The 140,943-nt window shown below is 50.2% G+C and overlaps 3 protein-coding genes across 5 annotated transcripts; 1 reads left to right on the top strand and 2 right to left on the bottom strand.

The window, feature by feature from the left end:
- Nucleotides 1–52,343: 52,343 nt before the first annotated feature.
- STYK1 (serine/threonine/tyrosine kinase 1) lies at nt 52,344–68,895 on the bottom strand. Of its 3 annotated transcripts, none has more exons than XM_068954614.1 (10): nt 68,592–68,895; nt 61,387–61,489; nt 60,314–60,457; nt 59,091–59,339; nt 58,635–58,816; nt 56,856–56,939; nt 56,391–56,599; nt 56,099–56,139; nt 55,721–55,817; nt 52,344–55,145 (listed from the first exon to the last, which is right to left on the bottom strand). In XM_068954614.1, the coding sequence occupies exons 2-10, from the start codon at nt 61,451–61,453 to the stop codon at nt 54,941–54,943; spliced, it is 1,278 nt and encodes a 425-aa protein (XP_068810715.1). In that variant the 5' UTR covers nt 61,454–61,489; nt 68,592–68,895; the 3' UTR covers nt 52,344–54,940. The 3 variants fall into 3 exon arrangements, 2 of the variants coding, with proteins under 2 accessions (XP_068810715.1, XP_068810724.1); XM_068954623.1 differs by having other exon boundaries at nt 52,408–55,145; nt 60,314–60,440; XR_011142882.1 differs by having other exon boundaries at nt 53,195–55,145; nt 56,299–56,599.
- Nucleotides 68,896–74,295: 5,400 nt separating this feature from the next.
- On the top strand, nt 74,296–78,212 carry SYCE3 (synaptonemal complex central element protein 3). The gene is made up of 3 exons (XM_068954633.1): nt 74,296–74,788; nt 76,039–76,147; nt 77,232–78,212. The coding sequence occupies exons 1-3, from the start codon at nt 74,435–74,437 to the stop codon at nt 77,399–77,401; spliced, it is 633 nt and encodes a 210-aa protein (XP_068810734.1). The 5' UTR covers nt 74,296–74,434; the 3' UTR covers nt 77,402–78,212.
- A 6,332-nt stretch (nt 78,213–84,544) lies between these two features.
- On the bottom strand, nt 84,545–111,479 carry YBX3 (Y-box binding protein 3). The gene is made up of 9 exons (XM_068954603.1): nt 110,941–111,479; nt 106,312–106,375; nt 104,543–104,576; nt 99,478–99,567; nt 98,682–98,804; nt 89,773–89,864; nt 86,361–86,532; nt 85,581–85,681; nt 84,545–85,075 (listed from the first exon to the last, which is right to left on the bottom strand). Exons 1-8 carry the CDS (start codon nt 111,161–111,163, stop codon nt 85,616–85,618), a joined length of 864 nt encoding a protein of 287 aa, XP_068810704.1. The 5' UTR covers nt 111,164–111,479; the 3' UTR covers nt 84,545–85,075; nt 85,581–85,615.
- Nucleotides 111,480–140,943: the final 29,464 nt, after the last annotated feature.

Here is a 140,943-nt window from a genome sequence, read left to right as displayed (position 1 = left end):
CCATCCCTGTCGAGCCGTCTCCGTCTCTGTCGGGCCGTCTCCGTCGGGCCGTCTCCGTCGCTGCGCGTCGTCTCCGTCCCCGTCGGGCCGTCTCCGTCGGACCATCTCCGTCGCATCGGGCCGTCTCCGTCTCCGTCGGGCCATCCCCGGCGCTGGGCGCCATCTCCGTCCCCGTCGGGCCGTCCCCGTCGCTGCGCGCCCTCTCCGTCGCTGCGCGCTGTCTCCGTCCCCATCGGGCCGTCTCCTTCGGGCCGTCTCCGTTGCTGCGCGCCGTCTCTGTCGCGTCGGGCCGTCTCCGTCCCCGTCGGGCCGTCTCCATTGGGCCGTCTCCGTCGCTGCGCGCTGTCTCCGTCCCTGTTGGGCCGTCTCCATCGGGCCATCTCCGTTCCCATCGGGCCGTCTCCGTCGGGCCGTCTCCGTCGCTGCACGCCGTCTCCGTCTCCGTCAGGCCGTCCCCGTCGGGCCGTCTTCGTCGCTGTGCTCCGTCTCCGTCCCCGTCGGGCCGTCTCCATCGGGCCGTCCCCGTCGCCGCGCTCCGTCTCCGTCCCCGTCAGGCCATCCCTGTCGAGCCGTCTCTGTCTCCGTCGGGCCGTCTCCGTCGGGCCGTCTCCGTCGCTGCACGCCGTCTCCGTCCCCGTCAGGCTGTCCCCGTTGGGCCGTCTTCGTCGCTGTGCTCCGTCTCCGTCCCCGTCGGGCCCTCTCCGTCGGGCCGTCCCCGTCGCCGCGCTCCGTCTCCGTCCCCGTCAGGCCATCCCTGTCGAACCGTCTCCGTCTCCGTCGGGCCGTCTCCGTCGGGCCGTCTCCGTCGCTGCGCGGCGTCTCCGTCCCCGTCGGGCCGTCTCCGTCGGACCATCTCCGTCGCATCGGGCCGTCTCCGTCTCCGTCGGGCCATCCCCGGCGCTGGGCGCCATCTCCGTCCCCGTCGGGCCGTCCCCGTCGCTGCGCGCCCTCTCCGTCGCTGCGCGCTGTCTCCGTCCCCATCGGGCCGTCTCCTTCGGGCCGTCTCCGTCGCTGCGCGCCGTCTCTGTCGCGTCGGGCCGTCTCCGTCCCCGTCGGGCCGTCTCCATCGGGCCGTCTCCATCGCTGCGCGCCGTCTCTGTCGCGTCGGGCCTTCTACGTCCCCGTCGGGCCGTCTCCATTGGGCCGTCTCCGTCGCTGCGCGCTGTCTCCGTCCCTGTTGGGCCGTCTCCATCGGGCCATCTCCGTTCCCATCGGGCCGTCTCCGTCGGGCCGTCTCCGTCGCTGCACGCCGTCTCCGTCTCCGTCAGGCCGTCCCCGTCGGGCCGTCTTCGTCGCTGTGCTCCGTCTCCGTCCCCGTCGGGCCGTCTCCGTCGGGCCGTCCCCGTCGCCGCGCTCCGTCTCCGTCCCCGTCAGGCCATCCCTGTCGAGCCGTCTCCGTCTCCGTCGGGCCGTCTCCGTCGGGCCGTCTCCGTCGCTGCGCGTCGTCTCCATCCCCGTCGGGCCGTCTCCGTCGGACCATCTCCGTCGCTGCGCGCCGTCTCCGTCCTCCTCGGGCCGTCCCCGGCGCTGGGCGCCGTCTCCGTCCCCGTCGGGCCCTCCCCGTCGGGCAGTCCCCATTGCTGCGCGACGTCTCCGTTCCCGTCAGGCCGTCCCCGTCGGGCCGTCCCCGTTGCTGCATGCCGTCTCCGTCCCCGTCGGGCCGTCCCCGTCGCTGCGCGCCCTCTCTGTCGCTGCGCGCTGTCTCCGTCCCCATCGGGCCGTCTCCTTCGGGCCGTCTCCGTCGCCGCGCGTCGTCTCCGTCCCCGTCGGGCCGTCCCCGTCGGGCCGTCTCCGTCGCTGTGCTCCGTCTCCGTCCCCATTGGGCTGTCTCCATCGGGCCGTCTCCGTCGCTGCGCGCCGTCTCTGTCGCGTCGGGCCGTCTCCGTCCCCGTCGGGCCGTCTCGATTGGGCCGTCTCCGTCGCTGTGCTCCGTCTCCGTCCCCGTCGGGCCGTCTCCATCGGGCCGTCTCCGTCGCTGCGCGCCGTCTCCGTCCCTGTCGGGCCTTCTACGTCCCCGTCGGGCCGTCTCCATTGGGCCGTCTCCATCGGGCCGTCTCCATCTCCGCGCGCCCTCTCCGTCCCTGTTGGGCCATCTCCGTCGGGCCGTCTCCATCGCCGCGCGCCCTCTCCGTCCCTGTTGGGCCGTCTCTGTCGGGCCGTCTCCGTTCCCATCGGGCCGTCTCCGTTCCCATCGGGCCGTCTCCGTCGGGCCGTCTCCGTCGCTGCGCGATGTCTCCGTCTCCGTCGGGCCGTCTCCGTCGGGCCACCTCCGTCGCTGCGCGCCGTCTCCGTCCCCGTCGGGCCATCTCCATCGGGCCGTCTCCGTCGCTGCACGCCGTCTCCGTCCCCGTCGCACCGTCTCCGTCGTTGCACGCTGTCTCCGTCCCCGTCAGGCATTCCCCGTCGCTGCGCGCCCTCTCCGTCGCTGCGCGCCATCTCCGTCCCCGTCAGCCCGTCCCCGTCGGGCCGTCCCCGTCGCTGTGCTCCGTCTCCGTCCCCGTCGGGCTGTCTCTGTCGGGCCGTCGCCGTCGCTGCGCGCCGTCTCCATCCCCATCGGGCCGTCTCCGTCGGGCCATCTCCGTCGCTGCGCGCCGTCTCCATCCCCATCGGGCCGTCTCCGTCGGGCCATCTCCGTCGCTGCGCGCCGTCTCCATCCCCGTCGGGCGGTCTCCGTCGGGCCGTCTCCGTCGGGCCGTCTCCGTCGCTGCGCGCCGTCTCTGTCCCTGTCGGGCTGTCTCCGTCGGGCTGTCTCCATCGCTGCGCACCCTCTCCGTCCCCGTCAGGCCGTCCCCGTCGAGCTGTCTCCGTCCCCGTCGGGCCGTCCCCGTCGGGCCGTCTCCTTCGGTCCGTCTCCATCGCTGCGCGCCGTCTCCATCCCCGTCGGGCCGACTCCTTCGTTCCGTCTCCATCGCTGCACACCGTCTCCGTCCCCGTCGGGCCGTCTCCGTCGGGCCGTCTCCCTCGCTGCGCGTCGTCTCCGTCCCCGTCGGGCCGTCTCCGTCGGACCATCTCCGTCGCATCGTGCCGTCTCCGACTCCGTCGGGCCATCCCCGGCGCTGGGCGCCGTCTCCGTCCCCGTCGGGCCGTCCCCGTCGGGCAGTCCCCATTGCTGCGCGACGTCTCCGTTCCCGTCAGGCCGTCCCCGTCGGGCCGTCCCCGTTGCTGCATGCCGTCTCCGTCCCCGTCGGGCCGTCCCCGTCGCTGCGCGCCCTCTCCGTTGCTGCGCGCTGTCTCCGTCCCCATCGGGCCGTCTCCTTCGGGCCGTCTCCGTCGCTGCGCGCCGTCTCCATCCCCGTCGGGCCGTCTCCGTCCCCGTCGGGCCGTCTCCATTGGGCCGTCTCCGTCGCTGTGCTCCGTCTCCGTCCCCGTCGGGCCGTCTCCATCGGGCCGTCTCCGTCGCTGCGCGTTGTCTCCGTCCCCGTCGGGCCGTCTCCGTCGGGCCGTCTCCATCTCCGCGCGCCCTCTCCGTCCCTGTTGGGCCGTCTCTGTCGGGCCGTCTCCGTTCCCATCGGGCCGTCTCCGTTCCCATCGGGCCGTCTCCGTCGGGCCGTCTCCGTCGCTGCGCGGCGTCTCCGTCCCCATCGGGCCGTCTCCGTCGGGCCGTCTCCGTCGCTGCGCGCCGTCTCCCTCCCCGTCGGGCCGTCTCCTTCGGGCCGTCTCCGTCGCTGCGCACCGTCTCCGTCCCCGTCAGGCCGTCCCCGTCGAGCTGTCTCCGTCCCCGTCGGGCCGTCTCCGTCGGGCCGTCTCCGTCGCTGCGCGCCATCTCCATTTCCGTCGGGCCGTCTCCGTTGGGCCGTCTCCTTCGGTCCGTCTCCATCGCTGCGCGCCGTCTCCATCCCCGTCGGGCCGACTCCTTCGTTCCATCTCCATCGCTGCACACCGTCTCCGTCCCCGTCGGGCCGTCTCCGTCGGGCCGTCTCCCTCGCTGCGCGCCGTCTCTGTCCCCGTCGGGCCGTCTCCGTCAGGCCATCTCCGTCGCTGCGCGCCATCTCCGTCCCCATCGGGCCGTCTCCGTCGGGCCGTCTCCGTCCCCATCGGGCCGTCTCCGTCGGGCCGTCTCCGTCCCCGTTGGGCCGTCTCCATCGGTCCGTCTCCGTAGCTGCGCGCTGTCTCCGTCCCCGTCAGGCCGTCTCCGTTGTGCCATCTCCGTCCCCGTCGGGCCGTACCCGTCCCCGTCGGGCCGTCCCCGTCGGGCCGTGCCCATCGCTGCGCGCCGTCTCCCTCCCCGTCGGGCCGTCTCCTTCGGGCCGTCTCCGTCGCTGCACGCCGTCTCCGTCTCCTTCGGTCCGTCTCCGTCGCGTCGGGCCGTCTCCGTCCCCGTGGGGCCATCTCCATTGGGCTGTCTCTGTCGCTGCGCGCTGTCTCCGTCCCCATCGGGCCGTCCCCGTCGGACCGTCTCCGTCGCTGCGCGCTGTCTCCGTCCCCGTCAGGCCGTCCCCGTCGCGCTGTCTCCGTCCCCGTCGGGCCATCTCCGTCGGGCCGTCTCCGTCGCTGCACGCCGTTTCCGTCGCTGCACGCCGTCGCCGTCCCCGTCGGGCCGTCCCCGTCGGGCCATCCCCGTTGCTGCGCGCCGTCTCCGTCCCCGTCGGGCCGTCTCCGTCGCAGCGCGCTGTCTCCGTCCCTGTTGGGCCGTCTCCATCGGGCCGTCTCCGTTCCCATTGGGCCGTCTCCGTCGGGCCGTCTCCGTCGCTGCACGCCGTCTCCGTCTCCGTCAGGCCGTCCCCGTCGGGCCGTCTTCGTCGCTGTGCTCCGTCTCCGTCCCCGTCGGGCCGTCTCCGTCGGGCCGTCCCCGTCGCCGCGCTCCGTCTCCGTCCCCGTCAGGCCATCCTTGTCGAGCCGTCTCCGTCTCCGTCGGGCCGTCTCCGTCGGGCCGTCTCCGTCGCTGCGCGTCGTCTCCATCCCCGTCGGGCCGTCTCCGTCGGACCATCTCCGTCGCTGCGCGCCGTCTCCGTCCTCCTCGGGCCGTCCCCGTTGCTGCATGCCGTCTCCGTCCCCGTCGGGCCGTCCCCGTCGCTGCGCGCCCTCTCCGTCGCTGCGCGCTGTCTCCGTCCCCATCGGGCCGTCTCCTTCGGGCCGTCTCCGTCGCCGCGCGCCGTCTCCGTCCCCGTCGGGCCGTCCCCGTCGGGCCGTCTCCGTCGCTGTGCTCCGTCTCCGTCCCCATTGGGCCGTCTCCATCGGTCCGTCTCCGTCGCTGCGCGCCGTCTCTGTCGCGTCGGGCCGTCTCCGTCCCCGTCGGGCCGTCTCCATTGGGCCGTCTCCGTCGCTCTGCTCCGTCTCCGTCCCCGTCGGGCCGTCTCCGTCGGGCCGTCTCCGTCCCCGTCGGGCCGTCTCTGTCGGGCCGTCTCCGTCCCCGTTGGGCCGTCTCCATCGGTCCGTCTCCGTAGCTGCGCGCTGTCTCCGTCCCCGTCAGGCCGTCTCCGTTGTGCCATCTCCGTCCCCGTCGGGCCGTCCCCGTCCCCGTCGGGCCGTCCCCGTCGGGCCGTCCCCATCGCTGCGCGCCGTCTCCGTCCCCGTCGGGCCATCTCCTTCGGGCCGTCTCCGTCGCTGCACGCCATCTCCGTCTCCTTCGGGCCGTCTCCGTCGCGTCGGGCCGTCTCCGTCCCCGTGGGGCCATCTCCATTGGGCTGTCTCTGTCGCTGCGCGCTGTCTCCGTCCCCATCGGGCCGTCCCCGTCGGACCGTCTCCGTCGCTGCGCGCTGTCTCCGTCCCCGTCGGGCCGTCCCCGTCGGATCGTCTCCGTCGCTGCGCGCTGTCTCCGTCCCCGTCGGGCCGTCTCCGTCGGGCTGTCTCCATCGCTGCGCGCCCTCTCCGTCCCCGTCAGGCCGTCCCCGTCGCGCTGTCTCCGTCCCCGTCGGGCCATCTCCGTCGGGCCGTCTCCGTCGCTGCACGCCGTTTCCGTCGCTGCACGCCGTCGCCGTCCCCGTCGGGCCGTCCCCGTCGGGCCATCCCCGTTGCTGCGCGCCGTCTCCGTCCCCGTCGGGCCGTCTCCGTCGCAGCGCGCTGTCTCCGTCCCCGTTGGGCCGTCTCCATCGGGCCGTCTCCGTTCCCATCGGGCCGTCTCCGTCGGGCCGTCTCCGTCGCTGCACGCCGTCTCCGTCTCCGTCAGGCCGTCCCCGTCGGGCCGTCTTCGTCGCTGTGCTCCGTCTCCGTCCCCGTCGGGCCGTCTCCGTCGGGCCGTCCCCGTCGCCGCGCTCCGTCTCCGTCCCCGTCAGGCCATCCCTGTCGAGCCGTCTCCGTCTCCGTCGGGCCGTCTCCGTCGGGCCGTCTCCGTCGCTGCGCGTCGTCTCCATCCCCGTCGGGCCGTCTCCGTCGGACCATCTCCGTCGCTGCGCGCCGTCTCCGTCCTCCTCGGGCCGTCCCCGGCGCTGGGCGCCGTCTCCGTCCCCGTCGGGCCCTCCCCGTCGGGCAGTCCCCATTGCTGCGCGACGTCTCCGTTCCCGTCAGGCCGTCCCCGTCAGGCCGTCCCCGTTGCTGCATGCCGTCTCCGTCCCCGTCGGGCCGTCCCCGTCACTGCGCGCCCTCTCCGTCGCTGCGCGCTGTCTCTGTCCCCATCGGGCCGTCTCCTTCGGGCTGTCTCCGTCGCCGCGCGTCGTCTCCGTCCCCGTCGGGCCGTCCCCGTCGGGCCGTCTCCGTCGCTGTGCTCCGTCTCCGTCCCCATTGGGCCGTCTCCATCGGGCCGTCTCCGTCGCTGCGCGCCGTCTCTGTCGCGTCGGGCCGTCTCCGTCCCCGTCGGGCCGTCTCGATTGGGCCGTCTCCGTCGCTGTGCTCCGTCTCCGTCCCCGTCGGGCCGTCTCCATCGGGCCGTCTCCGTCGCTGCGCGCCGTCTCCGTCCCTGTCGGGCCTTCTACGTCCCCGTCGGGCCGTCTCCATTGGGCCGTCTCCGTCGGGCCGTGTCCATCTCCGCGCGCCCTCTCCGTCCCTGTTGGGCCATCTCCGTCGGGCCGTCTCCATCGCCGCGCGCCCTCTCCGTCCCTGTTGGGCCGTCTCTGTCGGGCCGTCTCCGTTCCCATCGGGCCGTCTCCGTTCCCATCGGGCCGTCTCCGTCGGGCCGTCTCCGTCGCTGCGCGATGTCTCCGTCCCCGTCGGGCCGTCCCCGTCGGGCCGTCTCCGTCGCTGTGCTCCGTCTCCGTCCCCATTGGGCTGTCTCCATCGGGCCGTCTCCGTCGCTGCGCGCCGTCTCTGTCGCGTCGGGCCGTCTCCGTCCCCGTCGGGCCGTCTCGATTGGGCCGTCTCCGTCGCTGTGCTCCGTCTCCGTCCCCGTCGGGCCGTCTCCATCGGGCCGTCTCCGTCGCTGCGCGCCGTCTCCGTCCCTGTCGGGCCTTCTACGTCCCCGTCGGGCCGTCTCCATTGGGCCGTCTCCGTCGGGCCATCTCCATCTCCGCGCGCCCTCTCCGTCCCTGTTGGGCCGTCTCTGTCGGGCCGTCTCCGTTCCCATCGGGCCGTCTCCGTTCCCATCGGGCCGTCTCCGTCGGGCCACCTCCGTCGCTGCGCGCCGTCTCCGTCTCCGTCGGGCCATCTCCATCGGGCCGTCTCCGTCGCTGCACGCCGTCTCCGTCCCCGTCGCACCGTCTCCGTCGTTGCACGCTGTCTCCGTCCCCGTCAGGCATTCCCCGTCGCTGCGCGCCCTCTCCGTCGCTGCGCGCCATCTCCGTCCCCGTCAGGCCGTCCCCGTCGGGCCGTCCCCGTCGCTGTGCTCCGTCTCCGTCCCCGTCGGGCTGTCTCTGTCGGGCCGTCGCCGTCGCTGCGCGGCATCTCCGTCCCCATCGGGCCGTCTCCGTCGGGCCATCTCCGTCGCTGCGCGCCGTCTCCATCCCCATCGGGCCGTCTCCGTCGGGCCGTCTCCGTCGGGCCGTCTCCGTCGCTGCGCGCCGTCTCTGTCCCTGTCGGGCTGTCTCCGTCGGGCTGTCTCCATCGCTGCGCACCCTCTCCGTCCCCGTCAGGCCGTCCCCGTCGAGCTGTCTCCGTCCCCGTCGGGCCGTCTCCATCGGGCCGTCTCCGTTCCCATCGGGCCGTCTCCGTCGGGCCGTCTCCGTCGCTGCACTCCGTCTCCGTCCCCGTCAGGCCGTCCCCGTCGGGCCATCTTCGTCGCTGTGCTCCGTCTCCGTCCCCGTCGGGCCGTCTCCGTCGGGCCGTCCCCGTCGCCGCGCTCCTTCTCTGTCCCCGTCAGGCCATCCCTGTCGAACCGTCTCCGTCTCCGTCGGGCCGTCTCCGTCGGGCCGTCTCCGTCGCTGCGCGTCGTCTCCGTCCCCGTCGGGCCGTCTCCGTCGGACCATCTCCGTCGCATCGTGCCGTCTCCATCTCCGTCGGGCCATCCCCGGCGCTGGGCGCCGTCTCCGTCCCCGTCGGGCCGTCCCCGTCGGGCAGTCCCCATTGCTGCGCGACGTCTCCGTTCCCGTCAGGCCGTCCCCGTCGGGCCGTCCCCGTTGCTGCATGCCGTCTCCGTCCCCGTCGGGCCGTCCCCGTCGCTGCGCGCCCTCTCCGTCGCTGCGCGCTGTCTCCGTCCCCATTGGGCCGTCTCCTTCGGGCCGTCTCCGTCGCCGCGCGCCGTCTCCGTCCCTGTCGGGCCGTCCCCGTCGGGCCGTCTCCGTCGCTGTGCTCCGTCTCCGTCCCCATTGGGCCGTCTCCATCGGGCCGTCTCCGTCGCTGCGCGCCGTCTCTGTCGCGTCGGGCCGTCTCCGTCCCCGTCAGGCCGTCTCCATTGGGCCGTCTCCGTCGCTGTGCTCCGTCTCCGTCCCCGTCGGGCCCTCTCCGTCGGGCCTTCTCCGTCCCCGTCGGGCCATCTCCATCCCCGTCGGGCCGTCTCCGTCGGGCCGTCTCCTTCGGTCCGTCTCCATCGCTGCGCGCCGTCTCCATCCCCGTCGGGCCGACTCCTTCGTTCCGTCTCCATCGCTGCACACCGTCTCCGTCCCCGTCGGGCCGTCTCCGTCGGGCCGTCTCCCTCGCTGCGCGCCGTCTCTGTCCCCGTCGGGCCGTCTCCGTCAGGCCATCTCCGTCGCTGCGCGCCATCTCCGTCCCCATCGGGCCGTCTCCTTCGGGCCGTCTCCGTCGCTGCGCGCCGTCTCTGTCGCGTCGGGCCATCTCCGTCCCCGTTGGGCCGTCTCCATTGGGCCGTCTCCGTCGCTGTGCTCCGTCTCCGTCCCCGTCGGGCCGTCTCCATCGGGCCGTCTCCGTCGCTGCGCGCCGTCTCTGTCGCGTCGGGCCTTCTACGTCCCCGTCGGGCCGTCTCCATTGGGTCGTCTCCGTCGCTGCGCGCTGTCTCCGTTCCCATCGGGCCGTCTCCGTCGGGCCGTCTCCATCGCCGCGCACCATCTCCGTCCCTGTTGGGCCGTCTCTGTGGGGCCGTCTCCGTTCCCATCGGGCCGTCTCCGTCGGGCCGTCTCCGTCGCCGCGCGCCGTCGCCGTCCCCGTCGGGCCGTCTCCGTTGGGCCGTCTCCGTCGCTGCGCGGCGTCTCCGTCTCCGTCGGGCCGTCTCCGTCGGGCCACCTCCGTCGCTGCGCGCCGTCTCCGTCCCCGTCGGGCCGTCTCCGTCCCCGTCGGGCCGTCTCCATTGGGCCGTCTCCGTCGCTGCGCGTTGTCTCCGTCCCCGTCAGGCCGTCTCCGTCGGGCCGTCTCCATCGCCGCGCGCCCTCTCCGTCCCTGTTGGGCCGTCTCTGTCGGGCCGTCTCCGTTCCCATCGGGCCGTCTCCGTTCCCATCGGGCCGTCTCCGTCGGGCCGTCTCCGTCGCTGCGCGGCGTCTCCGTCCCCATCGGGCCGTCTCCGTCGGGCCGTCTCCGTCGCTGCGCGCTGTCTCCCTCCCCGTCGGGCCGTCTCCTTCGGGCCGTCTCCGTCGCTGCACGCCGTCTCCGTCCCCGTCAGGCCGTCTCCGTCGCATCGGGCCGTCTCCGTCTCCGTCGGGCCATCCCCGTCGGGCCGTCTCCATCAGGCCGTGTCCGTCGCTGCGCGCCGTCTCCGTCCCCGTCGGGCCGTCTCCGTCGCAGCGCGCTGTCTCCGTCCCTGTTGGGCCGTCTCCATCGGGCCGTCTCCGTTCCCATCGGGCCGTCTCCGTCGGGCCGTCTCCGTCGCTGCACGCCGTCTCCGTCCCCGTCAGGCCGTCCCCGTTGGGCCGTCTTCGTCGCCGCGCTCCGTCTCCGTCCCCGTCAGGCCATCCCTGTCGAGCCGTCTCCGACTCCGTCGGGCCGTCTCCGTCGGGCCGTCTCCGTCGCTGCGCGTCGTCTCCATCCCCGTCGGGCCGTCTCCGTCGGACCATCTCCATCGCTGCGCGCCGTCTCCGTCCTCCTCGGGCCGTCCCCGGCGCTGGGTGCCGTCTCCGTCCCCGTCGGGCCGTCCCCGTCGGGCAGTCCCCATTGCTGCGCGACGTCTCCGTTCCCGTCAGGCCGTCCCCGTCGGGCCGTCCCCGTTGCTGCATGCCGTCTCCGTCCCCGTCGGGCCGTCCCCGTCGCTGCGCGCCCTCTCCGTCGCTGTGCGCTGTCTCCGTCCCCATCGGGCCGTCTCCTTCGGGCCGTCTCCGTCGCCGCGCGTCGTCTCCGTCCCCGTCGGGCCGTCCCCGTCGGGCCGTCTCCGTCGCTGTGCTCCGTCTCCGTCCCCATTGGGCCGTCTCCATCGGGCCGTCTCCGTCGCTGCGCGCCGTCTCTGTCGCGTCGGGCCGTCTCCGTCCCCGTCGGGCCGTCTCGATTGGGCCGTCTCCGTCGCTGTGCTCCGTCTCCGTCCCCGTCGGGCCGTCTCCATCGGGCCGTCTCCGTCGCTGCGCGCCGTCTCCGTCCCTGTCGGGCCTTCTACGTCCCCGTCGGGCCGTCTCCATTGGGCCGTCTCCGTCGGGCCGTCTCCATCTCCGCGCGCCCTCTCCGTCCCTGTTGGGCCATCTCCGTCGGGCCGTCTCCATCGCCGCGCGCCCTCTCCGTCCCTGTTGGGCCGTCTCTGTCGGGCCGTCTCCGTTCCCATCGGGCCGTCTCCGTCGGGCCGTCTCCGTCGCTGCGCGATGTCTCCATCTCCGTCGGGCCGTCTCCGTCGGGCCACCTCCGTCGCTGCGCGCCGTCTCCGTCCCCGTCGGGCCATCTCCATCGGGCCGTCTCCGTCGCTGCACGCCGTCTCCGTCCCCGTCGCACCGTCTCCGTCGTTGCACGCTGTCTCCGTCCCCGTCAGGCATTCCCCGTCGCTGCGCGCCCTCTCCGTCGCTGCGCGCCATCTCCGTCCCCGTCAGGCCGTCCCCGTCGGGCCGTCCCCGTCGCTGTGCTCCGTCTCCGTCCCCGTCGGGCTGTCTCTGTCGGGCTGTCTCCGTCGCTGCGCGCCGTCTCCGTCCCCGTCGGGCCGTCTCCGTCGGGCCATCTCCGTCGCTGCGCGCCGTCTCCATCCCCGTCGGGCGGTCTCCGTCGGGCCGTCTCCGTCGGGCCGTCTCCGTCGCTGCGCGCCGTCTCTGTCCCTGTCGGGCTGTCTCCGTCGGGCCGTCTCCATCGCTGCGCACCCTCTCCGTCCCCGTCAGGCCGTCCCCGTCGAGCTGTCTCCGTCCCCGTCGGGCCGTCCCCGTCGGGCCGTCTCCTTCGGTCCGTCTCCATCGCTGCGCGCCGTCTCCATCCCCGTCGGGCCGACTCCTTCGTTCCGTCTCCATCGCTGCACACCGTCTCCGTCCCCGTCGGGCCGTCTCCGTCGGGCCGTCTCCCTCGCTGCGCGCCGTCTCTGTCCCCGTCGGGCCGTCTCCGTCAGGCCATCTCCGTCGCTGCGCGCCATCTCCGTCCCCATCGGGCCGTCTCCGTTGGGCCGTCTCCGTCCCCGTCGGGCCGTCTCCATCGGTCCGTCTCCGTAGCTGCGCGCTGTCTCCGTCCCCGTCAGGCCGTCTCCGTTGTGCCGTCTCCGTCCCCGTCGGGCCGTCCCCGTCCCCGTCGGGCCGTCCCCGTCGGGCCGTCCCCATCGCTGCGCGCCGTCTCCCTCCCCGTCGGGCCGTCCCCTTCGGGCCGTCGCCATCGCTGCGCGCCCTCTCCGTCCCCGTCGGGCCGTCTCCGTCGCTGCACGCCGTCTCCGTCCCCGTCGGGCCGTCTCCGTCGCATCGGGCCGTCTCCGTCTCCGTCGGGCCATCCCCGTCGGGCCGTCTCTTTCGGGCTGCCTCCTCGCCGCGCGCCATCTCCATCCCCATCGGGCCGTCCCCGTCGGGCCATCTCCGTCCCCGTCGGGCCGTCTCCGTCGCGTCGGGCCGTCTCCGTCCCCATGGGGCCATCTCCATTGGGCTGTCTCTGTCGCTGCGCGCTGTCTCCGTCCCCGTCGGGCCGTCTCCTTCGGGCCGTTTCCGTCGCTGAACGCCGTCGCCGTCCCCGTCGGGCCGTCCCCGTCGGGCCATCCCCGTTGCTGCGCGCCGTCTCCGTCCCCGTCGGGCCGTCTCCATCGGGCCGTCTCCGTTCCCATCGGGCCGTCTCCGTCGGGCCGTCTCCGTCGCTGCACGCCGTCTCCATCCCCGTCCCCGTCGGGCCGTCTCCGTTGGGCCGTCCCCGTCGCCGCGCTCCTTCTCCGTCCCCGTCGGGCCGTCTCCGTCTCCGTCCCCGTCGCCGCGCTCCGTCTCCGTCCCCGTCAGGCCATCCCTGTCGAACCGTCTCCGTCTCCGTCGGGCCGTCTCCGTCGGGCCGTCTCCGTCGCTGCGCGTCGTCTCCGTCCCCGTCGGGCCGTCTCCGTCGGACCATCTCCGTCGCATCGGGCCGTCTCCGTCTCCGTCGGGCCATCCCCGGCGCTGGGCGCCGTCTCCGTCCCCGTCGGGCCGTCCCCGTCGGGCAGTCCCCATTGCTGCGCGACGTCTCCGTTCCCGTCAGGCCGTCCCCGTCGGGCCGTCCCCGTTGCTGCATGCCGTCTCCGTCCCCGTCGGGCCGTCCCCGTCGCTGCGCGCCCTCTCCGTCGCTGCGCGCTGTCTCCGTCCCCATCGGGCCGTCTCCTTCGGGCCGTCTCCGTCGCTGCGCGCCGTCTCCGTCCCCGTCGGGCCGTCCCCGTCGGGCCGTCTCCGTCGCTGTGCTCCGTCTCCGTCCCCATTGGGCCATCTCCATCGGGCCGTCTCCGTCGCTGCGCGCCGTCTCCGTCGCGTCGGGCCGTCTCCGTCCCCGTCGGGCCGTCTCCATTGGGCCGTCTCCGTCGCTGTGCTCCGTCTCCGTCCCCGTCGGGCCGTCTCCGTCGGGCCGTCTCCATCCCCGTCGGGCCGTCTCCGTCGGGCCGTCTCCTTCGGTCCGTCTCCATCGCTGCGCGCCGTCTCCATCCCCGTCGGGCCGACTCCTTCGTTCCGTCTCCATCGCTGCACACCGTCTCCGTCCCCGTCGGGCCGTCTCCGTCGGGCCGTCTCCCTCGCTGCGCGCCGTCTCTGTCCCCGTCGGGCCGTCTCCGTCAGGCCATCTCCGTCGCTGCGCGCCATCTCCGTCCCCATCGGGCTGTCTCCGTTGGGCCGTCTCCGTCCCCATCGGGCCGTCTCCGTCGGGCCGTCTCCGTCCCCGTTGGGCCGTCTCCATCGGTCCGTCTCCGTAGCTGCGCGCCGTCTCCATCCCCGTCGGGCCGTCCCCGTCGGGCCGTCCCCATCGCTGCGCGCCATCTCCATCCCTGTCGGGCCGTCTCCTTCGGGCCGTCCCCATCGCTGCACGCCGTCTCGGTCCCCGTCGGGCCGTCTCCGTCGCATCGGGCCGTCTCCGTCTCCGTCGGGCCATCCCCGTCGGGCCGTCTCTTTCGGGCTGCCTCCGTCGCCGCGCGCCATCTCCATCCCCGTCGGGCCGTCCCCGTCGGGCCGTCTCCGTCCCCGTCGGGCCGTCTCCGTCGGGCCGTCTCCGTCCCCGTGGGGCCATCTCCATTGGGCTGTCTGTGTCGCTGCGCGCTGTCTCCGTCCCCATCGGGCCGTCCCCGTCGGACCGTCTCCGTCGCTGCACGCCGTCTCCGTCTCCTTCGGGCCGTCTCCGTCGCGTCGGGCCGTCTCCGTCCCCGTGGGGCCATCTCCATTGGGCTGTCTCTGTCGCTGCGCGCTGTCTCCGTCCCCATCGGGCCGTCCCCGTCGGACCGTCTCCGTCGCTGCGCGCTGTCTCCGTCCCCGTCGGATCGTCTCCGTCGCTGCGCGCTGTCTCCGTCCCCATCGGGCCGTCTCCTTCGGGCCGTCTCCGTCGCTGCGCGCCGTCTCCGTCCCCATCGGGCCGTCTCCGTCGGGCCGTCTCCGTCGCTGCACGCCGTTTCCGTCGCTGCACGCCGTCGCCGTCCCCGTCGGGCTGTCCCCGTCGGGCCATCCCCGTTGCTGCGCGCCGTCTCCGTCCCCGTCGGGCCGTCTCCATCGGGCCGTCTCCGTTCCCATCGGGCCGTCTCCGTCGGGCCGTCTCCGTCGCTGCATGCCGTCTCCGTCCCCGTCAGGCTGTCCCCGTTGGGCCGTCTTCGTCGCTGTGCTCCGTCTCCGTCCCCGTCGGGCCCTCTCCGTCGGGCCGTCCCCGTCGCCGCGCTCTGTCTCCGTCCCCGTCAGGCCATCCCTGTCGAACCGTCTCCGTCTCCGTCGGGCCGTCTCCGTCGGGCCGTCTCCGTCGCTGCGCGTCGTCTCCGTCCCCGTCGGGCCGTCTCCGTCGGACCGTCTCCGTCGCATCGGGCCGTCTCCGTCTCCGTCGGGCCATCCCCGGCGCTGGGCGCCATCTCCGTCCCCGTCGGGCCGTCCCCGTCGCTGCGCGCCCTCTCCGTCGCTGCGCGCTGTCTCCGTCCCCATCGGGCCGTCTCCTTCGGGCCGTCTCCGTTGCTGCGCGCCGTCTCTGTCGCGTCGGGCCGTCTCCGTCCCCGTCGGGCCGTCTCCATTGGGCCGTCTCCGTCGCTGTGCTCCGTCTCCGTCCCCGTCGGGCCGTCTCCATTGGGCCGTCTCCGTCGCTGCGCGCTGTCTCCGTCCCTGTTGGGCCGTCTCCATCGGGCCATCTCCGTTCCCATCGGGCCGTCTCCGTCGGGCCGTCTCCGTCGCTGCACGCCGTCTCCGTCTCCGTCAGGCCGTCCCCGTCGGGCCGTCTTCGTCGCTGTGCTCCGTCTCCGTCCCCGTCGGGCCGTCTCCGTCGGGCCGTCCCCGTCGCCGCGCTCCGTCTCCGTCCCCGTCAGGCCATCCCTGTCGAGCCGTCTCTGTCTCCGTCGGGCCGTCTCCGTCGGGCCGTCTCCGTCGCTGCACGCCGTCTCCGTCCCCGTCAGGCTGTCCCCGTTGGGCCGTCTTCGTCGCTGTGCTCCGTCTCCGTCCCCGTCGGGCCCTCTCCGTCGGGCCGTCCCCGTCGCCGCGCTCCGTCTCCGTCCCCGTCAGGCCATCCCTGTCGAACCGTCTCCGTCTCCGTCGGGCCGTCTCCGTCGGGCCGTCTCCGTCGCATCGGGCCGTCTCCGTCTCCGTCGGGCCATCCCCGGCGCTGGGCGCCATCTCCGTCCCCGTCGGGCCGTCCCCGTCGCTGCGCGCCCTCTCCGTCGCTGCGCGCTGTCTCCGTCCCCATCGGGCCGTCTCCTTCGGGCCGTCTCCGTCGCTGCGCGCCGTCTCCGTCCCCGTCGGGCCGTCTCCATCGGGCCGTCTCCATCGCTGCGCGCCGTCTCTGTCGCGTCGGGCCTTCTACGTCCCCGTCGGGCCGTCTCCATTGGGCCGTCTCCGTCGCTGCGCGCTGTCTCCGTCCCTGTTGGGCCGTCTCCATCGGGCCATCTCCGTTCCCATCGGGCCGTCTCCGTCGGGCCGTCTCCGTCGCTGCACGCCGTCTCCGTCTCCGTCAGGCCGTCCCCGTCGGGCCGTCTTCGTCGCTGTGCTCCGTCTCCGTCCCCGTCGGGCCGTCTCCGTCGGGCCGTCCCCGTCGCCGCGCTCCGTCTCCGTCCCCGTCAGGCCATCCCTGTCGAGCTGTCTCCGTCTCCGTCGGGCCGTCTCCGTCGGGCCGTCTCCGTCGCTGCGCGTCGTCTCCATCCCCGTCGGGCCGTCTCCGTCGGACCATCTCCGTCGCTGCGCGCCGTCTCCGTCCTCCTCGGGCCGTCCCCGGCGCTGGGCGCCGTCTCCGTCCCCGTCGGGCCCTCCCCGTCGGGCAGTCCCCATTGCTGCGCGACGTCTCCGTTCCCGTCAGGCCGTCCCCGTCGGGCCGTCCCCGTTGCTGCATGCCGTCTCCGTCCCCGTCGGGCCGTCCCCGTCACTGCGCGCCCTCTCCGTCGCTGCGCGCTGTCTCCGTCCCCATCGGGCCGTCTCCTTCGGGCCGTCTCCGTCGCCGCGCGTCGTCTCCGTCCCCGTCGGGCCGTCCCCGTCGGGCCGTCTCCGTCGCTGTGCTCCGTCTCCGTCCCCATTGGGCTGTCTCCATCGGGCCGTCTCCGTCGCTGCGCGCCGTCTCTGTCGCGTCGGGCCGTCTCCGTCCCCGTCGGGCCGTCTCGATTGGGCCGTCTCCGTCGCTGTGCTCCGTCTCCGTCCCCGTCGGGCCGTCTCCATCGGGCCGTCTCCGTCGCTGCGCGCCGTCTCCGTCCCTGTCGGGCCTTCTACGTCCCCGTCGGGCCGTCTCCATTGGGCCGTCTCCATCGGGCCGTCTCCATCTCCGCGCGCCCTCTCCGTCCCTGTTGGGCCATCTCCGTCGGGCCGTCTCCATCGCCGCGCGCCCTCTCCGTCCCTGTTGGGCCGTCTCTGTCGGGCCGTCTCCGTTCCCATCGGGCCGTCTCCGTTCCCATCGGGCCGTCTCCGTCGGGCTGTCTCCGTCGCTGCGCGATGTCTCCGTCTCCGTCGGGCCGTCTCCGTCGGGCCACCTCCGTCGCTGCGCGCCGTCTCCATCCCCGTCGGGCGGTCTCCGTCGGGCCGTCTCCGTCGGGCCGTCTCCGTCGCTGCGCGCCGTCTCTGTCCCTGTCGGGCTGTCTCCGTCGGGCTGTCTCCATCGCTGCGCACCCTCTCCGTCCCCGTCAGGCCGTCCCCGTCGAGCTGTCTCCGTCCCCGTCGGGCCGTCTCCATCGGGCCGTCTCCGTTCCCATCGGGCCGTCTCCGTCGGGCCGTCTCCGTCGCTGCACGCCGTCTCCGTCCCCGTCAGGCCGTCCCCGTCGGGCCATCTTCATCGCTGTGCTCCGTCTCCGTCCCCGTCGGGCCGTCTCCGTCGGGCCGTCCCCGTCGCCGCGCTCCTTCTCCGTCCCCGTCAGGCCATCCCTGTCGAACCGTCTCCGTCTCCGTCGGGCCGTCTCCATCGGGCCGTCTCCGTCGCTGCGCGTCGTCTCCGTCCCCGTCGGGCCGTCTCCGTCGCATCGGGCCGTCTCCGTCTCCGTCGGGCCATCCCCGTCGGGCCATCTCTTTCGGGCTGCCTCCGTCGCCGCGCGCCATCTCCATCCCCGTCGGGCCGTCCCCGTCGGGCCGTCTCCGTCCCCGTCGGGCCGTCTCCGTCGGGCCATCTCCGTCGCGTCGGGCCGTCTCCGTCCCCGTGGGGCCATCTCCATTGGGCTGTCTGTGTCGCTGCGCGCTGTCTCCGTCCCCATCGGGCCGTCCCCGTCGGACCGTCTCCGTCGCTGCACGCCGTCTCCGTCTCCTTCGGGCCGTCTCCGTCGCGACGGGCCGTCTCCGTCCCCGTGGGGCCATCTCCATTGGGCTGTCTCTGTCGCTGCGCGCTGTCTCCGTCCCCATCGGGCCGTCCCCGTCGGACCGTCTCCGTCGCTGCGCGCCGTCTCCGTCCCCATCGGGCCGTCTCCGTCGGGCCGTCTCCGTCGCTGCACGCCGTTTCCGTCGCTGCACGCCGTCGCCGTCCCCGTCGGGCTGTCCCCGTCGGGCCATCCCCGTTGCTGCGCGCCGTCTCCGTCCCCGTCGGGCCGTCTCCATCGGGCCGTCTCCGTTCCCATCGGGCCGTCTCCGTCGGGCCGTCTCCGTCGCTGCACGCCGTCTCCGTCCCCGTCAGGCTGTCCCCGTTGGGCCGTCTTCGTCGCTGTGCTCCGTCTCCGTCCCCGTCGGGCCCTCTCCGTCGGGCCGTCCCCGTCGCCGCGCTCCGTCTCCGTCCCCGTCAGGCCATCCCTGTCGAACCGTCTCCGTCTCCGTCGGGCCGTCTCCGTCGGGCCGTCTCCGTCGCTGCGCGTCGTCTCCGTCCCCGTCGGGCCGTCTCCGTCGGACCATCTCCGTCGCATCGGGCCGTCTCCATCTCCGTCGGGCCATCCCCGGCGCTGGGCGCCATCTCCGTCCCCGTCGGGCCGTCCCCGTCGCTGCGCGCCCTCTCCGTCGCTGCGCGCTGTCTCCGTCCCCATCGGGCCGTCTCCTTCGGGCCGTCTCCGTCGCTGCGCGCCGTCTCTGTCGCGTCGGGCCATCTCCGTCCCCGTCGGGCCGTCTCCATTGGGCCGTCTCCGTCGCTGTGCTCCGTCTCCGTCCCCGTCGGGCCGTCTCCATCGGGCCGTCTCCATCGCTGCGCGCCGTCTCTGTCGCGTCGGGCCTTCTACGTCCCCGTCGGGCCGTCTCCATTGGGCCGTCTCCGTCGCTGCGCGCTGTCTCCGTTCCCATCGGGCCGTCTCCGTCGGGCCGTCTCCATCGCCGCGCGCCGTCTCCGTCCCTGTTGGGCCGTCTCTGTCGGGCCGTCTCCGTTCCCATCGGGCCGTCTCCGTCGGGCCGTCTCCGTCGCCGCGCGCCGTCGCCGTCCCCGTCGGGCCGTCTCCGTCGGGCCGTCTCCGTCGCTGCGCGGCGTCTCCGTCTCCATCGGGCCGTCTCCGTCGGGCCACCTCCGTCGCTGCGCGCCGTCTCCGTCCCCGTCGGGCCGTCTCCATCGGGCCGTCTCCATCGCTGCGCGCCGTCTCCATCCCCGTCGGGCCGTCTCCGTCCCCGTCGGGCCGTCTCCATTGGGCCGTCTCCGTCGCTGCGCGTTGTCTCCGTCCCAGTCAGGCCGTCTCCGTCGGGCCGTCTCCATCGCCGCGCGCCCTCTCCGTCCCTGTTGGGCCGTCTCTGTCGGGCCGTCTCCGTTCCCATCGGGCCGTCTCCGTTCCCATCGGGCCGTCTCCGTCGGGCCGTCTCCGTCCCTGCGCGGCGTCTCCGTCCCCGTCGCACCGTCTCCGTCGTTGCACGCTGTCTCCGTCCCTGTCAGGCATTCCCCGTCGCTGCGCGCCCTCTCCGTCGCTGCGCACCGTCTCTGTCCCCGTCGGGCCGTCCCCGTCGGGCCGTCACCGGCGCTGCGCGCCATCTCCGTCCCCGTCAGGTGATCCCCGTCGGGCCGTCTCCGTCCCCGTCGGACCGTCTCCACTGGGCCGTCTCCGTCGCTGCGCGCCGTCTCCGTCCCCGTCAGGCCGTCTCCGTCGGGCCGTCTCCGTCGCTGCGTGCTGTCTCCGTCCCCGTCGGGCCGTCTCCGTCGGACCGTCTCCGTCGCTGTGCGCCGTCTCCGTCCCTGTCGCACCGTCTCCGTCGTTGCACGTCGTCTCCGTCCCCGTTGGGCCGTCCCCGTCGGGCCGTCCCCATCGCTGCGCGCCATCTCCGTCCCCGTCGGGCCGTCTCCTTCGGGCCGTCTCCGTCGCTGCACGCCGTCTCGGTCCCCGTCGGGCCGTCTCCGTCACATCGGGCCGTCTCCGTCCCCGTGGGGCCATCTCCATTGGGCTGTCTGTGTCGCTGCGCGCTGTCTCCGTCCCTATCGGGCCGTCTCTGTCGGGCCGTCTCCGTCCCCGTCGGGCCGTCTCCGTCGGGCCATCTCCGTCGCTGCGCGCCGTCTCCATCCCCGTCGGGCGGTCTCCGTCGGGCCGTCTCCGTCGGGCCGTCTCCGTCGCTGCGCGCCGTCTCTGTCCCTGTCGGGCTGTCTCCGTCGGGCTGTCTCCATCGCTGCGCACCCTCTCCGTCCCCGTCAGGCCGTCCCCGTCGAGCTGTCTCCGTCCCCGTCGGGCCGTCCCCGTCGGGCCGTCTCCTTCGGTCCGTCTCCATCGCTGCGTGCCGTCTCCATCCCCGTCGGGCCGACTCCTTCGTTCCGTCTCCATCGCTGCACACCGTCTCCGTCCCCGTCGGGCCGTCTCCGTCGGGCCGTCTCCCTCGCTGCGCGCCGTCTCTGTCCCCGTCGGGCCGTCTCCGTCAGGCCATCTCCGTCGCTGCGCGCCATCTCCGTCCCCATCGGGCCGTCTCCGTTGGGCCGTCTCCGTCCCCGTCGGGCCGTCTCCATCGGTCCGTCTCCGTAGCTGCGCGCTGTCTCCGTCCCCGTCAGGCCGTCTCCGTTGTGCCGTCTCCGTCCCCGTCGGGCCGTCCCCGTCCCCGTCGGGCCGTCCCCGTCGGGCCGTCCCCGTCGCTGCGCGCCGTCTCCCTCCCCGTCGGGCCGTCCCCTTCGGGCCGTCGCCATCGCTGCGCGCCCTCTCCGTCCCCGTCGGGCCGTCTCCGTCGCTGCACGCCGTCTCCGTCCCCGTCGGGCCGTCTCCGTCGCATCGGGCCGTCTCCGTCTCCGTCGGGCCATCCCCGTCGGGCCGTCTCTTTCGGGCTGCCTCCTCGCCGCGCGCCATCTCCATCCCCATCGGGCCGTCCCCGTCGGGCCATCTCCGTCCCCGTCGGGCCGTCTCCGTCGCGTCGGGCCGTCTCCGTCCCCATGGGGCCATCTCCATTGGGCTGTCTCTGTCGCTGCGCGCTGTCTCCGTCCCCGTCGGGCCGTCTCCTTCGGGCCGTTTCCGTCGCTGAACGCCGTCGCCGTCCCCGTCGGGCCGTCCCCGTCGGGCCATCCCCGTTGCTGCGCGCCGTCTCCGTCCCCGTCGGGCCGTCTCCATCGGGCCGTCTCCGTTCCCATCGGGCCGTCTCCGTCGGGCCGTCTCCGTCGCTGCACGCCGTCTCCGTCCCCGTCCCCGTCGGGCCGTCTCCGTCGGGCCGTCCCCGTCGCCGCGCTCCTTCTCCGTCCCCGTCGGGCCGTCTCCGTCTCCGTCCCCGTCGCCGCGCTCCGTCTCCGTCCCCGTCAGGCCATCCCTGTCGAACCGTCTCCGTCTCCGTCGGGCCGTCTCCGTCGGGCCGTCTCCGTCGCTGCGCGTCGTATCCGTCCCCGTCGGGCCGTCTCCGTCGGACCATCTCCGTCGCATCGGGCCGTCTCCGTCTCCGTCGGGCCATCCCCGGCGCTGGGCGCCGTCTCCGTCCCCGTCGGGCCGTCCCCGTCGGGCAGTCCCCATTGCTGCGCGACGTCTCCGTTCCCGTCAGGCCGTCCCCGTCGGGCCGTCCCCGTTGCTGCATGCCGTCTCCGTCCCCGTCGGGCCGTCCCCGTCGCTGCGCGCCCTCTCCGTCGCTGCGCGCTGTCTCCGTCCCCATCGGGCCGTCTCCTTCGGGCCGTCTCCGTCGCTGCGCGCCGTCTCCGTCCCCGTCGGGCCGTCCCCGTCGGGCCGTCTCCGTCGCTGTGCTCCGTCTCCGTCCCCATTGGGCCATCTCCATCGGGCCGTCTCCGTCGCTGCGCGCCGTCTCCGTCGCGTCGGGCCGTCTCCGTCCCCGTCGGGCCGTCTCCATTGGGCCGTCTCCGTCGCTGTGCTCCGTCTCCGTCCCCGTCGGGCCGTCTCCGTCGGGCCGTCTCCATCCCCGTCGGGCCGTCTCCGTCGGGCCGTCTCCTTCGGTCCGTCTCCATCGCTGCGCGCCGTCTCCATCCCCGTCGGGCCGACTCCTTCGTTCCGTCTCCATCGCTGCACACCGTCTCCGTCCCCGTCGGGCCGTCTCCGTCGGGCCGTCTCCCTCGCTGCACGCCGTCTCTGTCCCCGTCGGGCCGTCTCCGTCGGGCCATCTCCGTCGCTGCGCGCCATCTCCGTCCCCATCGGGCTGTCTCCGTTGGGCCGTCTCCGTCCCCATCGGGCCGTCTCCGTCGGGCCGTCTCCGTCCCCGTTGGGCCGTCTCCATCGGTCCGTCTCCGTAGCTGCGCGCCGTCTCCATCCCCGTCGGGCCGTCCCCGTCGGGCCGTCCCCATCGCTGCGCGCCATCTCCATCCCTGTCGGGCCGTCTCCTTCGGGCCGTCCCCATCGCTGCACGCCGTCTCGGTCCCCGTCGGGCCGTCTCCGTCGCATCGGGCCGTCTCCGTCTCCGTCGGGCCATCCCCGTCGGGCCATCTCTTTCGGGCTGCCTCCGTCGCCGCGCGCCATCTCCATCCCCGTCGGGCCGTCCCCGTCGGGCCGTCTCCGTCCCCGTCGGGCCGTCTCCGTCGGGCCGTCTCCGTCGCGTTGGGCCGTCTCCGTCCCCGTGGGGCCATCTCCATTGGGCTGTCTGTGTCGCTGCGCGCTGTCTCCGTCCCCATCGGGCCGTCCCCGTCGGACCGTCTCCGTCGCTGCACGCCGTCTCCGTCTCCTTCGGGCCGTCTCCGTCGCGTCGGGCCGTCTCCGTCCCCGTGGGGCCATCTCCATTGGGCTGTCTCTGTCGCTGCGCGCTGTCTCCGTCCCCATCGGGCCGTCCCCGTCGGACCGTCTCCGTCGCTGCGCGCTGTCTCCGTCCCCGTCGGATCGTCTCCGTCGCTGCGCGCTGTCTCCGTCCCCATCGGGCCGTCTCCTTCGGGCCGTCTCCGTCGCTGCGCGCCGTCTCCGTCCCCATCGGGCCGTCTCCGTCGGGCCGTCTCCGTCGCTGCACGCCGTTTCCGTCGCTGCACGCCGTCGCCGTCCCCGTCGGGCTGTCCCCGTCGGGCCATCCCCGTTGCTGCGCGCCGTCTCCGTCCCCGTCGGGCCGTCTCCATCGGGCCGTCTCCGTTCCCATCGGGCCGTCTCCGTCGGGCCGTCTCCGTCGCTGCATGCCGTCTCCGTCCCCGTCAGGCTGTCCCCGTTGGGCCGTCTTCGTCGCTGTGCTCCGTCTCCGTCCCCGTCGGGCCCTCTCCGTCGGGCCGTCCCCGTCGCCGCGCTCTGTCTCCGTCCCCGTCAGGCCATCCCTGTCGAACCGTCTCCGTCTCCGTCGGGCCGTCTCCGTCGGGCCGTCTCCGTCGCTGCGCGTCGTCTCCGTCCCCGTCGGGCCGTCTCCGTCGGACCGTCTCCGTCGCATCGGGCCGTCTCCGTCTCCGTCGGGCCATCCCCGGCGCTGGGCGCCATCTCCGTCCCCGTCGGGCCGTCCCCGTCGCTGCGCGCCCTCTCCGTCGCTGCGCGCTGTCTCCGTCCCCATCGGGCCGTCTCCTTCGGGCCGTCTCCGTTGCTGCGCGCCGTCTCTGTCGCGTCGGGCCGTCTCCGTCCCCGTCGGGCCGTCTCCATTGGGCCGTCTCCGTCGCTGTGCTCCGTCTCCGTCCCCGTCGGGCCGTCTCCATTGGGCCGTCTCCGTCGCTGCGCGCTGTCTCCGTCCCTGTTGGGCCGTCTCCATCGGGCCATCTCCGTTCCCATCGGGCCGTCTCCGTCGGGCCGTCTCCGTCGCTGCACGCCGTCTCCGTCTCCGTCAGGCCGTCCCCGTCGGGCCGTCTCTTTCGGGCTGCCTCCGTCGCCGCGCGCCATCTCCATCCCCGTCGGGCCGTCCCCGTCGGGCCGTCTCCGTCGCATCGGGCCGTCTCTGTCTCCGTCGGGCCATCCCCGTCGGGCCGTCTCTTTCGGGCTGCCTCCGTCGCCGCGCGCCATCTCCATCCCCGTCGGGCCGTCCCCGTCGGGCCGTCTCCGTCCCCGTCGGGCCGTCTCCGTCGGGCCGTCTCCGTCGCGTCGGGCCGTCTCCGTCCCCGTGGGGCCATCTCCATTGGGCTGTCTGTGTCGCTGCGCGCTGTCTCCGTCCCCATCGGGCCGTCCCCGTCGGACCGTCTCCGTCGCTGCACGCCGTCTCCGTCTCCTTCGGGCCGTCTCCGTCGCGTCGGGCCGTCTCCGTCCCCGTGGGGCCATCTCCATTGGGCTGTCTCTGTCGCTGCGCGCTGTCTCCGTCCCCATCGGGCCGTCCCCGTCGGACCGTCTCCGTCGCTGCGCGCTGTCTCCGTCCCCGTCGGATCGTCTCCGTCGCTGCGCGCTGTCTCCGTCCCCATCGGGCCGTCTCCTTCGGGCCGTCTCCGTCGCTGCGCGCCGTCTCCGTCCCCATCGGGCCGTCTCCGTCGGGCCGTCTCCGTCGCTGCACGCCGTTTCCGTCGCTGCACGCCGTCGCCGTCCCCGTCGGGCTGTCCCCGTCGGGCCATCCCCGTTGCTGCGCGCCGTCTCCGTCCCCGTCGGGCCGTCTCCATCGGGCCGTCTCCGTTCCCATCGGGCCGTCTCCGTCAGGCCGTCTCCGTCGCTGCATGCCGTCTCCGTCCCCGTCAGGCTGTCCCCGTTGGGCCGTCTTCGTCGCTGTGCTCCGTCTCCGTCCCCGTCGGGCCCTCTCCGTCGGGCCGTCCCCGTCGCCGCGCTCTGTCTCCGTCCCCGTCAGGCCATCCCTGTCGAACCGTCTCCGTCTCCGTCGGGCCGTCTCCGTCGGGCCGTCTCCGTCGCTGCGCGTCGTCTCCGTCCCCGTCGGGCCGTCTCCGTCGGACCGTCTCCGTCGCATCGGGCCGTCTCCGTCTCCGTCGGGCCATCCCCGGCGCTGGGCGCCATCTCCGTCCCCGTCGGGCCGTCCCCGTCGCTGCGCGCCCTCTCCGTCGCTGCGCGCTGTCTCCGTCCCCATCGGGCCGTCTCCTTCGGGCCGTCTCCGTTGCTGCGCGCCGTCTCTGTCGCGTCGGGCCGTCTCCGTCCCCGTCGGGCCGTCTCCATTGGGCCGTCTCCGTCGCTGTGCTCCGTCTCCGTCCCCGTCGGGCCGTCTCCATTGGGCCGTCTCCGTCGCTGCGCGCTGTCTCCGTCCCTGTTGGGCCGTCTCCATCGGGCCATCTCCGTTCCCATCGGGCCGTCTCCGTCGGGCCGTCTCCGTCGCTGCACGCCGTCTCCGTCTCCGTCAGGCCGTCCCCGTCGGGCCGTCTTCGTCGCTGTGCTCCGTCTCCGTCCCCGTCGGGCCGTCTCCGTCGGGCCGTCCCCGTCGCCGCGCTCCGTCTCCGTCCCCGTCAGGCCATCCCTGTCGAGCCGTCTCTGTCTCCGTCGGGCCGTCTCCGTCGGGCCGTCTCCGTCGCTGCACGCCGTCTCCGTCCCCGTCAGGCTGTCCCCGTTGGGCCGTCTTCGTCGCTGTGCTCCGTCTCCGTCCCCGTCGGGCCCTCTCCGTCGGGCCGTCCCCGTCGCCGCGCTCCGTCTCCGTCCCCGTCAGGCCGTCCCCGTCGGGCCGTCCCCGTTGCTGCATGCCGTCTCCGTCCCCGTCGGGCCGTCCCCGTCACTGCGCGCCCTCTCCGTCGCTGCGCGCTGTCTCCGTCCCCATCGGGCCGTCTCCTTCGGGCCGTCTCCGTCGCCGCGCGTCGTCTCCGTCCCCGTCGGGCCGTCCCCGTCGGGCCGTCTCCGTCGCTGTGCTCCGTCTCCGTCCCCATTGGGCTGTCTCCATCGGGCCGTCTCCGTCGCTGCGCGCCGTCTCTGTCGCGTCGGGCCGTCTCCGTCCCCGTCGGGCCGTCTCGATTGGGCCGTCTCCGTCGCTGTGCTCCGTCTCCGTCCCCGTCGGGCCGTCTCCATCGGGCCGTCTCCGTCGCTGCGCGCCGTCTCCGTCCCTGTCGGGCCTTCTACGTCCCCGTCGGGCCGTCTCCATTGGGCCGTCTCCATCGGGCCGTCTCCATCTCCGCGCGCCCTCTCCGTCCCTGTTGGGCCATCTCCGTCGGGCCGTCTCCATCGCCGCGCGCCCTCTCCGTCCCTGTTGGGCCGTCTCTGTCGGGCCGTCTCCGTTCCCATCGGGCCGTCTCCGTTCCCATCGGGCCGTCTCCGTCGGGCCGTCTCCGTCGCTGCGCGATGTCTCCGTCTCCGTCGGGCCGTCTCCGTCGGGCCACCTCCGTCGCTGCGCGCCGTCTCCATCCCCGTCGGGCGGTCTCCGTCGGGCCGTCTCCGTCGGGCCGTCTCCGTCGCTGCGCGCCGTCTCTGTCCCTGTCGGGCTGTCTCCGTCGGGCTGTCTCCATCGCTGCGCACCCTCTCCGTCCCCGTCAGGCCGTCCCCGTCGAGCTGTCTCCGTCCCCGTCGGGCCGTCTCCATCGGGCCGTCTCCGTTCCCATCGGGCCGTCTCCGTCGGGCCGTCTCCGTCGCTGCACGCCGTCTCCGTCCCCGTCAGGCCGTCCCCGTCGGGCCATCTTCATCGCTGTGCTCCGTCTCCGTCCCCGTCGGGCCGTCTCCGTCGGGCCGTCCCCGTCGCCGCGCTCCTTCTCCGTCCCCGTCAGGCCATCCCTGTCGAACCGTCTCCGTCTCCGTCGGGCCGTCTCCATCGGGCCGTCTCCGTCGCTGCGCGTCGTCTCCGTCCCCGTCGGGCCGTCTCCGTCGCATCGGGCCGTCTCCGTCTCCGTCGGGCCATCCCCGTCGGGCCATCTCTTTCGGGCTGCCTCCGTCGCCGCGCGCCATCTCCATCCCCGTCGGGCCGTCCCCGTCGGGCCGTCTCCGTCCCCGTCGGGCCGTCTCCGTCGGGCCATCTCCGTCGCGTCGGGCCGTCTCCGTCCCCGTGGGGCCATCTCCATTGGGCTGTCTGTGTCGCTGCGCGCTGTCTCCGTCCCCATCGGGCCGTCCCCGTCGGACCGTCTCCGTCGCTGCACGCCGTCTCCGTCTCCTTCGGGCCGTCTCCGTCGCGACGGGCCGTCTCCGTCCCCGTGGGGCCATCTCCATTGGGCTGTCTCTGTCGCTGCGCGCTGTCTCCGTCCCCATCGGGCCGTCCCCGTCGGACCGTCTCCGTCGCTGCGCGCCGTCTCCGTCCCCATCGGGCCGTCTCCGTCGGGCCGTCTCCGTCGCTGCACGCCGTTTCCGTCGCTGCACGCCGTCGCCGTCCCCGTCGGGCTGTCCCCGTCGGGCCATCCCCGTTGCTGCGCGCCGTCTCCGTCCCCGTCGGGCCGTCTCCATCGGGCCGTCTCCGTTCCCATCGGGCCGTCTCCGTCGGGCCGTCTCCGTCGCTGCACGCCGTCTCCGTCCCCGTCAGGCTGTCCCCGTTGGGCCGTCTTCGTCGCTGTGCTCCGTCTCCGTCCCCGTCGGGCCCTCTCCGTCGGGCTGTCCCCGTCGCCGCGCTCCGTCTCCGTCCCCGGCAGGCCATCCCTGTCGAACCGTCTCCGTCTCCGTCGGGCCGTCTCCGTCGGGCCGTCTCCGTCGCTGCGCGTCGTCTCCGTCCCCGTCGGGCCGTCTCCGTCGGACCATCTCCGTCGCATCGGGCCGTCTCCGTCTCCGTCGGGCCATCCCCGGCGCTGGGCGCCATCTCCGTCCCCGTCGGGCCGTCCCCGTCGCTGCGCGCCCTCTCCGTCGCTGCGCGCTGTCTCCGTCCCCATCGGGCCGTCTCCATCGGGCCGTCTCCGTCGCTGCGCGCCGTCTCTGTCGCGTCGGGCCATCTCCGTCCCCGTCGGGCCGTCTCCATTGGGCCGTCTCCGTCGCTGTGCTCCGTCTCCGTCCCCGTCGGGCCGTCTCCATCGGGCCGTCTCCATCGCTGCGCGCCGTCTCTGTCGCGTCGGGCCTTCTACGTCCCCGTCGGGCCGTCTCCATTGGGCCGTCTCCGTCGCTGCGCGCTGTCTCCGTTCCCATCGGGCCGTCTCCGTCGGGCCGTCTCCATCGCCGCGCGCCGTCTCCGTCCCTGTTGGGCCGTCTCTGTCGGGCCGTCTCCGTTCCCATCGGGCCGTCTCCGTCGGGCCGTCTCCGTCGCCGCGCGCCGTCGCCGTCCCCGTCGGGCCGTCTCCGTCGGGCCGTCTCCGTCGCTGCGCGGCGTCTCCGTCTCCGTCGGGCCGTCTCCGTCGGGCCACCTCCGTCGCTGCGCGCCGTCTCCGTCCCCGTCGGGCCGTCTCCATCGGGCCGTCTCCATCGCTGCGCGCCGTCTCCATCCCCGTCGGGCCGTCTCCGTTCCCGTCGGGCCGTCTCCATTGGGCCGTCTCCGTCGCTGCGCGTTGTCTCCGTCCCAGTCAGGCCGTCTCCGTCGGGCCGTCTCCATCGCCGCGCGCCCTCTCCGTCCCTGTTGGGCCGTCTCTGTCGGGCCGTCTCCGTTCCCATCGGGCCGTCTCCGTTCCCATCGGGCCGTCTCCGTCGGGCCGTCTCCGTCCCTGCGCGGCGTCTCCGTCCCCGTCGCACCGTCTCCGTCGTTGCACGCTGTCTCCGTCCCTGTCAGGCATTCCCCGTCGCTGCGCGCCCTCTCCGTCGCTGCGCACCGTCTCTGTCCCCGTCGGGCCGTCCCCGTCGGGCCGTCCCCGGCGCTGCGCGCCATCTCCGTCCCCGTCAGGTGATCCCCGTCGGGCCGTCTCCGTCCCCGTCGGACCGTCTCCACTGGGCCGTCTCCGTCGCTGCGCGCCGTCTCCGTCCCCGTCAGGCCGTCTCCGTCGGGCCGTCTCCGTCGCTGCGTGCTGTCTCCGTCCCCGTCGGGCCGTCTCCGTCGGACCGTCTCCGTCGCTGTGCGCCGTCTCCGTCCCTGTCGCACCGTCTCCGTCGTTGCACGTCGTCTCCGTCCCCGTTGGGCCGTCCCCGTCGGGCCGTCCCCGTCGGGCCGTCCCCATCGCTGCGCGCCATCTCCGTCCCCGTCGGGCCGTCTCCTTCGGGCCGTCTCCGTCGCTGCACGCCGTCTCGGTCCCCGTCGGGCCGTCTCCGTCACATCGGGCCGTCTCCGTCCCCGTGGGGCCATCTCCATTGGGCTGTCTGTGTCGCTGCGCGCTGTCTCCGTCCCTATCGGGCCGTCTCTGTCGGGCCGTCTCCGTCCCCGTCGGGCCGTCTCCGTTGGGCCGTCTCCGTCGGGCCGTCTCCGTCGGGCCGTCTCCCTCGCTGCGCGCCGTCTCTGTCCCCGTCGGACCGTCTCCGTCAGGCCATCTCCGTCGCTGCACGCCATCTCCGTCCCCATCGGGCCGTCTCCGTTGTGCCATCTCCGTCCCCGTCGGGCCGTCTCCGTCGGGCCGTCTCCGTCCCCGTTGGGCCGTCTCCATCGGTCTGTCTCCGTAGCTGCGCGCTGTCTCCGTCCCCGTCAGGCCGTCCCCGTCGGGCCGTCTCCGTCCCCGTCGGGCCGTCCCCGTCGGGCCGTCCCCATCGCTGCGCGCCGTCTCCGTCCCCGTCGGGCCGTCTCCTTCGGGCCGTCTCCGTCGCTGCACGCCGTCTCGGTCCCCGTCGGGCCGTCTCCGTCGCATCGGGCCGTCTCCGTCTCCGTCGGGCCATCCCCGTCGGGCCGTCTCTTTCGGGCTGCCTCCGTCGCGGCGCGCCATCTCCATCCCCGTCGGGCCGTCCCCGTCGGGCCGTCTCCGTCCCCGTCGGGCCGTCTCCGTCGGGCCGTCTCCGTCGCGTCGGGCCGTCTCCGTCCCCGTGGGGCCATCTCCATTGGGCTGTCTGTGTCGCTGCGCGCTGTCTCCGTCCCCATCGGGCCGTCCCCGTCGGACCGTCTCCGTCGCTGCGCGCTGTCTCCGTCCCCGTCGGGCCGTCTCCTTCGGGCCGTCTCCGTCGCTGCGCGTCGTCTCCGTCCCCGTCGGGCTGTCTCCGTCGGACCATCTCCGTCGCATCGGGCCGTCTCCGTCTCCGTCGGACCATCCCCGTCGGGCCGTCCCCGTTGCTGCGCGCCATCTCCGTCCCCGTCGCACCATCTCCGTCGTTGCACGCCGTCTCCATCCCCGTCGGACCGTCCCCGTCGGGCCGTCTCCGTCGCTGTGCTCCGTCTCCGTCCCCGTTGGGCCGTCTCCATCGGGCCATCTCCGTCGCTGCGCGCCGTCTCTGTCGCGTCGGGCCATCTCCGTCCCCGTCGGGCCGTCTCCATTGGGCCGTCTCCGTCGCTGTGCTCCGTCTCCGTCCCCGTTGGGCCGTCTCCATCGGGCCGTCTCCATCGCTGCGCGCCGTATCTGTCGCGTCGGGCCGTCTCCGTCCCCGTCGGGCCGTCTCGATTGGGCCGTCTCCGTCGCTGTGCGTTGTCTCCGTTCCCATCGGGCCGTCTCCGTCGGGCCGTCTCCATCGCCGCGCGCCCTCTCCGTCCCTGTTGGGCCGTCTCTGTCGGGCCGTCTCCGTTCCCATCGGGCCGTCTCCGTCGGGCCGTCTCCGTCGCCACACGCCATCTCCGTCCCCGTCGGGTCGTCTCCGTCGGGCCGTCTCCGTCGCTGCGCGCCGTCTCCGTCCCCGTCGGGCCGTCCCCGTCGGGCCGTCCCCGTCGCTGCGCGCCGTCTCCGTCCCTGTCGGGCCGTCCCCGTCGGGCTGTCTCCGTCCCCGTCGGTCTGTCTCCGTCGCTGCACGCCGTCTCCGTCCCCGTCGGGCCGTCTCCATCGGGCCGTGTCCATTGCTGCGCGCCCTCTCCGTCTCCGTCGGGCCGTCTCCGTCGGGCCGTCTCCGTCGCTGCGCGCCGTCTCCGCCCCCGTCGGGCCGTCTCCGTCGGACCGTCTCCGTCGCTGTGCGCCGTCTCCGTCCCCGTCGCACCGTCTCCGTCGTTGCACGCCGTCTCAGTCCCCGTCAGGCCGTCCCCGTCGCTGCGCGCCCTCTCCGTCGCTGCGCGCCGTCTCCATCCCCATCGGGCCCTCTCCGTCGGGCCGTCTCCGTCGCCGCGCGTCGTCTCCGTCCCCGTCGGGCCGTCCCCGTCGGGCCGTCTCCGTCGGGCCGTCCCCGTTGCTGTGCGCCCTCTCCGTCTCCGTCAGGCCGTCCCCGTCGCGCGGTCTCCGTCCCCATCGGGCCGTCTCCGTCGGGCCATCTCCGTCGCTGCACGCCGTTTCCGTCACTGCACGCCGTCGCTGTCCCCGTCGGGCCTCCCCGTCGGGCCGTCCCCGTTGCTGCGCGCCGTCTCCGTCCCTGTCGGGCCGTCTCCTTCGGGCCGTCTCCATCGCTGCGCGCCGTCTCCGTCCCCGTTGGGCCGTCTGCATCGGGCTGTCTCCATCGCTGCGCGCCCTCTCCGTCCCCGTCAGGGCGTCCCCGTCGCGCTGTCTCCATCCCCGTCGGGCCGTCTCCGTCGGGCCGTCTCCGTCGCTGCACGCCGTTTCCGTCACTGCACGCCGTCGCCGTCCCCGTCGGGCCGTCCCCGTCGGGCCATCCCCATTGCTGCGCCCCGTCTCCGTCCCCGTCGGGCCGTCTCCGTCGGGCCGTCCCCGTCGCTGCACGCCGTCTCCGTCCCCGTCAGGCTGTCCCCGTTGGGCCGTCCCCGTCGCTGTGCTCCGTCTCCGTCCCCGTCGGGCCGTCTCCGTCGGGCCGTCCCCGTCGCCACGCTCCGTCTCCGTCCCCGTCAGGCCATCCCTGTCGAGCCGTCTCCATCTCCGTCGGGCCGTCTCCGTCGGGCCGTCTCCGTCGCTGCACGTAGTCCCCGTCCCCGTCGGGCCATCTCCGTCGGACCATCTCCGTCGCATCGGGCCGTCTCCGTCTCCGTCGGGCCATCCCCGGCGCTGGGCGCCGTCTCCGTCCCCGTCGGGCCCTCCCCGTCGGGCAGTCCCCATTGCTGCGCGACGTCTCCATTCCCGTCAGGCCGTCCCCGTCGGGCCGTCCCCGTTGCTGCATGCCGTCTCCGTCCCCGTCGGGCCGTCCCCGTCGCTGCGCGCCCTCTCCGTCGCTGCGCGCCGTCTCCGTTCCCATCGGGCCGTCTCCTTCGGGCCGTCTCCGTCGCCGCGCGTCGTCTCCGTCCCCGTCGGGCCGTCCCCGTCGGGCCGTCTCCGTCGGGCCGTCCCCGTTGCTGTGCGCCCTCTCCGTCTCCGTCAGGCCGTCCCCGTCGCGCTGTCTTCGTCCCCATCGTGCCGTCTCCGTCGGGCCGTCTCCGTTCTCATCGGGCCGTCTCCGTCGGGCGGTCTCCGTCGCCGCGCGCTGTCTCCGTCCCTGTTGGGCCGTCTCTGTCGGGACGTCTCCGTTCCCATCGGGCCGTCTCCGTCGGGCCGTCTCCGTCGCTGCGCGCCATCTCCGTCCCCGTCAGGCCGTCTCCGTCGGGCCGTCTCCGTCCCCGTCAGGCCGTCCCCGTCGGGCTGTCTCCGTCCCCGTCGGGCCGTCTCCATTGGGCCGTCTCCGTCGCTGCGCGCTGTCTCCGTCCCCATCGTGCCGTCTCCGTCGGGCCGTCTCCGTCCCCATCGGGCCGTCTCCGTCGGGCCATCTCCGTCGCTGCACGCCGTTTCCGTCGCTGCACGCCGTCGCCGTCCCCGTCGGGCCTCCCCGTCGGGCCGTCTCCGTAGCTGCGCGCCCTCTCCGTCCCCGTCGGGCCGTCCTCGTCGGGCCGTCCCCGTTGCTGCGCGCCCTCTCCGTCCCCGTCAGGCCGTCCCCGTCGCGCTGTCTCCGTCCCCGTCGGGCCGTCTCCGTCGGGCCGTCTCCGTCGCTGCACGCCGTTTCCGTCGCTGCACGCCGTCGCCGTCCCCATCGGGCCGTCCCCGTCGCCGCGCTCCGTCGCCGTCCCCGTCAGGCCATCCCCGTCGGGCCGTCTCCGTCCCCGTCGGACCGTCTCCACTGGGCCGTCTCCGTCGCTGCGCCCCGTCTCCGTCCCCGTCAGGCCGTCTCCGTCGGGCCGTCTCCGTCGCGTCGGGCCGTCTCCGTCCCCGTCAGGCCGTCTCCATTGGGCCGTCTCCGTCGCTGTGCTCCGTCTCCGTCCCCGTCGGGCCGTCTCCGTCGGGCCATCTCCGTCGCTGCACGCCGTCGCCGTCCCCGTCGGGCCTCCCCGTCGGGCCGTCCCCGTTGCTGCGCGCCCTCTCCGTCCCCGTCAGGCCGTCCCCGTCGCGCTGTCTCCGTCCCCGTCGGGCCGTCTGCGTCGGGCCGTCTCTGTCGCTGCACGCCGTCGCCGTCCCCTTCGGGCCGTCCTCGTCGGGCCGTCCCCGTTGCTGCGCGCCCTCTCCGTCCCCGTCAGGACGTCCCCGTCGCGCTGTCTCCGTCCCCGTCGTCCGTCTCCGTCGGGCCGTCTCCGTCGCTGCACGCCGTTTCCGTCGCTGCACGCCGTCGCCGTCCCCGTCGGGCCGTCCCCGTCGCCGCGCTCTGTCACCGTCCCCGTCGGGCCATCCCCGTCGGGCCGTCTCCGTCCCCATCGGACCGTCCCCGTCGGACCGTCTCCGTCGCTGCGCGCCGTCTCCATCCCCGTCGGGCCGTCTCCGTTGGGCCGTCTCCGTGGCTGCGCGCCGTCTCCGTCCCCGTCGGGCCGTCTCCGTCGGGCTGTCTCCATCGCTGTGCGCCCTCTCCGTCCCCGTCAGGCCGTCCCCGTCGCGCTGTCTCCGTCCCCGTCGGGCCGTCTCCGTCGGGCCGTCTCCGTCGCTGCACGCCGTTTCCGTCGCTGCACGCCGTCACCGTTCCCGTCGGGCCGTCCCCGTCGGGCCATCCCCGTTGCTGCGCGCCGTCTCCGTCCCCGTCGGGCCATCTCTGTCGGGACGTCTCCGTCGCTGTGCTCCGTCTCCGTCCCCATCGGGCGGTCTCCGTCGGGCCGTCTCCGTCGCTGCGCGGCATCTCCGTCCCCATCGGGCCGTCTCCGTCGGGCCATCTCCGTCGCTGCGCGCCGTCTCCATCCCCGTCGGGCGGTCTCCGTCGGGCCGTCTCCGTCGGGCCGTCTCCGTCGCTGCGCGCCGTCTCTGTCCCCGTCGGGCTGTCTCCGTCGAACCGTCTCCGTCGCTGCGCGCCGTCTCTGTCCCCGTCGGGCCGTCTGCGTCGGGCTGTCTCCGTCGCTGCACGCCGTTTCCGTCGCTGCACGCCGTCGCCGTCCCCGTCGGGCCGTCCCCATCGGGCCGTATCCATTCCCGCACTCAGTCTCCGTCCCCGTCGGGCCTTCTCCGTCCCCGTCGGGCCATTTCTGTCGGGCCGTCTCCGTCGCCGCGCTCCGTCTCCGTCCCCGTCAGGCCTTCCCCGTCGGGCCGTCTCCGTCCCCATTGGGCCGTATCCATCGGGCCGTCTCCTTCGCTGCGCGCTGTCTCCGTCCCTGTCGGGCCGTCTCCGTCGGACCATCTCCGTCGCTGCGCCCCGTCTCCGTCCCCGTCGGGCCGTTCCCGTCGAGCCGTCTCCGTCGCTGCACGCCGTTTCCGTCGCTGCACGCCGTCTCCGTCCCCGTCGGGCCGTCTCCGTCGTTGCACGCCGTCTCCGTCCCCGTCAGGCCGTCCCCGTCGCTGCGCGTCGTCTCCGTCGCTGCGCGCCGTCTCCATCCCCGTCAGGTCGTCGCTGTTGCTGCGTGCCTTCTCCGTCCCCGTTGGGCCGTCTCCGTCGGGCCGTCTCCGTCGCCGCGTGCCGTCTCTGTCCCCGTCAGGCCGTCTCCGTCGGGCCGTCTCCATCTCCGTCGGGCCCTCTCTGTCACTGAGCACCGTTTCCGTTCCCGTCGGGCCATGTCCTTTGCTGCGCGCCGTCTCCGTCCCCGTCGGGCCATCTCCATCGGGCCGTCTCCGTCGCTGCGCGCCGTCTCCATCCCCGTCGGGCCCTCTCCGTCATTGCACACCGTCGCTGCATGCCATCCTCATCGGGCCACCTCCGTCGCTGCGCGCCGTCTCCGTCTCCGTCGGGCCGTCCCCGTCGCCGTCGGGCCGTCCCTGTCGCCATCGGGCCGTCGCTGCGCGCTGTCTTCGTCCCCGTTGGGCCGTCCCTGTCCCTGTTTGGCAGTCCCCGTCGCTGTGCACTGTGTCCGTCGGGCCGTATCCGTCCCGGTTGGGCCCTCTCCGTCGCTACGCGCCATCTCCGTCCCCGTTGGGCGATCTCCGTCAGGCCGTCCCCGTTGGGCCGTCCCCGTCGCCGCCGGGCTGTTGGACTGTCTTCGTCCCCGTCGGGCCGTCCGCGTTGCCATCGGGGCCTCCCCGTCGGGACCTTTCCATCTCCATTAGGCCGTCTCCATCCCCGTCAGGCCGTCCCCGTCGCCATCGGGGCGTCGCTGCGCGCCATCTTCGTCCCCGTCGGTCCGACTCCGTCCCCGTCAGGCCGACCCCGTCGCTGTCGGGCCATTCCCGTCGGGCGGTCCCCGTCGCCGTTGGGCCGTCAGGCCGTCGGGCCGTCGGGCCGTTGGGCCGTCGCCGTCGCCATGGGGCCTTCGCAGTCCCCGTCGGGCCATCAGGCCGTCGGGCCGTCTCCGTCCCCGTTGGGCCATCGCGCTGTGCCCGTAGGGCCGTCGGGCTGTCGGGCCGTCGCCATCCCCATCGGGCCGTCGCTGTTGGACCGTCGGGCTGTCACCATCGCTGTCGGGCTGTCGGGCTGTCGCCATCCCCGTCGGGCAATCGGGCCATCAGGCCGACGCCGTCCCCGTCGGGCTGTTGCCATCCCCGTCGGGCCGTCGGGCCGTCGGGCCATCACTTTCCCCTTCGGGCCATCGGGCCGTCGTGGCGTCGCCATCCCCGTCGGGCCGTCGGGCCGTTGCCGTTGCCGTCCCCGTCGGGCCGTCGGGCTGTTGCCGTCAGGCCGTCGGGCCTCGGGCCATCGCCGTTCCCATCGGACTGTCGGGCCGTCGCCGTCGGGCCATCGCCGTCGAGCCGTCGGGCCGTCGCCGTCGCCGTCGGGCCGTCAGGCCGTCGGGCCGTCGGGCCATCGCGCCGTCACCGTCGCCGTTGTGCCGTCGGGCCGTCGCTGTCCCCGTCGGGCAATCCGGCCATCGCCGTCCCTGTCCCCGTCGGGCCATCGGGCCGTCGGGCCGTTACCGTTGCCGTCCCCGTCAGGCCGTCGGGCCATCACTTTCCCCGTCAGGCCGTCGGGCCGTCGGGCCGTTACCGTTGCCGTCCCTGTCAGGCCATCGGGCCTCGGGCCGTCACCGTCCCCATCGGACTGTTGGGCCGTCTCCATCGGGCCGTGTCCGTTGCTGCGTGCCGTCTCAGTCCCCGTCGGGCTGTCTCCGTCCCTTTCGGGCTGTCTCCGTCAAGCCGTCCCTGTTGCCGTCGGGTCGTCCCCGTTGCTGCGCGCCATCTCCATTGCGGTCGGGTCGTCCCCGTCGGGCCGTCCCCGTCGCTGCGCGCCATCTCCGTCCCCATCGGGCCATCTCCGTTGGGCCCTCTCCGTCGCTGCGCGCCGTCTCTGTCGGGCCGTCCCCGTCACTGCGCGCTGTCTCCGTCTCCATTGGGCCCTCTCCATTGCTGTGCGCCGTCTCTGTCCCCATCGGTCCCTCTCCGTCCCCGTCGGGCCGTCTCCGTCCCCGTTGGGCCCTCTCCATCGCTGCGCGCCGTCGCTGTCGGGCCTTCACCTTCGGGCCACCTCCGTCGCTGCGCGCCGTCTCCGTCTCCGTCAGGCCGTCTCCATCTCCATCAGGCCGTCCCCGTCGCTGCACGCCATCTGCGTCCCCGTCTGGCCCTCTCCGTCGCTGCGCGCCATCACTGCACGCTGTCTCCATCGGGACACCTCTTTCGCTGCGTGCCGTCTCTGTCCCCGTCAGGCCGTCTCCGTCCCCGTCACGTGTTGGAGGAGCCAATGAGGAGAGTTGCGCTGCTGGACCTTGTACTAACAAAAAAGGAAGATCTGGTTGGAGATGTGAAAGGTTGGGTGCACCCTTGGCTGCAGTGAGCACAAGATGATGGAGTTCAAGATCCTGTGAGGAAGAAGCAGGGCAATAAGTAGAATCGCGACCCTGGACTTTGTTAGGCCACTCTCCATCATCTTGGAAAGGTCCTGGAGATCAGGAGAGGTGCCTGAGGACTGGAAGAAAGCCAATGTCACTCCAGTCTTCCCAAAGGGCAAGAAGGAGGACCAAGGGAACTACAGGCCTGTCAGCCGTACCTCGATCCATGAGAAGGTAATGGAGCAGCTCATCCTGGAGGTCCTCCCTAAGCATGTGGAGAACAAGAAGGTGATCAGAAGTAGCATGGATTCACCAAAGGGAAATCATGCTTGACCAATTGGATAGCCTTCTCTGCTGGAATGACTGGCTGGGTAGATGAGGGCAGAGCAGTGGATGTTGTCTCCCTGGACTTGAGCAAGGCTTTGGACACTGTCTCCCATCACATCTTCATAGGTGACCTCAGGAAGTGTGGGTTGGATGAGTGGAGAGTGAGGTGGATTGAGAACTGGCTGGATGGCCGAGCTCAGAGGGTTGTGGTCAGTGGCACAAAGTCTAGTTGGAGGCCTGTAGCTAGCAGTGTCCCCCAGGGGGCAGTCCTGGGTCCAGTCTTGTTCAATATATTCATCAATGACCTGGAGGAAGGGACAGAGTGCACTCTCAGCAAGTTTGCTGATGATACTAAACTGGGAGGGGTGGCTGACACACCAGAAGACCGTGCTGCCTTTCAGAGGGACCTGGACAGGCTGGAGAGGTGGGCGGAGAGGAACCTCCTGAAGTTCAACAAAGGCAAGGGCAAGGTCCTGCACCTAGGGAGGAATAACCCCATGCAGCAGTACAGGCTGGGGGCTGACCTGCTGGAAAGCAGCTCTGCCGAGAAGGACCAGGGGGTCCTGGTGGACAACAAGTTAAACATGAGTCAGCAGTGTGCCCTTGTGGCCAAGAAGGCCAATGGTCTCCTGGGGTGCATGAGGAAGAGTGTTGCCAGCAGGTCGAGGGAGGTGATCCTGCCCCTCTCCTCAGCCCTGGGGAGCCCTCTCACCTGGAGTACTGTGTCCAGTTCTGGGCTCCCCAGTACACGAGAGACATGGCACTCCTGGAGAGAGTCCAGCAGAGGGCTACAAAGATGATGAGGGGACTGGAGCATCTCTCCTCTGAAGAAAGTCTGAGAGAGCTGGGCCTGTTCAGCCTGGAGAAGAGAAGACTGAGAGGCGATCTCATCAACGTGTACAAGTATCTGAAGTGGGGAGTGTCAAGAGGATGAGGCCAGTCTTTTCTCCGTGGTGCCCAGCAACAGGACAAGAGGCAACGGGCATAAACTGAAACACAGCACGTTCCATCTGAACCTGAGGAAAAACTTCTTCACTGTGAGGGTGACAGAGCACTGGAGCAGGTTGCCCAGAGAGGTGGTGGAGTCTCCATCCCTGGAGATATTCAAAACCCATCTGGATGTGATCCTGGGCAATAAGCTCTAGAGGACCCTGCTGGAGCAGGGAGGTTGGACTGGATGATCTCCAGAGGTCCCTTCCAACCTCAACCGTTCTGTGATTCTGTGATTCTGTGATTTAAAAATTAAATATGTATGTTCCTTGAAATCTATAAAGCGAAAATAACTGTGCAAATGTTCATAGAAATTTGTTTCATGATTTTGATTAATTCTCAGAATAAAGTAAAATTAGGGATTATAATTTCTATTTCCATTTGAAGCTAAGTCCCAAACTATCTGTAAAACAGACATGAGCACCTTTTTCTAAACAAACCAAGCAATTGATGTGAAAATACTGAAATTGGTGAAGAGATTAGAAAATTGCTCTTTTAGGACAAGAACTAGCAGCACAAGCCTATGGTTTTAGTAATGGATTCTATGAAACAGATAGTCAGCTTGTTCAATGTATTCTGTTGCACAGTGGTTCAGATAGTTTTTGATGAGACCATGACAGGCATGGGTTTTGTCAGTATAGCTCTGAAAGGGTAAAGCCTTGCACTGGGGTAAAAGAATGCAAGTTTCCTGTGTGGTCACCAGAATCCTTTTCTCTCGATTGCTCTGTTTCAATCTGATGGTAGTGATCAGCTCGTCATCCTGCAGAGCCATACATGGAGGCTGGGACAAACGCACCACTTGTTCTGCTACTAGATTTCACCTTCTTCCTATGGATTTAAGGTTAAACAAAAAAATTGTCCAAATGCTGAAGGGACTTTTGTTTTTAAATCCGTATGTCATTGACATAGATCAAATACATCTGTACTGATTTTATTGACAATGCTTACAGTTTGAAGAGAAAAACTTGCATTCTGGGAATTGTTGATATGGAGAATGCAACATACCCTTTAGATAACTTCACTGCGCTATTAAAGCGAGATCCCCTATCTAAAGTTGGCTACCTAATATTGGTGATAGCAGCAGTACAATCACAAAGGAAAGAGTTCTTCATAAGAACTATTTTCACTGTTTAAATGATTTTGTATTCTAGGAAGCTTATTTAACTCATCACTCCTTTTGTGTATCATTCTTTTGGTAATAATATGTTTTGTCCTTAGAAATGATTCCTGGGAGGAAAGCTCTATTGACCTTCAAATAGTTAATTGACTTTGTAGTTAATTGAGCTTCTAAATTCCAAGTAAAGCAGAGTAAAAAAATTCAATGCCAAAAAGCATTTAACAAGAATAAGGAGCACATCTATTTGAATGTGAACCACTATGTGAAAGATATTATTGAATACTGGCTACGTGACAAGGGGCATGAGAACAAGTTCACAAGACCTGCTTAAGTGCAGCTGGACACGTAGGCAGGGCACGGTACCGTACAATCTAGGATAGAAAAATGTGCAGCAGGAGATAGAAACAGGCTCTTGGCTTAGACACCAGAAAACAATATAGATAACAATGTCCTGGGAAAAGTGCACAGCCTTCTACTGTATCCACTATAGCCTTCTACTGTATCCACCTATAAGGAGCTTGGCTTTTGCAATATGTATGAGCTAATTAACTCTGTTATATAAGTAATAAGATAATTCTGAATAAACTGAGACTTGTTGATCATCATCGGATGTGCTTGTCTTCCGTTGTTCTCCGACACCACTACCCTTCTTCAAAGAAACAGCCATGAAAAGAAAAAGAACAAAAGAGAACGAGAACATCAAGAGCAAAGGTAGTATGTTTTAATAAAGGGCAAGATGGATGCATCACTGAATGAACAATCTAACTAACTTACATGGTATATGAATTAGAGACTTGCATTTGGATGGTGAAAATTTTGTCCTTTTTCTTTCCTGCTGTTTGAAGTTGGGAGGGTGACAGGAAGTTGGACTGATCTGATGGAAGGACCTAAGGCATGCTGAAGTTGGAGACTTGCAGCTATGTAGCACAGAGTAAAGTAATGTGTGATTTAAAAACACCTATTGCTGCCATATCAAAAGGATAATTATGTTTGGACTCATCTTCAGACCTAATCCTGAACGCACACAGAGAGAGAGACACAGATATTGCAATTTGAGATAAGTTATATTTGCAGAACTGGTCCCATTGAGAAAGCCTCACTTTTCCCGCCTTTATGTTCTTTTTCTTCTTGTTAGATTCTCCTGCTTCATGTACTACCTGGTTGATTATTGTACTGATTCGAGGGATCCCCTCCTTGGCATTGCTGAGAATGATAGTGTTTTTTATTATCAAGGGTAAATAAATCTCCTCCAATGAAAATACTTGATTTAAATTTAGTTTTTTGACAGAAAGCAAGACAGAGCTCTTGAAATCTGCTCAGATATCCAAGAAATATACAAAAGTACCTTCTTTCTTAAAAAAGAATTGCCTCTTTTTTTTTTTTTTTTTTTTTTTGGTAGCTGTTAAGTTTGGTCTAGTTAGATCTGGCCTGAGTGCAAATGAGAGAATGAGGGACAAAGGATGTCAAAGATGCCTTTAAGGGGATGACTGGGTAGACTTCAATATGTAGTAAGCATGCTGTGTTCGGTACTCAGCCGTTCTGGGTCACTCAGATCCTCATGTATCCAGCTGTAAGAAGGAAGACTGAAGTCTCATTTCTTTTCTGTGGAGTAGAAGATCATTGAAGTCCACAGAGAGAATGAATCCTGAGATATTCAATTGCCTTCCATGGGCCAGTAGCACTAGCTGCTCTTCTGTTAGAAATAAAAAGGAGGGTGCTTGAAACTACCAGACTTCGGTGACTAGCAACAGCTGTAAAATGATTCCTGGTCCTAGGATGTACAAGCACGTAAATTCAGCTAGCTTACCTTAAAATGCTATGAAACTGAAGTGCAGGCAAGTACAGAAAAAAGGAAATGCTGTTCATATGAAGCAGCAATACCTCAGAGTTGTGCTAGAGGAAGTGCCCTAGCAACAGCCACTACTAGTGGTGGAGGCCGTATGGAAATGAGGGAAATTTCTGCTGTAAACCCGTCAGGTGCTAAGATTTGTCTATCCACATGGGTAGAGGGAAACATAGGCCAAAGACAAAGTATACGTAGAGAGGACAGAACAAAACGGGGAGGGAAGGAACAAATAAACGGAAAACCTGAGAAGGAAAAGGAAGGTCCCAAGAAAGCACTACATGCTCTCCCAACTATTCCTTAATATTAGGGAACCCTATTAACCCTAACATTAACCCTAAACCTAAGCTCTAACCTTAACCCTAAACCAAATCCTAACCCTAACCCTAACACTAAATGAAAACCCTAACCTTAAGCCTAAACTCTAACCCTAAACCTAACTCTAAACACTGAAAGCTGGCCTTAAGTAACTTTGAAGCTAGCCTACTTTAGTGAGTGGTTTTATCAGATGATCTCTAGAGATCCCTTGTGACCTAAATTCTTCTGTGACTGCACGTGGTTGTATCTGGGGAAAACCGGAGCTTGGCCCCCAGGTTTACACTGCTGTGTAACTTGCTGTGAAGGAGTAAACCTATTATTCTGCTGAAATGAAAATGAAAATGTCTTGCTTCTCATTATTTCTTCAGGAGAATTAGTGACTGTTCCTGTTTCCCTTCCTAGCATCACTGTTCAGTGCATCCAGTGATTACAGATGCGTGGCGGGGAAGGGGCTGGTGGTAGGAGGAGTGCTCAAGAGAGCAGGAGTGAGATATTCTTCCTCACAGTAACACGTCAGAAGCATGTCTTCTGCTGGATAGGGCAAGATATAACTACAGGTATTAAAAAGGCTCCTACATCCTCTCTGCTTGAGGGGCTACAGCCTGACAAAACCCTTTCTATCCACAGACAATTAAGTGCAGTCCCTCATCTTCTAGACCCCTTGTCCTAAAACCACTCTGTGAAGGTGCCTGAGCCATGGTTCAAATGCACTGCACCATGCTCTTGACTGACTCTAAACAAACCCAACAGTTATGGTTAAGGTTAGGGTTTAGTGTTAGGGTAAGGGTTCAGGGTTAAGGTAAGTGTTAATGTTAAGGATTAGGGTTAGGATTATGGTTTGTGTTAGGTTTAAGGTTAGGGTTTAGGGTGGTTAGCATTAGCATTTAGGGGAAGGGTTAGGGGTTAGGGTTTTGGGTTAGGCTTAGTGTTAAGGTTTGGGGTAAGGCTTGGGTTTAGGGTTAGGCTTAGGGTAAGGCTTAGGGTTAGATTTTAGGGTTAGAGTAAGGTTTAGGTTTAGAGTTATGGTTAAGGGTTATGGTAGGGGTTAGGGTTCAGGGTTATGGTGAGGGTTAGGCTTTAGGGTGAGGGTTTGGTTTAGGTTTTAGGGTTTAGGTTTAGGGATAATGTTAGGGTTAGGCTTAGGGGTTAGGGTTAGGGTTAATGTTTTAGGTTGGGTTTATGGTTATTGTTTAGGGTTAGGTTTATGGATAGGTTTTATGGTTAGGGTTACGGTTAGGATCTTTGTTAAGGTTTGGGCTTAGGTTTAGGGTTAGGGTAAGGGTTAGAGCTTAGGTTTAGGGTTAGAATTAGGGCTAGCATTCAGGATTTGGGTTCAGATTAGTGTTAGGGTTAGGTTTTAGGGTTAAGGTTAGGGTTTGGTTTAATTTTATGCTTAGGATTATGGTTTAGGGTTAGAGTTAGTCATTAGGGTTTATGTTTAGGGTTAGGGTTAGTGTTCAGGGTTAGGGTTAGGATTAGCTATAGGGTTGGTGTTTAGGGTTAGCATTAGGATTAGGGTTTTTGTTTAGCACTAGGGTCAGAGTTTTGTTTAGGGCTTGCGTTTTGGGTTAGGGTAAGGATTAGAGGCTAGGGTTAGGGTTAGGGTTAGGTAAGAGGTAGAACATAGGTTAAGGGTCAGGGTTAGGTTTGACATTTAGGGTTTGGATTAAGTTGAGGGGTTAGGGTTAGGTTTAGAATTAGGGTTTAGGGTTAGGGTTAGGGCTCAGTTTAGGGGTAAAAGTTAGGGTGGTTACTGTTTAGGGTTACAGTTTGAATTACAGGTTAGTGTTAGTTTTTTGGGTTATGCTTTAGGGTTAGGGTAAAGGTTAGAGCTGAGGTTTAGGAACAGATTTTGAATTGACGTTTAGAGTTCGGGTTGAGGTCTAGGGTTAGGTCTAGGGTTGAGGATTACGTTTAAGGTTGTTGTTTGGGGTTAGGGTTATGGTTAGGTTTAGGGTGAGGGTTAGGGTTACGGTTTAGGGTTAAGCTCAGTTTTTGGGTTAGGATTAGGGCTTGAATTAGTGTTTAGGGTTAGGGTTAGGCTTTAGTGTTATGGTTAAGGTTAGGTTTAGTTTAGGGTTAAGGTTAGGTGTTAGGGTTAGGGTTATTGTTTAGGGTTAGAGTTAGGATTTAGGGTTAGGGTTAGGTGTCTGGGCTCTGCTTGGGCCTTTTGTGGGCCTTGTTGGAAGTTGTGGAGACTTTCTGGGGACCCCCGAGGAACTAGACGGTGCTTGCTGCTAGCAAGAAGGGGGAGCTAGGCAAGGACTCCTGCAGGAAGCCTTGACTTAATTTCTCCTGGGAAGTTCTAGCTAGGTGGGGCTGCTGCTAACCAGCTCTCTGGGCTGCCCTGGTCAGAGGGAGTTGGGGCTTTTGTTTCAGGTGGCTCCTCATTGGGTGGGTCAAGCACCCTTGTGAGTCACTGCTAGGCAGAGGCCTATATAAGAGCCAGGCCCAGAGTGCAGCAAACAGAGGGAGTGAACAGAGGCAGTTGTTTGTGCAGAAGGGTGCCAGAAGGCACCTTCATTTTCCATAGTGGTGTGTCCTTCCCTGGGTCATGGTCATGACACGCTGCAGAGCACGTTCCCCAGTGGCTGCTGGAGGTGCTGCATCAGCTGTGTCTGAGGCTTCAACCCAGACAGACCCTCAGACAGCAGATGCAGCTCTGCAGGTGTCAGGCTGCGGGGAGTGCCTGGGGCCTCTCCGTGAGGCCTGGGCTGACAGTCAGCTCTCCTGCGTGAGGTGTGCTGTGGTTGCCCGGTTGCATCACCAGATAAAGGAGTTACGGGAGGAGGTTAGTAGGCTGCGTAGCATCCGAGAAGAGGAGCATGAGATAGACAGGGTATTCTTGGAGACTGTGCAGCTCCAGCCGTCCCCACCCCCCACTGGAATGGAGTTGCCAGAGGGCTCTGTACCATGTGGAACGGTACATCATAACACTGTTGAAGAAGGCTGCCAGGAAACTGGTGACCTCTCGTAGAAGGAGAAGGGCTCTTGCTCCTCCTCAAGATTTGCCTTTGAAGAACAAGTTTAGTGCCCTCCAAGCCGAGGAGGAGCTGGGCATGGCTCCAAGGGAGGCAACTGGCCTGGCAGACCCTGTGCTATGCAGGAACCCCCGGAAGAAGTGGCGAGTGATTGTTGTGGGTGACTCCCTGCTGCAGGGGACTGAGGCACCTATCTGCCGACCTGACCTCTTGTCCGGAGAGGTTTGCTGCCTGCCAGGGGCTCAAACAAGAGATGTCATGGAAAGACTGCCAAGGCTTGTCCACGTGTCGGACTACTACCCTCTAGTGCCCACGTGGAAGAGCAGCAATGACACGAAAGGCAAATTGGAAACCATCAAACGGGACTTCAGAGCTCTGGGAATGGTGGTCAAGGGTCTGGGAGCCCAGGTCGTTTTCTCCTCAATCTTGCCTGTGAGGGGAAAGGATGGGAGGAGGAGTAGGCGCGTTTTCCAAGTGAACAACTGGCTGCGCCGCTGGTGTTGGCAACAGGGCTTTGGTTTCTATGACCATGGGACCCTGTTTGAAGATCAACAGCTGATAGGGAGTGATGGGATCCACCTTACCAAGCGGGGCACACGCGTCTTTGCCAACAGGTTGGCCAGCCTGGTAAGGAGGGCTTTAAACTAGGCAAGATGGGGGAAAGGGAATGGTATAGTGACACGGTACTCAGTAAAACACCGCTCAAGTCAGGATGCCTCCAGCAGGTGCATGCAGCCAGGGGAGACGGCCTGGAACATGGCTACGGAGGATCCTCTTGCACCTCTCCTGGGAAGCTTGCGTGCTCAACTGGCTCTCTGGAATGCCTGTATAGCAATGCGCGCAGCATGGGGAATAAACAGGAAGAGTTAGAGATCTGTGTGCGGTCGCAGGGCCATGATCTCATTGCAGTTACAGAGACATGGTGGGATAGCTCACATGACTGGAAGGCTGTCATGGATAGCTACGTGCTTTTTAGGAAAGACAGGCCAGGAAGGCGAGGTGGTGGAGTTGCCCTTTATGTGAGGGAGCACCTAGAACGTATGGAGCTCTGCCTCGGGGTGGATGGAGAGCAAGTTGAGAGCCTATGGGTAAGGATTAAAGGGCAGGCTAACATGGGTGATGCTGTTGTGGGGGTTTACTATAGGCCACCTGATCAGGAAGAAGTGGTCGATGAGGCCTTCTACAGACAGCTGGAAGTAGCCTCACGATCACAGGCCCTGGTTCTCGTGGGGGACTTCAACCACCCTGACATCTGTTGGCAAGACAGCACAGCTAGGCACAAACAGTCAAAGAGGTTCCTGCAGAGGATTGATGATAATTTCTTGACTCAGGTGGTGGAGATGCCAACGAGGAGAGTTGCGCTGCTGGACCTTGTCCTAACAAACAAAGAAGGTCTAGTTGGAGAGGTGAAGGTTGGGGGCAGCCTTGGCTGCAGTGACCGTGAGATGGTGGAGTTCAGGATCCTGCGAGGAGGATTTTCAGATAAATTATTTCAAATAAAAGGAGTGTATAGCTACTTTGTCACGTGCTTTGATCTTTTAAATGAAGCATACCATGTTAGAAGTGCTGAAAGAATTGGGATAATCCTGTTTCTTTTTCTGGGTTAACCCACCTTAATATTGATTCTGTGGATCCCTTCTATAACCAATCCTTTGGACCATTGTAGGTGTGTAAAACCAGTAACTCTTTGTATATGCAAAGCTTTAGATTGCTAGTTTGGGTGTTGTTCAAGAAAATCTTTGAGTCTTTTGTGGATTAAAGCTTGCTATCCACTATTCTTTTTCCAAATGTTAATGGATGCTTTCTTGGTTTTCTTCTTGCTTATTGCTTAAGATGATAATTTTTTCTCAAATTCCATCTCCAGTGGAAATTGTTTCTGTGCAGGCAATATTGTCCTTCAAAGTTTATTTTATTCCTCTTTTTCTTGCAGATCTTAGGCATAACTTGTTCCCAATAATCTTAGATGTATATGTAACAAACCTCTGCAGAACAGTTAAAATAGGCTAAACACATGCAAGCAGAGTTGTGTACAAAAACTTTTAAAAGATATCTAAGGTAGTTTTACCTAATACTTCTGCAATACTCCAGAGCCAAAATGTGTGTTTGCAAGTCTAGTTCAGTGTGACAATAGATTTTCTTTTCAAAGGTTATAAAAGCTTTTAGATACAGCTAACAGCTGTACAGAAAGAGCTGTAACTGCCTTGCACACATAATTGCCTTTAGCCAATTTGAAACCAGGAGAGGAGACCACCTTCTTTTCCTTCTGTTGTACTTAGAACATTAAAAATTCTACTACATCCCTCTGTATTTTTGTGAAAAAGTTGACAGTTTTAAGAGCTTTTCCTGGAGAACTGGTGCACTGCTGGGTTTGACAAAACCTGCTGGATAACAGGTGTTGAACAAACGTTAATACCTATTAAAAGAAGGTGACTGTTAGTTCAACTCTTTTAAAGGACTGTTTTTGAAAATTGTCCGCAGGTGTCTCTGGCAAAAGTGAACAAAAAAGTCATTCAGATTTCAGCATTCGGACCATTTCAATTTGAGAGCTCTCAGGCCAGTTCCTATTAGCCTTCCACGAAGTTAAACTAAAGTGCCAGGTTGTCTTTCAAAAATTGAAATATGCATGTGTTAGGTCTTCTAGTGCCCTATGTCCTCTTGAAGGATATTATACTTTTGTCCAGTCAGAACAGACTTAGTCTTTTCCTGTTTCTTCACTAATAACCCAGTGCATGTTTGTTCTCCGAGATATAATGTTCAAATGTACTGATATGCTTAGGTTATGTTGGAGCCAAAGGGAGCACTTCGGAGAAGTGCCGGCACCTTTTTACAGCAAAACCTAGTAGCAAATGTGTGAGTGTAGTAAGGGAAGAAAAAATAACCATAACTAATTTAAATATACAAATAGATACTATTTATAACAGCAAAATTGAAACTACATCTCATGCCTTCTCTGCATCTCATCCATATGGGGAAATGAACAATCTGAGTCTTAGCTCCCATTTGATATGTGAGGTAAAGACTATTGTTCTAGGATGTCTGATTTTCACATTGACTTGTGGCCTTTATGGTTTTGGCAGACTGGCATGCTGTTTGAGGCTCTGTTTGTGAAGCTTGAACTCAGCAGTTGTACGCATATGAAACTAATAGGATTTGCATACCAAAAGGCTGCTGCCTATGTCCTAGAATCTCAGCAGTAACATTATAGTTTAAAGTCAGTCTTCATACCCATTCTGAGGATGTGTTCTCTCTCAAGCAGTGCTTTTCTTCCTGCAGTGTGATGCCAGTGAAAAGGAAAGGATGACTTTAGGTAGCACATTTTAGGAGTAGTTTCTATCCTAGTTAATCTTCTAAATAAAAGAACCCCCTTTGCACTGCTTAATCCAGGACAGACCTCTTTTGGTCAGTTGCACCACTCAGAGGCCAATGTTGGGACAGCTCAATCCTTCAAAGGGTCTAACTCACTGCATCAGCATTGCTTTCATGTAACAGGATGTGAGCAAAAAGGTATGTTAATCACTGATTTGAGTTTTAGTTGTTTTTTTTTTTTTTTGGTAGACTTGTAGGAGTCTTTGACAGAAAAATAACAATGGTCAGGAGAAGGGATTTAACAATTTTGCCTTGACTGAGGTTAGATTAGATCATGAAATGAAACTGCACCAGCGTGCAGTTGCTTGAGGTTTTGCAATGTCTGATTTTTTTCATGGACCAGTTGCAGTGCGTAGCTCCAGAAAGACCAGATCAATGTGTGACACAGAGAGACTATATGTTGTGCTGGATAATCTCTGTAAAGCGTGCTAGTTTTTTAAGGGAATTGTTGGCAGTAAATATTGTCTTCTGTCTCTTGAGGGAAATGAAGAAATACTTCCTCTGCAATACTATCCACTATATCCTGATCTCCTCTCCAGCAGCAAGCAGAACAAATTCCCTCTTTGTTAATAGCAGAGAGAAGCTGTGCAGTTTCTGGAAGAGTATTATTTTCCTGGGATAGTAAGGCAGGAAATCGCATAATAATACCTTTACCCAGTCCTGAGACAACAACTGTTCATTGTTAGAAAAGGCAGGTTTTTAGACGTGTTTGAATAAATAATTTGTTTACTCAGTAACACCTAGAAACATGTTTATGGTGCATGCATATGTTGACCATTAATATAAGGTTGCTGGCTGCAGAGGAATATAAAAAGATAGATGATATACTGCTATCACTTATGAAACTTAAAAGGATGCTAGTGTTGGAGGTGTGGGAAAAAAGGAGATTAGGGCATTATTCAGTCTTTCACAGGTAGTTAACAAAACAAGGCTTGAAGGAAGGAGCAAGACAACACTGTAAGGCAACCAGATAAGGAAGTACCCAAATAAGCCTGAAGAGAACAAAAACAGTTGATAAACAGGAGAGACCTACTTGAACTACAGGTGAACTATCCTAATTAGCATAATAAAAACCCACCTACAAGCAGGGAAGCCCCCTGTTGAGCAAAGCCCCTTCCCCACAGAGCACGGGTAGTAGAAAAAGAGGATACGGTGACTTTAAATGAAGATGAGACCTAGCAGAACTAATGGGAACAAGGATGACTTAATGTAGTTGTAAACTGTACTGAAAACTATTGCTTAAATTGTATAAAGTGTAAGCTGTGTAGTAATCAGGTGTGCTAGCTTGGTGGAATTACCACCCAGCACCCATCTCTGCGCAGAAATGAATTAAACAAATATGTCGACTCTGTGTGTTTTCTCGGCTCATTGCACACCAGGTGAAAGAACCCTTCTTTAGGACAACATGCCTAGCAATCACTCACAGGATACTTGACCCACCCTCCTCGACCCACCCTCCTCAACGCACACCTCCATCCAACAACACAACTCCCTCTCCTCAGACCCAAACAACACACCTCCTCCCCAACACCTACACCTACCTACACCTCCCCAACACAACTTCACCCTCCTGCACTCCTCCTGCCCTACCACCAACAAACACCCTCCACTTCCTCCATCGGCGGTGGGCGGGCGGCCCCACAAACCCTCCACAACTTACAACGCCCACTAAACCTACAACCACACCCCACACACTCCTCCATCACTTCACTCCCTCTCCTCCTTGCATTGCTGCAGCTCCACTCTCACCCCCTCCCTCTTCTCTAGGCCTCTGCCTATCAATCACTCACAGCCGGCTTCACCCACCCTCCTCAACGCACACCTCCATCCAACAACACAACTCCCTCTCCTCAGACACAAACAACGCAGCTCCTTAGCAGTAGCCACACCTACCTACACCTCCCCAACACAACTTCACGCCTCCTGCACTCCTCCTTCCCTACCTCTCCTTTCCTGCTAGCAGCAAGCACCCTCTAGTTCTTCAGGGGTCCCCACAAAGCCTCTACAACTTCCAAAAGTGTCCACCAAAGGTCCGAGCAGAGCCCAGGTGCTGCTGCGTCATTTCTTTGCCTCTGTTAGCTCTGTTATCTCATTTTCAGTTTTCAGGAAATTGCAAGAATGGTGAAGCCAAACCACACAATGAATATTTAGTATTTGTGACTCCTGCCTGTTGTGAGGAATGGCCTCTTTTTGGATCATAACTCTTTTTTAAATCTCTCTGCCTCAAGTGCACAAGACTTCTCATCCTTAGGAGATGGAAGAGTCATTTGTGCTAATCAGTCTTTCTCCTGCCAAAATATGATTGACCTCCTGAAGAAGGCAGTTAGCAGAGATGAACCTTTATCTGTAATGAAAGATATGCTATTTCTGCATTACCAAAGGACAGTGAAACAATCCACTGTTTTCCAGTCTCTTATCTTGTCGGACACTGGAAGTTAAGCAGGGCTGGACCTGCATATATAGGTGCACTGAGCACCTACAAGGTAGTCAAATACCTACCTAAGCTAATCAAATAAAGCCTTAGATACCTACAATGTATATGCTGCAGTGCTTAACTTTTAGGTGCCCAGCCCTCCAAACATCCAAAGTCCTGTGTTAAACAGCTTGACTACCTATACTGTGCCTGTGAAAGTTCAGCACCTCAGAAAAATTACATAAAACAGGCAGTGTGCTGAGTACCACTGGCCAGGAGACACAGAAACCTGAGGCTTCCAGTTTATCTGAATTTCTATCCTCTTCCAAAGAGCTAATGCTTGGCTCAGGGTCTCTTGTAGGTACCCTTGTCCATTCAAAATCCAGAGAGGATTAAATTTACTAGCTCAAATGTGCAGCAGAGTGGAGACAGCTGCTGCTGACCCTAACTGGTACCTCCACACACCACAACTCTGTGCTCAGTTTGTATCTGGAAGCAGAATGGCTTGTCAACTTAGTCCCACGTTCAGATAACACACACTACCTCTCAGCAGACCTAATTCACTCAGGTGAAGTGTCTCACTGTCACAGTATCACTACCTCAAGTTTCAGTACTAGGTTGGGGGGGGGGGGCCTGTGCTGCCTTCCACTGCACAGTATACGAATGTAATACCTCTGTGGATGAGGTGCCAAGGGTGGGAAATAGTTTGCAGGATAAAGCAATGGTACCCATCCAACTGCATTTACTATCCAACGATGGTAAATGCAGTTGGATGAAGTGTACCAACTCTCATTCATGTAATACAGAGTTCATTTACTTACTGAAGAAAATCTGCTAAAACACCACAAAGAATGCATTTACCCACTTTTTTATTTACCCACTTTCTTGTTTTCTCAACAAATGAGTTTACACAGTTCATAATTTATAACCATACTGCCATGATGAGGGCTTGAGCCCTAGCTTCAAACATATGAGACAGCAGTGTAACAGCTGTGTTGGTTCTCTGCATTTATTGCAGAGGGAAGAATCCTCTTATGTTCTAAAACAAACAAAAACATCCAGTTTTAGACACCACCCCTAAAGAATTACCATGTAGAAAGTAAAAAGCTTGTTTCAAAGAAACAGTAAACCCATGCTTTCATTAATGGCAGATAGTCAGATAGAAGCATTATGAACTGGAAAAGCTAAAGCTCAGGTGCAGAGTCCGTTCCACCAGTTCTGCAAGAGTTATGAATCGTGTGCTTCACACTAAGCCAGCACACATTGACTGCATTATGCTGATGACTCTGCTGTCTTCGAGAAAATTTCTATGTCATACTAAAAAGTCAACATTTTCCTTGAGAACAATATACTTTCAATTGAACAAGTAAAACAAAGTCCTTCATCAAAAATCCATGCTTTGCCATAAAACAGTTTCTGTGAAAAATTTCCTCTAAGTCCTCATGGTGGTTTAGCTAATGAGGAAATCATGCATGAGTCTACACTCATCATAGACCCCTTCATGTAGATCCATTCAAGGTAGACTCATTTATGATGAGAGGGTGTAAAGAGGACAGGACCAGACTCTTCTCAGTGGTGCCCAGTGACAGAACAAGAGGTAATGGGCAAAAACTGAAACATGGGAAATTGCACTTGAACACAAGAAAACACTTCTTTACCATGAGGGTGACTGAGCACTGGCACAGGTTGCCCAGAGAGGTTGAGGCATTTCCTTCCTTGGAGATACTGAAAAGTTGTCTGGACACAATCCTGGGCAACGTGCTCTAGGTGACCCTGCTTGAGCAGGAGGGTTGGACTAGACGCTCTCCAGAGGTCCCTCAACAACCCCAACTGTTATGTGATTCATCCATGCGCCTACATTTTTAGGAGTAATTAAATTGTTTGTGTTTTTCTTTGCTATGTTGGAGACTTCATATATGGGAAGGATTTCTATATACACTACTTTAACTATCACAAAGTATAGTTAAACCAGGATAGTTCCGCCTGTATAATCCCTTTTATGCCACTATAAATCTCAGTCTGATTTACACTTAGTCACTTCTAAACATATAAAAGCTAACTTGGGGAAAAGGCAGTCAAACCAGAATAAGAATGTTTACAGTGGAAATCAAGCCACTTTAATTAAAGGAAATTAAATTTATACCTTATAATTTAAGAGGATATTGTCCTTCTGTGGAAAAATGCATAAACAGGGTCTTGGCACAGATTTGCTCTCAGGTAAAACTAAAGCAGATCTTTTGTTAGAGGCTGTGAGGAACTCAGCATCCTGAATTCCCATGGATTCCCTCGATTGGAGGTTTGAGAACAGAAACAAAATATGAAGATTTGTATAAACCTGAACATTGCTTTCTGTGATGTAACAAGATACAGAGCTTTTAGAACAGTTATGCATTTGTCATGCTTATCTCTGCATTTAACAAACCTCCCTATGAACCACTGTGCATTATTCATCAGGTATGCAGCAGCACTGCAGATTCTGTTCAAGGTTTTGAGATTGTATTACATATCTGAAATATACCTACCTTTCACTGACAAGACCTTTGAGAATATTCCATTATTGGGCAGGAGGTTTGAACTGAGCATACTTTTTAATGAATAGTTTATTCACAGAAAAAAATAATATCGGCTGACTGATAATTGTGAATTTAACCTAAATTTACCAAGTACCTTTGAACCTATTTTCACATGAGGGAGAGAGGATAGGACGTTATTAAAAAATGTCTGTTTTAGCATTTTTGAAAGAAGCTATTTCAATTCTTCAAGATAGATTTACACTGCCAGTAGTTATGGACATTACAGTGGCAATTAGCCAATACCATTAGAAAAGTTAGAAAGCTAAATAAACAGTGTTTAATAGAATGTTCCAATATAGAGAGATCATCTATGTACTTTTTAGACTAACAGTACTTTTATTTCTGGTTACAGAAAACAGATGGAAACATAGTTTTTTATAAAGCCTAAGACAGAAAAAAACAACCACTGCATTCATGTTATTTTGTATTTAAAATAGAAAACATCATAACATTGTCTTTGCAAGAAGACTGATAAATTCTGATGGTGAACAGAATCTAAGCTTCTTTTTATTATTAAGTGTGTTTAATATCTAAACTGATTTTTGAAGACCTCCTACAGGGTGAATATTCCTCTTCAGTCGAGCTGAGGTAAAAACACTGGTTAGCTTTTTTCACAAATCCTTTTTTATCAGTCTTGCACCCAACATGGTTAACACAGTTAGATTTGGTCTCATAAGATGCTCCAAGCCTTCAACTTCTACTGAAATTATCAGGGATTCAACTGCATAAAATGCTGAAACCTAATGAATATAATGGACTGCAATTAGCCTTTTGTGGTTTGCTATGTCCTTCTGCTTTAAACACATACAAGGGTCATGCTTACTGGAGAGAAATTATTGAGTGAACTGATTAACAGTAAACCACACAAAACTTAATAGAAGTATTCCTTTAATATGTATATATTCTGGTTTTTAATAGTGTCTTTATTGCTCGAAGTGCCAAAATAATTAGAGAAAAGAATGCTTTTAAGGAGCTTTCAACTCAGGTAGAGACAGGAAGAAGTGGAAGTCAGATGAGAAAATTTGTTTTATGAACAGACTGATTCTGCTTATTTTGAAATGAAGGCAAAAATGTTCATGACTTCAAGAAGTGCCTCTGATTTTTTTTTCAGAAAGTTTGTGTGTTTATTAAAATCGATGACCAAATATTTTCATATAAGCTTTGTGTTAGTGATCAAGCAAAACATCTTTTTTTTTTTTTAAATTACAGAGACATATCCCTGTTCCAGGCAAACACTGAAGACACACAGGTACATTTCCACTGGGATTTCAGCTGCTCAGCTGCCCTAGGGCAAGTCTTAGCATAGGCACTACTAATATTTATACTATAATGCTGGCACAGCTGCAGCCTACCCATAACTTGGTAGTCAAATCCCATGCACTCATATGAATCGCCAGTGCAACTACCGTAGTCGTTAGTGGAACAAGTCTGGAACTCACAATAAAACATATCCTCTCCTCAATGCATGGCATATAAACAGTATATAAAAATATCACAGTGAAAATTTCTCACGCTATTGTTTTAAACTGAATCTTGAGTTCATCCAGCAGCACACTGGGCATAAATTCATTTTCTCTACATAATTATCAAAGTGACTGTACAATTAGCATGCAAACTCTTGAAATAGCTCTGTTATCATCACAGCATTCACAAAATGTAAATTTGTGTCAATGATGTCATTCACAAATTGTCAATTTGTCATAGGACAGTTAAAAAGTGAGCATTCAATATCCATATCCTCACTACAGAAGTCATACAGCAAATGTATCATCATAGCAATAATTACAGTCTGCAGTATATTCTCACCACTATCACACAGTGTCACTGTGCACATTTATTCTTATTGCATGTTGCTTTTACTGTAGCTCAGCCTTTCTTGTTTTCTTGTTTGGTGTGCTTATACTGTTTCTGTACTCTTTTCACAGTAGCTGTTACAATTAAGGCCAGATGTCCCCCCAAAAAACCCCAAATAATTACCCCAGCAATTAGCAGCTTAAAGGAAAAGCCTTTGAATAAGTCACCTGCTCTGCTCAAATGAATCATCAGTTAAGGACCATCCCTGAGAACTTAAGGTCAGTAAGGACTTTTTCTTCAGATGAAAATGGGCTAATAGAGATTTTGCCTTGCAGTACTCACATGATCCCACAGCTACCACAGAAAAGGCATAATATACATCAGGAAGGTGTAATACATTAGTGTAACAACTGCTGCATCCTCAAATACGCAGGAATTTTATTTCATTAGAATATAAAGTGCCCATTCTCCCATGAGGAGCTAGTAGAAATACCAGATATTTACTGGATACCTAAAGGAAAGAGTGCAACTGACTCGAGTGGGTCCTTAGGGAATGTGTAACTAATGGACAGGAAACTATCCATTTGTGTTACCTATCCTGTCACCTATCCTGTCCACTTTCTCAAAGCATAATCCCCTGAACATCATCTACTTTCTCTTTTGAATACCCCATTAATGCAGTTTCCTGGGACAGAAAGAATGGGGAGATTTCCAAAAACCCTCAAAACACTTCTTGATATTCTAGATCAATTTTCCCTCCTTTCACTTTAACTCAAATTTCCCAATACATTGTGTATATCGTCCTAAACACACTTTGCTTCCAAATGACCACTGCTGTTTGGCTGGACCCTTTCTAATAGAGTGATATCAACAAGGTGATGCAATAGTAATAATACTGCCAGTTCATTTTTTCAGGTGTGAAGGAGAGATCTCAAATATATAACGTGTTTGAAAAACAAAGGGATCCCTCCCAGGATACACACCTCATTCTGAACTTGGAAAGCGTCTAGAAAGCAGCAATGTCAGACACCTCTCCTTTCCCAACACGCGAAAGGGTCCTTCAGAGTACAGTGTAGTTGCTCACTAGACTGCCCACATTAACACCAGCAACATTAGCATAGAATTCAGGCACCACCAGCTCAGGCACCTGCAATACTGCATGGTCACTGCTGGACTTCATAGCTGTTTGTAGGCACCGGATCAGGTCTGCTGGGGAAGGCCGGCTAGTTGCATTCCACTGCCAGCAGGACTTCATGATGCTATACCTGTAAGAGAGAGAAGTAGGGAGGAGCTGGGAATGAGAAGTATCAACATAAAGTTTTGCTACAGTTAAGCCATCTCATACTTCAGTTAGAAACTGAAAAGGGGAAAAGATTGAGTTTAGTGTTCCCTTTTGAAAGAGCAGATGGGATTCCTTATGGGCAAAAGTGCCTCTCAGTATTCAACAACTGTCTTCACAAGAGGAACTATAACACCTAAGATCATTCCCCATGGTTGTTTAGTTTATTTCAGGGATAATTCCACAGCTTTCAGGAAAGCTGGAAAGGAAAAAATTACTCCAGAATAGTCCTGCACCATGCAGGGAAGCAGGGGAACAACAAAATGAAAGACAATAAAACAGAAACAACATCAAATTTCAAAAGTGTGAAAGAGAGTTTTGGGTAATCAAGGTTTCATGCAACAGAATCCAGCAAGAGGAGGGGGCAGATATGTAAGAACAAATCTCCTCAGCTAAGAGATAACTGTCTAGTTTTATTTGTCTCAAATGGTATGGCTTTTTTCACTTCCATTTAGCTTTGCAGATCTCCAATTCAATTGTCCATAAATCAAGTGGCCTTACATGGCTTGCTGGCAGCTTGAGGGCCGTTTCATGATGTTCCGTTCCTGCAGGTATGGTAAAATGTCAGAAGGTGGCACCTCAGGATATGGTGGAGCACCTGGAAGGGGAAAGGAATAACAGCAGAAAAAAATATAAAGGAATGGTTGCAGACAGCAACTTTTGCGTAAGAATGCCTTCCTTTCCTACTAAAACTGATTCTTATTTTCCTACCACAATTCCCGCTGACAGAAAATGTAAAAGGATCTGTCAAGACTGTGCAGGTTGGGAAAAATAGGATACTTATTTAAGTGCCAACTTTACAATCTCAGATTTCAGACTCTGGATCTTAACTTGTTAATTGGCTTCCTTATATCCTTTTTTTAAATTTAATCTTCTTACCTAATGTAACCATTTCATATAGTAGAATTCCAAAAGACCATCTGCAAGAAAAGAAAACAAAACAATGTTAAGTTTCCATTATTGACTGAATGAATGAGGTAGCTAGTTTAAACAAGTACAAACAACTAGGCATGACTGACAGAAATGAGAAGGTATGAGCTACAAGGTGGAGTATTGTGCTGGAAATAAATATGCCTTACCATGAAGTTCAGGGCATGAAATGATACATAAAGAAGTGAAAGAGACAGGCCTAACAGCCAGATGAACTTCCAGTCCAAAAATGAAATCATACATGTCTGCCTTGATGCTGGGGGGTTTCTTCAGGAGTCGCTCTGGTGCCTGCCACTTGAGGGGCACAATCTGTGTGACCGAGCTGGCACCATATGTGTGAGTTTCATAGGCCAGCCCCAAACCACAGAGTTTGGCAGTGAAGTTCTGCTGAAGAAGGACATTCCTGGCAGCAACATCACCATGGAACAGCTTCTTCTGCTCTAGGTAACCCTGGGAAGTTGGAGAAGAAGGACATCATGGTCATTTTAAAGGGAATTTTAAATAAAAGAAATTTTCATTTAGTTCATACCCAGCATCCACGCTGCAGAACAGAGGTGTGTGCTCAGAAGAACAACGCAAATATATCTGGCTTATCTTTAACAAAGCATATCCTCAATGCTTAGACCAAGAAGTTTCAACACCATGCAGAGACTTGTGTTGCAAGCAAGCCAGCAGGAAAAAAGGCAGCAAATCTGAGCAGACTTACCAGAGCTGCTGCAACATGCTGTCCAACTTCATATACCTGCCTCTCAGTGATGTCATAGGGGATACTGTCCATTGTCATTACATCCTAAAGACAAAAGAGCAAACCTTGGAACAAACAAATGCCACAGCTGTTGGTTCCTTCTAATCTGATAAAATAAGTGCTATCTAATCTTATGCTCTCCCAGACAAATTCTCAGATCAACAGTAGAGTGACTGAAAGATAAGGGCACATGTATGGGCAGTGCTGACAGATGATATGCTGGGTAAGATGAGTACACTAGAGACAACTGGCGGATAAATTGAAGAGTGGAAAGAGATAAATAGGTTAGACAGGAAAGGGCATAATGACAATGAAGAATGACACTCCACACAGATGAATGAAAGAAATACTAGATATTAGACTGATGAGTAGAAAAACACACTTATAACATAAGAATGAGCATCTAGGATCAGACCAACAGTCCCTCTCTCTCACTACCCTGTCTCTAACAGTGACCCTACGTGGACGGCCAATGAGAGAGAGAATAAGGTAAGAATATGATGCTTTTCCTGAGTAGGCTTCCAGCCCCCAACTATTTTCCGCTCAAGAAACTCCTGAGATGATTAGGTTTCAACATGTCCAGTAACCTTTAACAGGTTATATTCCATGAATTTATTCAACCTTATCTTGAACCCATGTGAAGTCTCAACATCCACAACATTCAGTGACAAGAAGTTCCATTAGTCAACTACCTACTGCATGAAGAACCACCTCCATTCGTTTGCTTTGAATGTGGCAGTTACTAGCTTTAATTGCTTCCACTTCATCCTTCTACTGAACAATATAGTGAGCGATCTCTCTGTATTTTGTGTTCCAGATGTGGGAGAATGATGGATTTATACAACAGCATTTTGTTTATATACCTTTCTTAATAATTCCTAATATTTGGTTTCTTTTTTCGTCTGAGTTGACAGTTTCATGAGACCAAATGTCTTCATAGAATCAGTCCCATGATTTCATTGCTTATCAGCAATGGTCAGATTTAAGCCCATTGGTTTATATGTGGAGCAAGGATTGCTCTTCTACATGCATCGTTTCATTTTTATCTATGCTGAATTCCATTTATCCCTTTTATTGGCCAGTCTCCCAGTCTTGGAAGATCCTTCTGCAAGTCTTCACAGTCAGCCCTTGCCCTTACTTGCCCTTGCTATCATCAGTAAACTTCATCACCTCACTGTTAATCCTGTTCTCTAGGCCATTGATACATATAATTGATAGATATAATGAACAGCACCAGGTCCTAGCATATATCCCAGCACACCTTCATTGTTGACCTCTATCCATTGCAAATACTGACCTCACACTTATATGCTCTGTTTTCTGTCCAATCAATTAGTTATCATTCAAGGACCTTCTTCCTGATATCATGATTGCTCTATTTCCTTAAAAGTTTTTGTGGGGGACTTTGTTGAAAGCTTTTTAGAAACTGAGGTAGTTGCATCAACTCTCATTCCTATTCCAATGCCTGCTGACCCCTTCAAGGAACTCCAATGGCCTGCAAAGTAGGTCTGTAGTCTTTACAAAAAGCATGTCAACTTTGTCAACTTTATATTGTATTTATCCAGGCATCCACTATTTCTATTCCAGTTCAGATTGGTATGGAGCATTTTTGCAGGTACGGAAATAGTTTAGACAGATACAGATGGATACATGGACAAATGAAAAGAATCTTCTATGACTTATGGATTGATATGTACCTAAGCCGTTTAAGAAGATATTCCATCATTTCTTTTGACTCACCTTCCGACATGTCCATAGAAAGGTCAATAGGTCACCAAGAGACACATCCTCCATGACCATATAAAGTGGGAGCTGGTCTACACAGCATCCAACCAATTCAACCAGGTTCTCATGATGGCCAAGATTTTGATGGAATTTAATCCTTCCCAGGAAATCCTTTATTTCCCAGGGATCAGCCAGATCTGAAAGAACCAAAAAAAAACCCTAGTCTGTCACCCCACGGAGGCAGCAAAGAAAAGGGCAAACAGCTTGAACATCAACCTGAGCAGCAACCTTCTTTGGTCCTGACATAGTGCTTTTGAATAAATACTTGAAGGACCAAAATGCCACTCTGGCTAGCTAACATGATGCTGAACACGCCTTGCTCATGCTCAATAGTTACTGCAGAGCTCTGTTCAGCATCACGTCTTTGATACAGAGAGCCGTACCAAAATGGATTCCTATCATGTGCGTTACCTTGTAAGGCTTTCAGTATGACAGTCTTAGTCCTCCTGGAGTTCTCAGTTTCCAGTTCTGCCCTGTAGATACTCCCATAGCTGCCATGGTGTATCAGCTCCAAGGTGCCTGGTGAGAGTTTCTCTCGTGGTATCTCCAGTTCTTTGAGAGTCAAGGATGCAGAATTTAGCAGCCTTTTCACAGTTGTCTCACTCAGCTGGATGTAGGAGTTCTCTGCTGAGCTGGTTTCCTGCTGATTCTTGTCGTTCACTGGCAAAACAAATACAGATGATGCATAAATATAGAGGTGACAATGCCCATTCATCTACTCCCTTTAATTTGTACCCCATACTGGTTTTGGGAATCAGGATGAGGTGAGGAGATGTTGTATGTTCCTTATCCTAGCCCTTGAAAGGTGAAGGTGACTTTATCTCCCATTCTATTTGATGAAAAGATAAAATGAGTCCAGAGACCTCTACTATATTTAACTATGACAATGTTCTTGCTGCGTAAGACACCTCTGTACTTGATTTCCATGTGGTGAAGCAACAACCATTTCATTTCTCACCAGCTACAAGTCGTTACAAAAGAGACATGCACAGGATGTTCACACAAAGGCTTTATATTTTTTTTCAATTATTTCCCTTAATATAGACTGATTATGCTTTTTCCTGTGCAGAAACAAAAATAGTTCAGATCTGAATTTGCTGCCCCATGGCAGCATGTTTTTGCAGTAATGACAGCCCTTTTCCCTTCCTCCTCCCCAGTACCTGTTCTGTCTGTTTCCAGTTGTCCCCACAGGAAGTGAGAGACAGCCGCTTGAAACAAAATGTCTTTAATGATAGTGCAGAAAGTGGATTAATTAGATGTGATTTACATCAAAAAGATTAATGCACAATTACCCTTGTGAAACTATCCTTGCAGCAGCACCCATGAAGGCTGTAACATAAACAGAATTTGAAGCTCTCAAGCGATTTTACTATAGCATATTAATCATCCTACGGATATATGGTACACTGGTTTAGATTCCTCAGATCCATTTATACTACAGATTCCATTATTTCTACCGCAAGTCGGGTAAAAGAGGGTTCCCAATTTTCCTAATGCTCACTGGGCTGATGAATACCACCGCTTAGGCTCTTCAGAAATTCTACTGTCTAACAGCTCAAGCAATGGGAAATGGGATTGACTTGTGGCCACTGAAACCAACACTCCTTCCTCTGTTCTGAAAACTATGATGTTACCTTGGTGTCCGGATGGTGATGATTCCTCCTGATTTGTTCTCATGCCTCGACAGTGGAGCCAAAGGATCACACTTACCAGGATGATAAAAGCACCCACAAGGAGAACTGGGATAACGATCACTTCAGTCTGATATTCACGCACAACTCTCAGCAGAAAAAGAAAATGGGAAGACAAGGAATGAGCAACATTGCTATGAAAATGACTGTGTGCAGCATTGCTTGATGCACACTGATTCTGTACAACAGAGTAGTAATAATTTACTATAGTAATTTTCAACCCCAAAAGTATGCGTATCCACCCTGTGCTCCCTGGAATAGCAACTGAAAACTTTCATTGCTGATTATCTAAACCTTCTGAAGCCACTAGGACTCTTGCACCTCAGGTCAATTACTTAGATGCCCAAATACAGAAGCTAGAAATTGTAGCCATATGCCTAAGTATCATCCACTAGTGAAATGTAGCTGTCCCTGGGAGAGAGGTAGGAAGGACATGGGAAAGGCTGGCAGCTTTTGAGCCTTTACAAGTCCTTGTAACAGTGCAATTAGAGTTTTAGCTTGTTCCATTAAAATTATACGAAGCATTTTAAAGATATAGGGTGGAGTCACCTGATTTGGACTGAAGACATTGCAATTAACTAGAATGTTGCAGTTAACTAACTCTCTTAGGTCCCCAGGTTTGGAGGTGGTGCTATTCTTGTGTGAGGCATGACCCCATTTCAGGTCTCAGACAGAAACTGATGGAATCAAAATCTCACAAGATTGGTCCTTAGGAAAGCAGCAGAGAATCTATGTTTTGAGGTCTTAACCTCATCTTATGTCTCACTCAAGGCACAAATACTCTAAGATGACTAATATTTTGTAAGATGAATCCCCCCCTCCATGACTAAAGGCTGCATTCACATAAAAGTTTCTACCCTGAGATACAAAGCAGGGAAAGCTCAGTGAAGTTATTCTGTGTGGGCTTGGGATGGTGTTAGAGGAGAGTAAAAGGCTTTGCCCACTTTTAGCAAAGTTGGCCTTGTTCAGCATATGAAACTTTATTAAAGGAAGAAGTGCAGCCTTATGAATCTTACCGCACAGCTTGTCATTGCTGCTGCATTCCAGTAGCATGCGTGTCAATCTTCTTACATCCCCTACCATGTTCAATTACAAACAAGTATCGCCAACCTCTGTCTTCTGCATAGACATGAAGAATATTAATAAAAGTTGTCAAGAGGACAGGAAGATTTATGAAAAAGTGGATGGGCTGAATATGGAGATTTCCACTCCTTTGTCATTGCTACTTAAGTTAGCGGCAGTGCGAAGAAGGAGCACAGGAACTTAGAAGCTTAGAGAATGACATGGGATATCCAGTACCAAATTCTGACAAGAATTTAAAAGTTTTTCTATAGTGCTACACAAGCAGTTACATACCTCTAGGCCTACAAGCTGGCATATGAACGAACATTCATAATCATTAACTCAATTATATACAAATAATCTAGCTAATACATTTCTTAGATGCCAGAATGACTCAGCCTTTTATCTTCTGGTTCACAGCAAATGAACAGATCACAAAGCAAGCATATAAAATGTCTGTCATGGTTGCCACACTTGCCACAACTCGTATAATTGCTCCACAGACACAGGGGAACAAGAAGTCTTGCCGTTAGGGCTCCCTAATACGGCCTCCATAACGTTGCCAGGTCTATAATTAACCTGAATCACAACATATGTAACTCTCCCTAATGTCCATGAAAGCATACTTGTAGTTGAAATTCCACAGTCTGTGCAAGCATGCACCTTTCCAGCTGTAATTTCAGCTATTGCTAGACTAATCCCTTAGCATTTGCAGCCATACACCTACAAAACCTTCTGATTGTGTAAGTACATTTGTCATGTATACAGCCTCACTCAGATAGAGCTAGATTCACCAGTGTATACCAGTGACTTTGTATTGTGCTAGGATTGAAACACAGCTGCAGCCCCTCCCAAACACATACTTGATACAGAATTTCAGCTGTGCTATATTAGAGGGGAAGCTTAAAGCAGACAAGAGGTATGGAGTATCTGGCCCATAATTCTATTTATTTTTCCATGAAGATCCTTTCAAAGATTAACTTTTATTTTTTCCATGTTCACTTCCTATCTCTTCTTTTCATATGAAGGAAATGCTTGTGCCTGTAAATGTCTGTCTATGCAAAAACCCTGTAGAAATTTGTATTTCAGTAAAAGTTGATATTACGTGGGCTTTTTTATTCTCTTGAGAACATATAAGACTTTCAGAAGATGTACCACTGCTACACAAAGCCTACTATTTTTGCTGATGATAGATTTAAGTAATAGGCATGGGCTTAGTGGTGCTGCACTGATTTACATCAACAGAGGATCTGGACTATTATTTCTAAATTGTGAGAATCAACATGGTGAATGGTGATGGCTGACAGAAAGGCAAGGCATGTACAGTTAGCCACTGTTACTTATAAACATTACCAGAAGTTTAACACCTTCAGCTTCACAAACAATTTCACCTAGAATGTTTTATAGGCAATGGGACCTTGATCTTGTAAGTACTTACTTTATTTTCAGCCATACATAGAAGGCTATTACCCTCAAGAAAAATGTTAGTAACAATATGACATTCTTATAAGTACTAATAGGGTTTATGGAAATTGATGGTACATAAGACAATTAACAGATTTTTGTTCTCAAGGTTAAAAATGAGGAGTAAATTTATGCTTTTACCAGTTGTACAAGAGAGGTAGGGTAAAGGGGAAAAGAGGAATAGATCCACACTTTAAAATATTGCAAAAAGTCTATTTCATTTTTTTATTTATTTTGATTCTTAATACGTTAACAAATTCACCTGTTTTCATGGTGTGGCTGTAAAGTGAGTCAAGCCGAAAGAGTAATGATACAACAATAAAATCAATGCAAGCTTCTCAGATACACTCTGAAAGCAAGCAAACTAAGGAAACCTACACTGGATACAACGCGTATGCACACTCGCACACAAATGCATAAGTACAATGCTAAGGGGAACAGTCCTAGCTTCTTTCATTCTCAGACAGATACGTTTACATATCAGCTATGCTATGTTGTGTCAAGACCAGTGCTATCTAGGTCAGGAGAATCAGGAAGCTGAACAATATATTCTGTATTACTTCAATTTAGAATTTTCATTGCACAGTTGGTGCAATCACAGGTAAATTGTCAGCTTAGTTTATGATGATGATGATGATGATTATTATTAATATTATTATTATTATTATTATGCACACACTGATATCTACTCTCTAAAATTCTTGGATCTTCATTTCTCTTTATTGTTTACTTTCAAAAATACATTTGCTTCAACAGCCTGCTCTCCTTGCCTGGGCCTATCTAATCTTTCAGCTATTATTCTGATTTTCTTCTTCTTCAGTTGAAACTCCTTGGCCTGAATCTTTATTTTTGTTGTTTACACAGATTCTGGAATTTTCCTTTTTCTCTTGGGCACATGTTTTTTCATTAGATCCTCTATTGTGAAGCAAATCAATGAGACTTGACATCTTACTTTAAAAAAACAGTCTGGTGTAGTTAGGAATGTAATAGAAAAATAAAATATAATAGGTAACAATCATAGTACTAGGCCATTCTTCTTTCAGAATGTCAAGGACCAAGGTAATAGTGATATGTTCCAGTTCAGCTTCAAATTCCAAAGACATCTTTAAGACACCTTACCTTTGATACAGTGATAAGAACGCAATTTAAAATTTCTGAAACAAAGCTTCTCAAAACAAAGGAGTGAAGAGAAGTAACAATGGGCAGTGAAGATCTCTGCAAATGAGTTTTTGAAAGGTACTTGTTCCCCTGAAGGGAGCTCAGAGATAGGAAACAGGGTTTCCACTAAACAGATTTGGAGAAATGGGAAATCTTGTGTTGTAGCAGAAGGAAATTAATATGAATCAATCCAGATACAAAGGCCTTAAGGACAAAGCTTGATGCTTTATTAACTCTATTCAGATATTACACAGTAACAAGTGGACTGCAGCAATGATGGCAGTCAGCCTTTCTTTGATCCTGAATCCAAAGCCCCTTGGGCAAGCTAAATGCACAACAACAATCATAGTAACTAGAAATGGCAGAAGCTGCTACCCTTAGACAATGGGACACACTGCAAACCTTCAGCAAAAGCTACAGGCAACAATGTTTGCAAACCGGTGCTATGAGACTACTTGGTAAACTGGGGGGGAGGGGTAGTAATTACACAATCATACCTTTGGTGACAGTTCCAGGTCAGTGAGCCCCCATGTCTGTCCTTCACTGACCCCTTATTGCCACTCTGTGCCCATTTGCCAATGTAATGAAAAAAAAAGCCGTTTTAACTTTTAGACATGTTTGTTCACCACACTGGTCTGCCACTCCAGTAATTTTGACACAGCACAGGGCAACATGGGGACGGGAATAAGTAGCCAAAAGAGGGCAGCTGTGGGAGGGTTGCTTAAATCAGTTCAAGAAGACTCAATACTGAATATGAACTGAGCTGAATGCAACTGCTGAGTTGCAATGCAACTGAGCTGAATTAAGTGCTCACCACTGCCAAAAGAGGGGAATATCTCTTTTCTTCTCTCTCTCTTCCCACTCCTCCTTGTTCTGCTCCCATCTGAGCAATTGACCACAAGGTAAACTGATTGAAAACACTAAGCTAATAGAAGAATATTCACCTTTGTTTTCCCACTTTAATTTCCTGTCATTTTAGTGAGTGGTATCAGTTTGCCAAGTAATTAAGCAAGTGCCAAAGAAGGCTCAAGGAAGTGGCAGGAGCACACATCCAGAAGCAGCAACAGGGAAGATGGATCTCCCATTACTGAGGACGGTGAATGGCTAATTTGTCTACAGTCACATTGTAAAAACATTCTGTGTCAATACAGTTCGATAGGCATTGTATGCCAGCATAAGCCCTACTATGATTTTTTCCACCCTCTGTCATTCATTCCCACATGCATGCGGGATAAGGGGGGATACCTTTACTTAGCACTACCACAAGCATTCACATAGATATGCTGCAACGTGGATTGGAAAGCTGTTCTGCCCTAAAATTAACCATCCTCTCTTGCCTGTTACACTGGACTTACTTTCTCAGCAGTCTTAATTTATGCTATTTAAATTGCTAGGATGTAAGAGTCAAGAAGCCTTAGTAACAGACATAATTGTGAACACTGAAAAGAAATAGAAACATAAAGTTCTATATGTCCACAGTAAACAATGGAATAGTTGGCTTGAGAACTGTAAGCATGGAAACTGCCTGCCATTTGTTCCTAACATGTTCAGAAAAATAAGATGTTGTATATATTCACTGTAAATAAATAGTTTCATCCATGAAAATGCCTGATTTGGAACATCAGTTCTCATTATCAAAACAAATTTGTAAATCCATGAGTACTGATTAGCTATTCTGGCTAAAGGAATGGCTGATTAAATTAATTAAGTACTGTGCAAATAAAGGCTAGGATTAACTGAGATCTTCATTAGATCCTTTAAAATACATATTGTATGAGCTGATGTGGGAATTAATGCAGTTATTTCTCCAGACTTCCTGACTGGTATTAACTGCACATCACTTTATTATCAAAATATCCTTACACTACTCATAAAGACCAATTGTAATATGACTTCAGGTAGGTAAAGCACAGCTGAATAGTTACTCACTTCAATCTAGCATATTGCCTAGGTGATAAAAGGCAAAATAAATTCTTTAACCACGATGACTTCTATATAATTTCTAGCAACAGAAGAATCATATTCTCAGGCTTTTCCAGTCACCATTCCTGTATTGCTTTTATTATTTTCTTCCTCTGTTTATATGACATATGTTTATATGAACATGGCCCCAAGTCTTGGCTCAGACAGTCACTGTGCACAAATGGACTGCTCTAGCCATGCAGATGAAAGGGTTTGTGCTACTGAGGAATTGTAGAAACCAGAATGGTGAGGATACCACAATGCATGGGCTCAGGAGAGCCTAGCTGCTGTGGACAAGACATGTGAGAGAAGAGGGAGAAGAAAAGGAGCATGGAAAAGCAGATAGCAAAACAGAGATTTGTTCCTCTGTAGTGTCTACCGTTTTACTAAAACCAGCATACCACGTTAATCAAAAACAATTCCCACAGAACTAACAGAACTAACAACTGATACCATAGGGACATACTTCTGCAGAAAGCTATGTATCTGTTACACTGCATGTCCTGTCTCTCAATTCTTCTGCCTTCAGTAGAGTTTACTGACTATTTCCAACACCCTGGCAGTCTCCAAGGAGTTCATGATATCCTGGAAGGTTTCTGTGGCTCATCAGGTTATGTCATCTCTTGCCATAATGTGCCTCTGAGCTACTAAGCAGCATCTCCAACTATGTAGAATGGGGAATTCTGTTGATTCAGTCCTGGTCATAACGTATCAGAGCTGCCTCACTTCTATCCTGAATAAGACTTGCAGATAATATCCTATAGCTTGTTGTACTGGCATGTGATAAATTCTCAGCTATAAAGATTTGGTAATCTAACTCACATTCATACCAGCCAGTAGCCGTAACACCTTGTAAGAAAACAAAGTGTTTCAAAAAACAACATACAGTGACTTGAGATTTTCTCTTGGCCAAAAATTACTAGCAGTGCCTGAACATCAGAGCAGGCTAGCTGCTACTGAACCATATTAAGGAGTGAAAGAAAATAAGGATGACCACTTCTGAAGAGCTAGATCATGGAGAAAACAGCAAATAATGAGTTTCATGCTGCTATTTGAACAGGTGAATAACATGGCAAACTGGGTTCCCTTCTGCTCATGGGAGCAGCAAATAATAGGCAAAGTCAGCAGTCACTACTGCACTGAGAAATATGGGTGAGGAGGACCCTGCACTACTGTGCTTTTACACTACCGAGGTTAGTCCAAACCAGCACCACATCACTAGATATATACAAGATCTCATAATGCTAAGTTTTGCTTAGACTATCTCAAGAAATGAATTGATTTGTGCAGCATGAGGAAGTTCTGAGTACAGAAGTCTGATATTGTGCAGAAACTGAACAGTGACTAAGACAATTTTTGTCTAATGCAGGCAAGCCATACATATAATTTCTGAAATATTAATATCTATCTTCATCTGATTCCCTCTGAATTGAGGCCACAATAAATTATTTCTCATAGGTAATCTGAAAAAATAAAATCAAAAAGCCCTGAGGAATACATTAACCTGAAGATCTTAGTGAGAAAGCTGTTTAGCATATGAAAGTCTGGAGGCCAGATTCTGGACAGCACACTCTTGCCTATTACTTTCATTTATGCAGTTCAAAATCACTTGCTACTTTTGAAAATGCGGGTCATTCTGTCTCTGTCTTACTAACTGAACTCTGATTTTGTTGGCAGCTGCAAGCATGGAGTGTGTAAAAAACCCTAGCACAAACTCAATATAGATATTCTGGAACATTGTGCCAGTAAAAGCTGCGAGAGGATATAAGAAGAATGAAGGAGCTTTTAAAAGGACTGCACATACATGTATTTCTTGTTGTAAGAAAAATACTGCGTGATATTATATTACTGAATAATGGCTTAAGAAATAGAACACGAACCTGCTTTTATAAATTCTTTAGCACAAGTTGAAGTTGTGTACATAATTTTAGCTTCAAAATTTCCCAACTTTTTGATGTTTATTTGCACATTTAATGTAGATTTTGTTTATACATTGAATAGGCAGCTCATGCACACACATACACACATATATATGTGCACAGGTAAACACGTAGAAAAATCTAGATATCTGCACCACGTTGGGTTAAAGGTAACTTCTTTATAGTTGAGTGACAATGATGGAAATCAAATGCTAATTAGATCAGAATCTGTCCCTAGGTATGTATTACTTAACCAAGCACTAAATATATTTAAATATGCATGCATAGTATTACCCTGCACTGTTCCTAATGGACTAAGACTAATTTTATACAAAATTTATTTTCTTTGTTATTTTCCTTCTGGTTAAAATATGCCTGTAAGTTATTCCATTTAAATCAACCTGAGTGTAGAAGACACACCTCTCTTTTCTTCTCAAGCCCCCAAATCATCAGGATAACATAAATTTATTACTACAGGTAACTTCAATATAAACAATAAGTACATGCACAGATGTACTCGCATGCATACATACATGCACTCACACCTATAGACTCTGTATAGTTATATCTGAGTTCAGGACACATGTTAATAAAAGTCTTTTCAAAGATTTAAATATTCATTATCTAATCTTCTCGCAGTGTTTTCTCTCACTTACCTGAATTACACCACTTCTCTTGCCCTGCCCTAGTCTCTCCCTGGAGCTGGTCTCCTGCGGCTTTCCAGTTTGTTTGAGGCCACTTCTGATAATGCTGATGGTTATACCTCGTGTGGTTGTTAACTAAGTTACTCCTTAGTGATTTTCCTACCCCAGACCTGTCCGACTTCAGTTCTTTACTTCTCAAAGTCTTCTCAGCTGTCTCCCCAGAGGGATCATGTGATTGTTATGTCTCACATACCAGCTGATAGGTAGGCAGACACTGGTAAAACGGGTCTGCCTGGCTTCTATGCATAAACTGTTCACCCTCTGACGATAGAGACAACCAAGGCAAAGCGTCCTCGGGTGGGGTCCTCAGTGCATAATGTGAAAGGCAGGCAAACAGATCAAGTGGGATGGACTAACATAACAGACAAACAGTGATCACACACTTCAGATGAAAGGTTCACCTTCAGAAAAAAATGGGTGCTCACAACAGAAAATCTGTGCAAAACCCCTGAAAGCCTCCAGATGCTGAAACTACTTTCTTAGCAGCAATAGTTCCTAATAGGAAATATGTAAATGAAGAAAAGGAGAAAAGGATGTAATGTCAAAATATGCTACAAGGGAAAGAGGCAATGTAGGCCTTTTTTCATATTCAGCCTTGCTTATATCTGTCCTGCCTTGACTGTCCGTGCTTTCTGCCAAAATCTTCGAGTCTTGCTGTCAACCCTCCCTACCCTTTCCTCTAGCCCTGAGCTCCCCACACAGCCCTGCCAGTGATACCCACTCTTGCTTTTCATTTAGACCCTTACAAACCCATCCTGAGCACTCCAGTCAGACCTATTAATATCTCTTGAACTTGCCCTACAACCTCTTCCTGCTACTCTGCAGGTCACCATACAGCTCTGCTAGTAACCTTAGTTCTGAGCAGCTCTAAAGTATATTCTTCATTGCATTTTAGTTCTTCAGTATTTCAGTTCCAGAGACTTCAAAATTTGCCTGTGCATTTGATTCCCCGTTGTTGGCCTGCAGGTTCCCTCTGTTACCTCCAAGATTCTCTTCACCTGTCACTGTAAAAGCTTTTGTTAGAGTTTCAGGTTCCTGACTCCTGGTTATATGAATCTGTTCAAGATTATTTGTTTACTTTTTTCATACAAGTGGGAGGCAGTTGTATTACAAGAGGAAACAACATGCAAACTGCTGTTGAGAGACAAAGTTCATTTCACAGTCAATGACACACCGCAGGTGGCTTTGAGAAGATGCAGATGATATGATCTCTGCCAACTGCTTGAGTAAAACTGACCACTCCTATTAACACTTTGGTGCCGTGTATATTTGTTTGTTATGCGAAGATTTTAGTTGTAGATGCAATAGCATTAGACACTGAAATACAATAGTTTATTTAGCCATAAGAGAGACTGCATATGAATGTATCTGTAATAGCAGTATATCCTAAACTTCTCCATGCAATTATTCTTCCACCCCACACATAGTGCCTGTGTGTGGGAAATGGTGAAAACAGCAGTGGTTCTCTTCATTGCCTGATCTTTTTAGAGAGACTGGCAGAAGGGGGCAAAATAGTATTAGTGAAATTGTTCTGTGATGTGGACTTTTGTTCCCTGAGAAGGCGGGAAAGACATTATCTAGACTGAAAATTCAGTACAACTGTAGAGTGTAGGCTCAGACTCTGGTTTCTATTTTCCTTTTCCTCTGGTGGTAACTTGTGTAGACTCTGAGAAGTATTTTCTCCATGGAGGAGCAGAAGATTTGTCCCACACTGCATTCCCAATTAAGAAGTAGGTAAATCGCAAAAGATAGTTCTTCATTTAAATGGGTTCTTTATTGAAATGTGTCTCTTTCCATGGGCACACGCACTAAGGACAGCTGGGAGAATATATTCAAATTTCCTGTTTAAAAATATGATATTTGACCATCTTCTTTTCACAACTTCTTCCACATTTTTCCAGCTCCCAACTCTAGAAAATAGAGTGGGAAAGGCAAGGGGTTAATATTCAAGGCATTTATATGAGGAGCAACCACTGCTGCTGTTATTTTCCCCAGTCAATCTTCCTGCTGCGCTCCCAGTCAGACTGGTTGGAGAAGATATTTTAACAGTTCAGAGTTCAGGCCTCTGACTAGTCTTCCTCACTAATCCCTAAGCCCCTCCCCGTTTGGTTAAGGGACAGCAGTCAATCATTGTCATGTTTCGTCCTGCGCAAAGCAAACTTTCCTGCTACAATTCTGTGCATACCCACAAAGAAAACACTGCCTGTTGAAATGCTTCTTTCCATCTGTTTTTTCCTTAAGCAAGTATGATTAGGTACATTGAAGGGTAGTGGACTGGTAGACAGTCTTATTAACTCAAATGTACTCTTTATCTCCAGAGCAGCTGCAGCACATATAGCAACCATGCAAACCACACACAAATACTCAGTAGCCTCAACAATGTGCATCTGGGACTGAGAGGCAATTCAACCACAATCCATTCAGCCTGTGGCCTATGTGATGACTGTTAATGAAAATGCTAATTTTGTAGTTCAATCTCCAGAAAGACAGCAAACAAAGGAACTACCATTGGACCAGAAAAAAGCACACTTTAGATGAAAGGATCCCCTTCCTAAATGTTACTGAGGTATTCACATTTCCTGCAGTAATTTAGAGGTAGTAAGCTCTCAGACTTACTTTCACATCCCAGTGTAAGATTTAAAGCCATGGATTACAAATATGGCTCATGGACAGTGACTAACTTTTTGATCAACCTAAACCAACTAAGAGAGGAATGAAAGGTTCAGTATCTGTTCCTTGTTTCTACAGCCAGCTATTCACCCTTGTATGGGGTAAGAGTCAGAATAGGTGATCTAAAAGTGAAGGAAACATTCCCATTGTTATCCCATTGTTCCTCACGAGCTCTGCCTCTGCCTATTTAACATTCAGATTTTTCTTGAAAATGCTAGTTCTGTTGTGGTTTTCACTTTATCCATGCAGTTTTTGTTAATTAAAGTTTCCAAAGAAAGAAAGGTGGTGGGTGGGAGAGGGTAGCATTACTTGAAAAAAAAATACAAAGCTTCTCCTTATGAAAATAAAATGACTGAATGATTATGCATCTATTCTCTTTAGCCAGTTGAAGGTCCAGTAATTTGCCAGCATTTCCTCTATTCAAGTTTAGTTCCTCTATTTCAGGCTTAGTTTTTTTCCTCTACCAGTAATAGTTTTTTCCTCTTCCTCCTGCCAAATTCAGCCTACTCAAACCAGACGCTCAGGAAAGCTTCTGAAGGTTGGTTAGATGTTCTAGGTTAAATGAATTCAGTAGGCTACAGTAGTTTTTTCCCTTTTAGTTTCTTTGGCAGATTTTCCAGGCCCACAGAATGGGACTCATTCTACATAGCTAAAAAGCTAAGTTGCCCTAGGTTGTCTGTATCGTTAATACAAAGTCATAGCCACTTTTGTGTGTGAATTCAATTCAAATCCTCTCTCCCTACATTGACTTGACAGGTATAAAGGGTAATCTTGCTCCTGATTTACATGTCTTGGTCAAGTAACAAAAGTTAAAGGGCATACATCTGGGCTAAATTCTGTCTGCTGTTTTTCTCTTCATCAAAGAAATAACTTTCCCGAGCTGGAGTTCTTTGGGCTCCCCGAATCAGCACCAATCCAACAACATAGCTCGATAACTTGACCATAGCCTCTCCCAGAACTCCAGCACTGACAGATGAACTGTTAGATTGTAAGTTAGGTGCAGCACATACCATGTACATTTAGTTAAGTTTTGTGAAGAGTTTCTGAGTACTCTTGTTTTTTAATCAAAACATGTGAGCATACCTGAGGAATTAAGATCTTGAACATAATGTGGATGCATTTTCTTCTGTTATTTTTACTTTATCCCTTTCAGTTTTTTATGTTCCTTTTGTTAAATATATGTACTTTCCTCTGAAGCTCCTGTTGTGTCACAGCATTTTTATACTGTTCACATTTTTCCAGTGGGAATCCTACAGCTCTTGCTGAAAAAACCTAGAAGCTGGTTAACAGAGCTATACTGAGCTAAACATTCAGTCTAAGAATGGATAAATTGCAGAGCTTCACACAAAAAGAAGTAGAGGAGCCTCTTGAAAAAAGGCAACACTGGAAAGGTTGCATATAGAAACCTTGTAAGAGCTGGAAATTACATCTCACCAAGGGCTATAAGACTGTTATATAAAAACATATTTAAGAACTATTCTATTTAATATATATATATATTTAAATCTGTAATTCACCCTCTATCACATCACTGTGTCCTAAAGGATACTAGAGAAAAAATCCAAATAAACTAAAACATGTTGAAACAAAACAGGTTCTGGTCTGCGGATTTCTCTGGACATGGATTTTAGCCCATTTATTAATATGCAGTAGCAAGGTGGCTGCTAAACTATTGGAATTGCATATATGCTAGGATAAATAAATAAATTATTATATAAACACATGATATTTGCTGCCCAGGTTTACATAGACTAGTGCAGCAGTAGTAAACAGCAACAACACTAAAATTAAGAGCTTCCTAATCACATATAAACACACATATGTACAGCAGATGGCAGCATCTGGAAGACAGTTTAATGGCACAGAATTTAGGAGCTGGGGTTACATAAGAACTTTAAAATGACTGTGCTACATCAAACCAGTGGTCCATCTAGCCTAATATTATGCCTGTCAATGAGGATACCTAGGGAAGTGAAAGACCATAGCAAGCATAAAAAGATACTTCCCTTAGTACTCTCCCTATCTTCCAGTAATCTGTGGCTCAAGGATTTCTTTAGCCAAATATGACTTTTTTCCTATATCTTGAAGGATTTTGCTCAACTGCTTTTGAACATCTATAAAATTTTAGCAATACAGTGTCCTATGATAAATTCCACAATGTTAAGGGAACTTATGTGAGTAAATCCTTCATTTTGTTTGTTTTGAAGATAGATTGCAATCCTTAGAGTAGCTACTTGTTCTACTGGTTTGGCAGTGAGATGAGTGGTGATAACAAGAGATGAATAAAAAACTTTCACACACTTTGAAAATACACACTTTCCTATTTATCGTGGCAAAATAAAAATAAAAAACAGAACTTTCAATGATTGTGTTTGCAAATGAAAAAGCAAAACAAGAGATAGCCCAGACACTCATCTGAAATGGGACATGATGTGGAACGTGAGCAACTCAGAGAAGGACTTAAATCTAGGCCTCCTATGCACCATCTAATGCCTAATCAACCAGCTCTTGATAAACTTTGATTCTTCTCAGTCATCAGAAAATTTCTCATCTTTCTTTGACTAGCACTGCAAGCATCTTCTTTGATATTCTTTTTTTAAAAAAGACAAAGATAATGCAGAAGGGGAGATGAACCCCTGCAGAAAAAGAAGCAGATGCACCTAGCACTAAACTTTCATAACTTCAGACTTTAGGCTTGAGACTTAACTTTTGGGTTTAGATTTTTCACAAGAATTTCCAAAACTAAAGGACTTGCAGTGCAACTAATGTTGTCCTTGCTGCAAATGCCGCAAGTCAAACAGCCAGAGTCAGGAAAGAAACTTGTAGTAGTGATAAAGAGCTGAGCGTTACCCGCACAGGGTAGAGGAGGGCACTTGTAGATTCTTTAAGCACCCGTCCAACTTCTTGTCAGAATTCGAATACTTAATGCTCTTCATGTAGAACATCAGAATAATTAAACTATAATAATAACAAAAGAAAAACAAGATGATGCATGGGACTCTGGGGACACTGAGAGAAACAGTAAAAAGGGAAAGAGGGCATTAACCTTTGGTTTTCCAGACTCCGGGAAAAGCTAATTATTTATGTGGTAGGCTGGGGATGAGATACTGTCAAGGAAGTAGAAGATGCGATGTGCCAGAAAACCAGGGCAGGAGCCAGGCTTGCTGAGAGGCTGGATTAACAAGAGGGGCTGGATCCCCAGGTGGGAGGAGAGGGAGGACTGCGGATCCCAGAGCCGGGGCTGCGGCGTTGCCGGGCACGGGCTCGCCCGGGCGGTCCCCAGCGTCTCCTGGCGGGAGGGCGCTTCACTGTTTCTGAGCCCGGGCCGTAACGTGACTCCCCGCCGGCCACGGTTCCCGGGGCAAACCCCGCCAGCGCCGTCTCCGCCTCTAAACGGCGTTTTTTCCCCGTTCCCTTTCCTCGGCCGCCTAACTCCTCGCCGAAGCGATCATTTTGGTGTGAAACATAAAATTAATCGAGTACGTGAATTCGGGGGCAGAGCAGCGACAAGGGAGGACGGTTACGAGAGAACATTTTTGGGTGTGCCATTTCCGGCCGCTCTTGTTTTTCTCTCTCTTTGTCTCGCGCCCGACCGCAGCGGGCGCATAAGGCGGGGGGTGGGGGGGGGAGGCGCGGCCGCCTCGAGCGCGGCAGGTTGGGGTGGGGCGGACAGAACGGTTGGCTTTGGCGGGAAACGGGGAGGGTGAGGTCCTCGAAGCCGTTGCGAGTGGGCTACGAAGTACCCCCGCCCGGCGGATGGCAGAGGGGTTTGTGGGGGTGCTGCGGTTGTGGTAGGGGCTGGGGAGAGAGGCAGTGAGGCTGGTGGAAGCAGGGGAAAGGTCCTTCCCCTTAGGAGGCTGGGAGGGAGGACACAAGTAGTAGGCTGAGGTCTCAGCCTGGATGGGCACTAGGCACCACCTGAAGGTTGCTCCCCTGTGTGCCTTTTGGACTAAGGATGAGGTGGTAAATAAAAGGTGCAGAGATCACCCAGTGCCAGCTGGGTTAGCCCATAGCAGGGGAGCACAATTGAGTAAAGGGTATTGAACAAGCCTCTTGCCTCAGAGCTGATGTCCAGTAGTCCTCTGTGCTTTTGGGGTAATACATCCCTGGGTGAAGGTGAAACCGTGCCCATAATGTGGTACAGCAAGGGATTATTTTTTTTTTAAAGTCTTTGCAGTAAAGCGTTTGTCAGTGTACAGTTAGCTAATGGAATTGGTTGTGTGATTAGACCTTTCAACATCAAGCATCTCCATAAGTCTTGATGTTCCTTTAAAATGCTTTAAATCCATTATAAAACATTGCTCCCCTTTATTACAGCATTTATCTACAATAAAAGCCAGAAAATGGACCCTCATAATTGAGTGCAAGAAGTTATTAAAAAAAAAAGACAAAAGCTATTCCTACTACATGATGTGTATCGTGTATATTTACTAGAGTAAAACTATTCCCCCTCCTTTGAAGTCTCATCACAGACGCTGCTAGTTTTCAGAAAAGGAATTTAAAAGCAAAGCGATACGTCATAGTTTTGGCTAATAGGGTTCTGAAAGTGTAATTGCAGTAGATGGGGCCCAATTTTATTTATTTGCCCCTAAACGATTTTAATGAATTCACATGTAAGTGTAGAAATTCAGTATCTTGTTGTATTAAAATTTATCAGAATGTTACTTTCCCTCAACTGTGAAAATCAACTCACTTCAATGGAAAATAAAAGTTTTTATTTTCCTTGTAGATGGCCAAATCAGAACCTCAGGAAAGAAACTATGATAACATGGTAAAGATGGTGGAGGACCTGAACAGGGACTTAGAAAAACTTCTGGAGGAAATGGAAAAACTATCAGGTATTGCTTTTTACTGAGAATGATATGGATTTGCCTACTGAAGGGTGAAAACATTGAAGCTTTATTAGATATATTTATTACTGTAAACTTCCCTGTGTGATAGAAAAGTAAATTGAGAAAAATAAAATCAATTAATGTCTTAATGTTTTCAAGTGAGGGAAAGTGCACAAATAATCTAGGAGTTCTAAGTGGCTCAGAACTGAAAATTAACAGGATACTCAGTTCAGAGTGGTGGCTGAGAACAGAAATAATATTAAGACATTTAATTTACAGAGATTAAAATGTTGTATATAAAATGAGATTTACTTTGGAAAAATGAAGGAATGCCTTTTCGGATCAGTGCATGACATGTTTAATTATTTAACTAGAATAAAGATGCTCCCCTGCAAATTTACCCTTAGTCCTTTATGTATAGAGAGCTGCAACAGTTCTCTCAGAAACTGTGTGCAACTACCAAGAATAGACTGAAGTTAATAATTACACTGTGCAATTAGCTACAATTTATAAGTGCATTTGAGAAAACTACAGTCAATTTATGGTGAAACAAAGGGGGAAAATATGAAACAATTGTTAAAATTACTTGCTCTGCTTACTCCTTTTTTCAGACTCTATCTCATGAATTAGCTTGTTCTTTAAACCTTCCATCACCTTGCTGCAGCTTTCTTAGTTTTCCTTTTCCTAACCTAACACTAACCTCCTGACTGTTACAGGTCTTGAAAGAGAATTATTTGATTCAGTTCATTTATTTTAAAACAATCTGTTGCACCTTTTTGATTACTTGTTTTGTTGTAAATTTTATGTAACAGTGGCTGTCTCCTGTTTGCAATTTATATCAGTAATAAATATATTTCATTCTGAAGTATTTTAAGACATTTATAAAAAGGTAATAATAGACATCCATTTTTTTAATCTTACGTATTATTGTGGGCAGTGTCCACTAGTTATTGTATTGCAGGCCTGCTCAGACATAGATTTGAACTGATTGTCCTTTAATTAATATACTGTTAACTTTTATTGAATCTGCCATTGCTTTTTTTTATGGCAACATTGCCGCTTGGTAATATCTATTGGGATCTTTTTGTAGTGCAAGCAACCTGGATGGCATATGACATGGTAGTAATGCGTACAAACCCAGACCTGGCCAACTCCATGAGGCGACTGGAAGATGCCTTCCTGAATTGCAAAGAAGAGATGGAGAAGAAATGGCAAGAGGTGCTAAAGGAATCTAGAGGTGAAGAGCAAAAAAATGAATAAATTGGTTTCAATCATGTTGGCAGAATTCTATCCCTTGGAAAATCATTCCAGTTTTTTTGTTTTCCGGTCCTGAAGGATTCACAAACACCATGGAAAATGGACTGACTTTCATCTTTTTGAGAACTGCATATGTGGCTGTATCTATGTATCATATTTTGATGAGTATACCTATATATATTGTTGAAACCAAAAGATAACAATGTGCCTATTTTTATTATGCTTATTAGTAGACCTTGGAACATTTGTGCATACACAACTTACATGTTTTCTGTGTCGTTGTTCCTGAATGATCACACTCACTTTCTAGTATATATGAGTACATGGAATTCTTTGTCCTCTATACAAATGTAAGGTTTTTTTGGTGCATCGAACCATTGCAGTTGTATTACACCAGCACATGCCTTTCAAGAAAAGCTGAAGAACATTTTTTCCAAATGAAAAATAGGTGAAATTCTAGATTTGCATGTTGATCTGGGTTACTTTGATGGGGGATTGCCTACTGGATGCTCCGTTACAGAATTTGATTATTTACATAACATATCTATAGTTGTTTCATTTTGTTTCCTTGGATTTTAACAATTTCTTTCGATTGTTTTTTCCCAGAAAGATTGCTCTATCTTACTTTGAAGATAATACATCTAGATTGTTTACAATCACAGACTATACAGTGGCATACAATACAGTCACTACTACAATACGGTCATCACTGAAACCACAGCAATGTAGTCTGTGGAACTGCCGCAGAAACTAAGCTAACTATATTCTAAAACATAGTTTTCTCAGTATGTTCCTACTGCGCAGGGAGTACTACAAGAGGAAGAAAAGAAAAAAAGTGACCTTGGTCAAGATGAGGATTAAGAGCACCACCTTCTGGCCTGCAGATACTGCATCAATGAGTGTCCTATCTGAGATGGAAATCTACTAAGCTTTAAAGAAAGTGAACTCCCATTTCATTAAAATCAGTCTCTTTAACAAGCTGATTTCTAGTAAGCACCATGTAGCAAGCGGTGACATCCCAGTCTCAATCTCAAGTCACAGGAAAAAGTGTCTTTATTTTATGAAGTGAGAAATCTCACCATTTTTGTTTGGAAATACTTGGTAGCATTGCAGAGGCACAAAGGGTAAAGAACATTGATTTTGACCTCTATCTTTGACTTTCCTACTAGCAGGTAGGTCTTCATTCTCGCCAGAGTTAGGGCTTAATGGTAGAGCAGCATGAGGAAACTTGCACTTTGTGTATTCTCTGGAGAATTTTAATGGCATATTGTCACTTTGGTACCTTTTCACAACACTACATTGTCTTCATTCTTTAATTCTGTATTAAAAACTAAATGCCTTTGAAGAAGCACTGTCTTCAGCAACTTGTGTAGGGAGGTACTAAACTGCATGATTTTGGGTGACTTTTCACCATTAAGTGCTAAATACTCAACGTTTACTACAAATTTTCAAAGTAGCTCAGTTTTCATTTGGGGATTTAAATGAAGTGGCAAGTATTACAAAAAGATTTTTTGCGCCCAGCAGTCCTGCTGAGAATAGAAAATACTGCTTGAAATCAATACTTCTAAAAATATGTATTTTAATTTATTAAGGAGTGCTGTGTGATATTCAGTGAAGTTATAGCTGTAGGCCTCCCCTGAACTTTCACTTTGTTAAGCTGAATCCAAATTCCTGTGCCTGGAAGGTTACACCGAATTAAACTTTCAGAATACAGTGTTTCTTCAGAGTGAAAGGCCACAAACTAGAGAATGTAATTGTACAGAAAGAAGATATCTGGTAACATTTTCAGTCCTCAGGTCTCAGTACTTTACCACTCTTCCTTTCCAGATTTTGAAAAACAGATTGCCTTTTTTCTGTATAACCACAGAGGCAGAAGGCTTTACAGGACACCTTAAATTTCCTCCTATCCTAATCAAGAGGCAGGTAAGTAGTAGGTTACTAACCATAGGCCACCAATTTATCCTCTAGGACAGGTATTGAAACTACACGTCCACCTTCCGTGAAGGAGTGGAATAAGTTCAGACAAGGAGTGTTGGGGATACCCATGAAAATTTTGTGCCACCCTTTTTCTTACTCCTGAAAGTTCTCACTCTAGCAACCACATGAAGAATGTTAACATTTAGCTGTGATGAGCAGCAGTGACAGAGGTTAGGAAGAGAAAACCAAAGTCTGCAGTTGGGACTGCATGTCCTTTGCATGGATGAAAAAAATGACATGGAGCAACAGCCCCATCTAGCGCTCACATAACCTAAAATTGTAACAATAATCAGGATTGCTGGGCTGACATCTTTTAATCACCTATCATGGAAGATTTTTATCTGCCAGTAGCAGTTTAGCTTTATGTCCACTCTTAATGAACTCCACTTTTGTGATTTGGGCCTGTACTGAATTTAAGACAAAGCATGCTTCTGCACAACAGCTACAAAAGCAAGAGAAGTTGGCGCCTGGTGCACTGCCAATCTTTATGCCCAAATACAGCAGGAAAGGATTCTGTTTCTTTGGTTACTCATTCCTTAACCTCTTATGGTAAGACTTAATAAGCAAGTCACACACCAATTGAAATGTTCATTTTTCTTTATGTAGACAGCTGGATAGATACTGGAATAAGTCTTCTCCCTAGTTAAATAAATAGGATAAATAGGCTAAATCTTTTATTTCCACAGCTGGACATTAGCTTTAATCAAAAAGCGTGTAAAGCTCAGCAATGAGTTCACTTACTGGATCCTTAAACACCTAATAAGGATAGTAGATGCTCTGATGTTTAACATTGCAACACTTTTACAGTCCTTGTAACAGCACAATTCACAGATCTTAATTACACTTAAGCTATCTGCAAGGTGAGAGTTGGATGCTTAAGAATGGAATCCCTAAGAGCCAGCAAACTGAGCCATAGGTTGTCTGACCCAAAAAGCCTGCACTGGTGTAGCTCAAATCACATTCCTGTTCTGAACATAAACAGCTTTCTTTCCTACAAAACATAGGTGTGCAAATTATCCTGTGGCTCTTCTTACCTAGCTGCTCAGGTGTTAGAGCATTATCAGGATTATCAGAGCTGCCTGGATTCTCAGCACTGTTCAGAGTTTCCATTAGCAGTTTCTTAACAGGAAACTGACAAGACTTGGCTAAAAAGCAGATATAAAGACATCCAGAAAATTTTGATGGTTGAAATTCTGCCTTTCTCTCCAGTGTCAAACAGAATTGAGAAGGGGTTTTAGGGACTCTGTGTTTCTCAGTTCTTGTCAGAATCTAACCTGAAGTTTTATGTTTAGAGTATTTATTTCAGATAATAGTGCTTTCCAATTCTTCATTATTGGTCCCAATTTGAGCTATCTCAGATAGATTAAAGAAGTGAATATATTTTAAATTATACATTGCATTATATATTGTAAAATAATATATATTAATAATACATTAAAAATAGATCAGCTAGTAGGATATTTTTTCCCATTTCTAATAACTATTGTCTACCTTACTTCCCTTGTTTTCTCCTGATGCTCTGAGTTTGAATCACTGGAGCATGCACAGAGGCAGTAAGCTTACAAGGTTTCGAGGTGACACAGTATTGTTACACATGGACTGAGTTCTGCTGGTACCTAGAAGATTCTCTGCGACTCCTCAGAAAGTGATGAATAGTTTAAAGAGGACACATGGCATGTACCCTTTTCTAGGGAGCCAGATTCAGTAAAAGTATTTGGGGATAGTAGTTGGATTGAGTGACCCTCTAAAGTTCTCATGCTACATTTGAGATACAGTCCCAAGGTTATGAAATTGCTGGGCTCTCACATAGAGCTTATCTATGACAATGACACACACTAATACAAGCTGCTTATCTGAGCTAAGACTGTATTTGCTGTATCTCAAAACTTTTAACTTACACTTACAAAATTTGTTGAGAATAGGTCTCTTTTTGTACTACAAACACATACTTTATAGCCAATATCCTTTAGGAAGACACTACAAAAAACTAACTCCAAGGACCTAATCAATCCCATTAAAGTCACAATTTACAAGTCAAAAGTCCAGATTGATAGCCAAGTAAGCATTGAGAGGAATGATACATTTCAACAGTAGTCGGGAAACGTGAAGCTCTGTGAAGCAGGCAAAACTAGATTACTCTGTAGGTCTTCCCCATAACATTTTGAAATCTTAAGACACTAATGCCAGCAGCTAATGAGATGAATAATTACTTTTAAGTCATTAGGATCGATATTCTGCAAAGAGCATCATTCTCTGCCTCTAAGTCTCAAATGGAACACAGCTGCACTTCATTATTGTAAACAGCACAAAATGAATTCAAGCTGCCACCTCTTTGATATAGTTTCAAAAACCTTCCTATCACCCTTGCTCTTGAGAGGAGCACAAACATCCCACCTACTGCTTGGCTGGTCTTTATGCAAGGAGGCATTCTTCTTCTCCCCCCACCCCTGTCCAAGTACATATGAGCATCTCAAAGCGGATTCTTTCTTGCCATGCATTCATAGTGTCGCTGAAGGCTAGAAATCAACGCTCCATCAAGCCAAACTAGCAGAAAGGATAATGACCTCCGTGGCTCGGGTTTTGAACTTAGGATCTACAAACGGACTTTCTTAGAAAAAGTCTACAACAAGTAACTGAAATTGAACTTAAATAGCCTTTCATCTTCATCAGAAATTTCCAGAGATCTGCAAATAAAGGGTTTGAAGACCACTATTCTGGGGCTATTAGGGTCATTACAACTGTTGCTATCCAGATCACATGCAAGTTCATTCTAGTATTCTGCTACGGTGTCTTAAGTATGTGCCCTGATCTGCAAATAAGCATGAAATAAACATGCACATGGTTTGCCCTGTGCACTGTGAATTCAAATTCAATGCAACAAACCACTTTACCTAGAAGGCTATCGCTTATGTACACAAGCACCACAGCTGTTAGCTGACTCATTATTGAGCAGCAATTTTATTTACCTTCAGCCAAAGTTCAGCTTGTAGAAGAAAACAAGTAGCCTAGTAAGGAAAAAAAAAAAAAAAAAAAAAACAGTCTTTGTGCCCAGCCTGAGACATCTAAGGACTAATTTCAGTAAGCACTTTGGCCTTCTAAAGGTTGGACCTACATTTTCTTAAGTAGGAATTTAGGTGGAGGGAGGATTATCTCAATTGTGGGCTTCTGCTTTATGCAAAGATTCCTTTTCTATTATCACAAAGTTAGGACTGAGTTACCAGAAATAAAACTAGACATTAGGAAACTACTTGCATCACTCCCTCAATTTGTCCTCTCAAAAATGAGGATAACTAGTTAGGTGCTTTGGTCAAACACTGATTCAGTCTGACCAATTGCATTTTTGCAGATATTAACAGAATGACAGCAGAGGGATAGAACGACCAACAATCAAATAAGGAAGTGGTGGATCGGGTCTGGGGGTGACGTAAACAGAAGAGACATCCTAATCAACACCACAGGGCTACAGTGGAATCACCCCCAGCATCTGCATGTAAATAAGGAAGCATCTTTGGGACCACATTATAGGGAGAGCCATTGTGTCCTTTCTATGAAGTCACCACACCAGGGTGCCTCTCTGCCTGTACACTAAATGCATACAGCATGGGAAGCAAACAGGAGGAATTACAGGGCTACAATTTCATTGGGATCAATGGAGATGTGGTGGGACAGCTCACACGACTGATTTCGAGCATCACATTATCTCCACGTCTTCCCAAACCTACATCCTAGCAGATTTGGTGCAGAAACATACCAGTTTCTTAACAGTTCTTATACAAGTGCAGTTTCAGAACTGCTGCATAAGTGATCCAGTCCTCCAATAGCAGGTTATGTTACATGAGTTAGTGTCACAGTGAACTCAGAAGTATACGTACCATAGAGTCAGAAGCGTTCTCCTTCCTAAACAGAGCCCTGTAGTTTTCACTTCACATCTTATTAAAATTTCCTAATCCATTTCCAAAGCAAGCAGGAAACCCTTGCCAGCTGTAGGCAGTGCAACTCACATATCACTATGCTCCCTGCCCAGGGCCTAACAAAGGCAACAGGGTGCAAGGGAATAGAAAAATGCCATTCTTTACCTTCCCAGAAGCTGGAAGGAAATACTTTGGAGCCCACCTGACACTCTCCCTCTCCTTCCCCCACTTAACACATTCTCATATTACTCCTCAGGAAATGTTGTTCAGAGAACCTGATATGATTTCTGATTATTAAGCTGTTGCCACAACAGTGTGCAAGAACAGGGAAACCTGAAGAGACAGGGACAACAGCTATCCTCCATGAATCTCCCTACTCTCATATTTAGTCCTACATATTTACAACCATACAATGCCATTCCATACCAAGATGGCTTATATGAAGGCTTATTTAGTAAAGGCTAGGTAAAGATCAGGTAGCTAAGAACAGAAAGTGTTTTAGGAAAACTAAAATTTAAATATAGTATCTAAGATTTGGATAACAGCAACTGCAAGAGGAGTGTGAGAAACGGTAGACTAGAGAACAAAGCATGCAACAAGGTAGCTGAAGAAAAGCACTCACATTCAGCAGCTAGAAGTAGGTAACATTTGCAAGATATCCACATTTTAGGGAGAAACAGGAAAAAATACACATTACTAAGATGGTTAAAAACTTGACATTCATCAGCACAAGATGGCACAGGTACAAAGATATTACTGGTTTCAAATAAAGAAAAGTGGAGGGACTAGTAAAATCTGCCTGTATTTGGAATTGAAGCTTGAATAAAGTGACAGTTAAGCCTGCTGTCTTTGAGTGGTGATGAACCTCAAAGTTTGGACTCTAATATTTACTAACACAAAGCCTAACAAAACAGATAGGGAAAGCAACATCCCAATAACCCACTCAGAATTCCCCTAACTCCTACAAGGTAACAGGAAAAAAAAACAACCATTAATGTTATCTGAACCACAGAAGCAGAGAGGGGTGTGGATTATTGCTGTATTGCACGATTTCTTTATAGAAACTGCTTTGGCTTGAAGTAGATCCACTAATCCAACCATATCCTTGCACAGGTAGTATCCAGCATGGCTTTAGGCAAGATATGCCAATGTATATTAAGGAGGGAGCTTTAATTTTGATATAAGTGCTGAAGCAGCAAAATACAATCAATCATTCACGATTTTAAATGTAAACATGAACACACACACACTTCAATAGTTAGTTTGTTTTTTGTAGTTGAAATCACTTTTATTTGTGAGGAACGTCACCCATGCTGCAGAGTTTCAAATAGGTCTTACCAAGGAAAGCGGAAGTTTCTCCTCCCCGTGTCCTGCAGTGAACAGGACTGGCACAGAAAAAAAAACAACTCATCACACCTGGGAGGTTTAGCACCAGCATCCAATAAAAAAAGCATTTGATTTCAATTTCAGTTCTTTGGTTGGGTTTTTTCCCTTTTCAGTTTGATACCAAAAGAAAAAATTGAAAAATTCAATGCTAGCGAAACAGTGAAATTCTTAACAAAAAAAAGCCCCCACAGTTGCTGTTGAAACTGGGGAGGTCGCTCTTTCTGAATCTCGCTCTCTTTCTCTCTTCATGCATCTATCTTGCAGGCGTTCCCTGGATCTCAGCTGCTGGTAAATTTTTTCTCTCAAGTTCCAATGTTTTGAATCTTTGCTTTCTCATCATTGTTGACTACTTATTGCTTGAATGTTTCTTTGGTGTTACGATTTTATTTGCATTTTAGGACACCTGTAGAAGAGCCAAATTACAACATGCAATTGACTTGAGGTTTCATTTCTATTGAGAAACAAACGTGAGAAACACTGGACTAGAGGACAAAGCTGTCTATCGGGTGGGATTTCAGATGAAGATGGAGTTACAACTGTAACTTACAGGATAAGCCAAGTCATGCTTATCCATCTACAAGTTAAGAGTACAGTATCCTCCTAAAGTAACACAGCACCAGCTCAATCAACAGATGCCAGTACTATATACCAGTTAGGAGCACCCCCTTAAAACAAATGAGACAGAAGAAGCAAAATCTTCTACAGACATTTACTTTGTGATGAATACAAAGAGGCAGAGAAGAGAAAAAAGCAGAACGGAAGCAGGAAATTCCTTAGGTTGTCTACACAGGACTCTCAGAAGCTATTTCAACTACCTATGCATAAGGGTATGTGGCCAGAGAGACAAGTCCTAGAAGCATACACAATGCTGCTTCAGCTGGAGAACAGGACCTATCTATATGACTTACCTGAGGGATGGTAAAGGTGCCTGGGGAGCCAGACATTACTCAGCACCACTCTGCTCAGTCACTTGTGCAGGATTTTCAGCAGGTGTTTCAGTCACCTTTGTCTGAGACACAATAAACCTACATTACAGACAAAGAATGACCTCCAGACCCTTTCTTTGTTCAGTAGTAGGGTCAGCATAACCCCAGGCTTTAAAATAATCTAAGGAAGATGAATTATCAGAAAATATTAACTACTGGGAATACAAAGTTTAAGTATTACATAGCAGATATTGGTACACTTTTTTCAAAACATCTCCAACATGGAGGGAACTACCTCAGTGGATATAGGATGAGAGAGTCTTTCCCTATTAAACCCCGTGTTTGCAAATAGTTCACTGAAACCAGCTGGTTTAAGCAGACCAGGAAACAGATCTGGAGCTTTCAGATCTGTCTCTTAGCTTGCAGACTGATGGTCAGGGGAAGTGGGAAAATACAACAGTTCCTGTTGCTTCAGAAATACTGGTTACAATCTGATCCCCACTTAAGAACTATCCAGAAGTTCTTCCCATCCCACTGCTGGTTAGTGTTCCATTTAAGGTAAGCTACTGGTTCTCAAATAAGTTCATAGGGAACAGGCAATGAAACCAACTACCTTCACCACAAGCACCTTGGACATAACCATCAGATTCTTCTAGTACACTAACAGTATACTCAGTAAAAAACCTCAAGGGGCAGAGGGTCTTGAACATTCATCCAATCAACATCAGCCCCAAACTCAGTCTCAGCCAGGAGCGTGCTTACCTCTTTCCCATCCTGAGTTGGGGCATTGGGTGGACGAGGTCGACGCCGGTAGTTATATGGGCGCCGATACCCACGGCGAAGTGGCTGCTGACTCACAGCACTGGCCTCATGCTGGTTCTCTTTGTTTTCAGCCTCTCCAGCCCCTGGGGCAGGGCGAGGACGTGGGGGCCCTCTGAAAAGGGGGAAAAAAAACATATAGCAGGTATATGTGAAGTTTGAGGTTTAAAACACAGTTACTTTGGCCCAGCCAAAGCCTCTCTAACCAACAAGTACCATCTTTTAACAATGCTGACTGCTAGCAAACCATGCCTTTGAAGTTTATCTGCCAAACAGTCAGAAGGGAAAGATCTATTTCACTAGGATAGACAAGCAGCCTGGGTCTCTCTCCACTGCTAGAACTGTATCAGCATACTCTGCTGCCAGTCCTACAATAAAAGGGCAGTTAGGTAATTTGAACTGCTGGCTAGGAGAGGAAAAAAAACAGTAGAGGTCACACAGAACAACTCTGCCAAATCAGCTTTAGATTAGCTATGCACCAGATCCAGCCCTATCCAGAGTTGAGTGGTGTGATCCCTGGGAACCCTTGTTCTACCATGAACCCATTCCCAGATCTCCCCTCCTCTCAGGGGACCGAAATGATGTTGCCCCTCCTTGGCCTTTTAAAAAAAAAAGAGAGGGTAATATGTATCTCAGTATTAATGAGGTCCAACTCTAAGATATCAAGTCCATCTTCCTGAGCTATGCAATAGCACACCATCCCACTTCCAACATAAGCACATTTTGTTCAGGAAGTGTCAAAACACAGCTGAAAGTGATGACAGTTATTGCCTACTGCCTAGTTCCTGTTAGCTGACTTAACTAATCCACAGCTGTTTAAATCCCAAAAGCCAATTTAGGTTTCACAAAAAAAAGCAAAAAAGCACTACTGTCACTGGATTTAGTGCATGTAAATGCACGCAATACCTATCTCAATTCCACATAAACTCATTATACTTGAAAATTGGATACATTCAGCCATGGTACCTCTTACAGGAAAAAGAGATACCAAAGTAAGTAAATTCCTTTTAGCCATGGGCAAACTATCCAATTTGCAGTTCACCTACATGACAGGTGCAAGAACTGAGATGTCTTGTTATACTTGGTGTGGTGCTATGCCTGACTAGCCAACTATGTGGTTTCTCAAAGATCTGTGCCTGGAAGCAGAACATCCACATAATGGAACACTGCATCCAAGCTGGAACCTGAGCTGGTGTCATGTGGTTTTATATTGCTGTACCTACACTAATGAAGACTTTCTGGAATTAAACATATTCGGCTCAGGCCCCAGCAAGCATCAGTATTATCCCAATTCCCACTATCCTAGTTACCAGAGCCAGCACAAGTGTTTACAGATAGAAAAGTTCAGAGCAGGAGCTGGAAAGCTCATGGTTCTTGATCCAGCCTCCAGAAGGAGGTTAACTTTATTGTGCATGGAATGTGCAGTCATCCACAATTACGTACAATCTTGTAATTCCTGTAAGATGTAGTGTCATCTTGTTCTTGCACTGGTATTTACCCCTTGCTGTTGGTTTTCAATTAACATGCATATGAAAAAATGGGGATTCTGTACATTTCACAGTTCATTTCTCCAAATTCAAACTTGGAGCTTGACTTCATAAGCTAGCTGGTATGAAAACAAGGACAAGAAGACGAAGAGCAAGTGAGGTGTGTAGTGAGTGGCAGACTGTGCAATACAATTTGTCTCCTTGAGAGGAGATGCCATGATACCAGTGAATACAATCCAGTGTTTTATCTCACTTGTTACTCATTCTCCAAGATAAACAAGTCACAAGAAGCCAGGAATCTGAATGATCTTTTCCACTTAAAGGCAGTTAATAAGAAGTGATGTTAACATCTCAAAAGGTATGACAGGCAGAGGCTAATTATTTCAGACTGTTTTGAACTGCAATGAGTTCTTAGGTCATGGAATTGTCCCCTCAGCGTGAAGGGTAGAGGCTTGACTGTTCATGTCAGAACTAGGACTGGAAAATAAAGAAAATGATCCTACATTAGCCAGTTTAACAAATAACTAACACAGACGACCCAGGAAGTTTCTGTGCACATCCCAATGGAAAGCACCAGTGTTCATGTGAAACCTAACTGATCTCTACTTCAGAATCTAAGAACAGCCTACTGTCTCTTCAAAAGTCCATTTAGCCCAGTTTTATGAATCCCTAGGGAAGAGTAACAACAGGGAAACATATGCAACACTTCCCTCAAGTCTCCCATAGCCTCCAACTATTTTCCACTCTGGGAATTTCCCAAGTCAGATACAGCTTGCCTATTTGGTAATACCATAACAGTGTTCTCTTCTAGCTTTTTGACCAGTCTCCCTCTAAACTCATGCAAACTTAACATCCCCAACATCTGGCAGCAAAAAGCTCCAGAAGTTTACTACCTGTTGTATGCATAACAACTTCCTTTGGTTTTTCAGCTTGTCTCCCACTTCATTCATTTGATGTCTCCTCTCCTGACTGCTCAGTAGCTTTCAGTCTTCACCCCTTTTTCCCCTTCAGTCATTTGATTAATTTTATTTTTGAGGGGAGCTCTCTAACCTCTTCAGCACCCATCCTTCTCCACAGCACTGGCAAGAGGAACTCCTGTAACACTTACACTTTATTACTCCCAAAACAAAGCCATTAGAAGCCCTCATGGAATGTAATACTGAAGTTTTAACTGCCAGTAAATCCCTCCACTAGCATAGGGTATTACAAAATTACTATAGTACTGCCCTATAATTTAATGGCCTATAAGAAACAAGACATGACTTCAGTTCTTCCTGAACAGTAAGTAGGCTTTCTTATGCACCTACAAGTGGCACTAGTGCTTAGAACAAAGCCTGGGCTGTGAGAGGCACATACCTGTATGTACCTGTATGTGACAAGGGACAGGGCTGGAGGCACACCTGCATGCAAGCCACTTAGTCCAGCACTGAGGCACAAACTGCTGGCTTCAGTCCACAGGGAGGGTTACAAAGCACACCTAGCCCCTGCAAATGCTGGTCCTACCTGTCCTAGGTCAAGTGGGATTTGGATTCAATGCTTGTCCAAGAAAAATGTGAGTGTTCAACTGGGAAGACATGGGACCTGCAATTCCTTTCAATACATTGCTTAATTTTAAAAAGTAACAGGATACAGATAATTCTTTCTTAATCTATTTCTGGCTGTGAGTAACATACAAACACATTAAAGAGCTTCTATCATGGTTTTCTTACTCCTGTGGTTCCCCTTTCTCCTAAAAAGGAAAATGCTTTGTACTGTACCTACCATCTGAAAATACATGAATGCGAGGGAATACAACTTCTGCTACTAATGAAACCTGTTCAGACCATATACATCCAAATGCAATGAGCAGCAAAGGAAATAGCACAAACCTGCGATAGCGTGGGCGATACGTAGGATTCCTATGGACTTGTTGATGAAGTTGTCCTTCTGTGACCCCATCCTTGAGTTCTCCTTCACCACCCTGCAACCAAACAAAATGGAAGACTGAGACAAAGAAAGCATAACCTTATTTCAGAGGCAGTACATTAACTATATAGCCCAATACCTGGATATCAGATTAAACAGAACAATAAGTCAGTACAAAAATGCAAGCATACCTAGTAAAAAAAAAAGTAGTAGATATTCAGAATGCTTTCTTTTTGGCACAGAGGAGAGTAGGAAAGAACACAAGCAAACGGTGCTGCTCTTATTCCTCATAACAACAGATAGCAAAGAAACTACCTGATGATCCTCCACCATTTCTCCAGCAAAGGGCAGAAACTTTACAGTTCTCTCTGATGCATACAAGAGAGCATTTCAAGCCACAGCATTGCACTGTAAGTGGCAAACATGCCACAGAAAGGCAGATACTAATCAGGACACGTCTGAATTTAGAAAGGTAACTGAAAGACATCATACTGAAATATTCTAGAGACCACTTTCTGGCCACTTATACACACACAAAAAAGGAATTTAGAGATGGAAAAAACTATACTACATTGCATCAAATACTCAGCTTCTTTACTCACTCAGCACTTTCAGCCTTTCAGAGATGCAGTGGTTATCTTTCTCCTTTGGCTGTTATCTGCATTTCAGTTGCTCTTTTACTGCCAGTCCTCAATAATGTCTGTTTTATAGCAAGTCATTGTGACTTATCATACTCCTTACATTTCCCTTTGAAAGAAATGATTTAACAAAGAATCAGGGAACAGAAGAGAGCCGTCTACATCTGATGCACCAATTCATTAGGAGAAAAAAAAGCTATTGCTTGTGATAATCTTCACTAGTTTACACTAAGTCTGGCAAATCGCCTTCCAATTCCACACAGCTATTTTAATCACCATCTCATTTTGCTCTATTTTAACATGCAATATCAGGATAACTGCATGGACAGTAAACTTTTCTTTAACAAGGAATTAACTAAAATAACAAGATGATAAACATCTGAGAACCTGCAGCACTCCAGGATTTCAATAAGAAATCTTGGGGAATGGAACAGAATTCCCTGTCAGATCTGCACAAAACACTAACAGATTAAAATTCCCTCCAAAAGCATTAGGATTTCAGATGCTCTTTGTGGCTTTCCAAGTTTCCTAAAAGCACAGAGATATGACCCAAAGACCTTTGATGTATTTCAGACTCTGTACCTACAAATAGCTATGCAACCTATTCTCAGCAGTATGACAAGGCCAGCTGCTGAGGTGAAAAGTGAAGAGAAATCAGAACAATATTAAAAACAAAACACATACATGAGAGAAAACAGCATATCAAATGATGTTAGTTATAAAACTGATCAAGATAGCTAAATATTCAAAGAAGCTCCCATTAAGTAGCTAGATAGTAATAACAGGTATCTTCTGAGAGCGTAAAGAATCATTTGAGGCCCAAAACCTAAAAGGAATGTTAAATTAAGTTTACAACAGCATAAACAGCATTTCCTGCATCTTCTATAGTATCATAAAAAGTCAACTAATACCTTACATAAGCATCTACCTATCACTGTCAACTGATTTGTGTATATTGGCCAAAGGTTAAGAGCTATGATTCCAGAATAAAACTATTATGCTATCAGAAATCACTAAGACAGATAGTTGGACCAGAAAACAGAACTTGAACACTGAGATGTTGTTTTACTGTACTGATAGTAAAACTGTTAGATGCATTTTTATTAGAAATGCTTCATTCATACTCTTAAAAGCACTACACCTCTAGAACGCACGTGATCCTGCTCACTAGACTTCTTCCACAAAGACCTTCCAACTCAATGTAACACCTAGGTTATCCTAAAAGACAACGAAATAAACTAGCCAGTTGCACTTCACATTTTCCTCTGAAGATGACCACAATAGATAGGTAGGCTGTAATTCCCCATGAAGATCTCGCAGACTTCTTTAAGCCAAAAGATACAACATCTCATTCCCCCTTATTTCCCCCAAATCCTCCAATAAAAAATATCTTTATTTAAGCATTTAAGCACTGTAACACCAGTAAACTTTTCTCTCCTTGCATCCTAATTTATTCCTTTGTTCTTAGATGTCTTCAGAACAGTCTCTAGTTTTTACATACTACTATTCATATCTACAGGTCTCTTTTTGTGGAAAATAGTGCAGTTCTCAAAACAAACTTGCCTACATTCTGTTTCACTGGCATAGAGGCTCCTTCTGTCAGTAACACACAGTATTTCATATGAGGGCATCACCAATTCTCAGTGTTATTCCATGATTTATCATCTATTATAATATTCTGATTACAGCTCCATAACATGTCTACCTCATCATAGACAGTTCAGTAAAGACCTCAGACTCTTTTCTTTGTGGATACAATTAAGATATTTGATATGAACAAATACTTCCACTTTTCACAGAACTTTCCATACAATCCAATGAAACTCCACTGAAGTTGGTTAAATATCTTCAATATTCCAAGGTTCTCCTCATTCTTGAGGAATTTACACGTGTTCAAAAACAGATACAGTAAGTTATGCCTACAGCACAGACATATTCAAGTTAGTGGCAAACAAAGCATAGCACTTGCCTGAAACTATGCCAAGTCATCACAGATAAATCAAATGTTGCTGGTTGGACTCCAATTGCCAAGTGTGGTCAATTAGAGGTTCTTGAAACTGTAAAGTCATCATGTCAAAAAGTAATCTCAACAAGTTACAGCTGAGTCTTACTTCCATTCATGAACTATAGCACTCACTTTTCTTCAGTAAATTGAGGATGGATGATGTAGCAGCTGAGCTCTGCAGCCTAGTACATCTTAAACCTAGCAGCCTTAGATAGACTGAAACCTCTTCCTTCAGGTGTGCAGCTATCACTCACCTATAGCTCCGTGAACATCCTTGAGACTCTGAAGTCCAAGAAAACTGTACCATTACCAACTCAAACCTAATAAGTTTCAGAAATGGAAATGCATCCTCAAATGAAGAGGCACAAGCTTTTACTACACACCTATGATGGAGATGACAAAAGTGATTTTGACCATTCCGAAAACATCACATATATACTGCTACGGCTCTAGGATATTGCAGCCTTCCTTCTCCCTTCATAGATGGGGAAAGGAGGGGGGAAAGAAGAGGCCTCATTAAAGAAAAAGGATATTAGAAACAGGCATCTTTCTAGATGCAGATCTGCAGTTGCAATCCCCAAAAGGAAACATTACTAGCTCCAGATAAGCATTCACTCTTCTTTCAACTGATCTGTCAAAGCTAGTACACAAGGGATGACAAGAATATTTGGATAAGTGTATTGAGTGGTCTCACTGACCTACAATAAGACAGCTTTGGGGACAGGCCCTGCACAACACTTCCTTTCTCCTCAGTTGGATGCAAAATTGAGAGAAAGTTCTCTCAAATCTTTCAGACGCAAAATATAACATCTATTATAGTGCTGTTCTCATATTCCACCCTTTCATGACAAATCCTCTCCAGTCCGCATGCCACAATCAGATGCGGACTCTTGCTAACTTAGCTACAGATGCAATTTCTGACACACCAATTGTGGCTGTTAAGTCTAAAAAAACATCTCCATCTGTTTTCTGCTCTTGATTACTCTAAACTTAATGTGTTGCTTTAAGATCTAATCCTGCCCATCAAGGATATCAGTCCCTTTGACTTTAAAGGATACCTAAAAGAAAGATCCTAGCAAGAGATAAAGCTTATTTGGTTGCAGAGCATATTTTTAAGTCCTGGTTCCTTACATCCCTAGCTTTTCATGCATCTGGCAGTATTTCCTCCACTGGTGTTGCCTTTAGTTGCCACATTAGCTCCCAGTTAGTATGACATTCTTGCAGGGTTAAGTTCCAGTACTCATTTCATCCAGCTTGCCTAAGAAAAAAAGATGCCACAACTAGCATGTGCAATAACACTGTGGCTAACCAGATTTAAAAGAACCATTAATACTTTGGGGCCCCAGGACAAAGGGACATTGAGGAACATTATGTTCCTTCCAGATAAGGTGGCTCTTCAGGGCTATAAACCTCAGTATAAGAGTGTACAACTGTATGAGTGCAGCAACAGAGCGTCAGTGGCACAGAGTCTAATTGGAGGCCTGTAGCTAGCGGTGTCCCCCAGGGGGCAGTCCTGGGTCCAGTCTTGTTCAACATATTCCTCAATGACCTGGAGGAAGGGACAGAGTGCACCCTCAGCAAGTTGGCTGCCGATACTAAACTGGGGGGAGAGGCTAACACGCCAGAAGACTGTGCTGCCTTTCAGAGGGACCTGGACAGGCTGGAGAGCTGGGCTGAGAGGACCCTCCTGAAGTTCAACAAAGGCAAGGGCAAGGTCCTGCACCTAGGCAGGAATAACCCCATGCACCAGTACAGGCTGGGGGCTGACCTGCTGGAAAGCAGCTCTGCAGAGAAGGACCAGGGGGTCCTGGTGGACAACAAGTTGACCATGAGGCAGCAGTGTGCCCTTGTGGCCAAGAAGGCCAATGGTCTCCTGGGGTGCATGAGGAAGAGTGTTGCCAAGCAGGTCGAGGGAGGTGATCCTGCCCCTCTCCTCAGCCCTGGGGAGGCCTCTCACCTGGAGTACTGTGTCCAGTTCTGGGCTCCCCAGTACACGAGAGACATGGCACTCCTGGAGAGAGTCCAGCAGAGGGCTACAAAGATGATGAGGGGACTGGAGCATCTCTCCTCTGAAGAAAGTCTGAGAGAGCTGGGCCTGTTCAGCCTGGAGAAGAGAAGACTGAAGGGGGATCTCAATGTGTACAAGTATCTGAAGGGGGAGTGTCGAGAGGATGGGGCCAGTCTTTTCTCCGTGGTGCCCAGCAACAGGACAAGAGGCAACGGGCATAAACTGAACCACAGCACGTTCCATCTGAACCTGAGGAAAAAAGCTTCTTCACTGTGAGGGTGACAGAGCACTGGAACAGGTTGCCCAGAGAGGTGGTGGAGTCTCCTTCGCTGGAGATATTCAAAACCCGCCTGGACGCGATCCTGGGCAATATGCTCTAGAGGACCCTGCTGGAGCAGGGAGGTTGGACTAGATGATCTCCAGAGGTCCCTTCCAACCTCAACCATGGAGTGATTCTGTGAACAGCTCTTTCTGGATCTGTCATGACTGGAAAAGCCAATGGTATTGGTGCTGAGGTTCATGAAAACTCCTCCTGTACTACAGGACATGAATAGAGCTGAGACCAAAAGTATAAGCAAAAGCCTTTTGCTGAAGACAGACGAGGGAGAAGGATCCAATTAGCCATTCAGCAGCACATTCTAGTACCCAGTTCCCAGCACACACCAGCATTCTCAGGGATTTGAGGAGAATGCAGAAACTCAGTGAAGTTTAATGGGAGAAGATACATGAGGTATCAGCCACTAAACCCTTGTTCCTCATCTTTGTTCTCCTCAGGTGTTTCTTACCATTAAGAGACATCTACATCTGATTAACTCACCATAGACTCTCTCTAGAGACAAACTAAAGAGCACAACTCATCTGGCCTGTTTTAAACAGCTCTCAGAAGGGTTGAGCTGCATACCAAAAATGCTTATTTCTGTCCATTGACTGATAAGGAAAAATACATCACCTAGCTCATACGCAGATAACGTTTGGTCAGATGTATACAGGGTAGGCTGCGAACATTCTAATTCATGGCATTCTACTAGACTCCTGTAGAATCAGTAATATATTTGCTTTCAGAAGAGCAGAGATATGCTGCTTTTCTAGATAGCTGCTGAATACCACTGCTGATAGCCTAAAGCAGAGCAAGTGGTGCTTGGATCCCTCCCACTCCTCTTTCACAAGCAGTTTTCTTCAATGAAAGCAGCGAGAAGCAAGTAAGCAGACAAAACATCTGAAAGGACTCTTTAGTCTTTGTGTTTTGTCCAGATTAAGAATTGTGACTGCAGCAAAAGAACACTGTCACCCTGAATGGATTTTAACCATCAGCATCTACTGAAAGTGCAAGAGTGGGTCACAAGCCAAGAAAATCCTGGTGTGCACTGAAGAAAATTTCTTAATATAGGTTACCAGGTTATCACTAGCCAACTAAGTGAGATTCTCAACTGGGCATTCACACATAAGGGAAATTTAAGGGAAATTACACAGGTTGCAGGTGTGAAGGCCAACAACCTTGGATGAAGTGACCATGAGATGGGAGAGTAAGATCCTGACAGAAGTGAACACCACAAGTAGCGTAGCAGAAGACTGAAGACTTCAAGAGTGGAGTTTGGCTTGTCAGGGAACTAATAGGTGGGAGGGTAAGAGGGTCTGGCAGGGCTGGTCAGTCTTCAAGGACAGCTAGCTCAGAACACAAATATGCAAGAAACCAAGCAGGCATAGCAGATGGGCAGCTTTGGCTGCACAGATAACTCCATGTTTGAGCTCAAACATGAGGAGTTAGTATCACTTGAGCAAAATCTACACATATAAGTCTATGGGACCAGAGAAGATGCATTCAAGAGTGCTGAAGGAGCTGGCCAATGTCACTGTGGCCATTATCAGCTGTGACCATTTCAAAGATATCAGGGAAGTCCTCAGTTACTGAGATGAGACAAACTTCATGCCTATCTGCAAGAAGGGTGAGAGGGAAGATCCAGTCAGCCTAAGCTCAGTCCCTTTGGAACTCAGGGACCTATAACTCAGGAGGCTTCCATAAGGATATGTACTGTTTAGCTATTTCCAAATGCAGTTAAGGCAACTGAAAACAGTTAACATGAATTTACCAAATGCAAATAATCCTGATAACACTCATTGCCTTCTATGAAGGCTGGCTCTGCTGAACAGGAGGGAGCAGGTGATGGCATTCACCTCAACTTTAGCAAGTCTCCCATAGCATCCTTGAGCTCAAATTCAGATATGAACTGGATGAGCAGACTACAAAGTGAACAGAAAATTGGTTGGAGTGGGTTCAAAGGGTCAACAATTTGAAGTTTATCTGGTGGCGTGTTAAAAGTGACTTCCTGTGGGGATGGTACTGTACAATCTTCAGCAACCTTGATGATGGGACAGACTTCATGCTGAACAGATGCTTACAGATGACAAGAAATCTGAGGGTGCAGTCAGTGAATTGGTGGACAAGCCTCACATTCAGAGGGACTTCAACAAGCTGAAGGAATAACCTAACAAACCTCACGAGCAGTCAGAAAAAGTGAACATCCAGATTAAGATTTTTTTTGTAAGTGATCCTTTGCAAGTTTTGAAGGTTGCAGTTCTCCCAGAATCAAGCAGTATGTTTTAGGTCACCAAAAAAGATGAATTCAGAAGATAATCTGATACCAGTCACACAATTACAATCTGGTACCCAAATCAGATGAAGTTGGGAACTCTCAGATGTATGAGCAAGCCAAAGGGTAACAGTACAATATTGGAATTTGTCCCCTGCTGTACATCTTCAAGTATTTGGATCCAAGCATGAAGTAGTACCACAGAGAGGCCAGGTTTTCTTAGCTGCAGGAATTTACACTAGACAACCAAAAGAACATGTCCCAATGTGAATACCCTGAGACTAAGTGTCTCCTGTGTCCAAAAGTGAGTTTCACATTATCACTCTTCAGGCAGAAGGAAGCAACTGCTTTCCATACTCAGTAGTACATAGGTGTGTACAAGCCTGATATGTCTGCTCATTTTAAACCTAAAGTGACTTCAAGCCAATACCAATAACATCAACCAAAGTGTTCACTAGCAATAAAGTTAACTAAGGGAAATTCTAGTCTCAAGAGAGAAAAGAAACAGTGCCAATACTGGAACATAGCTGATGACCTAACAGATGGGATCAGAAACATCAAAACATCTGAAGCTGCAAAGTCACTGTAAAAGCAAGAAGCACTCAGTAACAAAGCATCAGAAACCAGCACCAGCACTTCCAGCCGTTGGAGAACGCTTCCGAAAGAACCTCACATAATTGAGGCTCTGTGGTGTTTCAGAAGGATTAAAAGAAAAGATCTTGTGATAGCTAGTATAAATGGCTAGGCTTTAAGGACAGATTTGACAATACTTTGTTTGCCTCCTTGCTGTTAGTTCTGTAGAATAAGCTGAAAAGAGAGGTATGTTGCTTGTGTAGAGACTGACAACAGGCTCTCATATTGGATTACTCATATGTTCCTGCAAGTGACGATCACAGACTCACCTATAAACAAAAAGATACTGCCAAGCCTGTAGTAGGCTCTAGTTTCTTGAACTGTTCCAGGGACCAATGCAGCACAAGCATGATGTAGGGCTGCAGTTCTAGCAGTTACCATCCACACCTTAAGTACTTCTCCCTATGCAAAAGCTTGTAGGGAAGCCATTTAGGAAAGCTTGGAGATGTGTACAGTGGTATGTGGCGAGCTTAAGCCAAAAAGTGCATTATCTTTATGATATACAGCTGTGGAGGAGGCCTAAAGGGACAATACTTACATGGAGGTTGCAATTGGTTGGTCATAGCTACCATGCTTAAATGCAAAAAACACTGAACATTTAACAAATCAGATTTTCTAAGCAATCCTTCCCAATTATGGCTATATTACTAAGGTAATATAGATACTTCCCTTTGCTTCAGGTGAAAGTGAACACTTAGGTGTCTCAATCCTTTGTGTTTAATCGCCTCAGTGAACAGACACCTTAACATCCAAGAAGATGCTTTAGCACTTTTCTAGAAAGATATACCAAGGAAGGGCCTACAGGACACCCAGTATTAGAAATGTCAGTACCAACATCAATGATGCACCGGAGGAAGGCAGTGCATTGCTGAAGAACACCACTCACACCTTAGTTAAGTATGGACAGCTTATCACATTCCAGTGGTGGTGAATCTTCCTCACATGAAGGAAGATGGCTGAGGAGGCAGGATGACTGTCACTAAGAAACAATTAAACTTACACTACGAGGTGGTCCACGGCGTCGGCCATAACAACCACGTCGATAGCGGCGCCGGTCCGCAGCATAGCGGCTGCCTTCTACAGGGACTCCATCTGGACCAGTGACATTAGCTGCTTCTGCCCCCTAAAAGGCCAAAAAAAGTCAGTAAACCGGGGGGGGGAGGGGGTGAGGAGCAGGGGAGGAGAGAAAGACCAGGTATAGGGAGAAGGGAAAGGAAGACAAGGAAATGGGAAGTTTGTTTGTGCAAGTATAACATTAGTTCCAAGCTCCAGAGATTTCTTCCTCTCAAGCTACAAAAGCATCTCTATTCTCAATCCCATAACCTGAGAGCCTCGTCACTAGCTCTCAAAAAATAAGGATGAGAAAAGCAACAGATTAAAGATAGAAGATCCAAAAAGCAACACTCTCAGAAAGAGTTGGAGAAAGTGGAAATGGTGCCTATCAGGTCTGCAAACTTGAAGGTTGGCCAGGCTCCAAGACAAAAAATTATTCGGGGCAACTTATGCATCATTTCAAGCATGCAGGCTGCCCAATAATCCTTAACTGCTCTCTCAAGTAATAATTACAGATTCTAGAAGTAATAAGGTGTAGTTAAAGCAAGAGTTGAGACATATCTAGAAACATTTCTTAACTTTAGAGTACTGATTTTCCAGAGAAAAGCTGTATGAATGCCACCCGCTCCAGAGCTACTTCAGCACAGTAGACAAAACTATTAGCTACACACAGAAGGCTCTATGTTAGAAGGCCCTGAGAGTGGTGTTAACTCTATTGGACTACACCTCCATAATTCTCTTACCTTCTCTCCCTCGACCACATCAAATTCTACAGTTTCTCCATCACCAACACTGCGTAGATATTTCCGTGGGTTGTTCTTCTTTATTGCTGTCTTTAAAGAAGATATAGGAAAAAGTATTAGTTTTCAACTTATTAATTCATGGCCCTCTAGATGAGGGAAGGACAGTATTTTTCTGCTATGATAAACTTCGCACAGACAAGTCACCACACCAAAATACAATACACAAGTGTCCCCCATTCCCTAGCCCTTCCTTACTCAGCCAACATTTATTCCTTTCTCAATACTTATGAGGTTACAAACCAGTTGTCCCAGGTGCCCCTCTCTCACACCTACTTAATATGTGGATCATTTCACATGTTTGTATGAATAGAGTTCACATTGATTGTTTGACCTCCTGCAAGCAGTATCAAGGCAGTTCCAGCTGCAAGCGTGACCCATGGCTTCACAATCATTAAAGACCTGTAAACCATCTACAGAGAACTTACAACCAGGAGCACATTTACAGAAGATGCATTAACTATGAGGTATCATAGCAACTCATAACAACTAGAGAAGAAAAACTGCTATAACTTTAGTGTAACAGAAAGAAGCATTTTACCTAAGTACTGTAAGGCAGACCCCAAAAAGTTAGGTGACTCCCTAAGGCAGGCAGAAGAATAGTACCAGAAGAGAGTCTCAATCTTTAGTCATCTCTTCTAGAAGGAAACCCAAAAATAACATTAACACCACAGGTTAGGATCAAAACCAGTTGAAAACCCCCTCAGACTCACAGGAACACTCATACTTCCTAGAGCGGTTTTCAACCTGTGAACTACAGATCCCTTTCTCTCTGTTGAGTACTTCTAGGATTCTACAAAAGGCAGTTAGCAAAACAAGCCTATTATCAGTTCATTATGCAAGGGTTCACAAACTAAAAAGGCTGAAAAGAAAATAAGTAATCCATTGTGCAGGTCAATCTGAGAGCCAGCTTTTTCCTGTTTTGATTATTAAACACTGATCCACTTTCAGAGTCTCCTGATACAGGTGTATTTAGTTAGCACACAGGACATGGATGCACAAGATCCAGTAGACAGATACATGCACAAAATACAATGCATAAATCCAGCTTAAGAAACGACAATTGTGGAATTTGACAGTTCCAGGAAAACAGGCAGAAGGAAGATAATTTGATTTGCTGCCAATACATGGCACTTACATTCATTCATTGAAGCAACAATAGTCCAAAAATATTTACCATCAAAGTAGTGCTTGAAACTTCCTTCAGTTTAGAGCTGAGCTTGATCAGTTTAGGGAAGGTACTTTCCTGTTGCTGCCCCTTTTGTGTTTGAGGCAATAATCCAGCATGTTCTTTTAGCCCTCTATGTATGCCATTCCCTGTATCCAGCAGGGCTGCCAAATGATTCAAGGAAAAATGCAAAAGCTGTGCATAGCACTGCTATCAAAGCAAAAACAACCCCAGAATTTTTTCATGCAGGAAGAGAATGAGCTGCTCAAGTGAACTCCTTTGGGAAAGGCTTCAGCAAGCAAAGACTCCCACCTTCAGCCAAGGTTTTGCTTTTACTTCATTCGCTTTCTGTTGATCTGTTAGTAACTGTCCCATTTCTAACACCAGCTAGAAGTGGCAGCTTTTCCACAAATGCTATTCACTAAATCTAAAGTGAAGGTAACAATTTTAAGAGTTTAATTATTTTACTACCATTTATATTGGGACAATTGAAAAGCCTCTGGACTCTCATGGTCTACATATGGCACAAATGTCAACAAGCTATGTTCCAAAATCTTTCTTCTTCCTCGTATAGCAGGGGGGGAACCTTATTAGATTTCCTTTCAGCAGAGGGTGTATTGAAGATTAAAGCTCCTTAAACAACCTCCAAGCAGAGTAATGGAAGATAGTTTGAATAGGGCTTAACATGCAGTGTTCAAAATTTATGGATAGAGACTTCAAATTTCAGATTTGCAGTTGAATAACCTGCCAATAGGCTATGGAGCCCACCACACAATAGGCTGGGGTTTGTCTCATAAAAATCAAACAGAAGCAATTTTGAGTAAATCCTAGAATTCAGAGCATGAACTGTAAGAGTTTAATACTTCTTCAGCTGCAGGTAAACATTGCTGAAATAAGCCTCTAATAAGCCTATGCGCTTAGCTTGATGAAGACCTTACCTCTGTATATGCAGAGGGGAGGGAGCACTATGCTCTCTGTTACTGTTCACCAGCACAGGGCAGGCTCCAGCTTCTCTCATTCAGCAGATAGATGTTTTGTGTTACCAGACAGCCCTAAGAATTAGGGCACAGCCTTTCCTTTCCCCAGGGGACACTGATGCATAGATAGTGATGGGAGACTGCAGAGTTAGTTCAGTACTCCGCTCTGCTGAGTTCTTCCCATACCTTCATGACAGAACCCCACCACATCCATGTCCAGTGCTGTCACAGCAGTGGCCAAGATTTCTAACACATTACTGGTGCACCTCTAGCAGGCTGTGTTATAAACACTGCACATGATGAATGCAACCAAGAAAAACCTGTGCAACAGAGATCAATTTCCCCTCACTGCCTGTTGACTCAAACTATGCCTAACTCAGTTAGGCTTCCCTAGCTCCCTATGTACTTTTAAAGGTGTTAAATTGTAAGGCACCCACACAAACACCCCCAACCCTGTCAGATTAATTGACACAGTACCCTAGACAGCATCTTGCACAAACCAACTCAGCAAGTACACAAACAAGATGAAGCCACTGTTGCTGTTTCTCCCCAGCAAGACAAAGGGTGAATTCAAAGCATCCATGCATGTCCTAAAGAGAAAAGCATTTTAATCTGTGCTCTGTTTATAAATAGCACCCAATAGCCGCACATGGAGCATTAACCCTTATTCCCATCGTGAGATCTGCCTGTTCCCTTCCTGCTGGGGGAGGGTGTCTCTCCTCAACTAGGTCAGCTTCGCTCTGAAAGTATTAGCTGGGCAATCTGGCCCCTCCCCCGCGGCCCCAGAACGGGGGGAGGGGCGGAGCCCGCCCACCAGAGCACGTCACTAATAGCGTCACTAACAGCTGAGAGCGAGCCAGCACGGAGCAGGATGTTTGCCCACACAAGGGATTTGCCTCTTATGCCACCGGTCCCTGCCCAGCTCACAGAGCAGGCCTCAACCAGGAGCCGGGCCACAAGCTCTCCCAGTGCCCCGAAGCTACAGAGCAACGGCCAGGCCACCTGTGCCCACCAGCTCCCACTTGGCCCCTGTAACAAGGATCTCCTCCCAGTGCCAGAGTTTAGTCAGAGCTGTGACAAGGCTGATTCTCCCTCCATGCAGCTTTCCATCACCATTTGTGTGACCACTCTGTCACATGCAGAAGAGCTTGAGATGGAATAGTTTAGGAACACTAACTGCAGCTGACAGATTATATCCAAAATCTGCTTTGCTATGTAGAACCCATGGTCAAGTTTGATCAGATGCCAATTTGCATGGGAGGCAGTATTTCTGAAATCACGACAGTGTTTTGCCCAGTGCTCACTCCCATGGAATTTCAGCTGCAGAAGATGAGAAATCAGTTGCTACATCCCATTCCCCTCCCCAGTTTACATGTGGGTAGAGTTATTGGCACAGGTGAATGTAACCTAAGTACAAAATAGCATATATGGTACTAGTTTGCTGCAGGTCTTCACTGTTTGGAGCCTTCACAGCCAGTGCTCCCAAGTAGAAAAACACTGACCCACACCACCTCATTACACAGCAGAACAGTCATTTTCCAGCATATCTTCTCAGGGATCTCTCGAGGACACCTTGTTTTTCTTCAAGGTAACTTCACTGTGCTGTCTATCCAGAAGGTATTTCAGCTACCAAACCCCTTCCCAACTCCCTCCAGATATACTTCCATCAGGTTGTAGATTCAGCCCCTTTATCAGGGTGCACACAGCACATGGTCATTAAGGAAGGAGAAGTGACTGTCAGGTATCTGCAGATACTTCACATTGAGGACTCTTGCTTTCAGGGCACCAAATGAGCCTGGAGTGCACACTTCCTGACATCTTAACTTCCTGACATCCTCAGTCATTCAGGGCACTAGTCCTGCTCCTTCAGCTTCAAGCATTTTAGAAATAATGGGTCTAAATACCTTCACCCAAAGAAACAGTGTCACATGCAATCAAGTTTAGTTGCAGTAGCTTCATTACTAGCTCTTCAAGTTTATCAGCATGTTTAAGATGACATGTGCACTTCTCAACAACTTGAGTTTCCTGCTTACATCTGATGTAAATACTGTCACTAACACCACAGAGAAAGCTCATGCTTCTAAGGATCACACATGAGCCCTGCAGACCTTTTATATGGGACAAGCTCCAAGGGCAGTATTTCATTTTCTGGTGAAGTCTCAGATGCTGCACACCAAGATCTTAAGCCAGCATGCAGACAGCATCTTCTCTTCCTTTCAGCTATCTATATCATGAGTCTCAGGTCACAGAGAGGCTCAGAACAGCCTGACAGCTCAAGGAAAGTTAATGACAGGCTGCACAGGAGCTTCTCTGTACTTGGCCACACTTGGCACATAGCCTTTCTCTCCTTCTTCCTAACAGCAGCTGTCTCATATGCAGCAACAGCTGATGGCAGCCCAGTCTGGTAAAGAGCCAGACTAGATCACTTTCTCTCCAATACCAGGAAGGGCAGATAGAACAGACCTACAAGTGAAAACAGTGGGAAGAAATAGAAGATGGAGGAGGAGTGTGAAGAAATGTGTGCATAGGTTGCAGGGAGGGGGGAGAGGGGGTGAAGACAGACAAGGAGAAGCAACAAATAGCAAGGAATTTACAAAATAGAAGTCAAATCCTTCTGTGTTCAAATCTGAGCAGACAACAGAAAAAAACATGAAAGTTTATAATACTTATCTCCTTCAATTATAACATCAGAGAAGAAAAAGATCCCTTCAATTTTCTCCCTGAAAGGCTTCCAATACTATTTCTTGTCACATTAGGATTTTAATGAGTACATGATCATTCAAGATATTCAAGTTGGGGTGGTTGTTCCAGAAGTTACACAAAAAAGTGTAATGCACTTTGTAAGTACAGTTACAGCTCTTACCTGATGAACAAACACATCTTCTTTGGTATCATTTCTGTGAAAGAGCAAGTGAGAAGTCATAAGAGTTTAGACTAACAGACTTAAATAGAAATCCCTGACTTCATGAGTAAAACCTCCCTTCCCCCAGCCTGTAGTACATCCCCTGGATGCCATACATTCTGTATAAGTCTATGCTATCAAGACCCTGCAGTGAATTTCCAGGGTCACATGCTTGAGAGCAAAAAGGATTCCCCACTCTTCAGAATGGGTGGTCCCTACAATCTGTGGGCAAACATTCAAGATGCAGTTTTGACACAGTAATAATTGACAGTAGTAATTGGACTGCTTGCCTTTTACTACCTCCATACACACCCTACCCCCCCCACCCCCAAATCCAAACTTCCACAAAACCTGTAACCTGAGCTTCCAGCATGACCCAGAGGTCAATCAAAACTATCAACAGGTCTGGCCACAGCTGTTAGAGCTCTCCTTTCAGTGAAACCCAAAGCAACACTGCTTAAGATGTCCTATGAATGTCCATTGGAACAGGAGCCCAGACACAACCAAATGATTGGGTTGTATAGATTGCATGCAGAAGCTTGAGTCTCAAGGCATAAGGATTGGTCAGAAAGTTTGATTCTATGTTCCCATAGAGCAGAAGCAGCCTAGACATTTGTCTGTTCAATCCAATTCTTCCTCTGCAGAAAGAATAGGTGGGTCAGAAAGCTCATGAAGACAGTAAATCAGAAATTGACTGCATTGTTGCCAAACTAAAGTCTACTGCTCTGTTAGTACAACTAATAGAAGTTATACATCATAGCACTTGAAGTGATAGTCTTGAGCTGGATAGGAAAGACTCAAAAGTATTTCTTCCCAATTCAAGCTGTTCTAACTTCACACAATACTGGACAGCAGTCTCCAGACACTGGGATTAATACTGCATCAGAACTGGCTTCAGCTGCCATGAAACAGGGCTCTTCTATCCTATTCTACAGTGTCCAAGTTACCCAAATTAACTGCTAAGTGACAGTTAAAGACTTGCAGGACAAAAAAAGTTAAGTATCTCTACTGCAAGAGAGATGTTCACCACGTAGGAACTTCATTTTTCATGAACACTTGTGTCCTTTAAAACCCCTCAACCCTGTAGATATTCCAGCCTTAGAAGTCAAAAGCACACCCAAATTGTTGGAGAAAACAAGACCTAAGTTCAAGGCTGGCATATGACAAATAACACTTACCAAAGCTATGTATGCATATATATATATATATAAACCCCGTAACTGGAAGTTTGTGAAGCCAGGTCCAGAAAAATCTTCAGTTAAATAGTAGTGGAGAATTTTACTGTGTATTTAGAGTGGTTTATTTCAACTAATCAGTTAGCACACAAACTTTTATTAGAGTGCTTCCCCTCATCCTCCAACCTTATTCCCAGCTTTAAGAAGCCAGGTGGACATGAGATTTCATAAAACTTGTTCTCATGTTTACTCATGCTACACTCCTACTAATAGACTAGGTTTGCTATGTGTTTAAACCTTTTTCTTCCTCCCCTCCACTCTTTTGGGGGAGGGGGGCGCGCACAGGAAGGGGTAGGGGTGCAAGGGTAGAAAGGAAGGAAAGGGGAACTAGTCTCAAGACATCTGAATACTTTTAACATCTGGTCAAACCTAGCAGTCATTTTATGAACTTCTTTTAGGTCTCAGCAGTTCTCACAGAGACCTAAGGCATGGCATGTTATCTGTACATGCATCTGTTTTAATGCAGTATAAATATGACCATCAATTTAAACGTACCTGTTGATAAAGCCATATCCGTTTCTGACATTGAACCACTTCACAGTGCCAAGAACTTTAGTGGCTGAAAAGAAAAAGGTTAAGTTACTCTAAAACATGGGGAAGCACAAGAACATTACAAAAATTTTTTTATACCTGTACATAAAGTCAGACAGATCAGTTCTGTTCCCTTCACACTCAAGGTATACTTTCATCTGCATTTCAGGTTATACTATGTAGCAGCAGGACACAGAACAGAACCACAGAATGGTTGAGGTTGGAAGGGACCTCTGGAGATCATCTAGTCCAACCTCCCTGCTCCAGCAGGGTCCTCTAGAGCACATTACCCAGGATTGTGTCCAGACAGCTTTTGAACATCTCCAGGAAAGGAGACTCCACAGCCTCTCTAGGCAACCTGTTCCAGTGCTCTGTCACCCTCACAGTGAAGAAGTTTTTCCTCATGCTCAGATGGAGCTTCCCATGTTTCAGTTTGGGCCCGTTTCCTCTCACCCAATCACTGGGCATCACTCAAAAAAAAAAACCTGGCACCATCCTCTTTATACCCTTCCTTCAGATACTTGCACATATTGATCAGATCAGCCTGGAGAAGAGAAAGCTCAGGGAAGAGGCCCAGATCTCTCAGCATCTCCTCATATGAGAGGCTGCAGTCCCTTAATCATCTTCATAGCCCTTTGCTGGGCTCACTCCAGGAGCTCCATGTCTCTTGTATTAGGGAGCCCAGAACTGGACACACTACTCCAGATGTGGCCTCACCAGGGCTGAGTAGAGGGGGGAAGAATCACCTCCCTTGACCTGCTGGCAATGCTCTTCCTAATGCACTGCAGGATACCACTGGCCTTCTTTGCCACAAGGGCACATTAAGCAGCTGAGGAAGAGAAAGTTAAGCTAAAGTGCTAAGAAGTTATCATGCAGCATCTAGAATAAACTCCAGCTGTGTTTTCAGAATTGGCCATTCATCCCTCCACTATTCTGTTTAACCTCAGAGATCAAAAATTAAGCTGAATCCCCTCCCCCACTGCCATTCAGTAGTTCTAATTTGGAAGCCAGACATTAAAGAGAGCTGAAAAAGGCCATTTAGAACCCCCTTTCACTTGGGCAACCATGTTTCCTTCCTAGGACAAGGAAACAATCATGTAAACACCATGCCCTTCAAGTGAAGGGGTAGAAGAGCCTAATTTTTGATGCAAACTTTCTTGCATTACTGTCATCCTCACTAACCAAACAAGAGCCCAACAAGTGTTACTCTGTTTCTAATAGGTATCCTCAATGATTCATCAGCTATGAAAGTGAACAACTATTTTCTGAGGCTTATAGGATCAAGACAAGCTCCTGTTCCTCACATAACACCCAACCAGCATCTGGTATACAAGCCATACCACAGTGTCATACAGGATGTGGTGAAACCTGTTCCTCCAACATATAGGTACATGTGGGAGGAACCCAACAGTGATGGAAGTAGCTCAACCCCTCCTTCCCTCTCAGCAACTGGGTGGAGGCCACTAACTTCCATTTGCCAAACCTGTAGGAAAGGGAGAATTTGGGGCTCTATTTTAACATATGTATCTATTACACAGCATGACCACAACCATCTGTTGCAATCTATGTAGTATTTAACTAAAGGGTCTAGCCAGCCACAGAAGACCATTTGCTTAAATTATTTTTTTTTGGGGGGGGGGGAGGGGGGGAAAGCAGGGAGGAGAGAAGGGCAGATAACACAAGGCACAGTGCAAGGGGAGGAGAATCTGGGGAATCTCCAACTCAGATCTCCCTAAGCCAGGCAAGGAGCATATACTGCTAAGTATATCTGTATCTGCTCTACACCTGCATTCTTCCTTAGGCTTTGGCTCCACACAGTGTGGCCATCCTTATACTTCAGCCATATAAAAGTTAAGAATACTCAATACACAGCCAAAACAGCAGCATTTGCCAGTTGTATTTTTGCCATGGACTACTGAAAGCAGTAACAGGCCACTTCTCATCACACTTCTAGAAGTAAAGACTTCAGCTTTCTTGAACAGGCTTCTCTAGCAGGAAATGTTTACACTGTTAGAACAAGAACCACTTAAGACTAGGATAGTTATTAGCTGGAGCCATTTTCTCCAATACAACATCCACTCCCACCCCACTCCCTGTTTAGTGCCACAGAGATGAAAAACCCCAAGTTCCACTGCCTAGCATTGATTCAGCAGCAATCACTGTGGGAGGAGTGCCAGTGACCACACAGGTTTTAGCCTAATTTTCTAAGAAGAAAGACTAATACCACCAATTCCTCCACCATCCTTCCCCTCCCCTTCAAACAGCTATTGAAGCCATTGGCCTATTTCAGTTAGATTAGGAGATGATGAGAAGCCTAAGAAGTCTTAGGAAGAACTCCCCGAGGAGTTAGAAAACCAGTGAAAGGAAAGGTGATCAAAACTCACTATACAAGGCCAGTTGGCTGCCGATAGATGGAAATCTGCATACACAGCTTCAGAACTAGCTAGAGCAACACTGTTCCTCACACACAAGCTGTCAGAGATCATAGGGAAGTTTCCAGTGTAGTCCTCAAGACAGCACATTGGGGGAGATACCATTCTGTATTTGTACCAGTCTTATTCTCTCCCTTAAGTATTACTGTGAGGGGAAATGTGTCTCACACAATAGTACTATAGCAAACATCCATGTGACTACAGTATAGCCATTGTTCAGCCTGAACTGTCATAGTGGGGAGACCAGGCAGAGCAGGACAAGCCCAGAGGAAGCAAAAAACCAATTTTAATAAGAATTCAAAGAAAGCAGTTGAAGTGATGAGCCCTGCCCTACTAGGAAGGGACAGAAACCACATATTTCCACAAGGCACTGTGGCAGCTATTAATGGAAGTAATCAGTGATTCCCACTTATGCAGAAGTAGCCTTAGTTTCACCAATTTCAGAAAGGAAAACCAAAGTTTTCTCTGACCAAACACAGAAGAAAGCTGACTAGCCTTTATCCCTGCTCCTAGAAGTCAGATATTCAAGATGAGCTAAGCAAAGCATCAGAACTTGCTTCTAATGGGATGTTTAGAAAAGGAGACTTAAATGTACATAATTACAAGACCATTAACAGGGAAACTTGAGATGGACTTGAATGCAAGTTTGTTTTCAACTAGCATCATCAATAACCACCTTCTCAAATTCTCTCTGAAAAACCTGGTCTAGCAATAAGGCCAGTTTGCAAAACTATCAGCATAGAATAATTTGGACTAGAACAGGAAAGGCACCTGTGCAGAGCAGGAAAGGCACCTGTGCTTTCAGTTTTTTTTTTTTTTGAATTGAAAGCAATAGCAAGAGTCTTAAGTGAGCCTGACAGGTGAACTGAATAAAGAACAATAGCACAGATTAGCTAGCCATGGTAAGGTAAAAAAACTAGCCAGGTGTACCAACAGCTGCAGATGTGACTTATATTCCAATTACGGACAACTAGACAGCAGAATAAGGGAAAGTAGATAAGTGATAGTTTCTAGTTTCTGCTTTGCTAGAACCCTTCCTACCTCAGCTCCAGAGGAATTTTTACCTGCTCCTGTTTTTGCTGTAGACAGACCTCAAATCTTTCTCTTCAGGAGTTAAGATCTGTCTTTCCTTAGTGAGGTTCAGGGCTCTGCACTAGTAGTCAGCCTCACCTTTGTGATAACCTCTTAAAACTATGCAGTTATAAGTAGTAGATCCCTATTTCCACTACAAGAACTTCACTGTAAACTGAAGTCTTGTCCTTTCCAAGGAACTGATCCTGTTTAATCACAAAGGGAACTAGCTATCCACTGGGCTTGAGTATAGAGGTAGCAACTCAACATTCAGTTTACATCTTTGCTATTGATAAAGCAAAAACTTAAGAAGGGGAAACACACTCACCACCAACCCACTAGAGTCACTCTAAGAGCACTTAGCATACTTTACGGGTAGGGAAGCTGAACAAAGATATTAAATCTTTAAGAGAGCTGGACTCTCGATTGCACATGCTGTTTACCAGCAGCCACTACCAAGGCAGGACCCGCCCGAGCTTCATCAGCCACCACAGCAGATGCGTCGCCTACGCCACACCCCTCACGTCGCTCGCCCCGCGGCCTGGGGTCCCGCGCGGACGCGAGCCGGGAGCCGCGAGCGGTGTCAACAGCTACCCAACATGGCTGCTGCGGGCTCGCCCTCCGCGCAGTCCGTGGGGAGGCTCCAGCGGCCCGGCCCGACCCTCGCCGCTGCCCAGAGCGCCCGGAGGCTGCCGCGCCCCCGGGCTGCTTCCCCAGGCGCCGGCGAGAGCCGCCCGCCGCGCCGGGGCACCACCGAGCAGCGCCTCCCAGGCCTCCGCGTCGGGGCCCCCGCAGCCGGCGCCCTGCCCCGTCCAACTCCACGCCGCGCTGGCGTCCCGACAGGGCGCCACTCCGTGGGCGGCTCCCCCTGGCTGCGAGGGGGAGGCGCGGCCACCTCCCGAGAGCAGCGTGACTCACGGCCCCGGACAGGCCGGGCGCCGGGTGGGCGCCGCCACCCGCCCCGGGAGGGCAGCGCGCCCCCAAGCCGCACCGCGCTGCCTCCGAGGGCGGCGCCGCCGCCGCCACGTGCCACCCTCCGCAAGTACCCGGTCCCAGGGAAAGTTGGGCGCGGGGCCTGCCCGGCACTCACCGAGCACTTTCTTCTCTGTCTCCGCGGCAGCGGTGGTGGCGGCAGCGGCGCCGGGGGCCGGCTCCGCACTCGCTCCGCCCGGCGCGGCAGCGCTGACGGGACTCTTGGGCTTGGTGTCGGCGGGCGGCGACGCGGGGGCTGCGGCCGGGGCGGCGGCGGTCAGGACGGGCGGCGCGGCGGGGGGCGCTGGGCTGGCGGTGCTGGTCTCGGCCGCCTCGCTCATGGTGCCGGGTGGGTCGGTGCACGGCGCTCGTTGATGTCTCTCGGGCCCCGCGCTGGGTCTTACTGCCCCCAAAATGGCCCCGCCGAAGTTTTAACGCAGTCAGCAGGGGCCGGCGCGGGGACTCGCGCCGCCTCATTAGCATTTAAAGGGGCCGCGGCGCGGTAGCGCACCCGCCCTGGCGGCGGGACAGCAGGGCCCCGCGGACGGGGTAGGGAGGGCGTGCGCGGAGCGACCTCTGCCCGCCGTGTCCCAGGGCGCGCGTGGGGAGGCTGGTGGCCGCACGCGTGGCAATGTGTGCAGTAGCGCGCGCATATGCGGGCGCGCCTGGGTGCGTTTGTGCCTGCGTGCTTATGTGAAGAAATACATGCGTGTGTGCGTGAGTTTCCAGGAGTGTGTGTACGTGCGCGTGAGCGCGCGTGGGGACCGGCCTGCGTGTGCGCGCCCGTCTGCGGGACGGGGCGGTGCGGAAATCGCTGTGTCTGCGTGTGCCGGCACATCCGCGCACGCACACACTAATACCTGCGTACACACAAGCGCGCGGGGGAGGCTCGCGTGTTCGTGGATAGAGCTGCGCGCGACTGTATGTGCTAGCCGTGCGTCGGAGTGTGCGCCTGCGTGGAAAGCACGTATGCGTGTGCTCGAGGTGGGGGGAATGTGCGTGCGGGGGCGTATACGTGCGGCGCATAGTTGGGGGGAGAACATGCGTGTCTGGAGCGTGGGTATTCTCCGTGCGTGCGTGCGAGCGCCCTGCCGTCCCCCGTGTGCACGGCCTCGCGATGCCCCCGGCTTCCTGCCTCTCTGCGGCGGGCCCCGGGCCCGGCCCGGCCCGGCCCGGCCCGGCCCGGCCCGGCCCGCCGAGAACGCCGCGGGGCCGAGCGGGCCGCGGGCAGGCGGGGCTGTGGGGCGCGGCGCGGCGCGGCGGGGGGGAAGCGCGCCCCTCCGGCAGCCGCGGTGAACCCTGAGCCTGCGCGGACTGCCCTGACCTTACTTTTTTAGGTGAATTTTCCCAGACGGGGAGGAGCAGTTTTGTCCCGTGCCTGCAGCGTGAAGCTACCGAGAGCTTTCCTGCACCTTCGCACCCTGCTGCTCCTTGCTGTGCAATTGCTGGCATTAGAAGCCATGCTCATTTTCTGGTGTTGATAAGCTTGTCGCACAAATGAATCCTACAGTGGTCATATTACATATTAATATTACATTAGAATATTACATATTAAATATTTTTTTTTTCTTAAATGTTTCTTGCCACCTTCTCTCCTAGCTCATCATTACCTGTCTTTTCTTAGCAGTTACTCCTATTTCTCATAGCTTTTTCCTTATTAAACATTTCCCTTTTGCTGCTTTTTGTCCCTTGGGTGTTCTCCACCTTGCACCCCCATTGACATCTACCAGCTTTTACTGTTGCTGTCTGTTGCTGCCTCCTTTCCTTACCACTGTCCTTACGTCTCTCCTGCCTTCCTTGCTGCCTCTTCATTTTTTTCCTGTCCTTCCCCCAGTTTTTGTACAGCTTCCCTGGCATCCTTTCAGCGACGTTACGAATTTCTTTTTTGGAGTTTGCACCCTAGCGCTCCGTCCTAATTCCACACCACCACCACATCATTTTTTTAATTGCCTCTTACCTATCCAGACCTCCTTCTTTGTGTCTCTCCTTCTCTACGAGATGGAAGCTGGAACTGAAGCTTTATGCACTGGGAGCCTGTCCTCAGTTTGTGAGATCTAACCCATCTCAGATATGGGTTACTAAGGCCTTCTCCACTTTCTCAAGGATTTTTTCTGCATTCCTGAACACTCAGCGGGGCCTAGTTTGTTTTCCACTTTCCAACTCATTGATAGCTCTTACAACAAGATTGCAGCATCTTTTAAGCAAGGGGCATCCCTTGCTGAAGGTCACTTGTACCAACACCAGCATCTACTCCAAAGGAGTCTCAGATTAAGTGTTCATGGGTAGGGCATGCCTTAAGCGTAGATATAAACTACACATGGTTTCACCTACTGACGCTCTAAGAACCTTGAGCTTAATTTGACAGATGTCTGAGCTGAACAAAAACACTTTTGCAATGCTGTAACACAGACCCTCTCACAACTGCAAACAGGGTAACGCTCACCTACTGCAGAGGCTGATAATAAACTAGTGAGCTGTTTTGAAAGAACATTTTCAAAGCATTCGGAGGTATTTCCATCCACAGAGACATCAGTGCTCCCACTTCTAGTATTTACTCCTGCTTTTAAATCCTGGATGAAAATTTTTATTGCAGTTATTGTCATTGTGCCTCATAGGGTGCAATACATACAGGAAACAAAGAGATAATTTTTATCCTACAAAGTTTTTAATCCTCCGCTCAGTTATTTTATCATTACAATATTATTTATATATAGTTATTATACAATTATGTTATTTTATGACCTCTTACAATTTCCAGTGTATGTTAGAACTTTTATGAGGATGCTCATTTTGAATCAATTTTGAGAGGAAGAGTTACTATGCTAAATCAAATGCTTTATCAGAATTCAAAATTCAGACACTGACATGTGCACTTAGAAGACATTACTTGTGTTCAACAGAGTTGTTAATATGTTTTTCCTCCTCAGGTTAATTTTTATGTTTTATTGGAAAGCCCATTCAATGAAAAATACAGTCTATAAGCTGTGGGGAATGAACTGTGCTTTATTTCATTCTTTTGTAGAAATTGGGCAATATTTTTCCCAATATTTTTTCAGTTATTTTAATAATGAAAAATATAAGAATTATAAGGCGGTCACTTCCAATCTCATTTTCCTTCCCTTGTTGACAATTGAAAACATATTTCCTCTTCTTTAATATTCCATCTCTTTTCAAAAATTTTATTACAAGAAATTAATCTGCCAGCTTGGGTAATAAAAGTTATATCTCTTGTTTGTGGAGACTAATTTCTGCATCCCTACATTTTCCGAACACTTCCTATCAAGTAAGTTGTAAATAACTATTTTGTAAAGTTTAGAGGGGTACAGAGTGAACACAGTTTGCAGAAAATACTTTTTTTGTAAAATAATGCATCTTAGCCATTTCTAAAAATTACTTTCAGGCCTTTCTTTCTTAATTAATAGGTGCATAGTGCATCAACACCTGTCTTCTAACTACTGCAGGTAGTGCGAATACCAGTCTAACATGCAGAGTTTAAGTTACTCATAACCTGGCCAATCTGTGATAACTTGGGCTGAAATTTGTACTTTTTGTTGGAAAAGTTCATCAGAAGATACTCACATATGTTCTGAAAATGAAATGAGGGAAAATATTTTGTTTTAGGACTTGGCCTTATAAGTTACAGTGACTGTGCTTTTGGACAGAAAGCTGAAATTTAGTGGTGATAGGGGTGTGTGTGTTGTAGTTCCTACTTGGGGGGGGGGGGAACAGCAATCCCCCCCTGAAACTCTACAAAATTAAATTCCACTAAGTAATGAGGCTGTGAAAAAATGTCTTTAGCACATGCTCAGTAGAAACTTGCAGGAGTTTAACTGAAAAATTATCAGCAGGTGCCTTGGGGAGGTGGCATCAAGCGTGCTGCAGCTCTTGCTGTAGCATATGTTACTCCTGCACACATGGCAGTGCGCTCAGGCAGGAGGGCCGAGTGGGGGTTCTTGCTGTGGCACCTCCTCTGGGTCATCATGGCCCTGTCACCAGCATCTCCAGTGAGGAGACTCTCCTGTCTGTACTCTCCCATGTGCCTGCTGAGCTGCCATCAGTAGATGGCCGTGCAGCCCACCAGCAGTGTGCAGTTTTGTGCTGCATGGGCTTTGCTCTGGCTCAACAAGCGGAAGATGTCTGAGCTGAAGCCCTGAAGAACCAGACTCTGCTTCTGACTCCGATTAGTCAGCGTGGCCGTGTGTGGCAAACTGCTATTCCTCAGCATGAGGTTTATTGCTATTAATGTTTTACTTTTGTAAGTGAATTGAGACCGTTTTACAAAAGACAATAAGGCCACAAAGTCAAGCAAGGAAAAGCTAAGAAATACTAGAATTTAGGTTGCTTGTAAGCTTGATGTTCCGTGCCCTGATGTGTAGGGATAATTACGTGTTTCTTAATTACTTTATCACATATTCCTCTTCCCACAGGATCCTGCCTTTTTCGGTGAATGAGCTGTTTTTCAATAGTTCCTTTCATCCTCCTTGCTCAATGTGCAACTCAGGCACATGTATTTAATACATATTATATAACCCTTAGAGTACTTAGACTAGAGGCAGAATTATTCATTCCCTTCTTTGGGGTTCTGAGCGGCTTTTATCATTATGTATCCGTGGTTCACCAGTATTAATAAATGTATTTTATCCAACATCATATGCAAACAGCTGGGGTTATTATTTCCATTGTGGGGATGGAGAACCAAGGCATAAAGAGATTAATCCTACTACTTTCCAGTACCTGCTAATTCTGGGCAGCTGTCTTGAACACACATGTGTTTCTTTTCCAGAGAGCTTGCTGTTTTTTACAAGCTGGGTGGAATATGAGACATCTGCATGAGGCTGGGACATGCGGCACAGGAACATGGGAGATTTATACCGTCAGATGAAGGCCAGGCAAGATACCCTAAAGCACCTTAAATGTTGTTACACACCTATAATTAAGCAACTGGAGCACATCCATCAAATATATAAAGCAGAGCTCCAGTCAGCTTTACCTGTATCTGGGAACATTCAGTCTGAGGGTGGATAGAAGGACCTTGACCTGTGTGTGGTGAGAAAGGGCTATTTTAGACCCCTGACTTTTAGAGGCAGCTCCTGCCAGTCCTGCATGGAAGGAGGCGTCCCCCTGATGCCTACTATTAGGAGCCTGGCCTTTTTGGTGGTGTGGGGTTTGAACGACACCTTTTCTCTCACTATTTGCCACCAGTAAGCCTCGGTCTTCGCTCCTTATGTCCTGTGAATTACGCTCTTTAGGTGACTAATTCCTCCCATGCTCTTTGTGGACAGCCTAGGCACCCAGCTTTATCTCCTGGATCCCACAGGCACCTCAAAATTAGATCAAGCAGCTCCTAAGAAATTAAATGCCATGTGATATACGCAAATAACTCAGTTATTCAGTGGGATCTTGTTTGCAGTCCTCAACTGTAATCCTCTGGAGGCTTGCAAAAACGTGAAAATCTATGCTTTCATTTCTTAATACTCAAGTTGCTTACTCCATGCTGGAAGGGGAGAAGAGCTTGAAAAGCACTATTTAAGGCTTAGATACCAGAAACTGATGAGAAGAGCTAAAATTCATAATTATTTTAAACATTTCACGATTTTAAACTAACCCCTGTGAATTTTGAGTGCTGGGAGTTGGCAATATTATGCCACAAGAATTCTAGATTAGATGGGTGGGGTCTATTCTATTTGTGGATATGGATAACATTTTCTGCTTATAAAGTAGCTCTTCAGGGGCCTTGGGCTCTACTGAGAAATTTAAGGAGAAAACAGGAATTCTGAAGATTTTACATAGAGCATGATGTGCACGGTTACTGCATGCAACTGTCTGTAACAGGACCCACTGATCCAATAGCCTAGTATGAACGGTAGATTGAGCTAATAGAAGGCTTTGTAGTTAGAAAATGTCAGGTTCACTGAAACTGAAATAGTTTGCAGCTACAAGTTCTGTAATGTATTTCTTGAAAAAAATTGAGACAACATCTTTCAATAAGGTGGAAAGGTTCTGTTTCAAACACTTGTAGAAAGTAACATTTCCATATATCATTTCCAAATGATCTTTTTGTACTGAAATTATTTTACATAATGCAGAAGTAATGTTGAAATAAAAAAGAATTACAATAAACCTGATATTTTTCTGGGGATATATTTTATAAAATGTAGAAATTTAGCAATACTCATTTTTGTTCCAATTTTGGAAAGGAAAGTCATTCAAAGCTGCAGAATTTCCTATAAAATGGAAAACTCTGGTCTTTCCAGGCTCAACTGGACAAGTAAGAGACTTAATGGGTTTCAGCCCTGAATTAAACCATAAATTCTTCAAAACAGAAATAATCCTTTGCTCTGCTTTTGCACACAACCTGGCATAAATGGAACCTGATCTTCATTGCAGCCTCTGCTTCTGTTGATACTGTCATAAAATGGATAATACAGTGACCTGACACATGCAGGTCATTTAAACTCTCCACTTACTTTCATTATTGAAAAATAAAAATTATGACATTTATTTACAAAAGCAAGTTTAAAAACTGAGAAAATCATAAAGTACAAAATGCAGGATTTTTAAAAGGATCTAAAACGTATGCAATTGTTTGGTCTTAATTACATTTATATTACGTTTATATTATGTATTACTGTCTACAGCTTTTTCTGAAGTAACATCCTTAATCTGGGATTGAAGGCAACTTGTTGACATTTTACAAAATTCAGCTGTTCCATAAGCACAGAACCCATTATTTCCCTCCTCCTTACCAAACCTTTATCTTGGCTTCCTTCCTCCACTCCTGTTCCCTGGATGCTCGTTTCTTGCAGTGTCTTATGGACTAATGTGACGTAAGATGAATGCAAAGTAGGACATGTTATTCTAATAGAGTAAAAGTATATCTGGAAGGACCTTATCAAGATAAGAGCTCACTAGAGCACTGAAAAGTGTAGTGACATTCATACCATCTTCGTTCTGTCTTTGTTTATTTACCATTTAAAGAAGACTGGATTAAAGCTAGCTGTTGGCCCTGTGTGAAAATACAAAGGAACAAGGCATCTGTGTTTGCAAAGAACTTTGCAAGTTATAATTTGTGTTACAGTGACAAGTATAGGCCATTGTACCTAAATTTCAAACCAGAAAACCATTCCTCGGCCACATACATATGCCACAAACCACACATTCACATATTCTACTGCACACACAACACACAGACCACACACATAGAGAACCATACCCAGCACATCCTTTCTTAGGTCACAGATCACAAAATCACTCCATGGTTGAGGTTGGAAGGGACCTCTGGAGATCATCTAGTCCAACCTCCCTGCTCCAGCAGGGTCCTCTAGAGCATATTGCCCAGGATCGCGTCCAGGCGGGTTTTGAATATCTCCAGCGAAGGAGACTCCACTACCTCTCTGGGCTACCTGTTCCAGTGCTCTGTCACCCTCACAGTGAAGAAGTTTTTTCTCAGGTTCAGATGGAACGTGCTGTGTTTCAGTTTATGCCCGTTGCCTCTTGTCCTGTTGCTGGGCACCACGGAGAAGAGTCTGGCCTCATCCTCTCGACACCCTCCCTTCAGATACTTGTACACATTGATGAGATCCCCCTTCAGTCTTCTCTTCTCCAGGCTGAACAGGCCCAGCTCTCTCAGACTTTCTTCAGAGGAGAGATGCTCCAGTCCCCTCATCATCTTTGTAGCCCTCTGCTGGACTCTCTCCAGGAGTGCCATGAACATGAATTTGCCTGCATTACAAAACAAAAACTCAGACTGGTAGAACTCCTCGTCACCCTTCCTGCTTGGTCAAGGGAGACAAGAGTGAACTGCAAGTAATCACCAGAGATCTGCAGGAAGTCTTGAATAGACTCAGAGCTGTGGGTCAAATCTCAGGTAGAAGCTTAGCATAAGAAGCTCAGCTCAGTGCAGCAGCGAGGAGGGTTGAGGTAAGAAAGTAGCTGAGAGTTACAGAGCTCTCACTACAGTCCTTATAGGTCCCCAAAACAATTTTATTCTGTCTTCCAGCATTTCTCTTGAAAATGGGCTTTCCCATACATTTTATGAATATTTGTGAAGTCATGAACATTGACTGCCTTTGTAATCTTTTCCAAAGTGATATTCTTCATATCATTATGGAAATGCAACAGTAGTCAAGATCTGGGGAGTATGACTAGATAAGTGTAAGGAACATTAAACTGATCCCTGACAAAGACTAAATAACATGCTCTGGACTCATGGGTAACCTCTACCCATGCACTTTGCAGAAGGTGCATTATATGTAAGTACTATACCAAGATTTAAAATTCCATGGCATCCACCTGGGGCACTGGATTCTCCTTTACCCTCTCATCGTGACCAAAGACTAGTGACTTAATACATTTCTTCTCCAGCTCTGAGTATGCCATCAGTTTTTTTCTTTCTCATCCTCAGGGAAGTTTGCAGAGGAAATATATGTCGAAGTATGACTTGGACACTGTGATTCTGTTATGAAGTCTAGGGCCTGCTGTTCTGAAACTTCCCTTCTCTGATGTCTCTTAGCCTGGGTCCGAATAACTGTAGTGTCTCTCATATGATTGCACTAGCCTGTAGGAGAAATGGGTTGAGAAATATATTGGGCCCAGTTGATGGAGGGTTTTATGGCAACTCTTTAAAGGTATTTCAAAAGTCATAAGTGGCAAGCAAAGAGGGGAATTGTCTGAGGCAGTGCAGAAGTATTATGATTAGGGAAAAAAAGCACTAGAATAAAGAAAAATTATCATGATAGGACAGGTATCTGCAGGCAGGTGGCAACTCTGTACCTGGCAAAAGACATGATGATAGCTAAGTTGTTCACTACTTTGTTCATAGATACATGAGCCAGACTCCATGGTGGAGGGGGGGAAGGATGGCAAAGCTTCTACTAGTTTAGAATTAAGTTGCACAAAAGCAAAGCAAAGTCCCAAAGAGTAGATTGTAGAGAGGAATCCTGCTCGGCCAAATAAGAAGAGCAGTGTCTAAAGTGTGATCTGAGACGGTGCCTTTTCCCTAGGCATTTATAGAACCCCACAAAATGCACATGCCCCAGAGATGCCTCCTAAGTTGCAAGTCCTGTTGGATTTGCAACAATTTCCAGCTGATGACAGTCCAAAATAGCAAAACTCAGCCTTTTTTGGGATGTTGTATTGCACCAAAATGAAATTTTGAGCATGGATTTAGAACTTGTTCTGACACAGAAAGCTCTGCTACATTCAAACAGGCTTATCTTAGAGTTGCATGTAACAGAGGAGAGGAAGAAATCCATCAATGGCCAACCACAATTAAAATCCATCCAGTCTCATTTCCTTTTGTCAATAGCAAAAATCAAAGCATTGACCTTTTCTGAATGATTTCTACCTGACCTAATGCCTATCTGATCGTTTACAGGACACTAATTAAAGAGTTACAACATTACCTGCAGCAGTAGACCACAGCCAGTTTCCTGAAGCGATGAAATCAACCGATACCTGAATGGTGTTATTGTCATCTGTAAATGACATACATAAAGAGGGGCACACTGCAGGACTCTGATGTCCAAAGGGACAGCTGCTTTCCTTCACCTGAGAGAGCTTCCAGATGCTTCTTGGAGTCATTTTGCTGGTTCTGGCTGCTGGTAAGTGCACAAAACTGTAATGCTCTTGAGGTTGATTATTAAGGTGAATTTCAGCCCCTGTGATTAGTACCGAACCGTCAGCCCTAGAAAACAATCTTCCATTTGTAAGGGAATGGGGGGCATGGCAAGAACAGCCACAGTATCACTGCATCCAACCCAGCATAGCTCTGCTGTACACCAGTAAGTCTGCCCAGCAGAGCGAGGAGAAAGTTTAGCTTTTGTAATTCTGTGGCATTTTCCCCAGAGGGGTGTGAGATTCAAAGATTTGGGAACAGAATAAATCTTTAACTATGGATTATTTCTCTGAACTGAAAAATAAAATGTTTTTGATCATTTGAATGTCTTTTTGGTTTTATTCTCTATGAAACAACCCTTCCTGCCCTTAATGTGAGAGAGCAGCTGGAATGCATGGAGCTCTGCCAAAGAGTGGACAATGAGCCAAGTGAAAGCTTTTGGGTAAGGATTAAGGGGCAGAGTAACATGGGTGACACTGTTGTGGGTGTTTGCTACAGGCCACCTGATCAGGAGGAGGAGGTACATGAGGCCTTCTACAGACAGCTGGAAGTAGCCTTACATTCACAGGCACTGGTCCTCATGGGGGACTTGAACCATCCCAATATCTGCTACAGGGACAACATCGCAGGCCCCAAGCAATCCAGGAGGTTCCTGGAGGAACCAGGATGCCAGGAGGCATCAACGACAACTTCCTGATACAGGTGACAGAGGAGCCAGTGAGGAGAGGTGCTCTGCTGGACCTCATACTTATGAACAAGGAAGGGCTAGTTGGTGAAGGTCAGGGGCAGCCTTGGCTGCACTGATGATGCGATCGTGGAGTTCAGAAGCCTGAGAAGAGGAAGCAGGGCAAAAAGCAGGGTCACAGCCCTGGACTCCAGGGGAGCAGACTTGGGCCTCTTCAAGGATCTGCTTGGAAGAATCCCATGGAATAGGGCCCTAGAGAGAAGAGTAGTCCAATAAAGCTGGTTAATATTCAAGGATCACCTCCTCCAAGCTCAAGAACAGTCCATCCTAATGAACAGGAAGTCAAGCAAAGGTGGCAGGAGGCCTGCACAGATGAACAAAGAGCTCTTGGCAAAACTCAGAAATAAAAAGGAAGTATACAAAAGGTGGAAACAGGGACAGGTAACCTGGGAGGAATATAGGGACATTGCTCAAGCATGCAGGGATGGGGCTAGGAAAGCCAAAGCCCATCTGGAGTTTAATCTGGCGAGGGATGTCAAGGACAACAAGAAAAGCTTCTATAAGTATATGAGTAGCAAGAGGAAGACTAGGGGAAATGTGGACCCGCTGTCAAATGGGGCAGGGGCCCTGATGACAACGGATACAGAAAAGGCTGAGGTACTGAATGCCTTCTTCATCTCAGTCTTGATGGTAAGACTGGCCCTCAGGAGTCCCAGGCCCTGGAGACCAGGGGGAAAGTCTGGAGAAAGGAAGACTTTCCCTTGGTGGAGAAGGATTGGGTTAAGGATCACTTAAGCAAACTTGACATCCACAAGTCCATGGGCCCTGATGGGATGCACGCACGAGTCCTGACGGAGCTGGCAGATATCATTGCAAGACCACTCTCCATCATCTTGGAAAGGTCATGGTGATCAGGAGAGGTTCCTGAGGACTGGAGGAAAGCCAACGTCACTCCAGTCTTCAAACAGGGCAAGAAGGAAGACCCAGTGAACTACAGGCCAGTCAGCCTCACCTCGGTCCCTGGTAAGGTGATGGAGCACCTCATCCTAGATACTATTTCCAGACAAGCAAAGGACAAGAAGGTGATTGGGAGTATTCAGCATGGATTTACGAAGGGAAAATCATGCTTAACTAACGTGATAGCCTTCTACGATGCAATGACTGACTTGAGAGATGAGAGCAGTGGATGTTATCTCCTTTGACTTCAGCAAGGTTTTTGACACTGTCTCCTATAACTTCCTCATTGACAAATTGATGAAGTATGGGCTGGCAGAGCAGTCAGTGAAGTGGATTGAAAACTGGCTAAATGGTAGAGCTCAGAGGGTTGTCATCAGTGGCACAAAGTAGCTGGAGGCTAGTAACTAGCGGAGCATCCAGGGGTCAATACTGGGTCCAATCCTGTTTAACTTATTCATCAGTGACCTGGATGAAGGGTCAGAGATGATACAAAACTAGGAGGAGTGGCTGACACACCAGATGGTTGCACTGCCTTTCAGAGGGACCTGGACAGGCTGGAGAGCTGGGCGGAGAGGAACCTCCTGAAGTTCAACAAAGGCAAGGGCAGGGTCCTGCACCTAGGGAGGAATAACCCCATGCAGCAGTACAGGCTGGGGGCTGACCTGCTGGAAAGCAGCTCTGCCGAGAAGGACCAGGGGGTCCTGGTGGACAACAAGTTGACCATGAGGCAGCAATGTGCCCTTGTGGCCAGGAAGGCCAATGGTCTCCTGGGGTGCATGAGGAAGAGTGTTGCCAAGCAGGTCGAGGGAGGTGATCCTGCCCCTCTCCTCAGCCCTGGGGAGCCCTCTCACCTGGAGTGCTGTGTCCAGTTCTGGGCTCCCCAGTACACGAGAGACATGGCACTACAGTGAAGGGGGCACAAAGATGACTGAGGACTGAACCATCTGAGGAAAAGCCTCTGAACCACATGAGGAAAGACTGAGAGAGCAGGGATTGTTTAGCCTTGAGAAGAGAAGGCTTAGGGGGATCTTATCAACGTGTATAAGTATCTGAAGGGAGGATATAAAGAAGATAGATCTAGACTCTTCTCACTGGTGCCCAGTGACAGGATAAGAGGCAATGGGCAAAAACTGAAACAGAGGAAGTTTTAACTAAATTTAAGAAAATACTTTTTACTGGAACAGGTTCCCCAGAGAGGCTGTAGAATCTCCATCCTTGGAGATATTCAAAACCTGCCTGGACGCAATCCTGGCCAACTCTAGATGACCCTGCTTGAGCAAGCCTGGATTAGATGATCTGCAGAGGTCCCTTCCAAACTCGACCATTCTGTGATTCTTTCAACAGACATCCCCAGTATCAATTGAAGGAAATGCCTTGTTTGACCCAAAGACGTTTTTGTAAGTCTTCTACAAAGTTCTGTTTTGAATTAAACTTTAGGAGGTTTGGTTTTTTTCTTTTCAAACAAAAGCCTTGCTGAAAAATGAAAATTCTTTGTTCTCAAAATGCTGAAATGCAGTACTTGGCTCTTCTGAATTTTTTCTTCTTTCTTTAGCCAAGACTTTTCCCCAAATTCAGCCTCAGCTTTCAATTACCTACACATTTCATTTCCTGTTAATTCATTCCAAAAATTCTGTCTGCACTTCCTTTATCAGTACATTGCTGTTTAGGAAAAATGTATTCCATACTACAGAAAGGGCTAGGTGTCGCACAAGGAAAACTACTGACAGAAGCAACTCAGATTTCCTATCCCAGCCTCTTACTCCGGTGATTTGTGATTCCAAAATAAGGGTGAATGGCCAGCCATCCTCATAAGTATGAAAGACATTCTCCTTCACTCCATCCTACCACTGCATTTGAAGCCTAAGCCATAAGATGTGAGCCAATACTTTCAGAGGAAAAAGAAATTCAGAGGAATTTACTTTTCCTCTGAAACATGAGATATTGATTATTGTCTGAGGTAATAAAAAAATAAGTCAGATTCTATTAATGCAAATCCCATTGCCGTATTCTACACAACTACCCCTTTTCTTCAGTCCTTCCCAGGAATTACTGAAATCACACAGGAATCTTCTGCTAGAAGAGTCATCACATTTAGAAAGACAGGTACAATTGTTTTATCGTCTGTTCTCTTTTGAGCTGGAATTTTTTGCTAGAATTTTTTTTCTACTGGCCCAATTCCCTGTTCTGTGATGTTTTACTCCTGCTGCATCAGTAAGCTCTAAGAGAGAAGAAGAAATAGTGTTTTGTCCACTCCCTTATTTTTCATTATCTAAAGCTAATGCCTCCCGAACAGCCTCTCAGCTGTTCTTCCTGACCTGGTCCCTGGATGTAGACTTCCAAGCAAGCTAGCAGTTCTTTACTGTTTCCCACTGGATCTTTGTGTTGAGGGCTTGGTGACAGGGTTTGTGGTGAGGGTGTCAAAAGGGAGGCAGGAGACTTGATAGTGTGATGAAGGAAAGGGAGCTCAGCACTTAGCAAGAGCATTTGGAATTTGTGCAAAGAATTTTGAGATGTTGGAAAACTGCATTGCTTTCCTTAGTTTTGAGGAATTTTTAGAAGTTTATTTTTGCCAAAAATATTTTCATGTTTTGAAAAAAAGGAAATTTACACAGTAATTTCTAGTTGCCAAAAAGCCATTTTTTGCCACTAGTAACTGATTATGCTGTATCTATGCTGAAAAGCTAGCAGTGAAGCAAAAAAGATTTAAAATGGAGAGGATGACAGACCTTTCAATCCCAGCAGAAATAATGGTTTTATCAAAACTTGTAGTTCTTAAATAAGTAGAATAAAATTAACACATTATTCAAGGCCAACTATTATTCTACTTAGTCGTGGCCAGTAGATGGCAGTAAAAGATGGGGAATAAAAAAGATTAAATCTTTAATTTAGAAACTCCAGGTGTTTTCTCCTGTCTGTTCAAACACTTTACTGTAACCTGGTCCCATAATCTGTTTTCAGTCAGTCTGGAAAGGCCATGATTGCTTTGAGAGCTGTTTTTCTTATATCTTGAGTCTTTTTCCTTGGGTTCTTTGGATGCTCAGGAAACATCAACGTAGCTGCATAGTAATTGTCTGTTTTCACAATTTATCCTTACAAATAAAATTTCCCAGAGAAGAGTTCCAGGCACAATGTCCATTTCATAGGAAGGATCATCTACGTACTGCTGAAACTCAGCTCCCCCTCATCCAAAACCCAATAACATACGATCCAACAAGACTAAATCACAGTTTATGTAGAAAGTGAAAAATATAGCCAGTTGAAATATAGATAGGTAGTTCAAGTAACTGAGAGCCCATTTGTCCACCATAACATTTGGTCAGCGTTTGGATTAGCAAACTGAATATGGCAAAGAAAAATAATCCCAGGATCCTGAATGAGTTTAGTGGTCAAAGCCTAGACTACGCATTTTATACAAAGTAAAACCTTGTGCAGCAGAATACTCTGTAGGCCTGCATTGTGTGAGCTGAATGAAATGCTCTATATTGTAGTCTACATTAGTTACGATGTCACTTTGCAATAACTGAGCACTTCCCAGCTGGGCATTAAGGAACATGACTATCCCCTCTCACATTTAGAGAAATGAAACATATTGAAACAATGAATGGAGGGGATTCTGGGACACTGACATTTTATCCTGGCTTTTCAGGCATCTCCATCACATTCTGTCTTTAGTGAATTTATCAAGCGTCACTTTAAAACTAGTTCATTCTCCTCCTCCTTCCCCCCATAAGTGCCCTCTAATATCACATATAGTAATCCATAGTTCTATGCTGGAACTCCAGTTATGGCATGCAACATTATTCTATAAACTATAGTGAGTATAAAACACAATTATTATATAATATATAGAATACAGAATTAATACAATGAATATAATTAAAATACATTCAAAGTGTAAATATAAATAATAAAATATCCAATTCAGATTGAAAGCAAGTTGAAGTTCAACAAAGGCAAGTGCAGGATCCTGCACCTAGGCAGGAATAACCCCATGCAGCAGTACAGGCTGGGGGCTGACCTGCTGGAAAGCAGCTCTGCCGAGAAGGACCAGGGGGTCCTGGTGGACAACAAGTTGACCATGAGGCAGCAATGTGCCCTTGTGGCCAGGAAGGCCAATGGTCTCCTGGGGTGCATGAGGAAGAGTGTTGCCAAGCAGGTCGAGGGAGGTGATCCTGCCCCTCTCCTCAGCCCTGGGGAGCCCTCTCACCTGGAGTGCTGTGTCCAGTTCTGGGCTCCCCAGTACAAGAGAGACATGGCACTCCTGGAGAGAGTCCAGCAGAGGGCTACAAAGATGATGAGGGGACTGGAGCATCTCTCCTCTGAAGAAAGTCTGAGAGAGCTGGGCCTGTTCAGCCTGGAGAAGAGAAGACTGAAGGGGGATCTCATCAATGTGTACAAGTATCTGAAGGGAGGGTGTCGAGAGGATGAGGCCAGACTCTTCTCCGTGGTGCCCAGCAACAGGACAAGAGGCAACGGGCATAAACTGAAACACAGCACGTTCCATCTGAACCTGAGAAAAAACTTCTTCACTGTGAGGGTGACAGAGCACTGGAACAGGTAGCCCAGAGAGGTAGTGGAGTCTCCTTCGCTGGAGATATTCAAAACCCGCCTGGACGCGATCCTGGGCAATATGCTCTAGAGGACCCTGCTGGAGCAGGGAGGTTGGACTAGATGATCTCCAGAGGTCCCTTCCAACCTCAACCATGGAGTGATTTTGTGATTCTCTTTTTTTTTTCTTCTTCCTTTGAAAAGGGTCTCTTTTTTCCCTTTTCTTCACCCCCACCTTTTTTTTTTTTCCTTCAAACAAGGCTGGAAAATGAAAGAAGAAATAACAAAGTGTTGTAATTTGCACACCTTTTTCTACTCATCACTGAACTTGGTCATATTGATGGAAGGGACAGTCATTGTGTTTTTGTATTTCTAGTGCCACATACAGAGTGCGTGCAATCACTGCAGGAGTCTTAAAACAGGTGGTTTAAATAAATAAATTAATTTTTAAAAAAACATTATTTCCATCCTGTAGGAAAGAGTAAGGATGGCAGGAAAGTGAAATCTTGGCCCTAGTAGGATGACAGACCTAGTCAAGATTAGCTATTAGAGTGTCTCTTACTGCAGGAACTGTAGGAATCTGCACGGAGGTCCTCTGTGTAGTCATACTACAGAGTTCAGAGGAGGATTTGAGGGCAAGTAAAAATCTTCCAGAGTGCCTGAAATAATTGTATTTTGGGAAGCAGAAACAAGAATTACTAGTTGAAGAGTATTAGTCCAGGTCACCTGCATTTTGTGATATTCTTTACCTTTTGATCAGGTTAACTACAGGTCCCTTGGCTGTAACAGGAAAGCCTCAATTTTGCCCTCCTCCAGGGTATCGCAGAGGACTGCCACCTGGCCTTCCTAACTGGCCTACCAAAGGAAACCTTCCAGGCCAGTGTAAACCCAAGTGGAATCTAAAAGACTTTTTATCTGAGGAGTCTGCTTCTAACTCTAGGGAGGGTCAGCACTGTCTCTCCCTCTCTTCTTCCACAGTCATCCTCCTATTTTCTCTCTTGTACGCTCAACTATGTCCTGTGGGAATGATGGAGGCTGCAAAGGAGACTGGAAGTGCTATGCAACTGCTTGCTGTGGGCTGAAGTGTGTGAAACCTTACTTCTAATGTACAGACACACTGCAAAAGCAACTCTATGAGAATGCTCTAGAGTTCAGTTTATTAATCCTCCATGAAGCCTAAGATGATAAGATGCTCATTTAAAAGTGTAGTTAGAAAAAAAAAAAGTGTTAAAAACCTTGCATTTAAAAAGTATTTTCCAAGTTGTGTGTTTACATCATATTGTGAATGAACTCATAAAATGCTGGCAAAAAGATGGCAGCTTTACAGATCCTAGAAACTCTCTTTTGCCTCAAATAATCATAGAATCATTTGCTACTCAGACTCTTCTCCCATGGGCTGAGGGAATTCTTAGTCTTTGACCTATTTTTCCACTGGTTTCTTTTTGACTGGCAAGGAAATAGAATGCAGTGGACTTGTTCTGTAACATAGGCACCTATTCAATCAAGAACAAAGTGAATCTGCTTCACAGCCAAAAGGAAAAATTGTTCCAAAAGGAACAACGGGAACAACATCCCATAGTCAGATGGGAATCAAAAACCAAGAGCTGAAAAATTTCTAACTCCTATTCATCACTGTCCTGTACCAAATAGTCTTAAGTGCTCCTACAGCTCAAATGCATCTTTATTTACATTAAATCTACTTCTTACTTCACACTAGCAATGATAAAAAGGGTTTGCCATATATAAGAGCACTGCTTTTCAACACATGGTTCCAAATATCCAGCTGCAGAAGAGACAAACAGAATAACTAAGTGCATTCTCTGAAAACAAAGCCAGTAAACCTGTCACGGAATAAGATAGCCTTTACTCACAGCCACCAGACCACACTGCAGCATAGCAGTATCTTGGCATCTTAAAATATTTTATTATCATTTTCTATACTCCGTATTTCTATACTCCGTATACTACTCTATACCCATTCCTATTCTATCACTATTCCTAAAGAGGATGAAACACTTGATGGCACCAAACATATACCTACTTGTGCAGCCTAGGCACAAAAGATGAAGTTTTTGAGGCTGTAATGTCTTTGGTCTTTATTATTGCCTAGAACCACAGTCCAGTTCCTCCTCACATAGTTCCTTTCTTACTTCCAGCCTGAGATGGCAGCTAGTAACTGGCAGCAAAGGAAAGTAGGCCATCCTAGAAACCCACATCAGACGGGGCACTGAAGAAAACAGGTATTAAGAGTCCCAATATATTTAATCTGTTTATTAGGAGCTGATGCAATCACAGTTTTGATGGTATACAAGAGGCCAAGCGTTTCATCAGCCACAGCTGTAGCTCTCCACCCTCATGTCTTTGATTTGCCAAGCAAGCCAGGAAAAGAATGCAGCACAGAAAAATCAAAAAATTAATTAGTTTTCTAAAAAAATTCAAAAGAGTTTTTAATTATTTCTTTTGGTTTTGCCAGTTTGTTTTATTTCAAGATCAGGGCTTTGGGTGGTCCATTTTGTTGCTTCTCAAGAATCAGCAGAAATATTTCCAGCCTACATCACTGTTACCACACCTAGCAAAGTGCCGGCAACCTGTTTGCAGGGAACTTGAGTTCTAACCTCATTTGAACAGCTTGGGTTCTCTATCTCTTGGTTGCCTTACTAAACAACAAGTCACTGCAGGGCAGGGAAAATACAGGTGCTGATTTATTGCAATCCAGATTCTCACAATATAAAACACAAATAAGTTTCAAAGCAAGTTTTACAAAAACATTCCTATCCAACAAAACAAATTCTGTAATTCTAGGAATCAAACATTCTTGCGATGGAACTGAGGTTATCAGCTGATGGCCAAGGATCTTCGCTCTGTATATCATATTCTATATGGGAAGAGAAGTAAAGTGTTTGAGTTGGATATTGAATTGTGAGGTTCTGAGGTAGCTCCCAACTGTCCCAGTGTAACATTCACTGGGGTTACTAAGGGACTGATCGATTTGTTGGGAGATCCTATAGAGCTAATTCCCTTTTCCTTATCATCCCAATAACAGAGGTTCTTTAAATAGATAACATATATGCATATAATATATGCAATATATACAGATAAAATGCAGACAGTTATCTCAATTTGGATGCCTACACTTATCTATTAGTTTTGACAAGTTAGTCTTATGGAAAGGTAGAAATATCAAAACGCCCCTTTGATCAGGTCAGAATCAGGTCAGAATGTAGGGCACCCAAATATCACAGTGAAACCTAGTTGTCTTTTCATATCAGTGCAGGAGATGGAAGAATCACATCTGTCTGATGAGAAAAAAATATTAGGGAACTGGGCAAAAAGTGCTCACTTACAAGGCTGATCTTTTCTTCCTACATTTTCCTTGACATAGATGATCCCTCTGTAACAAGCAGAATGGTCACACTACTGGACATCACCACTTCCCCCCGCCTATGAAGATAACTATATTGTCAAAAGCAGGACATAGTAAGGCCTGAGGAAGCCAGTACAGATCAGGATAGCCCTCAGAGAACACTAAGGGGCAGTGTAAAAACAGGATGATCTGAAAGAGTCCAGGCTGCCTCTTCATCTAAAAGTGTTTATTACCAAAAAAAGCAGCCATGCAACAAGCCATATTAGGTAATTCTAATCCACCCCAAAACACCTCAGCTTATGCTTTTTCCTTCCATCCAAATAAGTCACCCTTAGAAGCAGACATAGCTCTACAATTTAAAAAGAAGATTTAGATACAGGCCCAGATCTAGACATATCCATAGTTCATGTCTGATCAGATGTCTGATCAGACTGAGCCCAGTCATTAAGGAGCCAGGACCCAGTTATAAACTTCCCCAGTTTCCCCCCTTCCTTATGCTCACACAAGTGCACAAACCTCTGGAAATGGGAGGAGGTTGGCTTAGGCATATTTTTAATTAGACCATAGAGCACTGTGTATTAATTCTTCCAGAATCAATACAGAATTGATCAAGATCCTGAAAAATGCATATAGATTATGTAAGATCAACTTTCATATAAAAAGAAGAGCAGGACTTTTGCTGTATAGGAAGGGAGAAATAAAAGAATGGGAAGAAAACTCACGTGGACCCCTGGTCACAGATTTTTCATTCAAACTGATGCTGTGCTCAACTGCTGGCATAAGAAAAAGATATTAAAAAACAACAAACAAAGAATCCTAAGGCAGTAAAGTCAGTTGTTTGTAACAAATCACACTACGCTTTGCTTGGTCTTTTTCCTTCACAAATGGATGAGGTACCCAAAACAAGGTTATCCAGAAATCAAGCAGTGTTGGTCCTGGCACACAGCATGGCGCACCTGATGCCAGTCCAGCCATGTTGTATTTGTAGGGAAGAAGTGAGATCTGTCCCTGTAATGGCAAAATTAGGAATCCTGGAACTGCTGTGCATTTGCCAAATCCCTTGTAAAGTATAATTCTTCCATGGAGATAACTTACATCTGTCATAGATGCTTTACGGATGGTTTTCCTTGTCCTGAATCTAGACTAGAATCCTAATATGGAAGGCCTGCTTGCTACATGTGACATTAGGACAAATGCTTATTATTATTCAATTATCATAATATCTAGATACCCTCATGATGAGCCATGGAACTATTTTATTAAGTGCTGGACAATATCACAACAAAATTACCTATCTTTGCCATGTTTTCCTCAGTCATGAATTACAGGCCTCATGCAAACCTTTATTAAGTTACTGAGGCAAAGCCTCCTGTTTTCTGCTCTCCCAGTTAAAGATATTTCTGTAGATTAAAAAAAAAAAAACAAAAACACAATCAAAAGTCCCCTCTTTAGCATTTGATATTTATTATCCTTAAGTGAAATTTAGAAAGTGCCTGAAAAATAAATTGTTAGCACAGTGTAATAAAGACAAATTGTCATTTATAAGCTAAATAAAAATAATTCAAGACGACACTTCTTAACGTGTTCTGTTCAACATACATTGCTCTGTGGAGGTGATGCTGGGTTCACCTACAGATTTAAAAAAAAAAAAAAAAGGAATCAGCACTGTGGAAATTTTTGGTTAACGTTATTTCAACAAAACCCATTGTATAATGCCACAGCAGGGTAAAATAAGGTTGGCTGAACTTAAGCAAAGGTAACAGAAGTAGTAAGCTAGCTGAATTTCCTGCACTCCCTCCCAGCAATATCCATAACAGCTAACAGAGTTGTTCATGTAAAGTTTGCCAGTTTATCACTTATGTCAGCTGTGGGAAAAACCAAGCGTGCTATTTTTCCTTTCCCAGCATAAGTACCCACAGATATTTTTGCCTTTGCTTATGTTTTATGTATGTAATTCATATCTGATGCAGGCTGGAAGAATCTATGACAATAAGAAAACTAATAAAATATTGGCAATGCAACAGGAAAAAATGAAAACTGTGCCAAATGAGAAGCATGTTTGGATACTGTTAAAAAGGACTGTGGGTTCTGTTAACATTTATTTCATGGTTTATTTACATCTGGAGAAAGGAAAGGGATAAAAACTTAACTATTTCTCTCTTTCTACCATAATATGGTGTAACTAGTTCGTCTCCGAGAGCTCCAAGAAATTCTCCTGCTAAACAAAAACCAGACTTGCATGCTTTAATTATTTTTAAGACAAAAAAACAACAGGAAACAATAAAACCCTCCTTCCCTCTGCCTCTCATGATACTTCACAAAAGAATAGGCTGGCAAGCCAATATCCAGGCAATAACTATATAATTTTCATTCTTATTCTCTCTATAGCCATAATGCACTGTAAGAATCCAAAGATAGATGTGAGATGGGTAATTGTAAGACTGTTGGATGAAGATATTTGCACACAGAAAGATAAAATAAGGGAAAGGGAACTCACTGGACTTATCAGTCAAGTAGTCTTCCTCTGTGAGAGAGTCATATTCAACTATTAAAAAAATAACATGAACATATTTTAAAAGCCAAAGCTTTGTAAGCCTTTAGAAGAAACCTCAGCCCATTAGAACCACACAAAGGTTCATGTTTCACTCTGTGGAAGGAATACTTAAGTTAGATTTAGAAAGAGGAAGAGGATGGAAATGGTATTCTGATCCACAAACCTCTCCACCCACATCATCCAAACCCCTCTTAAAAGTCTACACTATGAAGAAAACAAGTATTAAATATTTTACTTGCTACCAAGTAGATTAAAAAGTTTTATTTCTAATGGGAGCTAAACCCAAAATGTTGTATAATGAGACAGAGAAGCTGCATTCTAGCTGGACTCCTCTGGGCACACATCCCACTAAAAAGCATACTCTTCCCACCACAGACAAGCATCTTTGCTATGTAGCAATTCCCACAAATCAAATGCAGCTATTCAGCATAGTGACCAGCTGTGAACAACACCTATGGACTCAGGACACACACACAAAAAAAATGTATATCTGTGCTACAAAAGCATGAATGCAAAAGTCAAGGCAGGAGAGTAAGAGTCAAGGACCAGATGGGCTAGGTTTATGCATGCTACATGAAATCAGATAAACATGACTTCTTAGAAGTAGAAGAGCGACTACTGACACACCAAGGTCGTGAAGAAACTGAATGCAGAACTATTTTTGTCTCCATGGCAATTTGCCCAAGTTTAATAATAAGTCCAACTTGTTTATTTCATATGGAATGCTGCATCTTGTTGGGGTACTTTTTTAATCAAACGTAGAAAAGAAAGAAGATATCACTGGCAGAGGATGTGGCAATAAGTGTGCCAGAATACAAGGCACTAACAGAGGTGTGGGGGGAAACTAGACCTGGAATAGCAGCCTGAGGAAAGGCAAGACTAGAAGGATAACAGGAATATTCTTGAAGGAAGAAGATTTAATAGGCAAAAGGCCTTCAAAAGTAAGAACAGAGGACTCTGGTGACAAAGAAAAGCATATAAAGAACATTAATCTGTGACTTGGGTTGAAACTGGTTTTCCCCACAGTTTTCTGGTGTGAAAATGGCTTAGATTCCCAAAGACCTGAAATGCCATTGAGGTCAAATCTACATGCCTTTAACAATCTGGGTCTTAGCCTCTCTCTGTGGCCCCTACAGCCTCTCCTACAATGGAAGCTACAGTCTTTCATAGAGATATTGTAAGGATATAACTCAGTAATCAAGTTACATAATAATTAAGTACTTCAAAAGTAACAGAAAGTAAAAGACTAACTTACTGTATTCACTCCTCCTGCCTCTGCTTTCACTGATGCTCATTCCACCTGTAAGGATAAACTCAAGACAGTATATTTAGGCCAGCCATACTCCACTAGTGGCTCTCTAATTCCTACAAACATTAAGGTACAGGTGGCTAGCTAATGTGCCTATGTGCCCCTGTAATAAGGTCAAAACATCTGGAAAAATACCAGACTGAGGCCTCTGAGGTAAAAGAGGCTCCAAATACTTTTCATATAAGAAACAGATCACAGAAGTAGCATATGGGCATCATTTTGCTGGTGTTTTTGTTTTCACATACAGGTATGTTACAATGAACAGTTGGTCATTTCTTAAAATGTTCCCAGAAACCATCCATTTCATTAATTTAGCAGATTTATTGAAAAATGCATTGTCAGCTACCATAAAGTCATGTTTTATAAAATGTCATGCCATCAAAAGGAACAAAACAATGCTGTCTAAGAGATGCTCTGCTGCGTCACTACCTGCTGCTGATAGCCTCATCATTGGTATGTCAGCAGCAATACCAACTTATGGAAGCTGTTACCTCTCCAGTAAGCTTTTGCTCCTTCTTTTTCTGTACCAGAAAATGCTGACCTTTCAGTTGTAGTGAGCTAAATATTTGAGAGAATATGCTGCAAACTCAGGAATGAGAACAAATCCAAATGGAAAAAAATGCAAAAAAAAAGCTATGGAATTGCAGCTGATGCTTCCATAAGCAATCAAGAGCTTTGGATAGTCAGTCACAGACTGTGGCTAACAAATAGCCCCTCTCAGGAAGCAAGGGCATCCACTGAGCTTATCTCCAGCTGAGTCAGAGATGAGTTCAACTGGACAAAAAGAAAACATTTCAAATATATATTACTAGGAAGAGTTGTTGATTAGTGCTATTCTAAGTAGACTATTTCTTTCTTATAAATGCTTAAAACACATCTGCTAAGGAGGCATTCCAGTGTAACATGCCATCCTGGAGTAACAGGCAATCACACCAACAGTGAGAAAGGAACAACTGCTGCAGAGTATAATTAAAATGTGTCAGCACAGCAATAAAGACTACAAAAAAAAAAAAAACAAACCCTAAAACCACTTTGGGTGGTATTGAAATATATTAACAAAGTGGCGGGCACAGTGCGGGACTGGGCTAACAGGGCAAGAATGGGGAGCATTGACAGCACTGTGTGGAAACAAATTTCAAGTAGAGATTATATCTTGTTTTAGTATCAGTAGACTTCGTGATGCATATTCTTCACTTCTTAATACTACACTTTAAAATGGAACTGATATGCTTCTAAGGCATTTTACTCCTTAACAGATCATTAGCAAAGAGAAGAATAGGCTTATGCTTTTTGGAAAACAAAAACAAAACCACAGTTTTCCAGTTATTTGTCTGACTTAGAGAGTTAGGAGGTAGAGATAGCAGGTATCAAGGTCGTGAAGGGTTCTGAAGAAAAGGACAACATTAATTCACCTGTTGTCTTTACGGTGAAGTCTTCATTGGTAAAGGCAGTGATATCCAGGAAAGCTAATCAAAACAGACAAATTAGTGGCCTTCTTACTAGTCTTGTGCACTTGCCAGTGTTAATCAAAGATCAAAGTACATGGAAAAAAATAATCTCAGACTTTATAAAAGGATTTCTCCCTACTGGTCTCAGGATTTTTTTTTTTTTGCTTCCATCAAAAACTATGTGATCTTTCTCCAACACACATCAATACTATCATTAGGATTAATAGGAAAATTCATTGTCTGAATTCAGCTGAAAATTTCTTGGTAATACATGAAGCAAAATAGGATCCAGTCCACTTTCCCTAGATGGCATTGTATCTAACAGTACCAAAGTATTTTTGCTAGTACAATAAATGTTTAAATTATTCTGAATAGTTTATTCAGTTGATTTGCTCATGCATCTGTTGAAAGCAATTTAAATATATGAATTAATAGAAACTACCCTCTGACAACTTTCATAAATCTTTCTTAGTCTACTTGACCAAGCATATTTTCTAATATTAGGTACCAGAAACTTTAAGTGTTAGAGAAAAATCCTTATAATATAGGTTATATGATTTCTTTTATTGATTCAGCATAACTCTTACTTGCAGATACACTGTAAAAAAATTAACATAGTCAAGATTTAAACTTTTCTTCCTGCAAATATTTTCTCATATTTCCTTATACTTTTTATTTTCCATTAAATTTCTCTAATGCGTTCAGTGACAATGAACACAACCGGAGATACAGCTAGAGGAAGCTCCTCTTTCTTTTACTGTGTCGATTTAGAGGTTGAGAAAATGTTTGATAAAAATTGCTCGCTTCCAATAAATAAAATTCAGATGGACAGCAGAAGATGACCAGAACAATCCAATTTATAAGAGAACATATTTTCTGATAGTACATAATATGTACAGTTCCAAATTGGCTATAGGGCAATGGATAAATTTCTCAGCAAAAGAAGTAGAATCAGTATTACTACAGAAATACTTATCAATATTTAATGAGTATTTTCAGAGGTTGTGAATTAAGCTATTGCATTTTTTAAGAGAAGAATTTGGATAGCTCAGATATAGACTCACCCCTTTTTTCTGTGGTTGTTTCTTCCACAGAAGAGCTGAAATCTATGGAAAACAAAAGTAGCTTTGATTAAAAGCCTAGAATACATGTTGGCAAACTAGAACAAATCTCTTTCATTCAAACTCTTACTTTTAAATAGTGGAAATGAATAGTGGAAATGAATTTCTCATAAGTGCAAGAAGATTTTAAAGTTCTTTTTCCTAACAGGGAAGATCATCATCTCATATCTGAGCTTTTCATTAAATATCACTAACATTGTGATATTTTGGAGGCATTAGCATGCTTCCACATAATCAAGTTTCTAGGAAATTAAATAGTGCTATAATTCAAGCTGAAACTCACCAATTATCTTTGCTGCAGCTTTCTCAGTATAGGATCTGGTGAAATCTAATGAAATAAAGAGAGAAAAGTTCAAAAACAGTGGGAAACATTTTAGAAAACTGACTAAATTTATCTTAATTATATCTATCAGATGTTTCATACAGTCATAAAGTGTGGCTAGCACTAAATGAGATGAAAAAAAAAAGGAAGTGTTGTCTATGAATACGTTTCAAAAGAGTTAGTTTCTAGTAGACTGTGAAAGCATTCCTCAGGAAAGCGAACGGCATTACTCAAGTCTCAGTCTACACTAAGTAAGAGTGTGAATCAATCCTGAAAAGATCAGAACAGGATCAAAATACTCGCAATCAAATCTTTTACATACTCAGTCTCTGAAAGGTTATGCTACTTCTCTAGGGCATTTTTAAAGACTTTTAACTACACTGGATAATAATACGAGCTAATTTAAAGCCTAAAACAAAGTAAAATAAGACTCCAGCACATATCTAGGATGTTACTTGCACTATGTGATGAAATCTAGACAGTGATGAAATCTAGACAGCTGCTTAGAATACTCTTGAGATGTGGCAGAGGCAACACCTGTAGACACTTTCTATGTCAAATAAAAGTGAAGCCTGAGCAAAATTTAGAAAGTAAAAAAAATAAAGAAACTCCTTGGATGGGCTTAAACATAACAAGCAGTGGTTGCTGCAGAATCAAGAAATCTGTACTTCAATTCTCATCCTTCCTAGCAAGGTTCTGTTAGAAATCATTCATTAATGCTTACATAGTACCTGAAAACACTAAGTCCATTGCTTTAAAAAAAATGGTTATTGGCCTCAGACATGCTGTATTTGGGGGCTCAGACCAAACTAATCAAAAAAGATCACTTTCACTTACTACAGTTACATACAATCTAAAATGTTACTTAGTATATTTCTGTAGGAAAAGTCTTAGATATAAAAAAGTAAAACTATATTTTACGATTTGATGTCTGACTACACAGAGATATTTCCTTTTTATTCAGCAGTCTGGTTCATTCTCCTCATTCATAGTTTTATCTGCTGACTTCAGTAATTAATATTTATTTGTTTCAGCTTCTATTGGCTTTACAGAGAAGATGGCTATTGTTTACAACCCTGGTCTGAAAACTGGGAGAAGCTAGTTACAATGCCTCTTCTGAAATTTCTGTGACTCTTAGCAAGATACATAGCCTTTGTGTTTCATAACCCATCTGCAAAAATGAGTGTTGATAAATGTATTACAAATCGTATTACAGTGATGGAGGGCATATCAGTAGCCTGGACTAAAAGTGAGCAAGGCTTAGAGAGGGAGCTGCAGCCCATTTTTTGAAGAACATTGCTCTTCTGTTACGAATCAATATTGAAGTTTCTGTCAATAATACCTATTGAAATTTATAGCAATAGATGCAACTGAGATGTAACAGTAGGAATAGGGCTTGGTAGAGCCATTAGCTCAGTAGTAGAAGGCCAGCCTGACCACAGGAAGAGATTACAGGGGCTGACATATTCTAGAAAGCATTCTACCTATTAGCCGACCTCATTTTTAAGGTTGATTTTCATGGTAGAAAGTTTAAACTTCAAGTAAAGAGTTTTAAGACAGCATCATATGATGAGCAGAACAAGTAAAAAAAAGCTCCAACACCAGCTGGGGTACCAAGGAAAACCACATTCACCGATAACTTTGGTTACATCCACAGAGAAGTTAGCCTCCATTTCTTCTAATGGACACTCCTCATATGTAAGTGTTAAAGGAAACTGTAGTCACATGGTTGTGCCGTGGTTTATGGCACACGAGTGCACACAGTACCAGTTGGTAACAGAAGGACAAGAAGGCAGAAGTGTTCAAAAGGTCCTTTCATGGGTGTGCCTCTGGCAATACCTTATCTGGCAATGCCATATCTAACCCACCCTTCTGAAACTATCCTGGATTTTGCAGGGGCTCCTTGTCTTTGTGTCCACTCCTGTTGTTTGTTGTGGATTACTAAGCAAACAAACTCACCAGCAGCTTCTGCTTCTGTTGTTGTGTCCTCCTGATAAGGAGCTGTAATATCTAGACACAATAATTTTGAGAAATAATTAAGTATTTCCTGTATCTCAGAGGGTACGAAATACTTTCCAGCAGTTTTAACCTTCACAGCAAACAGTCTGTATCTGAGTCACCAAGTATGCTACTGTCTTGAAAAGACGTTCAACTTTTCCTTGAAAGTCCTTCAGAGCTCTCTTGAACTCTAGAGGCCTGAGGCATACAGAATAAAGAGACTAACATAATTTTCCATAATTGCTCCCCAACAGCATCTTGGGTCTCTGCCCTGCACTTCTGTCTCATGTTCCTCACTCAGCCTGCTTACAGTACCTGGTACAAAAGCTGTGCTAGAATTTATTTCATTTCCTTTGAGAAAGGAAACAGGATTCAACTACTGTAACATTTATCTCCAGTGGAAGCACAAAAGGGTTGAATATTACAACTTCGCCAGCACAGTTGCATTCATTTGGGGCATGTGGAATTCACACATTCAGCTGACTTCACTAGTCCATCAAGCTGCAAAAACGAGCCTCGCTGACAGAAGCCGGCTTGTGCTGGCTAGATTTCCTAATTTCCAGGGACAGCATAGTTTCACAGCCAGCAAACGCTGGGCCTCCGACAGCAGGTTGTGACTGCAGATCTGCGAAGGCACAGCTGCAGTGGAAGAGGCCCCTAGCTAGACACAAGGAAACCTGTTTTCTTCTAGCATCTGCCCAAGTAACTCATGTTGCCCGTTACGGTTTGCCAAAATATTGGCCGGAACCCCCGACAGATCGGCCGTGCCGCCTCAGCCCGCCCTCTACCCCCTCCGCTCTACCCCCGACCGTTAGGTGCCGCGAGCACCGCCCGCAGCTCCTCCCCCCCACCCTGGTCCGCGACACTGCTGGGCGCCCAGCATGGTGCGACTGCTGAGGTGCTTATTGTGCTGGGCTTGGTGCCACAGGCCCCCGGCTCCCTCTCGTCTCCATGGAGCTTTGGAGTGGCACAAAGCAACACGCGGCCCCTGTGGAAGCGGCCAGGCGGTGCCTGGCAGGTGGCAAGTGGCGGCTGGGCGGGCATCAGCGGGGAAGCCGTGAAGAACCGCCGTCAGCCTGTGGGCGTAGCCACCCGCCCCCTCCGCACACAGCCGCCCCCCGCCCCGGGGCACCCGCCGCCCTCCGTGCCGGTCGCGGAGGGCTGCAGTTACCTGGTGCTGCGGTGGGGAAGGCCAGCAGCGGGGCCAGCGAGGCCAGGAGGAGCAGGGCTGCCTTCGGCATGGCTGGCGTCGCGCCCGCTCACCCGCCGCAGGAGCCCCAGGACGGCAGCAGAGCCCGGACCGGGGTTGTCACCGCTCACCGCTACTTAAGGAGCTCCGCGGCCCGCAGGGGCATTCCTGCCGGTCGGGGCCTCCCGCCCCCTGCGCCGGCAGGGAGCCTGATGAGCCGGGGGCTGTACAAAGGGTGACCCCCGGGGGCCGGGCTAGGCACCCCACAGCCATCCAGAAACACATTCCTGCATTTTATGGTGGTGGCAGGAGAGGGAATTCTTGCCTGTCCCCGTGCTCTGGCTCGCAAAGGCTCAGCCCGAGGGCAGAGCAAGGCCCTCCGCCACCGCGTCTCCTTCCCGGTCCTTCCCCGCCCACTGCACAGGGGGGCCTGGGCCCTTCCGAAATGGCAGTGCCAGGGCTCCTGGCGGGGGATGGAAGGGATGGGAGAGGAGGGCTCTGCCCAGGGGTACCCAGATGAGTGCTTGCTGCCCTGCTTTCCTCTGGGGTGACTGATAACTCTTTCAGGTAATGGAGGAGATGCTCTTGGCTTATACTTGGCGTTGACGTTTCCAGCTTTGCTGCAGGCCTGGAAGGGGCCAGGAGCCTGGAAAGTTTGGGCATTTTTTTGAAAGCTGTAAGCAGCTGTAACAGAATTTAGCATGTTCCCTTATAACCGCCGCTTGCATCATACTGCGCTTCCAAACTTCCACTTAAGAAATTGTATAAATTCACATCGTCTAGATGTGATCCTTTTAGCACTGCTTTTGTGAGCAGCCCCGTTGCAACTGGCAGGATTGCCCATAAGGAGGAGGATTGCAAGGGCTGCTTTCCAGAACTGTGAACATCTTCAGCCATCTGCTGTAGCGTAGACAGACCCCTGTTAGACCTCCATGAGTCTACACAGGTGATCACCCTCAGAAAGCCAGCTTTTAATTGTCCTTGTCATGAAGGAGCTGACTGTCTGCCTA

Source organism: Struthio camelus, chromosome 1, assembly GCF_040807025.1.
Source record: "Struthio camelus isolate bStrCam1 chromosome 1, bStrCam1.hap1, whole genome shotgun sequence".
Taxonomy (NCBI): Eukaryota; Metazoa; Chordata; class Aves; order Struthioniformes; family Struthionidae; genus Struthio; species Struthio camelus.
Note: the sequence above shows the minus strand (reverse complement) of the source record. Positions and strands in the feature narration are given on the sequence as shown.

What these genes read in the sequence shown, in the direction of transcription:
- SYCE3 (XM_068954633.1), top strand. Translation starts at nt 74,435, where the DNA reads ATGCGATGTGCCAGAAAACCAGGGCAGGAGCCAGGCTTGCTGAGAGGC. An exon ending in TGAAACATAAAATTAATCGA is followed by an intron (nt 74,789 to 76,038) that starts GTACGTGAATTC and finishes TTTTCCTTGTAG; the next exon opens with ATGGCCAAATCAGAACCTCA. An exon ending in GGAAATGGAAAAACTATCAG is followed by an intron (nt 76,148 to 77,231) that starts GTATTGCTTTTT and finishes ATCTTTTTGTAG; the next exon opens with TGCAAGCAACCTGGATGGCA.
- YBX3 (XM_068954603.1), bottom strand. Translation starts at nt 111,163, where the DNA reads ATGAGCGAGGCGGCCGAGACCAGCACCGCCAGCCCAGCGCCCCCCGCC. An exon ending in GACAGAGAAGAAAGTGCTCG is followed by an intron (nt 106,376 to 110,940) that starts GTGAGTGCCGGG and finishes TTTTCTTTTCAG; the next exon opens with CCACTAAAGTTCTTGGCACT. An exon ending in AAGATGTGTTTGTTCATCAG is followed by an intron (nt 99,568 to 104,542) that starts GTAAGAGCTGTA and finishes TCTTCTTTAAAG; the next exon opens with ACAGCAATAAAGAAGAACAA.
- STYK1 (XM_068954614.1), bottom strand. Translation starts at nt 61,453, where the DNA reads ATGGTAGGGGATGTAAGAAGATTGACACGCATGCTACTGGAATGCAGC. An exon ending in ATATGAAATGGTTACATTAG is followed by an intron (nt 55,818 to 56,098) that starts GTAAGAAGATTA and finishes TTCCCCTTCCAG; the next exon opens with GTGCTCCACCATATCCTGAG. An exon ending in TCAAGCTGCCAGCAAGCCAT is followed by an intron (nt 55,146 to 55,720) that starts GTAAGGCCACTT and finishes TCTCTCTTACAG; the next exon opens with GTATAGCATCATGAAGTCCT.